The 121,491-nt window shown below is 34.0% G+C and overlaps 7 protein-coding genes across 14 annotated transcripts; 4 read left to right on the top strand and 3 right to left on the bottom strand.

Annotated features, from left to right (window-relative positions):
• Window positions 1-7,121: 7,121 nt before the first annotated feature.
• LOC113519689 (JNK1/MAPK8-associated membrane protein) lies at window positions 7,122-10,714 on the bottom strand. The gene is made up of 4 exons (XM_026904859.3): window positions 10,211-10,714; window positions 9,521-9,730; window positions 8,639-8,808; window positions 7,122-8,176 (listed from the first exon to the last, which is right to left on the bottom strand). The coding sequence occupies exons 1-4, from the start codon at window positions 10,441-10,443 to the stop codon at window positions 7,896-7,898; spliced, it is 894 nt and encodes a 297-aa protein (XP_026760660.2). The 5' UTR covers window positions 10,444-10,714; the 3' UTR covers window positions 7,122-7,895.
• Window positions 10,715-11,637: 923 nt separating this feature from the next.
• LOC113519682 (UDP-glycosyltransferase UGT5) lies at window positions 11,638-14,451 on the bottom strand. The gene is made up of 4 exons (XM_026904846.3): window positions 13,544-14,451; window positions 13,238-13,460; window positions 12,555-12,774; window positions 11,638-12,060 (listed from the first exon to the last, which is right to left on the bottom strand). Exons 1-4 carry the CDS (start codon window positions 14,369-14,371, stop codon window positions 11,760-11,762), a joined length of 1,572 nt encoding a protein of 523 aa, XP_026760647.2. The 5' UTR covers window positions 14,372-14,451; the 3' UTR covers window positions 11,638-11,759.
• Window positions 14,452-16,122: 1,671 nt separating this feature from the next.
• On the top strand, window positions 16,123-21,418 carry LOC113519843 (cyclin-dependent kinase 20). Its single transcript, XM_026905056.3, has 6 exons — window positions 16,123-16,462; window positions 17,086-17,274; window positions 18,122-18,243; window positions 18,643-18,757; window positions 20,310-20,537; window positions 21,255-21,418. The coding sequence occupies exons 1-6, from the start codon at window positions 16,265-16,267 to the stop codon at window positions 21,339-21,341; spliced, it is 939 nt and encodes a 312-aa protein (XP_026760857.2). The 5' UTR covers window positions 16,123-16,264; the 3' UTR covers window positions 21,342-21,418.
• Window positions 21,419-22,366: 948 nt separating this feature from the next.
• LOC113519702 (transcriptional adapter 2B) lies at window positions 22,367-42,460 on the bottom strand. Of its 4 annotated transcripts, none has more exons than XM_026904874.3 (10): window positions 42,238-42,459; window positions 42,101-42,160; window positions 41,875-42,016; window positions 39,884-40,101; window positions 39,022-39,094; window positions 38,579-38,732; window positions 37,165-37,396; window positions 34,265-34,338; window positions 32,181-32,322; window positions 22,367-29,493 (listed from the first exon to the last, which is right to left on the bottom strand). In XM_026904874.3, exons 1-10 carry the CDS (start codon window positions 42,346-42,348, stop codon window positions 29,353-29,355), a joined length of 1,347 nt encoding a protein of 448 aa, XP_026760675.2. In that variant the 5' UTR covers window positions 42,349-42,459; the 3' UTR covers window positions 22,367-29,352. The 4 variants fall into 4 exon arrangements, with proteins under 4 accessions (XP_026760675.2, XP_026760676.2, XP_026760677.1 ...); XM_026904875.3 differs by having other exon boundaries at window positions 37,183-37,396; window positions 42,238-42,458; XM_026904876.3 differs by having other exon boundaries at window positions 29,358-29,493; window positions 34,265-34,333.
• A 2,172-nt stretch (window positions 42,461-44,632) lies between these two features.
• LOC113519666 (WD repeat-containing protein 37) lies at window positions 44,633-59,464 on the top strand. The gene is made up of 9 exons (XM_026904824.3): window positions 44,633-45,053; window positions 45,840-45,956; window positions 46,406-46,597; window positions 47,935-48,107; window positions 48,993-49,224; window positions 49,618-49,756; window positions 51,260-51,329; window positions 52,269-52,445; window positions 52,954-59,464. Exons 1-9 carry the CDS (start codon window positions 44,876-44,878, stop codon window positions 53,077-53,079), a joined length of 1,404 nt encoding a protein of 467 aa, XP_026760625.1. The 5' UTR covers window positions 44,633-44,875; the 3' UTR covers window positions 53,080-59,464.
• A 1,326-nt stretch (window positions 59,465-60,790) lies between these two features.
• LOC113519619 (probable ATP-dependent RNA helicase spindle-E) lies at window positions 60,791-86,781 on the top strand. The gene is made up of 27 exons (XM_026904744.3): window positions 60,791-61,184; window positions 61,988-62,182; window positions 63,212-63,433; window positions 63,964-64,039; window positions 65,259-65,551; window positions 66,237-66,454; window positions 67,306-67,484; window positions 69,086-69,249; window positions 70,713-70,880; window positions 71,232-71,394; window positions 71,909-72,036; window positions 73,231-73,440; window positions 74,506-74,616; window positions 75,248-75,366; window positions 75,496-75,553; window positions 76,117-76,208; window positions 76,345-76,468; window positions 76,922-77,137; window positions 78,070-78,285; window positions 78,496-78,621; window positions 78,956-79,116; window positions 79,716-79,835; window positions 80,580-80,702; window positions 81,534-81,681; window positions 84,263-84,384; window positions 85,182-85,406; window positions 86,140-86,781. The coding sequence occupies exons 1-27, from the start codon at window positions 60,972-60,974 to the stop codon at window positions 86,276-86,278; spliced, it is 4,329 nt and encodes a 1,442-aa protein (XP_026760545.2). The 5' UTR covers window positions 60,791-60,971; the 3' UTR covers window positions 86,279-86,781.
• A 1,512-nt stretch (window positions 86,782-88,293) lies between these two features.
• Window positions 88,294-121,120, top strand: LOC113519600 (C-1-tetrahydrofolate synthase, cytoplasmic). 5 transcript variants are annotated; one of them, XM_052900767.1, is made up of 16 exons: window positions 88,294-88,427; window positions 88,693-88,767; window positions 101,932-102,130; window positions 104,834-104,970; window positions 107,046-107,280; window positions 108,288-108,399; window positions 110,527-110,752; window positions 111,344-111,517; window positions 112,206-112,371; window positions 113,782-114,085; window positions 114,776-114,993; window positions 115,696-115,906; window positions 116,722-116,870; window positions 117,872-117,975; window positions 119,353-119,638; window positions 120,768-121,120. In XM_052900767.1, the coding sequence occupies exons 2-16, from the start codon at window positions 88,730-88,732 to the stop codon at window positions 121,008-121,010; spliced, it is 2,802 nt and encodes a 933-aa protein (XP_052756727.1). In that variant the 5' UTR covers window positions 88,294-88,427; window positions 88,693-88,729; the 3' UTR covers window positions 121,011-121,120. The 5 variants fall into 5 exon arrangements, with proteins under 5 accessions (XP_052756727.1, XP_026760520.2, XP_052756726.1 ...); XM_052900766.1 differs by lacking the exon at window positions 88,294-88,427 and adding an exon at window positions 100,465-100,536 and having other exon boundaries at window positions 88,715-88,767; XM_026904718.3 differs by lacking the exons at window positions 88,294-88,427; window positions 88,693-88,767 and adding exons at window positions 98,831-98,957; window positions 100,465-100,536.
• Window positions 121,121-121,491: the final 371 nt, after the last annotated feature.

A 121,491-nucleotide genomic window follows, 5' to 3' on the forward strand; every position in this document is an offset into this window, starting at 1 on the left:
AAAATAAAATTTTCTAAGAAATAGGTGCACAATTTGTGTTTAAAAGTTAGCTTGCTATCGAATAATAAACTTGCTTGGATATCGAATAATGAACTGAAATATAACTAGGTATATTATAAACAAAATTCCAATTAAATTGTACATTATTGCAAACTGTTCCATATAATTACCCAACTAAATAATGGACTAACATTTCAAATAAGTTGCCTTTGAATTTATACCACATAATGTATTATTCTTTGTAGCCTATCATAATAAATTACACACAAGTATGTAAATATCAAATGTATGAATATCTATTGTCTTTCGAAATACTGATTTTTATCCGTGACTTCGTCTGTGGGATTATGATCTTTAATAGACTGAATTAAAAAGCCAATATCCTTCTCAGTTCCAAATACTTCGTGTATACTATATTTCATAACGATTAATAGAGTCGTTAAAACACCAAGAGATAACAAACGAACCCACTTTCGACATTTATAATAATAATAACTCTCAGACTTTCGCGCTGCATGTTTTATAATACAGTCTACTCGTGACCACGGCCGTTGTAATCTGGTCTTCATGATAATTTTGAAACTTCAGGATAATTCAGGTAAATAATTATAGTTTACCTAAATGATCGCGTTAATTCACGTTTCTCATAAACCATTTATAATAATAGTAAAAATATATAATTTTTTATATAAGTTCCACACAATCATACCAATCGTTTGATCTTCAAGTTAGTATACTCTGTGTTATGAGGAACCTGGCAACGTACATCTGAAAGCACAGCCCAGAACACCTACACTCAAACCAATTCAAAAAAATTCGTTTCTTAAATTTGTCCGATCGGAACTCGAATACGGAACCTCATATAGGCGAAGCAACTTACACACTACTGCATCGCCTATATATTTGATGTTCATCCCGTTTTCGTCTCAATACGTATTTATTAAATAAACACAAAGGTAGACACGTAAACAAGCTCATATATCAATGCAATATTGCAAAAATATGCAAAACTGATAAATAAAAGCATAACGCTGACAGAGCCCTGATGGAAAATTGGAATTCATTTAAAAACTCATATCACCCAGTCTCGTTAAAAATATACCTACCATGCCAGCAACTTTATCGTACCTATATCATCAGTAGCCCATTAGTTCGTTTGAAATATGGATAAATATTTATTGTAAAAAATTTCATCTGCAGTACTAACAGGTTTTAGAAGGTTTTTAAACTTAGAACATACATACATATGCCGTTGGTTTTGTGGGTGACCAAGGGCGGCGCTAGTCACTTACCATCAGGTGAGCCGCATGCACGTTTGCTCCCTGTGTTGTAAAAAAAAAATGTTACATACTTAGAGGTACAATAAAAATGTCGGCATGTTAAAGAATTAACAATAGTAGGTACAATCAATTTCGAGTCTGGAAATTCTCAAAGATCATAGAAGGTATATATACAGGTATCTACGCGTCTATATTTTCAACTAACAACGCGAACGATTGCAGAAAACTCTACGTTTACTTAGAACTTCAAGATGTACCGAAGAAACTTTGTCCTTTCCTTGTGTGACTTAGAACTCACGAAATTTGACTGAGAGAAATTTGACTAAAAGGATTTGCTTACATTTTAAGTCTGTCTAAATGTTTTTGTCATATTTAAGTATTTTCTTCTATACTACTAACAAAGTCTATGGTAGTACATAACCTATTGGGCTAAAATAAACAAAATTACGAAAATCCGAAACTTACTCGTAGTAGATAGACGCAGAGGCACTAAATTAAAAAAAAAAACATATAAGAAGTGCTTATTTTATGTAATAATGCCCACGCAACAGGAAACTAAAAAAAAATTACGTTAATTTCCTAAACAAAAATTTATTTATTTATTTATATCTACATTTATCATTATTTTTATAAGTTTTTTTTTATACAACTTAGAATGGCAAACAAGCTGACGGCCCACCTGATGGAAAATGGTAACCGTCGCCTATAGACATGAGCAGTACCATGGACATAACAGAGTATACTGTTTCGCCCATGATACCCCCCATGCGTTACCCTTCCTGAAGACTCAGGTGTTATTCCTCTGTACCCAGTAAATTCTAATATTCTAATAAAAAAATAATAAGTATTAAGTATAATCTAAAACAATAGTGTAACTATGATATATATATATATATATATATATATATATATATATATATATATATATATATATATATATATATATATATATATATATATATATAATATATATATATATATTACAACACGGGGCAAAAGAGCATGCGGCTCACCTGATGGTAAGTGACTACCGCCGCCAATGATAACCCACGACACAAACGGCATTGCAGGTGTGCTACCGGCCTTTTAAAATAACTGTGGACACACTTATTGTTAACAGCTTACACTACCTACTATATAAACTCCAAAACTAAATTCGATTGGTGAAAATCAAACCATATTGTTACTTGTACTTAACCTATATTGATTACAAATGTTGACCACATATCAAGGATGATTCGGAGATGTTGTTAAATACCGGCTAATACCCCAGTGAAAGGTACTTCGTGCCCCTGTAGAGCTGCAATGTAGAGGTTCGCTTAGGCAGACCGCATAAAATTCCTAAGTAATAGATGTTACCATAAGAACGCGAAAATAAACATACTGTATATATTCCAGCGTTTCTTGGAAAAAGGAGTGAAAACTGAGAATAATTACCCACAGGAAAAAAACCCTTTTGTGGACTACTTATATGGTACGGTCAAATACGAAGTGAAACCACGGCGATATTAGAAACGGGAACATTGTGGGATGTTAGGCTGTAGGAGTCTAGTGGAATCCATTCATCTCCATCAAAAAGGGTGCTAGCATGAAACCAAAACACGGAAAAAAGTAAAAAATTGTTATTTGGTCCCTTACTTATATATTAATGTTGCAGGAACTAAAATGTCACTAAAAAGACTACTAAAATCTTACTAAAAAAAGTAAAAGACTATCTAAAATGTTATTCCGTAATTAATATTTTTATTTGACCAAACAGTAGACATGACCCATTAAGGTGAACTAAACAATTAATTACCTAATAATTCAATATGATGTAAACTGGACGATTTTTTTCAATGATCAGTGATTCCATTCCTATTATAGCAGCCGTTAACTGCCCACCGCTAAATACGAGTATATGTCTCCCCCATAAAGGGGGTTTTGCCAATAGTTGCCACATTTGACAGGATGATTTGCAATCACAGTTAGATTTATGCTGATGTTTAAAGAAGGACGCAGCTACCCATCCCTCAATCGTTTAGTCCCCTTAGTCACCTCTTACAACACCCACGGGAAAGGAAGGGTAGCCCATTCTATACCGGGGCCGCATGGCAATACTTACCCTAAGTAGATGTATATTGGGGGGAAAGGGATTGTTAGTAATGGAAACTGAGAATCCCATTGCTAGCAATATACCCAACCAGGTCGACCTCCATGCGGTTCCCCCTGGAAACTATCATGATTAATTCCTGATAAATTCATCATGATGGGCTAACTGGCCTGTTTTCATCCTCATCGATCACCCTTCACTGGTGCCCCGCCAGCGTATCCCGTTAGCACCATTGCTGGTTACCATTCCATTTTCATCCAATTAAAAAAAAATGTATATTAATACTTCAAAAAATTACCGCGTGATTTCTCCGCGCGTAAGTATATAACTTCATATAATGTCTTTGTTGTCCCTAAAGAACTTGTTGTTAAAAGATATCTATTTAAACATTAAACAGATGCCTACACTTAACTATTTATAATGTAAATCTCTTCCTATGCATCCCTCTCGTTATTTCTCGTATTCAATGTTCCAGAAGATTCACATGTTTCCAGTCTGCGATTTCGCTTTCAATGCACTTTATATACGTCTCATTTTATGCAACGCTATTGCAACCTGTGCAATCATTTCAACCTTTGTATAACTATGTAGGTTGTTACTTCAATAAGATAGGTATTCTATTACTACACTATAATAATATAATAAATATGTTCCAATGGATATAAAGGATATACATTTTATTATTTGAATATCTAAGCAACTGAACTTGCTCGATTCTGTTAAATTATTCATGTCAACAGCATTAAACGTAGAATTGTTATTTCATACTTTTACTTTTCTTTCTTTGTGAAATGATTTTTTAATGGATTAAGATGGAATATTGCACCTGTCTATGCTTATGATAATGACGAAACATCAGTGGTGGACCAAACGACAGGATGAAATTAAATCAATCAAGAAATTCAAAACTTTTCAAGGGTCCGCGTGGAAATCGACCTGCTCCTGACCTGTGGAGTATATTTACTGACAACAGGAGCGATAATGCACATTACTAAAAATTCCCCCTACCCTTCCCCCTACGAACATGATTGTCCAGATAGCGATATTATATCATGTGTTAAAATCATAAAGTCATTACAAACATAATTGTCATCATCAATCGCAAACTCCCTAAAATATATGAACTAGAAGCCAAGCTAAACTCACTTACGCGATTTGAATTAAAGCAGTATCCTGCAAAAGCCTAGAGACATGCTCGTGCATGCATGCAATAGGTATCATATCTATTTTTTAGTCTAATTAGAACATATCGTAAGATCTCTAAATACAGCTTCTAATTATATCATTTTTAATTTAATTTTTTAGCCATCCATACTTATCTATTTCCATAAATCGTTTATGTTAACTAACAGAAGTTTAAAAAAATATAGATATAAATGTGCCTCTAACAAGTTACATTTTTACCGTACTTTTCGGAGCACTAATATTATCAAAATGTATGTAAAAATTACCTAAGCTTAATATACGAAATGTAATTACGTGCCTTCTCATACAGCTAAAGAAAATTTCAGCGGTTGCTGTGCTGTTCGCTTCACAGGATTTTTAATATCAGGCAGCACAAAGGCTGGATACCGTGTTTTGTTTGTAACTACTCTGAATGAAAGACATTCAGGGTGGTCACAAACAAAACACTTAATTTCCACTGTCGCAACCAAAAACAGCTTTAACTTGGAATAGCTATTGCAAGACTCTACTTAGTCTCTACGTTGGTCGTAATATTTTACTAGAAATTCACTATAATTTACGCTTATTGTAAGTAAGCACTTATGTTCCAGTCGCAGCATATATTAAATCTAGATCTATGGGTATACTATATTTAAAAAAAATACAATGACAAAACCGCTTGCGCTCTTGGTTTACCATCACGGAGTGCCGATGACGGACGATAAATGAGGATAAAAATAGTACTGTTGGGCCATCATAAATTTGCCAGAAATTAATTACGATGGTTAGGGGAGTTATGCGCTGCATGTTTTATGTTTTCAAGAGACAAAAATTTGAGAGAAAAGAGAGAGAGAGAGACAAAAAAGAGAGAAAAATTTGAGTATACTCATGACCATGGTTGGTATAACCTGTGGGGTTACTCTTGAAATAAATTCCAATAAATGGATATTAGAACTGAGACATTTCGCACTCGATTTGCAACACTAGCGACATAATCGTTCCAAATTGTTCTGATAGATGCCTATTACTGTAACTTGCCAATGCAAACTATTGTAAACCGATCCCAATTATAACCTAAATCCTAACTGTTGTGCATGAGTGCAGTATAAAATTGTCATTGGCAAAAAATTGGATTGATACTGATATTAGATTCAAGAGTAAACCGGCTGGTCGAAACGTCGAGATATTTCAGGTAATTTAACATTTTTTTTTATTATTATATCAGCCGGTAACTATCCACTGCTGGACATAGACCTCCCCCATAGAGACACCAGTTAGGCTTTGAATGTTTTAAGGACGTTGCTGCAAATTTCTCGCCATTTAGTTCTCTTAATCGCCTTCTCCTGCTTTGCTAGCAAAACCCCCCTGGAAACCATCGTGTTGAATTCCAGGTGTCATCACGATGGGCTAACTCACCTGCCTTTTCGTTTACACCTATCATCCCTCACTGATATACCGCCAATACCGTTAGCGCAGGGGGGTTTACCATTCCATTATCATGAATTAAAAAAGAATAAATTAAAATACAGCTCGTTACTCCCTGATAATATTTTTTTAAGTGAAAAAATTTTTCAATATTAGTTAAGTATTTTTGAGACCAATGTATCAAATCTTTCCTCTTTATAATAATCATTTAGTAAAATGGAAATACGGATAGTAGTGGAACGTTTGTTATTTCGGGCAGTTCAAAAATAAAATATTTAAATTGATACTACCTATAAACGCAGGCATTTCTTTTCATTTTCGCCCTTGAAATTTTTCCTTTATTTTTATACCCAATAAAGACTTCATTAGATATTAATTGACTTGCATCGCCGCATAAATTTATATTTAGATATTTAATGTAATATGTTATATAATCTGCTCTAAACTTTCCTATAACGCAATAAATAGTTATTATATTTTTATATTTAAGTGATTGTTTTTTTTTTTTTGAGTGTTTAAGGTGATTTGTTTAAGTATCCCACCCATGCTATTAGGCACAGGTGACGGGATGCCGTTCATGATGGGTGCACCGTGTTAATTGGGGCGCAATACACCGGGGACTGCTAGTAAGATGGATATGTGGTCATCTTCAGAGCAAACAAGCCTTGTTCTCTGCCAGTTATGAATATATGCCGCTCGAAGGACGACCAGTCGCCGGTCATGTTTCGTATAACGCGTTATTAATATAGTCACAAAAAACGAGTGTGAACCGTCGTGTTCAGATGTTATTAATGGCCTTTAAATTATTTAAGACGAACGAATCGACTACGAATTCTTTAATGATAATAAGTGATTTGTTAAAAACACAGTTGATATAGTAACTTTGTTGATACAGCTCTCCTGCGTGATTTCTTTTTTTTTACTATACAGGGGGCAAACGAGCATGCGGCTCACCTGATGGTAAGTGACTACCGCTGCCCATGGTCACCCACAACACCTACGGCATTGCAGGTGTGCTGCCGACCTTTTAAAAAGGAATATGCTCTTTTCTTTAAGGTTATGTTGTCGTATCAGTTCGGAAATACTGCTGCGTGATGCCACATTATTAAATCAAATATGATACGGGTAAAACATTAGATAAATTTGAATTAAAAAAATCATTCCTATAGTGATAGTGATTATTAATATTTAATTAAATATTATAACAGAAATATAATCCTTATAAATAGACTTCTTAAGTAACAAAATGAAACAGTCGTATTTAATTAGACACTAAGTAATAACATATCTTAGATTAATTTATACCTACACAAGTAAATACTAGCGATTACTAATTCTCATTTGCGTGATCCCACGGGAACGCAGTACTGCGATAAACATCTGTATTATGTGACAAATAAATTTATTTTATTATTTGAAACACAAACATCAACAAATACAAACAAGACACACTGCCAGACGTTACTATCGCCTTCTATTACATACATGTGGTAACGAAAATGTGTCTATCAATAAATTTGTCACTTGTCCTAGGAAAGCGGAGCCATTGCTCCAAAGAGCTATGTACAACTTTAATGATAATAGCGTCATAAGCGCATCATTACACAACACAGCACTTATATAGACAACTTAATAAACTGTTTTAATGTATTACATACTGTATATACTATTGAAAACAAACAGTCCGCCCATCTCATGGGAAGTGGTAATCACCATCTATTGATATAAACACAGTGATATCTCAGATTACACTGTAACACCTATAGCACCCCTTATAATTCTACCTCTGAAGATGCTGCACTTGGTTCAACACTAACTTTCATTGTGCTTTCAATAGCTCGCCGAAACCAAAGTCACATTTGGGTATCACAATATCGGCAATTCTTCACTTATTCTCAGTTCAATACGAGTTTCACAAAAGTTTTCTGTGCATGTCAATCGTTGTGGATCTTCATTGGATCAGTGAATTGTGCTGTCAGTATATAGAACAATGCTGGTGCAGGTACCAACGACAAATACCATAGTTCTTTGAATCCTGTTAGAGATATAATACCATAAGCATGCACAAGCCAGTGTCCCATTAAGATAGTTAAATTTCTAGTATCAGTCACTGAAGATATCAGCAATGCTGGTGCAGATTGGTCGATTTTCACAGAAAAATGAGATGCTGATGTGATCATTGATATTATAATTATTATGTACGGGAAAGAGCAGTCTGAAAGATAAAAAAAAATAATTTAATTAAATATTATGTATATATATTCAGCATAATGGTATTTTAGATAGTAAAATGTAATAATGTCAACAGTGAACAATAAATTATTCATAATTAGCTGTAGTGTGTTTAGTCATGGCTTTGGCTGCATAAATCCTTAGTAATATGATAGTGAGTTTATTTGTTTCTTATGTTATAATGCCTTAAGAGCATAACTAATCACTATGAAACTTGGTATACACATAATATACAGGACATATTCTTTCATGGAATGAAAACGGAATTGCAACCTCACCTACATGTTAATATATTGATATTGCAATCAGAGCACTAGTAAGTAATAATAGTTCAGAATGATTTCAGGTCAGTAGGCCCATCGTGATGAATCTTATAAAATTTTGAAAACTTTATAATTTTTTTATAAGTAGCTACTTTATAAAATTAAATCAAAAATTTACTTACAAATCAAGCCTGCAGCAACAGTATGGATCAGTATGAGTATGGGATAGAAGTAAAGTGCACAGTATATTGCTTTTTTACCAGAGTTGGAAGAGTGAAAGGTCAGGAGCCAAGGTCTCAAACTGATTGTCATTAGAAGGCTGAATGCATATATCAACAGCACTACTGTGTACCTGAAACATGAAAATACCTGTGTTGATGAAATTGTAAATAGACAATAAGTTTTTCTTTATGAAATAAATAATACAAGAAATAATAATGTTCTCATACTTCTTTTCAATTAATATTTTTAATATTATAAAATGACCAATGGTACTTGAAAAGATTGAGACAAACAAAGAAAGATGCATCATATTAAAGAGAAAAAAAGTAATCTACAGCTAAATATTATAAGAAAAATGGTGTTATAACATTACTCTATTTTCATACTACCAATAAATTATCATTAATAAACAAATGTCATAATAAATTATTCTTATTTATTATTGTTTATACAAAAATAAACTGCAGGAAAAGCAATAATTTAAGATATTGCCAATGTCAACAAGTAAGTTCTTTGCCTACCCTATAAAGAACCTATCATATTAAAAAGGAGAAAATTCAATCATCTATTTTTAATCTTGCAAACAATTGCAATTTACTATTTTTTTTTTTTTTGTATTTGTTGTAGGAATTAAATAAGATAATTTTACTGTCTATCTTTATAAAACTAACTTCCAAACTATCTTTCAAATATTAATTATGACAATCAAAAAAATTATGAAACTTACCATCTACACCAATGATAAATCTATGTATCATGCCATAATGATTTAATATTGGATATCCAGCTTATTGACCGTTACCAATTGTACAAAAAATTAAAACAAAAGACTATCAACTTACAATGGATACACAGCTTCTTGTGTACAATGTAGTGTTTCCTTATAATCAGGTTGTGGATTGTGCAGTAGTGTATACCAATCAGAGAGAGCTTTTGGTGTGCAAACATACAGAGCTACTGTGCCAGTTGGAGGCAGCACTAATAGAGCAGCCAATGTACCAGATACAATTTCCACAAAGGCACATATGTGTTGAATGAGAATTCCTTCTTTGCTGTAATTTCAAATTAACTTATATTTAATTTTTATAAAAACAATTGCAGTACTTAAATGACTGATTAATCCATATTATGAAATACTAGCTTTTGCCCAACAATTACATTTATGTAACCAGGATGTCTTTATTTACAGGGATAAAATATAGCCTATTGGATGTTGTTCTACATTTCACATAGTATCTATGTACCAAATTTCATAATGACTGATTAAGCTAATATCACAGATGGGACGGGACTATCATTTCAGTTACATCTACTTAATAATTGTATAAATGCTTCCAAGAAGTTATATTGACTGGTATATTGGGATAAATATTTTATAAAAATTATATTTTTACTTATAGTAATTAAGTAATAATAATAACAAAAAAAGTTGAAAAATTACTACAATGACAAAATTAACTGATAAATGTTATTTTCCTAAAGAACTACTTGTAATTATCAAATAGAAATTTAGAATAGCATAAAATAGATACCTTTTCCTAGTAGCCACAACATCTATAAAGAACCAATGTAGAACCATAGGAAGCAGCACCATAAAACCCAAGTACTGCCAGTCGTAGAGCGTCGGTTCATCAGCGCATGGCATGCAATAACTGGAAGCATTAGTACGATATCCTCGGGGGCATGCACCACAGTCACTCCAACTACCATCTTCCAGCTCAGTCCGCCCGCAGTATAGACCAGGGCATGTTCTCACTGCTGTCATTATTATGATTCTAAATTATCCGCAAATATTATTGTGAATTAGAATTTATCAAACTCCAGTTATCTTTAACAAATCAGTCAGTGTATCACAACAGTACAGTTAATTCTCACTTTAATTTTATATGAATGGTTATTTAGTAAGGCGATTTAAATCTAAAATATGCGAAAACTCGATAAAATCACAAATTATTACTTTATATAAAGCAAAATAGGTAAATAAATAAAAATATTTTGTTTAAAATCCTCAATCCATATCTAATAATAATATCGACTTTAGACAAATTGACAGAACACTTGTGACAGGTTGACACTTGACATTGATAGCTTATTTTTAATTGAAATCGATGAAAGCTACAGTAATATCATACAGGCATAACTATATCGTACCTACGTTAAATTGAACAGCAATCTATAAAGTCATCAGAATTGTTATATTAATATGAATATTATCGATTTATCAAAACAAAAAGGTTATATAACATAATAAATGCAGCAAAAATACAGTGTTCCCTAATTCTTATGCACAATACAAAAAAAATATAATAACAGTACTTAACATTTTCTTGTTTAGAATTCATCAACAATCAGATTAACTTTACTGACTACTCTTTATCTACGTTTATTTAAGGGAATTCATTATCTACCTATCTTAATGTAAATGTTCTATTTGTAAATATTCTATATAGCAAAAATATTTAAAATTAAAAATCGAGCATAGATATCTACTAAGATATAATATCTGCCATAATATACTCGTCATGCATAATTACTATTAATCGTAACAGCCCAATTTTTCTTAAGAAAAGATTATTATTAGTGGAATCACTAGTCAATAATTATTATTACTATATACTATATACTTATTTGAAAGATAGATTTCAGTACCTCAAAGACTCCCATACTCTTATGTGTATATTATATTTATATTGTGTATTGCCTTAATGTGTTACTATAATTGTCACATATTTTTCACCACATCTGCCCTTCATACGCTTTCTGTTTTTACCCAATGGTTAGCTGGTAGAGAATGCCATATGGCATTAAGCTCGCCATTTGTACAAAATTTTATTGTGCAATAAAGAATAAATCAAAACGATTTATATAACATATTGGAGTTCATAGGACTATGATGGTTCCTAGTTAGTTCCTCATCGCATAATATTTGTAAAAGGGATTGAAAATATGAAACTCATAGTAATATCAAAATCGTATATTTCTCAAAATTTCTCTTACTGAAAAAAATAAATCACTAACACTGCATCACATACATACTTATAATGATATGTAGGTATGCCATTACGTAAGTAGCTAAATAGTTTACAGAGCTTTATATTTAGTACCTAAATTGGGTTTGGTGGCAAAACGCAAACGTAACCGCCTGTAAATGTAACGTAGAATAAGGAAAGAGAGATAAAGAACAAACAGACATCCAGCCAGAAGATAACTAAGAAGATCCAACATGTAATATTTGAAGAAGGTGATGCCAACTGCTGGAGATCGGAAATGACGAGCACCCTTATGACGGAGAACGTACTCAGTCCACCACACCGCACTTTCTGGGCCAGATATAACAGGGTCGAAGATCATGTCTTTAAGTTTCACTATTGCTTTCTTGTACCTAAAATAAAAATTGTTAATTAAAATAAAAAAAAAAATACTAGGATTACCGGATTCAGCTGGATACGACATATTGTTGCAAACTTGTACTACATTATATGAAAACCGCGGAGACTGATAGCGTGACACGTGTGTTAAGTACCTTAACACTCAAAAATAAATTATATCACAATAACTATAGTACCATAATTATCATAATAATTTTATATCTATATTTATACAATTTTTATTATACTATACTTAAATCACACAATATACATTTCATGGCAAGTCGCTTACAAGATAGGTAATCAGAACCAAATGCTAAAGACTTTTTCCTTACCTACGTACGTACCTCTTGTACCATTCTCTTGCATTATATAAGTTATCGAATGCATATGCAAACATTAACAACATATTGAAAAGCCAATAAATTATTACAAGTATTCATATCCCCGACCGATTAGACTGATCACCAGTAAATACTATTAGGTACCTATCTCTGGTTAAACTTACTTTTCATTAGTAGCTACTGCTGAAATTGTTGATTTAAATGTCTCCTTATCCAAATAGTATGGATCCAAAACTTCTCCAGCCCCAAATTTAGTGACTTCCTTAATAAACAGTTTTCTTGATCGGACTACTGGTAAACCAATTATTGGTACTCCATAATAAATTGCCTCCTCTAAGGATCGAGTTCCTCCTTGGGTTATGAACACTTTGACATTGGGATGTGCTGAAATTCAATATTTGTTTTAAGTACTATAAAAAAATAAAATGTGTCTTTAAATTGGTATGTTATTATTGTTTAGGAAACCAGCCCATAGCGGTACTCCATCATGATACTATGTATTTTCCATTTCGTGGATAATAACCGAGTATTGGGCGATCCATATTTTTATGATAAAAAAAGTATTGTTTCTAATAGAAATGGTTAAATCATCGTCAACATCATCATATTAGGCTTTAACTGACCACTGCTGAACATAAGCCTCCCTCTTGGGAGAGTTGGCCTGTAGTTATCACGCTCGGCAGGTGGATTAGCAACCGCAGTTAGGCTTTAGAGATGTTTTAAGAGGGATTATGGTCTAATAATTCAAGGTAATATATTAATTATTGGGGTTGTTTTTGCGTTTATATCAATAATATTATTTTTATACCAATAAATTATTATTAATAAAAAAATTCAATTTATTTACCCAAAATCTCCTGTTGAGGGAACCACGCCTGGGCGATAATATTATCAGCCTTGTTTATCATTGTTGTATTGCCAATCTTCCATAAAACTGTGAAAGGAAGTTCACGGAAAGCTTCAGCAAGAGTATGAAGAATCGGAGTCGCCAGCTGTTCCGCTTCTTGAACTACTCCTAAACTGAAATACACTACACCCTTTGTAGACGAGTCCAAAAATGATTTTATATTCTGTAAAAGAAAATGCAATTTAAAATAGAGGTCAAAAATATTAATTTCACAATACAAAAATTATAAATCCTAATCAACCTTACCTGAGGTAAACTAACACCTGGTTTTATATGCATACGATCCACAAAAATAATTGCAGGCACAGTTGGTCTATTACCCACTAATATTGGATTGCTAGCTATAAAAAGCATATCAATATCATATTCCACTTCTTGCAAGTCGCGCTTAAGGCCAAGGATCTTCTTAGCAGCTATTTCACTTAAAGGTAGATAGTTGTTGTAATATTCATTCTTGGTTTGGATGTGTCGATAAAATTCTACTATTTTTTGCCAACGAGTCAAATTTTTGTAATTCAATGTGTTGACATCTGGATACAGTATAGGATGTATTGGATTACCTTTTGCTTCATATTGGTGTATTTTCCCGTTCGTAGCCGTAATAGAAATATGGGGGACTTTGTATTTTTCAGCCACTGCATACAAAAGTGGTACATCGGCCTCCGTGATAACTAAGTCAAATTTTATATTTGGATTTATAAACAATGCCGTCATTTGCTTGGACTTCAATTGAGCTATAGCTATTTTGAGGGAGAGTTCATTGAGTGCTCTCAGCCTTGGGAAGTAATCGTCCACGTTACTCATTAACCTCCTGTACTCATCCCAAAATGGAGCTGACTCCTGCCCAACGTCCAATTCGATTATTCTCTCTGTATCTGGATATTGGAAGTTACCCGGATATGGTGTCATTACAGCAACAGAATGGCCTTTTTGTGTCAGTAGAGAAATATATCCTCGATATACAAGATGATCAGAAAATGACAAAGATGAGAATAAGGCGAGTATCGATGCACCATGTACTGCATGGTTGCAGTATATTAGAAACAACACAACACATGGGGTTTTTAACCACATGATATCTATATAAAATAGTAACACGAGTCTAACACTTCAGTTGAAATGTTACCGATCACTGCGAGTCGCACAATCTAAAGAATGTAACTTACGACGTCTCGACGACCAACTGTGCAAATATAAAATTAACAGATATACAAGTTGAAACGTTCACAAGGACTTTAATAGAGACAAACATGTATTGAATGAGTAATAAAAGGTACAAATGTAGCAATAAATAAATAATAATTCACGAAAAGTTTCATCAAAGCAGAACTAGATAAATAAGGTACCATTCTTTACAAAAATAGATAAGCGTATGCCGTCAAAAATGTTTTAGTTTTGCAACTAATATCTAATGTAATATTTATTCATATCCATATATAAAATTTTATGGACAGATAAAATTTATAATAGGGGTGTTAGTAAAAAATCTCAGAACGTACTCAGAGGTTACTCATCTGCAACCGAGTCTGAGATTTCTTTCACTAATAAAAATCCACATTAATTTTGGGGATGCAATAATATTCTCAGAGATCCTGAATAATAGGTTCACAACATTTTTTTTTGTAGGAACTACAGACAACGACTTCGCATAGACGAAGCAGCAACGTTGCTATTCCTTTATTTACTAATATTTTATAGGTATGTGGAAGTTCGTAAAAATGTTTACATAAATTTCTAGCGGTAAACCATAGGAAATAAGTAGTATAAAATAATTTGCATACATTTGAATATTAAAAGAATAACTACTAATATTTGCAGCAAACTCTATTTAAATAAAAATTGTTTAAAGTAATTGAGTGGAGCGTTATATGTAAATTTATGATCTATCTACCTACCAATAGATAACTAACGCTTGTTGCCAGGCTTGTCTTAAACTGAAGATGTAGGAGATTCAGACTTTTTGAACGAATGATAGTAAAATAGTAACCCCGCCAGCGCTGTCGGTGTATGTTGGCGGGGCACTAGTAAGCACAGGTGAGGGTAAAAACAGGTTAACTACCAATCTACCAACTACAAATCAAAAAAGGTTTCCAGAGAGAACCGCATGGATGTCAATCTGAAAGGGTATATTGCTAGCAATGTGGCTACTAATCCCTGTAAGTAACTATCCTATCCTCCCCAAAAATTCGGACTTAGCGTCAAGCTACTGAATCATTTTGCCTAACGCAATTGTCTTGCGTTTTTAAACAAAATAAAGTAAATCATATATAACTTTAAAAGCAAAATAGACTCATACGAGAATTATACGCGATACATAGATGATAAGAAAAGTGGGTAAATTTCTCAAACGACTTAGGTACCTAACAGCGACGTGACTATTACTATATTTATGTCACTAAGAAAGTAAAGTAAAGGGGGTAAAGAGATTTCTTCAGGTAGGAGGCTTCTCTGGTATTGCAGGCGTTAGACTACGCTAACCGCTTGCCATCAGGTAGGCCGTATGCTTGTTTGCCACCTCAGTGGTATAAAAAAAAATATATAAACGGCAAATAAGTAATAATAAAACTATAGAATATTATACCTATGTCCTGATTAAATAATAGTTTTATGCTAGTTACATGAAAGAAGCTGCTGGCACGGTTAGCACCTGCCTAACACCTATTTGTAGCTCTTCATGTATTTGTTCTCTTCAACAAACCAATTTTCCTAATGACACTATTAAGTAAAGACTAAGAACCTAGCTAATGACAACCGGCACTACCGTCGTACTTATGAATCGTGATATTCGTAGGTAGTTTTTCCACAGATTAAGGATAGCACCTGCTTTTCCTATAACGTTACCATAGCAACGATTTAATAACAAACCAATATTCGCGCTAATTCGCGTACTCAATTTTGTACTATTTCGAAGGAAACATTGAATTGTATAATAATAAATAAATTTATAATAAATAAAAATTAATAAATATGGATAATGATGTAACAAATTATTCAGTGATAGGACGTATTGGTGAAGGTGCCCATGGTCTTGTGTTTAAAGCGAGGCATTTATCAACCGGTCGTGAAGTGGCGTTGAAAAAAATTCTCATTAAAAACCTTGAAGATGGGATACCAGTTAATGTTATGAGAGAAATTAAGGCATTACAACTTTTAAGATGTAAATATGTAAGTATTTAGGTCTAAAAGTCGATGTTAATTGTAAGTACACAGTTGTGGTATCTTCAAAAGTCTGTCCTCAGTCATCAGGTCAACTAAAATATAAAAGACGGCCGTCACATCGAATAAGATGTAAAATTTACAAGTATTGTATATTAAAACTGAAGTATGTATGGTTTATATATGGTTTCATTTTGGTTGAAATAATTTTCTTATAAAATTTCTATATAGGTATTATTGAAAAATTTACAAAACTCTTGATATCACCGAACTTATAAAAGACACGTTATAAACGAGTATACCTATTTAAGATCTCATTAAATACATACATATGTCAACACATATACTAGTATTTTTTTAATGAATGATAATGGAATGGTAACCCCGCATACGCTAACAGTGCACGCTGACGGGGCACCAGTGAGGGATTGAACATGTGAGAATGAAACGGCAGATCAGTTAGCCGATCATGATGAATACACCTGGAATTCGGCACGATGGTTTCCTAGGGGAAAACGTCAAGATCGACCTGACCGGTATATTCCTAGCAATGGAACTGATAGACCTAACAATTCCTTATATATACACGAGTATTTAACAAGATGATTTAAATTTGAACTATTTTTTTTCAGATAATAAAACTTTACGACATGTTCCCTCGTGGATTGAGCTTGGTATTAGTATTAGAATATATGTGTTCAGGTTTATGGGAAATGCTACATCACAACCAGCAAGAACTGACACTCCCAAGAATAAAAACGTATGTGCAGATGTTACTTAAAGGAACACGTTATATGCACGCCCATTACGTTATGCACAGGGTAGGTTAAAATAACCTTTTTATATTTACCATTGCACAAATACTAAGTGTCATTATTACCTAAAAATTTATTCCGACTCATAAAAGGTCTTCATTGCCACAATTGCAATGGATTATAAACTGAAAAACACAATTTTTAGGAAGATAATCTCATTACTCTGTACAAAACTCTCCTCTAAAAGATGGAATATAGCCTACTATTACCACGCACTAGTGTAGCGTTTTTTTGTTTAGTTTTATTATTCTTTTACAATTAAAATGTACTGTACTTTGTTCCCATAGTTGTCTCTTGCGATAGTCTGAGGAAGTAAAACTATGGTGATTATGGCACTGGTATGCTTACTTCATCAGTATATGGATGAATGGCAACACCAAGGAGAGGGTCTACCCTCATGTATTCACATTCGTGAGAATTTAGGAGTTAAGTCTAAGGGGCTAATATAGAGAGCTGTATTAGCTAACAATTGCCCTATTTTTATTATTTTCATGTTCCATACTTATGTATTTAAGGGTTCCACGCCACCGAAGAAAACATTGACTGGCAGGTGTACAATATTGTAAATGTCCTTACTAGCATTGTACATTTATAGCACAGACTTATTAGCTTTTACCCGCGACTTCGTCCACGTGACCGAGTTATGTTTATTAGCCGGGATAAAAAGTAGCCTATGTCTTTCTCCGTCCCATATAATACATGTAGGTATACCAAATTACATAGTGATTGGTTAAACCGTTAAAGCACTATAAGGTGCAAAATAAGGTGTAAAACAAACAAACTCACTTTTACGTTTATAATATTAGTAAAGGTTTAACAAACTTATTCTAAGTAAGAAGTTATTCTATTAAAGGACTTGAAACCCGCAAATCTTCTGATAAATCACGAAGGCATCCTGAAGATAGCAGATTTAGGTCTTGCACGTCTGTATTGGCCTGACGGTGGCAGACCATACTCACATCAAGTAGCCACAAGGTAGGTAAACAAACCTACCTAAAGTAAAACCTATAAGAATAAGTATAAACCTAAGTAAACAAATATTCATTTATTGTAATTTAATATATACAAAGTATATCTATTTTACGCTATTATGCCAAATTTCTTACAAAATATACGGAGAAATTAAAGTGCACTTTTATTTTAAAAATTCGTTTCTAATCAAAATCTATACCTAACACGATAGGTGAGGGAAGGGATTGTTAGTAATGCGAACCACCAGTCCCATTGCCTAATACACCCTGTCAGGTCGACCTCCACGTGGTCCCCTGGACATCATCGTGGTGAATTCCAGGTGTATTCATCAGAATAAGCTAACTGACCTACCTTTTCATCACCTTTCACTGGTGACCCGTCAGTTAATAATATTATTTTTAGATGGTACCGTGCTCCAGAGCTTCTCTACGGCGCCAGATTTTATACAGAGAAAGTGGACTTATGGGCAGTGGGATGCATTATTGCTGAATTGATTACTAAGCAGCCGTTGTTTGCAGTAAGTAAATTAGTGCTTAATTAATGAATAATTTATTTTAAAAAACAAAACAAATCTCTGAATTGTATATCACCTATCTGCATTCATACGCCAAATAGATAATAGTTTCATTATTTTTCTGATTAATGAAATGAAAATTATACTCTGAGCTAGGGATGGGTAATTTACAGCGATACTTATATATTGTAGTAACAGTATCTGTATATTGGTCCAATAAAAGTTATGTTGGTAGGTATATATCGGTAGTCTTTTTTTTAATGGATGAAAATGGAGTGGTAACTCCGCTTGCGCTATCGGCATACGCTGCCAGGGCACCAGTGAGAGGTGATAGATGAGGGTGAAAACAGGTCAGTTAGCCCATTGTGAAGAATTCCGTAAGAATTAACCACAATGGTTTCCAGGGGGAACCGCGTGGAGATCGACCTGATAGGGTACATTGCTAGCAACTGTCAGGTCCTATTACTAACAATCCCTTCCCCACAATATATATCAATAGTCCAATATATAATATTGAAATGAAACAGCCGATTGAAACGAATGGAGATATCCGACTGTTATAAGCGATATCTAAATGGGTAATGACATTTTTTCCACCATCAATTTCCAGAGGAATTTATATTATAGACATTGGAACGGTACGGATATCACACATGCCTACTCTGAACTGTCTGACTAGCCTGTGTATGTCCCAGCATAGAATATGTCATCCCTTCCTTTCCCGTGGATGTCGTAAGAGGCAACTAAGGGATCTCGTGGTTGAGGGATGGGCAGTAGCGGCCTTCTTAAAACATTACCAAAAGCCGAACTGCACTTATCAACTCACCTGCCAAGCGTGACAAATACTGTTAAAATTGCCCGAGGGAGGATATGTTCAGCATTGGACTGTTAATACTCGTAGCTGATACAATACCTCTGAACTATCTATTGATAGCTATTATACCATACATACCTCAAGTATCAACTCTCATATAGGTACCAACTTGAAGCGACCAAATTCGCTATAATATATTCGGGAAATATTATTTTATCTAGCTTTCATCATTATTATTTCACTAAACATAAGCCCCCCTAAAGACATCCGTTGATTGCCTGCAATACTTTTGAGGTCACTTCATCTAGGCGGATATCGCCCTATTCTTCATTTGTCTTTACGAGTCAGTCTCTTTTTACCAGCAGGAGACTTTGTACAACAATTGTTTGCTTGGGTACCTCTGTCCCATTCGTGTTTCTAGCGTGAAGCAGTTGTGTTTACATGGCTGTGTTTCGATTTGAAGGGTGGAATATGGCAGTGAATTTACTGGGTACAGAAGCATAATACCTTAATTCTCAGGAATGGCAATTTATGGGGGTATCATGAGTGAAACAGTACAGTCTATTCTCTATTATATCTGCTCATGTCTATACACGACGGTTACCACTTTCAATCAGCTTGTTTGCCATTATAAGTTGCATAAAAAAAAAAATATTGTCATCGTTCGTATTTTCTAATTATTAGAATCTAATATAACAATAAGTATTTACAGTTTTATAATCAGATTTTTTCATACTACAGGGCGAATCAGATATAGAACAATTAGCAATAGTTTTGCAACACTTAGGTACTCCCACTGAGGAGACGTGGCCGGGTCACTCAGAATTACCAGACTACCACAAGATTACATTTCCTGAATCCTCGCCCACACCTTGGCACGAATTGTTGCCCGGCGTAGAACCAGATGCTTTGCACCTTGTTAAATCTTTTATACTCTACGATGCTAATAAGAGAATATCAGCGAAAGAGGCAAGTATTGATTTCCTTTTAATTATACTCTGGACTACACACATCTTCATGACCGGAATTAAAGTAACCTGTCATTTTCCTTCTCAAATAATGGGGCCGATTTTGAAGCGCTATTTCTCTAAATTTATCTCTTAATTGAATATTTTCATTCAATAATGTAGCAAAATTACTACTTTATGGATCATCATGAACTAAAATTATAATAATTTTATTATTTATTAAAAAGTTAGTTCACGCGAACTGCTAGACGTGTAAACCCCGGCATAGAATAGGCCACCTCTTCGTTTCCCATAGGTGTCGTAAAAGGCGCTTAAGGGAGCTCACGGACGAGGAATGGGCAGCAGCACCCCCCTTAAAACATCACCAAAACTTAACTGCGTTTGCCAACTCGCCAGCCAAGCATGGCAACTACTGACAAAACCCCCCCTTATGGGGGAGGCAATGTTCAGCAGTGAACAGTTTCTGCTGATAGAATAATTCACACTGGTCCAATAGACTTCGTTATGTTATCAAATTTAAATTTTAAACATAGATTTAGAGAAATAGCACCCCAGAATCGGTCCTACTGTGTGCAGGTACATCAAATTTCATGACGATCTATTAAGACGCCAAGAAATAACAGACAAACACACTTTCACATTAGGATATTTATTGTTAAATAATTTCATTTCAATGCTCTTTGCAAACTATAAAACTCCAAATCTGTTTTGTCAACAGGCCATAAGGCATCCCTGGTTCCAAAACCGGCCTCTTCCAGCAACAATGGATGAAATGCCAAAACCCAGTGCTATTAAATCCAAATAATCATCTAATAAATTTAAGACTCGAAATATGTTCTTTGATTACTTCGGAATGTGAAATCTGGTGCTTGTTGATACAAGTAGCATATTAAATAGATAAATAGTATCCAATACAATTTAAATATGGATAAAATAACAGTGTTGAATTTCAGAGTACAATAGATATAGTAGGGGTGCTACATATCAGCAGCGTCGGCCTGGCCATATAGTCGAGGTGGCTTTTGCCAGCCAAGCCCCAGCCTGCATGAGCCCCCCATGAGCTTGGCTTGCGAGACTTGCGGTGTCGCTACCAACTGATGCAACTACCATTATCTAGTCTCGGGTCGCAGGCTTGTGGTCAGCCACTCGGGCCCTTCCGGCCTAGTCCGACACTGTATATGAGAACAGTGAAACAAACCCTTACTGTACCAATTCCACAACCGACCGAATCGACTTAACATTGAACGTTTTTCTCGTATTCAGCATATTAAGTTAACCTATACCAAAATAAGATAGCTACTGTATCGTGCCTGTCGTGCTACCCGAAACATGCTCGTGTTTAACATAGTTTCTTATTAGATTGTTAATAAAGCGGACTACCAGTTCCATTGCTAGCAATATACCGAGTAAGGTCGACCTCTATTTGGTCGTCGCTGGAAACCATCGTACTGAATTCCAGGTATATTTGTCACAATGGGCTAACTGACCCTTTCATTATCAACTATCACTGGTGTCCCGCCAGTAAACATTGTTAGCGCATGCGGGTTTACCATTCCATTATCATCCATTTCAAAACTATCTTATAGGTATAAATAATTAACTGAAAATTAGCACCTTCATTGGTAAAGTCTTCTGTATTGTTTTTCAACATAACATTAAATTGGCCAATGGCACTGTTTTTGTACTAGTACAAATGTAACCGATTCCTTATATATTTACCAGTTTTAAATCACCTCTAACACACAGTCAACTTTGGTCATTTTATGAACTCTCATTGTTTTGACGCCATTAATATATCATAGATACGCAAATAACTAAATAATACAAAAAATTAAAATAGATTTTTATTGAAGTTATTTAAATTAAACAATAATTACAATCACTAATTGTACTCTCATATTTTATTTATATACATTTGTGCTAAAATACTATAGCTATATAACATTAGGTACTACAATATTTCGTTTGGCGATTATAAGAAAGTTAAAGTTAGATTTGATGACAAAAATCTAAAAATTAAACTTTAAGAGCCCATTTCCTTATTCCCAATAATCAGTTTATATACAAATATATACGTACATACCTACAGTTAAACACAAAAAGTAAACACACCTAAGTGTTACTTTTACAATACCAGAAAATACATATTGAATTAAAAAATAAGAAACATAAAAAATAAGCCATAGAAAGAATTTAATACTATCAGTTTGCGTAATTCATATTAATACCCATTAAATTACCATGCCTTTATTTATTTTTTCTAATGCTACTAACTACATACCCTGGGATTAAAAAGCATAGAATTTCATAAGAGTTTACTCTAAGAAAGTACTAACATACTAAATATAACAATAAATAGTGTTGTCACAATCTAACTTTAACAAATTTTAAAATAATAATTTCACAAAACACAAAATTTCTGGAAATAACAAATATGTTCAGCATTACAATATATAAGTGATTAAATAATACAACAATTGCTTTAAACATATTTATCATTTCTATAATAAAATTTATCAGATGCTGGCTACATACACTTACAATAAAATGAAAAAAAAAATCAATAGACAAAAACTTAAAAAGCTAAAAGAAATAGTAAAAACTTTTATCACGTAACTCATTCATACAAATGTAATCATTTCCATCAAGAAAAATAACTTGAGACAACATATCTACATATTATTGTTAAAACACTACAAATGCAGACAATTTAAACTATAAGAGATCAAATTAAACGAAAACAAAAAGATATACACAACCGTGTATTTGTCTGTAATCAATACACATAAGGCCGGACCATATAGGCCGGTATCGGTTTGCTGTCGCTCCACTCTCGGTATGGTCAGTACAAACAGTTCGAGAATAAATGGAGCGGGACTGAATTGTAGAGTGAATTACACATTGTTTCTTCATTAATATGAGGGCAAACACCCTTTAAAGCGTTGTGCAAACGTGGAATCTGTGTACACGAAGGTGGATAAAAAAAAATACTCGGCCTGTTTTGAAATTTTGAAAGACCAAATTAACCCATTATTTAGTTCAGTTTAGTTAACTGTGCAAAGTTCAAAACGTGTGCTATAATTAGTTGTGACTTTATAAATATATTTGTCAAACATTTCAACGTAATTTTCGCAAATGAAACAAATTGAGCAGCGAGCTGTTTTTAAATATCTTCATAAGAAAGCAAAAAGAGGTTATCGCCAGAGACCATTCAAGATGAATATAGTCAATACATTAGGGAATTCCGATCTGTCATATTTATCCTTTAAAAAACTAAATTGGAGCGTGGTAGAGCGAGTGCGAAAAACGAACCCCGCTCTGGAAAGCCTTCGACGGCCACTTCTGATGTAAATATTGATATTGATTTAATCATGGAAGACCATAGAGGATTTTTATACCACGAAGATAACAAACAAGCATACAACCAGTCTGATGTTAAACGGTCACTATAGCCTATGGACGTTTACAACACCAGGAGTGAGTGAGAAATTAGATAGATAGCCAAGATTATAGTCATCTCTTATGAAGGAATCCAAAACAGGAATTCGAAATCAACGAGTCGACTTTCTATAAGGTATTAACGAGGTAGTACCTGCGGCTACTTTCAATAGAAAAAAAATGCGACTATATAACGCGTCTGTTTGGAGCTATTTAAAGATGAACCAGATAAATTCAAGAATCGTTTCATTACTATGGACGAAACATGGGTTCATCACAGTACACTGGTAATAAAAAAAAAATCAAAACAGTGGAAAAAAAAAGTTAACCATATCTTAAAAAGGTTAAATCGTTTTTCTTGGCAAATAAGGTGATGACTTCAGTATTCTAGGACTGTGTGAAGAATGTGATTATAGTTGATTATCTACATATATACAAATATACAAAAAGGTAAGACCATAAATTTCAATTACTATTGCGCCTTACTACGTCATTCAGGCGTGGAAACAAAAGAAAAATGTCTAGTAATACTCATACGAAAAGTCCTGCTTCGTCACAATAATGCCCATGTTAACACAACTGTGCAATCAATGACTCAAATTTATCACTGTGGCTTTAAAATGTTACCGCACCCGCTTGATTCATCTAATATAGCACTATCAGACTTTTCTGTTCTCTAACCTAAAAAAGCAATCGGGATATCAGAAATTTTTGACAAACAACGAGGTCCAAGTAGCAGTAGACGCGTATTTTGATTCTAAGTAACAATTTTTTTTTCAACGGTTGGAATACTTTGATGGAAAAGGGTGGCAAAAGTGCATAAAAATTGATGGTAATTACGGGGAAAAATAAAAATATGATTTTGTGTTTATTTTCTTGATTAGGCCGAATATTTTGACTTCGTATAATTTTGCCCGTCATAATATAATTTTACATGTACTAGGACGCGGTTTCGTAAAAAAAATACTGAATTACGTGTTATTTTACGGATTTCCCTATTATCTGCTTTATTATTATTATTACAAGGACGACATGTCACCACACCATCGTAAGCGAAAACAGACGGTATGGTGCATGAATGCGATCAACGGAAAAAAGAATGTTCTACTCTTAACGATTGGCCGCACTCACTAAGTATCGTAATTATTTTAATTCCACTAACATTTGGTGCGGAAAACTGAACCCCATTAAAAAGGGTGTATTTGAACTTCTTTTTCAGTGATCTATCAACAATCGATCTTTATCCTCCGCGGACGAAACGTCCCTCGTTTGCACAGGCATATATTGCGCATAGATTGCAATCAACGTCGACATATCAATATTGTTCTACACACATCAATGACCTTGAATCATCCTTTAATATTATAATTAAAGGATAATTGATGGTCTATATATCGATTAATCTATCGATCATAGATAATTTAGATATTTCTTTACGAGCTATGTTTAACGGAATTTCGTTATATGCCCATCAAGCTATCCAATTCGAATATAGTAATCCATTTTTCAAGCGTTGGCCGCTATATTTTAATTTACATACTCTACAACTTCTAAAACCGGTCTTGTATAAACTCGGAACATAGTCATAGAAAATTATAAAAAATATATAATGTTCTATCTTAATAAATTGGCTGAAAGATATTTATCAGAATCCAATTATAGAGCCTGAACGTAACCTCAAGATCAATCTTTCTCATATAGATATGGTTTTAAACATAATTTTAATAAAGTATTACTGTCTTGAATTATGAAATAGATTACAGTTTGATTTTCATTGTTCCGTTGACGTCGACATACTAAAATATTCCCCTCTATTCCCTTCGCTCCTTTAGAACTAACGTCCACCGTCAGCACGGCACGATAGGAGATAATATCAAGAACAACGTGACAATAAACTTAATTTTTTTTTATATTAATAACTATAAAGCCCATTGCTACTGATCAATGTTTGTTTAAAATCAACCTTATTAATATGACAGAAAGACTGGTAATTTATCACCTTAAGTCCCGTGCCGTCGCTTGACGCTATGCATGCATATTCATAAAAATTCATTAAATACATTCTATAATACAGAATCTTTAAAATGTAATATAGAATACTAACACAGCCTTTATTACAAGTACAATATAAATGATGCAACATTAAAGTCTGATATTTTACTATCGACTCAGTGACAACGCATCGAACAAAGCAGACCTAGAATATTTTACCCGAGTATAATATGCTACTATATAAAGATTGTGTCCCAAAAAGAAACCAACTTCAATTGTGACAAAATTAGTTAATTTGATCTAAAAACTAAAAAACTAAACAGATTTTTTAATCAAATTTCCATGGGACCAATCTGTAAGTATATCCTTTCAGAATAAGAAAATAATTTTCCAAATCGAAATGTTTTATTAATGAAACTTAACATTTTCCCCAAAAAGTCTCTGTAAGCAATTTTTATAAACTATTTTCATTATACCGATTAATAATAAATTGTAAATTATAATAATAAATATAAATTCAGGTAAATTAACTTATTTCTGTTAAATTGCTAGAAGATTTTACATTTACTTTTAAACAATTACTTATAAACATTTACATTATAAGTATGATCTGTCTCATTGATCGAGCCATAAATGGCCAGAGGACTCGATCCTTACAGACATCTTGCTTCAACTTTAACTTATTAATTCGTCATTCCTTCATTCTTATAATTCATCTCATACATAAAGTTCAGTTCAAAAGTCTTTCAGAACTTAGGTCAGTCTAGGTTTAACTCCTTTTAACTACTATTTTACATAAATCTTAGTTATTGTTACTTTTTGTGAAGTAGCGTTATTAAGCTCTGCGACCTGTAACGTGCTTCAGAGATCTGATGATGCATATACTTCGTATTCGATTTTTTTTTTTTATTTAGTTATCTAATGTACTGCTAGACCTTTAGAACGAAAAAGGTACAATATTTTAAAATGCATTTCCATATACTAAAAAATACAATTAGAACTAGTTTGATTGTTAGACCAAGACTTAGTTGAGGCAACATTATTATACAACATTTCATTTTGTTACAATTTAAAAAATATAACGCTGTTTTATATGACAAACTAAGCAACTATTACTGATTAATTAACTATTATTGCCCGATTACTCAATTATTCATTTGAATTATAAGGAAAGTATAAAACTATTTAATAAATAATACCCAATATCTAAAACCTTATTAAACTCCATTTATCTATGGTAGTTTAAAACATATTTTTTCTTTACACACGAACAAAAAAGTATAGACGAATCTCTGCGCACAATAACAGTGACGCCACAAAACCAAGCTCAATTAAATAAATACACTCGCTCATACACACATTTGCGCCAACAACCATGCTTATTATTTGCCAATCAAAACAATTATTTTTAATGCCATGGTGTTGCCAGCAATTAGTTTCAAAAACACCTTACATTAATAAAAAAAAAAAAAAAAAAACATTATTCTCAATATTATTTCCTGGTCTCATTTTGAAGGACATTGATATATTTTTTTTTTAAATAAAATATTTAAAAAAATACAATATTTCCTAACACAAATACTCAAAACAATGGCTTCAGTTTGTATTTTGAGAATGTTACATCTATACTTTAATGTTTAATTTAAGTCTTTTAATCATCATACCTATGTTTTGGAGTCACTTTTCGACTTGTTAAAACAAAAATTATCTCACTATTTCAGTATTTTGTAATGAAACGATAAACACTGCGTACAACCAATCACACTACATGCACATTACATGAATAAATAACTACAATACTATTCTGCCCCCGTAGTCAAGTATAGTCTTTCAATAGAACTAATAAAAACATAAATGAATAATTGACCATACCATAAGACAGTCTGCTATCAACCAAAAAGGTCTTCAAAAGGGGGGTAAAGAGGTTTCTTCAGGGTCGGCAACGCACGCGTAATACCTCTGGTATTGCAGGTGTTCATAGGCTACGGTAACCACTTACCATCAGGTGGGCCGTATGCTTGTTTGCCACCTCAGTGGTATAAAAAAAAACAATAATGCAAATTACAAATTGATTAACTGTTCCCATTTTCCGATTTTTTTTTTTTGCAATTTAGAATGGCGTAAAAGCTGACAGCTCACCTAATAGAAAGTGGTCACCGTCACCTATAGACATGAGCAGTACCAAGGACTTAACAAAGTATACTATTTCGCCCATGATACTCCCCATGTGTTGCCATCCCTGCAGACTGAGGTGTTATTCCTCTGTACCCTGTAAATTCACTGCCATATCCCACCGTTCAAACCGAAACACAGCCATGCAAACACAACTGCTTCACGATAAAAACTCAAAATGGGACAAAGGTGTCCAAGCAAACGACTTTCTTCGTACAAAGTCTCCCTTTGGTTAATTTATTACTAATTTCATTTATAGCGTATCTGTGATAATTTCAAAAAAAAAAAACGGAAAATTATTTTATTAAATTCTATTGAAAGACTACAGCAAACGATACGTTACCGCTGCCGCGTATATGATATATAACGAGAACGAGACAGCAATGCCTGGCATCTTACTCTTTCAAGTACGTACGATAACAAAAATATATCTACCGATAAATTCGTTCGCTACTTGTCTCGGGGGAGAGGGGGCTGTTACCTTTTTTGTTGTAATTCCTCGCTACAATATAATACAAAATTTATTCTAATATCTGTCACAACCTTAGCGTGGATTCGCATCGAAAGATTAATAAAACTAAATTTTATCAAATAATTGCCATTATCATTTACAGTAATGTATATCTCAGAATCGTAACAGGGTGGGTTAACAAAGTGATCTCGCTAGGGTATGCTACTTCGTTACTTGTTAACATTATGTTACATAATCATACTCGAGGCCATACTCACCCTAATCCTACAAACATTATAAATGTGAGTTTATAAAGATGTTAAATTGTATTTTACTCAATCCCGCTTAAACAGCTGAGGAGATTTGAATGAAACTTGGTATACGGGTAGGTTGTATCCTAACTTATATGCAGTAGAATCTCGATTATCCGAACAACGATTATCCGTATGTTCGATTATCCGTATGATCGATTATCCGGACTTATTCTTCACAGCTCTAATTACCGATTTAAAAATGGTATTATGTAATCCATTATCTTTATAGATCCTAGTTTTTTTTTTATATCGTATTATCAAAATGACGTATGTAAAACGCTTTACATAATAAAGGAAATATAAAAATTTTATTATTATTCGATTAGACTTTTAAATCGATTATCCAGAATATACAGAATACCCCTGGTTATATTTGCTTCGGATAATCGAGATTCTACTGTACTGATTTACGCAGACAAAACCGCGGAAAACAACTGGTGTACAATAAGCTAGTTACGTATCCAGCCGGCGGCGTGCAGGTAGTGGTGGATGGCGAGGTCGATTTCCGAGTCGGGAGCGGGCGGTCGCCTCAGTAGCACTCCCTTAATGGTCACGTATTGCGCTGGTGCTAGACTCAGCGAAGTACATAGCTGCACAAATAAACAATATAAGAGTTAACATAGACACAGATGAAAAGCGTATGCGTCTATAGACATATTGCTGAACGGGACACCATGACGTAATCATAGTTGAAATATTTGCAATTAAACTAAAATTGTGATAAAAACATAAATACAAAATAGAAAAGTTTTTAGTCATGAACACTTTGTAATCCAAACGGTCTTACCCGTCGTGGTAGGAGGACGTACCTACACGCTAGTGCAATAACAAGTTTACTCGTCTCAGGTTTTTTTTTATGGGTGAAAATGGTATGGTACCCCCGCCTGCGCTAGAGCACCAGTGAAGGGTGATAGATGAGAATGAAAACAGGACAGTTAGGCCATCACGATTCATCAGGAATTAACCATGATAGTTTCCAGAGAGAACCGCGAGGAGGTCGACCTGGTTGGGTATATTGCTAGCAATGGGATTCTCAGTCTCCATTACTAACAATCCCTTTCCCCCCAACTCGTCACCGGTCAGCAAATGTTAAAAAAACATAAATAGAGTTAGACGACGCTTTATAAAAACTAAGCATGCTATTACTTAAGTGGTTAACCTATTTGTAGGGGAAGAGTGGACTGTTAGGGATGAACCGACCGCGTTGTTATCAATATACCCAGTCGGTTCAACCACCACACGGTCCTACCTGGAAACCGTCACAATAGACTAACTGACCTGTCTTCATATTCACCTATCATCACTTACTGCTACCCCGGCAATGAATGCCAAAAACGCAGGCGGGGGTTACCATTTTCCACCTAGGGAACCTAGGGGGAAAAGGGATTGTTAGCAATAGGGCTGTCAAACTCCATTAGACTTTGAAATCGATTATCCAGAATATACAGAATACCCCTTGTTTTATTTGATTGTTAGCAATGGAGTTTGACAGCCCCATTGCTAGCAATATGCCCTATTAGGTCGACCTCCACGTGGTTCACCCTGGAAACCATCGTGAACAATTCTTGTTGAATTCGTCACAATGGGCTAACTGATCTACTTCATCCTCATTTATCATCCATCACTGGTACCTCGCTAGTGTATACCAATAGCACAGGCGGGGTAACCATTCCAATATCACCCATTAAAAAAAAACCTAGGGAACCTAGTTCAGACACAGATGTTTAAACTGATCCAAATGTACAAATTAATTCGTACCTATTTTTACTGTAATTTCCAGTGCTGAGTTTGTTACAATCATGGTTATGCAATAAAGTTATTATTATTATTATTTTCATTATTAAGAAAAGATCTTTATGTATTCTATCTCTTTTCATTTAAGAATTTCATCTTGTCGGTGAAACTAATTTATGCATTTTCGTCCAGCCAGTTCTATCCTATGCCATATCTTTGACCTCCCTACGACACGACACCTAGTGTTTCCTTTATCTGTTCCATGTAGTTATTCCTCGGTCTACCCCTTCCTCTCTTGCCCTCTATATCTATTATAAGTACTTATAAAACTATTGCATTACGCCTGTAGAATTTTATTCCACTAGCCCATCGGTAAATATCACTAATTACTCTATTGACGACGCACCAACGGTTTGTCGCCGATAAGTGCCAAGGTCGCGAATATTGTTCTGCTATCTTAATTAAAACTATTGTCTTAGTGCCTTTTAAATTTTAACAATATATTTTAATCTCACTTGTAATTTAGCATTTAATCTATCGACGTAGATACGTGAAAATATTTCGATAATTTTCAGTGATAGGAATAAATTTCCAACTTCTGTTCGAAAGGAGGTATATTCAAATATTAATAAAATTATTGGATGTAGGCATAATAGCTTGGTCCAAAAATAGCAAAGCATGATATCACGCATACGTGTAGTTCATGTATATAAAGAATATATATATTAATATTTTTATAATTACAATTTATTATAATTAAACTTATTTTCTACCGACTTCAAAAAGAAGGAGGTTCTCAAATCTATACTTATAATAAATCTGTAGAGAGGTCAATTCTGTACATGAAATATATTTCCAAAATAACTATCAGGGCGTGATTAATGATCGATACTGATGCCAAAAATGCAATCAGTAAAATTTTTGTCTGTCTGTCTGTATGTTCGTTATAGAAACAAAAACTACTCGACGGATTTTAACGAAACTTGGTACAATTATTCTTCATACTCCTGGGCAGGTTATAGTATAGTTTTCATCACGCTACGAGCAGTGAAGGGAAATGTTAAAAATGTCCGGGACAGGCCGCTGATCGATCATATTTTTTTTTTTTATATTTGTTACCTCATTACTCCATAGAAGCTAAACCAATTTATAAAATTCTTTTTTATCTTACAAATTGGACCCATAGAAATTTTATCAAAATCGTTTCAGTAATAATTTTTAGATCGAAATAACTGGCCACAAAGTCTTTTTTTTTTTTTGTGGGATACAATAATAGTTACAAATCATCAGCCTTTACATAATGAATGTAAAGGCTGATGATTTGTAACTATTAACACTACTACTCGAGTAATGGTGATATCCAATCCAAGTAACAATCATTTTTAAACGACCAAATGTTCATTTGAAAAACAGAGTTTTGGACTGGGATTCAATTGAAACTATCGGACTGCAGTCAAACGCGATGGATCAGCACTATCTGTGACTATCTGCTGTAAAAATAAAGCCATGAATGATTTTGATTACGACGCTAGTGAACAAATACCTGAATTTCGTTATTGGTCAGCAGATGCCTCGAGCATCCGCCGTTGCTGTTGTTGCATGAGCTCTTTTTGGAGCATCCACATGCGATACTTCCGTCCCGTGTGGACCTTGGGCTGGTGGAACTTGAGCCGCTTTCTCCTTCTCTGTTATAACAAACAATGTATCATTAGTGAAACTATACATACAATAATACAAAATTTTCAAAAAAGACAATATATAACACGCATGAGTAATATCGCTTATGATCGAATATCTAACAGGTACTCTTTATCGTTTCCTTCAAAAGATTACAATAGTAAACTTATTATAAATAGAAACAATTACATGAAACGATTACACTGGGAAAACAGCGTTATCGTTAAAACGATCTCTTTTTTTTCAACCTTTGGATGGAAAAAAAAATATAAACAGTTTGACCGAATATATATATATATATATATATATATATATATATATATATATATATATATATATATATATATATATATATATATATATATATACATATATTTATATATATATAAAATAATCATAAGGATATATATATTAATAATCTATAAATACTATGACAATATATAATTCGCATATCCCACCTATACTTATCCTGAGGACTCAGGTGTTATTCCTCTGTACCCTGTAAATTCACGCCATATCCCACCCTTCAAACCGAAACACAGCCATGCAAACACAACTGCTTTACGGTTGAAACGCGAATGGGACAGAGGTGCCCATGCAAACGACTTTTGTATTGCGTTAGACAGAAAACAAAGTCTCCCTAACGCAATCGAATACGGATCAAATCATCATGTAGATCACATCGATAGATGACAAATATATGATAAGGTAACGTTCGTTTCTCGCATAATTATTAGAGTATATTTAGCTCAGGTTGATATCTGAAACCGTCCAGTCCAATTAGATGCAATTTTGTAAATATGTATTGTTAATTTTAACTTGAGAAATAAGATAATTTCTATCCCGATAAAAAAACAGACACCCTGTAAAGGGTGGCTCAATTTTCCAGGACAGCTAGTCGTAAACGTTTTGCCCCTATATAAATAATGAAAAATGATAAAGTATGAAAAGTACATATAACTTTTGCCGTGTGGTCCCGCAATAGAATAAGCCATCACTTCCTTTCCTGTGGGTGTAGTAAAAAGCGACTAAGGTCACTTAATGGTCGAAGGATGGGCAGCAGCGTGCCTCTTAAAACATCTCCAAGGTCTAACTGCGGTTGCCAACCCGCCTGCCAAGCGTGGATGAATGTAAATGATACATAATTATAGCACACAAATTTCCTGATAAAGAATTTAAATGTACGCCGAATATACTAAGAATAGTATCATACATAATACCGACTGCTCATTTGCATAATTAACGATTTCCGGAACAGGCACTGTTATTTTCCTCGGAAACAATTACGTATTCGTGCACTCGACGCATAAAATACCTTTAACTTGACATTTGAAACCAGATTGTTAAAAGTTAACATTCCATAAACTTTAACTTATTTTTATCTGTCCCATATTATATCAATATCGCATGCATTATTTCTTTGTCCGCCGGACAAATATTCCGTATAATTTTTAAACCGTATAGCAAGCAATTTTGGTAGTTTTTATATTATCGAACTAAAATGTACATCGAAGATTGTCTCTTGTAGATTTAATAGTGTGGGAAGGCAATGCAAATATAAAACTTTGTTGTCGTACAATACGGCTTTCATGTTTAAATTCATGTCATTCAAAAAACGGATCAACTTTTTCATACAATTTTGCGTGATTAATATTTTTTTTTTTACAACTTAGAATGGCAAACAAGCTGACGGCCCACCTGATGGAAAGTGGTAACCGTCGCCTCGTAGTTATGAGTATTTCTTTTATAACTTCTATATTTATTTTGTTTTGTAATTTTTGCATCTTTTTAATGCGTAAAAACTCATTTTATTTATTAAATTAATATAGATACGTCAAGATACATTAATGCATAAGTATATAGAACGAGTCAGCTAATTTGACAAAAAGTTGACCCGTTTTTGAGACTCGATGCTCTATTTATATAATGTTAGATTAAAATATCTTTTACCTTTTTCTTTGCTGCTGCGTGCTGGTCTGCGTTTGCTCTTTTGTCTGATTGGTGTCCAGGCACCCACTGCTGCCCTGGCGAATACAATAGTTATACGGAATCAAACCCACAACCACACTATCATAGTTTCGATGCATTACAAAAGTCGGAATGGGGTTCGATTATGAGGCGTCATTTCTTTAATCCTATCTCTAAAACTAAAATTTCAATTTGATATCACAACGAAATCTTTATTGTAAAAACCAATGTCAAATAAACTTCTAATAGAATTAAATGATTATAAATTTAGTTTATCATGGTCTATAAAAAAGTAATTTAGCGAAACCATCAAATTAAAATATTAGGTTAAGAGATGCTTCAGAATTGACCCTACTATCATATCCGCTCATAGAATTTCAACATTGGGAACTATGTGTAAAATAACAAGCATCAGACTGGGCTTACTTATTACAATTATTTTCATGTTCATCCACTCGACTAATTGGATTTTTTGACTTGACATACTGTTTCTCAAATTATTTATTAAAAGTAGTTTGCGGCATATTTCATCCATAGTAATGGATAAACTCAAAAACTAAACAACCGATTATGTATATGTTATGATACCGATATTGTTCCTCTGGACTATTAGGATAGGATTTATGATGAACGAAACGTTAAGCTCCATTTATTGGGTCGATTTAGGTACGAAGAAAAACACGAAATTGAGCCCGCAAAATCCGGAATTTCATTTCATGGTAGGCCCCCTGGACCTATCAAATTTTCGAAAATTTGGAATAAGCCTCCTGTATATTTGATAATAAAACATGCTTTGTAGAGCCATCATTACTGGCAAAGTTCCATACAGTAAGTAGTACAGCATAATATGGCTGCCAGAATTATGTTACAAATAGTCCACGATACTACCCTAATAAATCACCTTCACCTATGCTACTTATTATATTAGATAAACCATATTAAGAACCTATGAAATGATATAATTTTTGACTACTGCATAGCATGCTTCATGTCCAAGTGCGGTCAATGGCACAGGACCTAAACTCTAATGTAATCCTACCCATTTAATAACTATTAACGAGACAGTTTACATTAGCAAATACACCGCAGTAAGCAAAAGCATGAATATGGGTTGAAAAAGAATTAAAAATGCAAGCCTGACTACGTCTATATTACCATTTGTCAAAATTCTAATTACATTCATTTTACATATTCTCAATGACAATTTAAAAGAGTTCTTTCGAATGAACTGAATTCTTTCCTGTGTCGTTTGTGAAGAAGGATCTTAATTTCAGGATGAACATCAAAGAAAAGAGCTGATAAAAGTATTTAAAAATATCAAAAGTTAACAAAATAATCGCAAACATTTTTAGATGCATTTAACTTGTTCTGTAATTAACAGTCCACGGCGATAGACAACCACTTTTTAAATAATAAATTAGATATATACATTTTTGACAGATAATAAAACCGTTGCCAGGCTTACGTATGAACAATAATGTTGACCTGCTCGAAAAATGGATATGAGGGACAAAAACAGAAATATAAAAAAGGGCAATAAAGTAATCTATACCTGAAATAATATTTAAAAATGATATAAATAAAATGGAATATGTGTATGTACCACGCCAACTGTTCTTATATTATCAAATATTAAATCATTTAAATTTTATTAATGTCAAATGTGTTTATTTGTGACAATGTTTTTTTTTTTTTATAACACAGGAGGTAAACGCGCATGCGGTAGTAAGAAACTACCGTCGTCAATGAGCACCCGTAACATCAAAGGCATTGTAGATGTGCTGCCAGTCGTTTAAAAAGGAATATGTTCCGTTACATATAAAATCCACTACTCACTATCTAGATTTTACTAGACTGAGCTGAGACTGTATAAAGAAAATATTTTATTAAGTAGATGTTATACATTCAAGACGAGAAATTAAACAATGAGTACTATTAATATTCTATTTTTTAAACCGTTTCAAAAATAGATTTTTTTTTATTCAACTTAGAATGGCAAGCTACGGCCTACCTGATGGAAAGTTGTAACTGTCACCTATAGACTCTTAATTTGATAGTATTGTTAATGTATGGTTATACATACCTTTGCAAATTGTGAAACAATTTGGATAATTGTCTTGCAACAAATAGTTTTAATAAAACTTAATATAAAAGTAACCAAATTATGTTGAAATTATTACGGAACTATTTTTATTTAGAGAGCTAAATGCGATTAATAAAATCGAAACATTAATCAATTAATCGATTTTATAATTATTCTATTATAGGACATAAGCAGATTTTTTATTTATATTTTAAATGAGCTCTATTGAAATAAACTATTATATCCACACAATCGGAACAACTGCTTGTATAGAATAAATTTGAGTAGAACAGTTGAGGTTTTTTTTAGCCTCCCGTAGGAGTGCAGCTTGTTCCCTGATAATTTTTCTAGGTTTTTTAAGTTTTTAGCTAATTTAAATTCCTTCTTAGTTTTCCTCACTCTTTACTACCATGTTCCCTTCATTCCTCACCTTCCATTCCACTTTTTCTCATTTGTCGTAGCGATCTTATTGGTTTATTTCAAATTTCAGTAAATTTTTGTCCTCAGTTTGAATCAGTTTTGGTTTGTCGAAGAACCGCAGTGCCTTGGCATAGTGTTATTTTTATTGTACGATACCGTCCACATCCTCGCATATGAATCAGTTTTGTGTTCTATTATTCTCAGGTACAATATCGTTCTGTTCTTCTATTTATTTTTGTGTATTGTGTTAATTGTCCAGTTCTTAGTTATATATGGAACAGTTGTGTCTGGCGGCGGTGTGAGCGTGTGTGAGCGTGTGTGTGGCGTGCGTGGCGTGTGTGGGCGTGCGTGGCGTGCGTGCGCGCGAAGCGTGCAGTACCAGCGGGCGGGGCCTCACGTGCAGCAGGTGCGCGTGCGGGTGCTTGCGCTGCGCGGCGTGCTGCTCGTAGTGCGCGCACTCCTCGAGGCGCGTGACGCCGGCCAGCCGGTAGCGGTGCAGCTCGGCCAGCCGCACGCGCAGCTCGCGCTCGCGCCACAGCCCCGCCACCACGCCCGCCTGCTCCGCGCGCCCGTAGAACTGCGCCGTCCAGCGCAGCCGCTCCGTGAATTCCCTGCGTACATTACACGGTACAGTACAGTACAGGTGATCGGAGGGAAAGGGATTGTTAGTAATGAGGTCAAATAGCCCTATTACTAGCAATATACCCTGTCAGGTCGACCTCCACGTGGTTCCCCCTGGAAACCATCGTGACTAATTCTAGTTTAATACGTCAGGATGGGCTAACTGACCTACTTTCATCTTCATCTGTCATCCCTCACTGGTACCTCGCCAGTGTATACCAATAGCGCAGACGGGGTAACCATACCATTATCACCCATTAAAAAAAAAGCACAGGCGATCGGGGGGAGATTGTAAATACACCCTACCAGATCGACCTCCACGCGGTTCCCCTTGAAAACCATCGTGGTTAATTGTAGTGGAATTCGTCACGATTGGTTAACTGACCTGTCTTTTCACCCTCATCTGTCATTTTTTTTTATACATCTCAGAATGGCAAACAAGCTGACGGCCCATCTGATGGAAAGTGGTAACCGTCGCCTATAGACACTGGTGCCCCGCCAGCGTATCCCAATAGCGCAGGCGGGGACATTAATGTCATTTTCACTCATTAAAAAAAAGTACAGGTGACCGGTTACAACATACACGTTGATACAAACTATTACCTCCCCACTCCCCTAGACAAGTGGCAAATAAATATAACGATAGATGTCGCTATCAATTGCACGAGATGCAATGGACAGGCAACGATCAGTGTCTTGTTTATTCTCAGATTGATCTCATGCTAATCACTCTGTAGATACAAATCTACAGAGTGATTTGTTTGGCACTCGTACTAAAGCGGATGACATCTAAACAGCAATAATTGTGTTCCACAAAAAAAAAAAAACTGAATTCAATTGTAGCAAAATTAGTAATATTACTTTGAAAACTAAACTTCGATTTTAAAATTTGTAAATATATCCTTTCAAAAAAAAAAGAATTTCCAAATCAGTTTATAACTGACCAAGTAATGAAGTAACAGAAAAAATACAACTGAGTTAAACGCCTCCTTATTTTGAAGTAGGTTGAAAATCATGTTTTTACATAGACACATTTACATGGGTTATACCTAGTTGTTTATGACTACTTTGTGATTTTTTACTTATCTCATTACACAATTATGAGAAATGTTTATTTTCATATAAGAAAACAAAACCATCAATTTTATTATTAATATTATAAATATACTCACTTTTTCTCTTTGGCAAGTTTCCCTAACGTTCTCTGTTTGTTTCTCTGATTGTTAAAAAACGAAGAAACTAGTTGATAATCACGAACTAGTCTTTTTCTTCTCGTCCTCTCTCTGAGACGCCTCGTATAAATGTCCACTTGTGAGAGTTTTAAAGCTGAAAAAATTATTTAAATTCATATACTTGTATTACACATATAAAATATTAGCTATTACTGATGAATCTGTCCATGTGACCATGATATGTTAATTGATCAAAATGATCCATCATGAGTGCCATCTGTTTATTTGTTATTTTAAGTTGTTTAAAATTACAAGTTAGTTTAGAGAAAGACATCTAAGAATTGACTCCAATGTGTTTTTACACAGTCACAGAACATGTCATAGTTCACCAGACAGTAAAATTGTGTATGATATAATTTAAGCTGACAAAAATAACAACTTACCAACATCTAGTTCATCATCCTCAGAGTTGAGAGACAAAGCAGATATCAGCTGTTCTGCTTCATGATCATGTTCCTAGAGCATAATAAGTAATTATAAATAACATAATAACAATTTCTGTTACTACAAAATTTCAAAAGGCTGATAACACCCATCCTTATTTCAAAGTTATCATGGAGACATTGTCCACTTCTTATTAAGTGGACCTCAACCTCAATTGCCGCCCTAGCAATAGAAAACTCTATAAATCTATCAATTGATTAGTTGGTAGATTCATGTGTGATGTTAGTAGTGCATCAGTTTCACACAGTGCCTTGCCTTTCAGTGACAAAATAAAAATGTATTATTCATGAGTTTCTCATAGTGATATGCCCAATATTCATATCTATATCTGTGGATATTAGAGACAAAAAAAAAACATATATATCCATATCTGTTATTTTCAAAACAGATCTTTTACCTTATTAAACATTCAATTACTATTTAAAAATATCTACAATAAGATATCTCCATAGTTACACATCTAAAAATCATGTTGATAATTTTATTACCTAAAGTAATCATATTTGGAATATACAAACATAATCTATATTAATCCATCTTAAATTATAAAGAAAACAAAAAACTCGCATATCATTTGCATTAAAGAACAACAATAGTGTATTTGTATTGATCTGGATATTTTCTATATATGCATTTATAAAAAAATCTATCTACTGGTGGCAACTGAATAATAAACATAATTTTATAGTTTTGTTTGTATTGTGGTATGTAATATATCTATTATCATATATTGTATGATTGAATGTCACTGTTACTGTGGCCTGTAACTAAAAAGCGTTTAAACTTTAATAGAGAACTTACTCTTTCAAAATCATCTCTGTTAGACATATAACCTAGTTGTGTAGCTTCATCAGCAGTAATCGCAAGGGGTGGAAGACGTGACACTGCACTTGGGCCAAGTGGTCCTTCATCTCTGTCAGCACAATGTAATGATGGCCGGGATGTACTCTCCACAGTGCCCCATGTAGCTCGTCCAATACAACCTTCCAAATATCTTGTGATATATTCATCTTTTGCCTCTGAAAATTTTAATACTATTTAATAAACACTTGTCATATTTGCAATTAGCCACCAGCCATTCTTAAAAAGAAGAGGTGTATTCTTTATTTACAGAACATGGAAAGTGTGTTGGAAATATTCAAAGAATAGTGAAAGTGAGAAAACTGTGCGCTGAGAAAATAGTGCACTGCTCTCGATTATGACAAGCAAAAATGTATCAAACAAAGCTTGTCTTGCCATAAAATGACATGAATGCCAGGAAATGACACCAATATTTATATATGGAAGCAAAATCCTAGATATGATGGAATAAGTATAAAGATCAATGATGTAGAAATAAGAGATCTGAGCAGTATATGTGTTATGTGAATGTGAAATAGGACTCCATTTTCCGCGCTTAGCCTCTAATTTGGTCTGTTGTGCGTATGAGTCGTGGCTAATACAGCCAACCTAACTCCGCCCAGAAGCGCAGAAGCTTCCTGGGATCTTCATAGGCCTCACGGAGCGACCTCGCCATTCCGAGAATTTCTAAACGTTGATGGGCCACAGCTTCAAATTCCAGGATTACGTGAGCAGCCGTTTCTTCGGCATTGAAACAGCCTCGACATAGACTGTCTGTGGCTCCTATTGTCTATAAATGTTTGTTTAATGGACAATGGCCCATTATTGTCCCTATCATTATTTTGAGGTTTTTCCTATCTAGATGTAATAAACGTTTTGATAGTCGTTGATTCAACGTAGGTAGGGCCAATTTTGATTGTCTGCAATCAATAGCCTGTATCCATCTTTGGTTTTGTATTTTAGCGGATCTTTGACGAATCCATATTCGAAGTTGCGAGAATGGAAGAGGAAGAAGTGGATACAGGCCTACCACCCTCGTTCCTGAACCTCTTCTAGCTAGTTCATCTACGGCATCATTACCATAAGATCTACTGTGCCCTCTTATCCACTGGAGAATAACTCGGTTATTGGAAGATATCTTATCCAGTGAATAGTGGCATTCAACTATTAATTTGTTGTTTGTCTTGTTGTTTCATAATGCTTTTAGTACTACTGCGCTGTCAGATAGGAATCTAATGCCAATACCATTTATTCCTAGCTTATGTACAGCTGCAGCAGCCTCGGTTATTGCAACACATTCACATTGGAATATTGAGTATGCCAAGCAGTATATGTATGTTTATATTAAGGTCAAAGGAAAAGACTCCGGCTCCTGATGCGTTCTCAGTTTTGGAGCCACCGGTGTATATGCATAATTCATGTACACCGGATTGGTCCTTTTCCTCTTCTTTTATTTGTATTTGGTATTTTTTGTTAAATATATAATGATTATAAGTGCTGTCATATGGAGCTGCAATCAAAGGTTCATATTCAATTGCCTGGTTCAAAATAGAAGTGTGGGGACTGTTGTGATTTTTACCCCATAGATCCAGATGCATTACGGCTGCTTCCTGCTGTATGTGCAGGTCTAGAGATGTTATGTTGAAGGCCAAGTATATGTGGTCTTACATTAAAAGATATAATGAGAAATAGTAAGATTGAAATGTTGCATTGACTTGGCGATTTCGAGAAGATACATGAAAAACAATTTACAGAAGAGATTTATAGAGCTCAAATTAATGGAGATGTCTGTAGTGGATGCCCTAGATGGATGTATGTACGTCAAGCGCATGAAAAGGTTTGGAAATGTAGAGGACGCAAAAGAGATCTGTTTGAAACGAAGCATTTAACGTTCCATTACTTCTTTCTGCCCCAATGGAAGATAGGCTTAACACATATATGTACGTACTTACCTTCAGGCGTTCGTGTTTCAATATGTTTAGCTATGTCTTCCCAGTTTCCAAAACCAAATTGTTCAATAGCATCTAAAAGTCTCACTTCTTCATTTGCGGACCAACTATTACGTCCCAAAAATATACCAAAGGCACCAGAGTCCTAAAATACAATACATAGTAAATTAGCAAAGGAAATTAATATTAATTAATGTAACATTAAAATTCATACATATGATTTACTTACCATAAACTGATATGAATGATCATTTTTGTGGGAACCTATTTCAGCACCGAGAGAAAAACACTGAAAAATTAAATAACACGATTTAAATTTTGCGCCAAAATAATAAACAAAAATGGCCACTATGCTATATACAATACCTGCAAGCAGATATCAAAATCTATACACTCAGCACATCTTATACGAATTCCATTTATTTCTTCTTGACAGTAATTGCAATTATATTTAGCATATAAATCCGAAAATGACATGATTACAATACTAAATCAATTAAAATAATCCACACGTTAGCACTAAACAAATATAGAGTTGAAGAGGTTTCGCCAAACCAACAAATCAGCCATTTTTTCAATGTTACCCTCTTAAGGTCACGTTTTAGAGCTGCGGCGAAATAAAAAAAAATAAACAAATTATTGTTGTGCATAATTCATTACTATAATAGTAACAAAATATATATAACACAATAGAATGTGTTTACTTAAGATCAAAATAAAAAAAATCGAGATTAAGTAGGTATTATTCAAAAATATACAAAGAGTAAAAGTAGCAATGACAGTTGATAGCATTCAATCTCAATGTACTTCTTCAAAAATCATAGCATACAAATAAAACAGCACCAATTTCTTTTCATTATTTTTCAAATTTTAAACATTTTAAATTCGATAAATAATGATAGCGTATATATATATATATATATATATATATATATATATATATATATATATATATATATATATATATATATATATATATATATATATATATAATAACGTGATCTTATTCAATTACGAAATTTACGGTACTAGTAACTGCCGTTGTAGTTTTGATAAGAATCAAAGAAATATTCTTTAAACTATATAACATTCTATAGCGATACATCTGTATTGTTTGTGTAAATTGAGAATAAAAAAAGGCTTCAAAACCCAAAAGAATTAAATTGGCAACACTTTTGAAAATAATACTATAGATAAAATATCGAGGTACCTACAACGTAGATTAAGGATAATAGGTACCTCAGGTTTCTCTTTTTCGTTTATGTTTGTACAATAAAATTTATTAATAACGTAGATTAAGACATAGATTGAGACATTGCTTTTTTATGATTAAGAAGTGTTAATTTGTAAAATCTGATAGGTTTAACATATTTTTTTTTTTATACAACTTAGAATGGCAAATAAGCTGATGCATGACGGCCCACCTGATAGAAAGTGGTAACCGTCGCCTATAGATATGAGCAGTACCATGGACTTAACAGAGTATACTGTTTCGCCCATGATACCCTTCATGCGTTGCCATTCCTGAGGACTCAGGTGTTACTCCTCTGTACCCAGTAAATTCACGCCATATCCCACCCTTCAAAACGAAACACAGCCATGCAAACACAATTGCTTCACGGTTGAAACACGGTTGAATGGGACAGAGGTACCCAATCAATCGACTTTTGTACAAAGTCTCCCTCTGGTGAGATACCCTCAGGTAATAACCATTAATATTAAAATTAATAATAAAAAATACTACCAGAGTAGTAATGTCGTTGGACAAATATTTATATAATCATGAGATTAAATTCAATTCGAATTAACTAAAAAGGAAATTACCACATCAACATTGACATACGCATATATTCATATACATGCGATAGAATAATCTCGCATATATTATTATGTGTTGACGATTTTAAATAATCAATTAAAATAAATTCAATCGTCAAATTTTTATATAATGTTCAGGACTTTATTATTTTATAACACAGGGGGCAATCGAGTATGCGGCTCACCTGATGGTAAGTGACTACCGCCGACCATGGTCACCCATAACACCAACGGCATTGCAGATATGCTTCTGTATCTATGCCGATCACAGATTTTTAGCGATATATAAAATATACAAATGAAAGTAGGAAGCAAAAGATGGGATAAGAAAAAGAAACTAAATATATAAAAATTCAAAAGGTCGGTTTTTTATTTTGTTTAGATTGCTTCGTAATTTATAAAAAATAGTCTTAAAAATCGGTACAAGTTTGAGATTTGATATTTGGGCTGTTAGGAGTATGAGTTGTAGATATACAACCTAATTATCTGTGCCTATCGATGACAATGTTCCTTGCTAAGCATCTTGTTGATTGTAACATTGTATACTGCTTATTATACGTATTTTAATATTTAATATCGCTTTCTGTTCTCCACTTTAATGTGGGCAAAAAATAAAAATTGCATCAGACGATGGACTTTGAGATGGATAAAGTAGAGACTCTGTTTCTGGTCTCTATCCATCTCACGATACGAACGAAATTTCGTAATATTTCAAAGTATATATACAGGCTTTTATAAGGATCCAGACTCCCCTAAATAATAATCTTAATTAGAACAATGGTCATAAAAATGTATTATAAATGGTTATAAAATACCTTCAATATTTGTTTATATTATAATTTTAATACTTCTAAATAATTGCATAGATTGTTTCCTATTTCATCGATAGAAGATTAGTGTTACCTCTTAAATAACGCAGTCATAAATTGTAAAACAGAGTTCTTACATTGCTCTGTGTACTCGAATTTGTTCTCTGAGCAAACCTTCTATACCTGTTTTTCTATTGAAATAATTTATTAAATTCAGTCTTATTTTCATTATATGATGTTCAATAAATAATATTGGTTCATAAAAATATACCCTTGTATTTATTGAATATTATACATTTAAAAGTTAATGATATAAACGCATTAAAGTTCATATTGTTCGTAATGCAATAGTTCCATATCTCTACTCATCCACTAAAATGAAATCTAGCAAACGACGACTTCAGGCACTTACGGAAGGCTCCGATGGCTTGCCCAATTATCTTAAAATGGAAGATTCTGAAACGTCCATACCGCCTGTTTTTAGATCTAGACTGCATGATTTATTTTCTCAGATAGAAAAAGAATTTGACCTTCTTTATACTGAGAATTTAAATTGTAAGTATATAAACATTAATATTTTGTAGCTGTGATGTTAATGTTCTATATTTTAAACAGTTACCATGTTGTTCACTTTCAATTTATTTAAATATATTAATGATAGATATGTAACAAATGAAAATATTAAATGCTATGAAGTTGAAGGAAGAAATTTTAAATGAGTACTCAAGTGATATTAATTTACTGTCGCACACATATATGTATAAAAGTATTGATAGGTCGCCAATACTTATTTATAAACAAGACTGTATTTAGTACTACACTTGTTAACAACTAGAATGTTACTATAAGTAGGCATACAGATCTGTTGGGAATTTGGGGTTTAAAAATTATAAATAGATGTAGTAAAATGGCTTCTATTTTTGTTTAAAGTAATAAAGGAAAATAGTAAAGGTTAATAGACAAAATGGTATGGCGTATGCTCACTGACTGTGTTGTTTTGTCCTTAGTGTTAAGTACCATTTTTGGACGCTAACTAGGGAGAAGATAATGTCCCTATTGATAGTAACATATACCATATCAGATTGACATCCTCATGATCCCCTTATGCTGATGTTTAATTCTCAATGAATTTCTTGCATTGGGTCAGTATACTTGACATTATTAGAACATCCCTCGTTGATACCCTGCTAGCATGTACCAATAGCACAGGTGAAATTATTGTCCCACTTTAATTACAAAAAATATAGCTACAATGCAAATTACTGGATACTTAATAAATAGATACCTACTAATCTTTCTCATTGAAAATAGCCATAATACTTTTTTACTTTCCATGTACAGTGCAAGAGAAGATAGATATTCTCAGTGAAAAATTGGAAAGAGAAAGTTATGTGGGAGATCGTCAAAATTTAGATTATATTGAGTTTGAAACTGCAGGAAAAAATTCCAAAGGAAAATGTGAGTTTCTATGCCTCAATTTTATTTTTTTTTAATTTTTAATTATATTATCTAAAATAATGTAATTATATGGAATTATATATTAACCTTAATATTATAAATGTAAAAGTTTGTAAAGATGTTTGGATATTTGTTATTTGATAATACTGAAACAGTTGACAGATTTGAATGAAATTACTACATGAGTGAGTTATACTTTAACACATAAGATGCTTAATACATTGATTTGCAAGCAAAGTTACAGGAAACAGTAATAATTTATTTATAATAATGAAAATGTCATTACATTTTTTATTGTTATGTGATTACATAATATTTATAGTTTGAAAGGAATTTATTAATGAAATAAAATGTCATGTCAATGTAAAGAAATTTATATGAAATTCTATATTTACTACTTAAACCTACATTCATTTAAAGACTAATCTTTTACTATTATTATTTTTTAGTGACCCAAAGCAATTCTCAGAAAGTGAAAGCAAGCCACAAATTGAGAGTGCAGACTAGTAAGATAGTATCTAGCTTCAAAGCACCCACATATAACTGCCAACTGGTTAGAGAATTCACTGGACACAAAGATGGTATTTGGGATGTGACATCTGCTCGACCAGGGCAAGCTCTTATTGGGACTGCTTCTGCTGGTAAATATAATCTCTGTTTTGGCACATGTTTCATATATGAAATATTTATTTTGCAATTGGTATATCATATGTCTTGAACTCAACAGGTTGGAAGTAAAAAAAAAGTAATTAGTATTACCATATTCATTAATAAGAGGCCACAGTAATTTATTTCATTTTCAAAATAGTCATTCACTTTTTTTAGAAATATTTTTTGTTTGTTTAAATTTTTTTATGCACAAAAAATAGAACAAAAGGAACAGTATTGAAAGTACAATGGTAGACCTATTTCTAGAAAAATAAAATTATGAAACTTATATTTGTATACATGTGTGGGTGTGTGTGTGTGTAATCATTATTATAAGGTTTTGTGGTTCATGTGACTGTGTGTAAGATGGGAGCAAAAACAGGAATGCCTGTTTTATACATTTACTATGATTGTTACACCTGTACTCATTACATGATAGATAGTCATGTGAGATAATTGTGCTTAGTCATTACAATCGTCTCTGTGTCACCATTTTCTTCATACACCTATATTCCAAAATATTTTTTTATTTGATATTGAAGTGAAATCTTTGTTAATTTTAATTAATACTAATATGAATTAATTTCAAATAATTTTGACTAAAATCTTTATTCAATATTAATTTTCAGAGATAGATTTAGAGATTGCTGATACCGAATTTACCCATTGTATACTAAACTCACTTGTCCTTACCACTTGTGCTATAATAATTTCATAATGTGTCTTTTTTTTATACAACTTAGAATGGCAAACAAGCTGATGGCGCACCTGATGGAAAGTGGTACCCGTCATCTATAGACATGAACAGTACCATGGACATAACAGAGTATACTGTTTCACCCATAATACCCCCCATGCATTGCCATTCCTGAGGACTCAGGTGTTATTCCTCTGTACCCTGTAAATTCACGCCATATCCCACCCTTCAAACTGAAACACAGCCATGCAAACACAACTGCTTCACGGTTGAAACACGAATGGGACAGAGGTACCCAAGCAATTGACTTTTGTACAAACTCTTTCTCTGGTATCTACCATACTGGTGTCTACCATATTGTTATAGAATGTGTATCCTATTAATGTGAATGATAGGATAGATGAATGTTTGTTACTCTTTCACACAAAAATTACAGATTTGAATTAAATTTGGTACACAGTTAGGAAGTTAGCATACCCTATATACTACCTATACACATACCTGCGATTTCACCTGCATTAGTATAAGGAAGTGTGAATTTAATTGGTATAAAAAGAATGGTTCTTTATATACCGATTCACATTGCTGAAATTGCAGGATAGAGCTAATATTAAAATAAATATTTTTGTTTAGATCACACAGCTTGCGTATGGAGTGTAGAATGGGGAAAATGCCTTCTACAGTACACAGGCCATCAGGGGTCAGTGAACTCGATCAGATTCCACCCTACGCGAGACATAGCACTTACGAGTAGTGGAGACAACACTGCTCATGTCTGGCAGGCTGCTGTAAACTGGGATCTGCCAGTAAGTTTCTATAACTTGAACAGAAAAAAACTAAGCCTTAATACAAACATAGCCAATGTGTCAAGCTGTCGAGTTAGTATGGAAGGGATTATTTTTTTGCCATATTTTAATCCATGTTTCATTGGAAAGAAACATTAAATTTCACTTATATAGACCTTTCGATTAAAAGTATACTGTTTGCTATGTTACTGGCAGTTTGGCCAGCCGGCCTTTTTTTTACAACACAGGGGGCAAACGAGCATGCGGCTCACCTCATGGTAAGTGACTACCGCCGCCTATGGTCACCCACAACTCCAACGGCATTGCAGGTGTGCTGCCGGTCTTTTAAAAAGGAATATGCTCTTATTTGTATTTATATATGTATTTTTTTTGTATTTATATTAATTCTTTTATTATTTTTTTCGATATATGTTTATTGGCACCGTTTTTTGTTAATTCAAATATACAATTAACATAATGTTTTATTTTTCCTTCAGTCGCAGGCTAATGATTTGATTTCAGCCTGTTTTATAATTATTTTATAAATTATTTAATTGTTTATATAATCATTAAAAAAATTCATGAGTATGTCTGTATTTATAAAAAAAATGTATTAGTCTAGGTATTTTCTATTTTAGGTATGTAATGTTTTGGGACTGAATATAGTGTAATATAGCTAAACAATTATATCATTAATAATTCTATATGTAAAAGTAAACAAAACAGACATTTATATTATTCTATTTGAGATACAAATAATTTATTATTTAATTATACTTATAAATAACACAAAAATCAGTAAAGTTTTTACAAGTAAATAGAACACACTAGGAATAAATTGCCTACTCAATTGTAAATAGCAAAGCAATATGGCAATGATAAGGAAATGTGTTATGTTGTTACTAGCGTGGTCAATCTTCTGAAGAGGAGCTCGAAGGCGGTGGTGAAGAGAGTCTTGGAGAAGGTGGCGACCGACCTGAAGTACTGCGGACTCCACTTAATGAGCTTGGTGGACATCTCGGCGTAGTGGTAGCTGCCGACTGGCTCACAGGTGGAGACCACGTCATCACCGCCTCATGGGACAGAACAGCCAACTTGTATGATGTTGAAACAGGAGACTGTTTGCAGGTTCTAACAGGTATACACATCTTCTTTATTGTTTTATTCAAAATAAATTTATAAAAACTTTTAAATAATCCACGTAGCAATAACAGCAATTAATTTTGTCATTTACTAATTTTAAAAGGATGTCATGGGAAATAAATTAACTTAAAATAGGAATAGTTCATGGCATGGTACTACAATTGGAGACATGTTTAACTTTGATTTTTTTCTGTCACAATAATATTTAAATATTATAACTAATGATTTAAATTATAATAATAACAATTTACCTGAGGAAGTAGTTTATAATATAAAAAAGTCAATGGTAGTGAGATATTACAATCCAACCGTTCATGCCTATTTATTTAAGTATCATAATATAGATGTACCAACTTTTATTTTTAACAAAGACTTTGATTACAATCAGGGCATGACCACGAGCTCACACACGCGTCGGCTCACCACAGCTCGCGACTCGTGGTGACGGCATCGCGGGACACCACTTTCCGTTTATGGGACTTCCGCGAGCCCATACATTCCGTCTCCGTATTCCAAGGGCACACAGAGTATGTACCTTAACAAAACTCAAAGATTTAATCAAATTTATAAAAGATTTAATTCCGACGTTTTGTCGGCAAAAATGGTAAATCGCGTAAATTTATTTTAAACGAAAATCGACTTTATGACTTATTATACAAAGTAAGCATTATAAAAATTGATTGTAAGTACTTTAAAGAAAATAAAGTGAAAGATCGATAAATATAGAATTTTGATCAACCTTTGATTGCTTATTTCAATGTTGTCGTGATAGAAAAGACTGAAATAAACCTTTTGTTTATTGCTGTGTATTTCCGGCATAGAACAGGCCACTTTTTCCCGTGGGTGTCGTAAAAGGCGACTATGGGAATCTAATAGTCGAGGGATAGGCAGCAGCGTCACTCTTAAAACATCTGCAATCTGCCAAGCATGTCAACTACTGGCAAAAGAGGGAGGCCTTTGTTCACCAGTGGACAATAAACGGCTGATATGATATGGTAATTAGAATGTATAGACATTGATTAGATATTGTCAAGAGCTTATAACTCATCAGGAATATATTATATACTAGCGATCCGCCCGGCGTCGCACGGGTGGACATTTTTACTTTTTAAAAAGTGTCCATTAAGGCTGCACACGCGATGGAAGCTTAAAAATGGAGTAACTTCTTCCGTTTTCCCAACATTTCCCTTCACTGTTCTGCTCCTATTAATCGTAGCGTGTTGAAAAGTAATAACCTGCCCAGGAGTATGAGGAATATTTGTATCAAATTTCGTTAAAATCTGTCGAGTAGTTTTTGTTTCTATAACGAACATACAGACAGACAGACAGACAGACAGACAAAAATTTTACTGATTGCATTTTTGGCATCAGTATCGATCACTAATAATCAGCCCCTGATAGTTATTTTGGAAATATATTTCATGTACAGAATTGACCTTTCTACAGATTTATTATAAGTATAGATAGGGACTGGCCGTAATATTTCGTGGCTCTTTTGTATTAATAGACAGTTCTTGTTTATACTTCATATTTGATCACTTCAATAGCACAGCGGTAGGCACATTGCTTTTCCAGAAAACAGCTTATTACGAAGTCAAAGCCACATGTAAACACGCAATTACGTGTTCTAAATATAAATATTTTCAAGGTTGTTATATTAAAAAGTAGACAATGTCTGTAAATCGTCACTTGCAACTGCAATGTCAGCGTTACCGGAACACTCGAGGTGTCTCACGAATGGTGCAAACGAATGCTACCCGTATCGATTCCACGTAAACACTTATTTCTTATATTTTACTTAATTATTCTGTATCTGACATCGATCAAGAGTAGATATTATTTTAATTATATTTTTTTTATATTTTATTACATTTAATTTTAAAATTAATTGGTTTGTAGGGATTTACTTTAATGTATGCATGTGTGTGTTTGCGTGCATATATTTTAACGATTGATATCACCCCTTTTTTGCAAAGCTTTCTTTATTTGCTCACGGACACTGTTTTAAATTGTTGGTCTATGTTTTACAGGAGTGTCACTTCGGCCGTATTTACGCGTGAAGATAAAGTCGTCTCCGGCTCTGATGATAGATCAGTGAAGGTATAAATTTAGCAACTTTGCAATCTTATTTCATCACACATATATTTTTCGTATTTCCAAATGTAAGGATTACTAGTGTCTATAATATTTTTTAAATGGTTGCTAAAGAGCAATTAATTTTTTTATGATATCATAAAGGAGCAGATTGTAAATCTGGTAGTAAGAATGTTTTTGTATCTTATGCAACATACTCATAAATATCATGAGCGATACAGTATACTTTGATATGTCTATGCTGCTCATGTCTATAGGCGACGGTTACCACTTTCCATCAGGTGAGCCGTCAGCTAGTGTGCCATTCTAAGTTGCATGCAAAACTTATTCTGACTAAAATTGATATATAAATGTATATTTGCTCGTTGTGAGGCAAATTTACTTTAAAAAAAATTTAAGATCCCATAATAATTTTGTTACAAGTCACTGTTTTTATTTTTTACTACTAGCTATTACCCGCGACTTCGTATACGTGACAGGGATATGTTTACTGACCAGGATAAAAAGTAACCTTGTTCTTTCTCTATCCCATATCGTACGTGTATACCAAATTTTATAGTGATTGGTTAAGCCGATAAGGCGCTATAAGGTAACAAACCAACAAACAAACTCACTTTCATATTCATAATAAAGGATTTTTTTGCTAACACTAATTAGTTAAAAACGGGGGGAAAGGGATTGTTAGTAATGGAGTTTGACAGCCCCATTGCTAGCAATATGCCTTATTAGGTCGATCTCCACGTGGTTCCCCCCTGGAAACCACCGTGAACAATTCTTGTTGAATTCGTCACGATGGGTTAACTGACCTACTTCATCCTTACCTATCATCCTTCACTGGTGCCCCGCCGGTGTATGCCGATAGCGCGGGTGCGGTTACCATTCCATTATCATCCATTAAAAAAAATTGTTAAAAACATTAAAGCGACCCGTGTAATTCTTTTGTAGGTCTGGGATGTGCGTAATATGCGTTCAGCACTAGCAACTATCAGGTCAGATTCTTCAGTGAACCGCGTGGGGGTAAGCAGCGGCGGCCTGATAGCGATCCCACACGATAATAGACAAGTCCGACTGTTCGACCTGCAGGGACAGAGGTTGGCGCGTCTGCCAAGATCCAGTAGACAGGTAACGAATAATTTATGTTTAAATTCAATTTCAAAACCTTTACCTAAAAGAGCTTGTCTAAAATAAATTTCACATTTTATATTGCTTAATTATGATTGTTTATATTAGACACAAAAGTCTCCTGCAGTGACTTCCATCTCTCTCAGACCAGTCTCATTCACAGTGTACATAATACAACAGATCACCTCGTTTGAGGTCTTAATTTTCTTCTTTTAATATATAGCTAGGAGCCCACTCTATACAGCTTCTGTTTTATTTTAATGGAGACTATATTATTGTTATTACGTAAACAATTACAGTAATACCTCGACTTACACTACTCCAACTTACTCGAATACGGAATTACGCGATTCTTATTCGTGAACAATAAAATCTCATCTATTTTATTGTTTGAATGCTACTTACTAGATTACTCACATTTTCTCTACAAGCCTTCTGTATACATATTACCTTGTAAAGTTTCTTCATAGGGATTTTCTCCTATAATTTTGTTGTGGCATTTATATAGGGCCATCGGCGCATGGTCACATCGGTGGCATGGGCAGAAGACACACTCTCAAGCATAAACTTCTTCAGCTGTGGCTTCGACCGACGTATTCTTGGCTGGTCCATCCAACCTTCTAAGGAAAACTGAACGTGTTCACCTGGGTACAAGATATATGTCGTCTTGCAGCCTCGACACTGGCAAGTTACAACTTGTGGTGAGTCTCCATCAGCATACTACACCGGTCTTACTGTATCAATGCATGTAAATGCGTCAACACACAGTCTTCTTATTAAAATTGTACAGAAATTTATTGTTCTATTTGTACAACTTATTGGAAGTCGAAACTTGCATGTATGACTCTTTGGTTTTATATTACGTCATCAATGTGAAAGTAATAGACTTTAATCAGAGACAAAATAAGATTAAGTTTATTGAAGAGCACACAAGGATATCTGGATTGGTTAAATCTGAATACAAACAAAATTTATATCAAATTTTTAGATGTTCAATTAACAATTTATCATCATTAGATACTATAATTGTTGTATAATTTTTACTCAAATATATAAAACTCTAATTGGATATAGTGTTTTAAAAATATTTACATTAACAAATTAGGATGTTTATATAAAATCTAATGTGATTTAGTCACAAAATGTCTTCAAACCTTGTGCGCTTTTTAGTGAGTTAAGAATTGAGTACTAACACTATGTGTGTAATGCTCAAATAATATATATCTCAGTAATGAAGAACAATCAAAATTTCAATGAAAATTTCTCAAGTTGGAAGCACAAGTAGAATTAGGAAATGGCGTGTAAGTCATGTAAATGATTATCGAAGGAAATGAAACTGCATTCAATTGAATTATGGATTTATCATTGTTAATAATAAATATTTGAATCTCCTTTTTGTTATGATTTCTTTGCTAAATATTTTCAGATATTGAAATGACTGTTTTAACGTGTTTGCTATAAATAAAACTTTTTAAAGTTTTAAACGTAACATGGTATATCATATTTTAAATATAGCCTTTATCTATTGTTTTTCAATGCCATGTGTAGCATATGTGAGCAAATTGAATCGAAAAATAATTAAGGTACATGTATTAATCGTTTCTTTCCTCTAAATAAGCATGCATTGTAATACAAACTCAGCTTATTTATTTTCATACCCTTCTATTGCTGTGGTGAATTGTTATTTTTAAGTTTATGCACAAAATATAAACTATTGTGGAAAAAAATAGTTTCTATTAATGTTGTATAATGTTGTTGGAATTTAGTAGTTTATTAGCAAGCATTATGTAATTTAAGTGAACACAGATTTACCCATTGTCATTGATGATAAAAAAATATTCATCTTTGATTATGACTTGCTCTTAGTCTATTTGAATAGAACTGAATAAAAAGGTAACTAAGTTTTTTTTTATTATTACTGAAATACTTTCTAAATTTAATTTTTTTTATACCACTGAGGTGGCAAACATGCATACGGCCCATCTGATGGTAAGCGGTTACCGTAGCATATGAACGCTTGTAAATACCAGAGGTATTACGCGCGCGTTACCAACCCTGAAGAAATCTCTTTACCCCCCTTATGAAGAACCTCATGCTGTAGTCTCTTGGGAAAACTTCGGCAAGGAGCTCATTCTATAATCTGAGTATTCGTGGGAGAAAACATCTCTGAAACCGCGTTGTACGCGACCATTTAGGCTGTGGGATATAAGTGTGAAGGTATTAGAAAGAATACGAAATATTCAACTACTCGATTTTTGATTTGTGTGTCACGACTACTACATCTACATCTGCAGACTATTTTATAGTCGGTTGAATTACTCGTTTGTTTACATTTTTATTAAGTTCTATTGAAACAAACTGTACGGAGCGAGAGATAAGGAACATTGAAGTTCCCAATAAGACTATATTTAGAACGCTATTCGCGATACATAAAGCACCACATCTGCACAAACATAGTCAGCATGAAGGTCTACAGTATAAACAAAAGTTTGCCGTTTCCATAAACAAGGTCTAATAAAATCAAAAGCTAATTTTCTAGAGCCACAGTTATGAGTTGTTATAATGTTATTATTATAATTATAGTGAAGTAAAGAACATTTTGTAAAATCCATCCATCACACAAAGAATTACAGTTTCTGAATTGAAATTTTAGGCATTTCCGACATTATTGTGAATTTCTGTTATTTCATATATACATACATATACGGGAGTTTGTTACGGTTTTATTAAATTAAGTATATAGATTAGTGTTTAAATTACTTTGTTCGTCCAGTTAAGAATTATTAACGATATATGTAATTCGTTGCTTGTTTGTCTACGATAGGTGTATTTCTGACCAAAGGGAATTGGATTGAATATTAACTATTATATAAGGGTTTTCTTAATTTTATCACAATATAGTGGAGTTGACTAAAGGAACAAATAAATAGCACAGCTAGAAAATACAACCGTTCAGGTGTAATATATTTTTTTTAAATATAGACATACTAAAAGTGTTTTAGAAATAAATAACAAAAAGTCGTTCTTTCGGTTCAACTCCATGTTTAGGGAAGTGTTTTTCTTTTTTTTTCTATTTTTCTCTACTACGTCTAATTTTGGAATATGTCATATATGAAATGTGTCGATAAGTCGACCTGAGTGTCCATTTATTAGGCGTCCAGAGATCAGTGGTTTATCTATGGGTTGGTATGAGTTTTTTCTTAACCGACTGTGAGAATAATGAAGAGTAAATTCTTTCGAGTATGTATTTAGATCAGCATTTTTGATGCAATTATAAATTACCTGAATTTGACTATGTTTTTTTTTTATATCTTATACTAATATTAATATACATGATATTTTTTAACATAATAATGATAACTGTATGTCCTACAAAGTGTATATCATCGTTTAAACTTATCAATATCTATTCGAAAATAAGCAGTTACTGTCTCCTTTGATAGTGCTAACGATTCTAGAAATATGTTTATATTGCATTGTTATATGTAATATCCGTTTTATTTTGTAGCATCAGAATCAGCATTACTTTGTCATTATTTGTAAATACAATGTCAAGCAAAAATAGCTTCATTTGTCAACTTATATACTCTATACTTTTGATAAGTTCTTTCGCTGCTTGTCTACTGAATATACTCTTATTCCTTTTATTCTTTTATATATATTCTTCATTGCACTAAAACATACAATAATAACAAGTAGTTATTAACAATGTTAGCAAAGGCGAACTTATCTCTAAAATAGATTTGTTCCAGTCAACCTAACACAGTTGCATAGGAAGTAGTGGGCAGTAGTAGTGCTAGAAACTGAAATATTTACATAAATTACATTTTTATGTACAATATAAAATTTATTTCATGAATCAACATATCTGTTTACAAGTATACGATTGTGCCTACCAATGTATCAACACATACTCGGCATATACAGTGCGGTGCACTAAAACTATAGAAAATATACTAAAACATAATTTATTGGATTTAACAAGAGGATCCAAAAGTGTCAATTCAATGTAAAATATCTCGAGCAAAAAACTTTACACTCGTATCTACTGCGCTACAATATGCAGAAAATAAAATCAATAAGCTTTAAGAGAAATCACTGCTATTTTCTGAAGGAATGTATGAATCAGTAATATTGAATCGTAATAATATTAATAGAAAAAAAAAAAAAAACAACTGTAATAATAAAAATGGACAACATTTAAGGAGGTAAAAAAAGATGGCAGTTGAAGATCGATAGCTAATATGGAAGGTTTTAGAACTTCTGGTAGTAATAGTGGTGGTCAATCTTCGAGTGTTGACAGTCACACACATGCTAATAATGGCGGAATTAAAAAAAAAAAATAATCAAATTACTAGTGATATGGACTTCCGCAAGATAACACCTAGTACTGTAAAGTACTTGAGGAGACACTAGACTTTTCATTGCGCTGAACTTAATACTCGACATGACCCCATTTCCTATGTCATAACACTTCTATTTTGTAGTGATTTCTCTAAAATTCGATTTTTTTTTAACTAGTCGAATTATTATTACTAACCAAAGATGATCAGGGACACTCTAATTATCATTTGTAACCTACGTAATTGTTTGATTTATTTATATCTGGATTTATACCGAGTAGGATCAGTGTTTCCATTGAAAATAAGAACTGTGTCGACTTCAAATATTGAGACGAAGGTTAGGCTATTGATGTAGTGACTTGAATATTTACAGATATAAATTAGTGTCACTAATGCCTGTAATATTGAATACATTAATACTAATGTTATATTTATTATTTTTAAAAACAATAATGAAAGTTAAAATATAATGAATAAGTGAGTATATTACAGTCTACAATTTCAATTCATTGCATTTTTTATTAAAACAGTGGCGAATAGCATGTTATATAATTTTAGGTCTAATGTATTTAATATTATATGTATATTTTAGTTGTAAATGTTTGTTTTTATTTATTATCCCATAGAATACAGCTCATATTATTGGTGGCAGATTGTATCTAAATTATGCTAATTTTTAAGGTTGTGCAATTAATAAGTTTTGAGAGTTTCTTTATGTATTTCGGTTTAAATATTTGTAAATCTAATAATACAGAAAACTAAAATTTTGTATGTAAGACAGTAACTAATCCACCTTACATTTTATTGTTTTAAATACTGGGATATTACACTTCTATCTTGTAATTATTATAACGTAATGTGTATTACTATATATTGTTATTATATAATATTGTATCATAAAACACATTGTCTAAAAATTAATCCACTGATGTATAGATGAAATTGAAATAAAACTGTGATGTCATTCATAATTGTAGATAGACCATAGGTATTATACTGTATCTATGGTCATAAATAAAAAATAAAATCATTACTTATTTTTTTATGGCTTGTAGACAAATTATGATTGTGCCAAAATTCTTAATTTTAATTATCTGGTAAATATTTGAACATATTACAATATTATTTGTAATTAAAAATTAATATAATTCTTATATAAACAGTGGTATTGCTTCAGAAATTGATTACGTAGCGAGAACAAAAATTAGAAAATCTATAAATATTTTGTTCACCGTCTTCTTTCTCACATCACAGGGTATCCTATTTTGTGGACTTAATTGCAATCAACGTATTTTTATTTTAATTAGTTATATATACTATGTCTATAATACAACTAAAGACAGAATTTTACATTTATTCTACAACTAAAGATGAAATTTATTATGTAAAACATTACTGAAGGCAATTAGATGTCATTTTACAATGCTAGTTTCACATTATCACAAGACATGTATAATCGCGATCCCCTTGAAAAAAAAACAAGTCGATAATTGGCGAGAATAACAAACAGTAATTTCATTATATTTCTGTTGTTCAGTTACACGTAAATTTAGGGTTTTTTTTTTCAGAAGTTTTATTAAAAATTAAGGTCGACCGTCAGTCGTTTCATCGTCACCATTTTGATTGCTATACTGTTGATTGAGACTCCTTTTTTCAAAGTTTCTGAACAGGAAGATTATCCAGTCCAAAAATACCTAGTATATTTCTATTTGTTTATCATATTTTCTATGCTTATATTATTAAGTATATAAAAATTATTTTTCCACCTCATATACCATAGATAAAACATCAAAATATTGTTTAATATAATTTCTGTTAATGGTACAGTGCTATAGGTATTATTTTGTCACATTTATTTTTCTAGTCAAACTTAATATTTTGTTTTCATTTAAAATAATTCCTTTACGAATAAGTACCTATTATAATCAGATTCATGGACATTCTATTGTATTGTGAACACATAATCATTATTCAATAATAATATATACTTATGTAAGTAGTCGGTAATCAGAATGCATAATATTGAAATGTAATAATGTGCATACGATGTGTAAATTATAAACTTTGACTAAAATAAAAGAGGTAAGGTGCATCGCTACTTTTCGTGCAAACAATAATTATAACCTGCCTATATATATATATATATATATATATATATATATATATATATATATATATATATATATATATATATATTATATATATATATATATATATATATATATATATATATATATATATATATATATCTCGTTTAATCTATGGTTTTGACCTTGTTTAAATGGGTGAATATATAAGTCGATGTTGCGTACATGTTTTTTTTTATAACAGGGGCAGGTTCAACTTATCGCGGTTGGGATTTTTTCAATTCCATTAATATTAGAAAATGTTTTTCATATTTTATTAATATTTCTATATAACAATTATTTTAATATGTAATTGCCAATTAACTGTTCAATTATATATAAATAAATGGTAAATGTATTTTGGAGACTTGTGTTTGCGTGTAATGTCGAGTCCTTACATTGTTTAAAAATGTATCTTCCTATTTTATTTTAATGAAAGTTTATAATAAGAACTATAAAGGTATCGGTTGTTGAGTATCATATGAGAGTGATCTGAATATTTTTGTTATGCCAATTATGGTACGAAATATATTATAGATGGTGAAATATTCTTTTATTGTTTTTATTCAGATACCCCATATTCCCTAATTTGTACTGAATACAATTTATCAATTATCAGCGAGTTACGATCATCAATACAGGATACATAAGTTTTCGTTAGTATACGCATGAAACAACAATTCGTTTAATATTTCTGTCTCGTTTTATCTGATACGCGTAGTAACAATTACGTAGCTATAAATGGAATGGTAACCCCACCCGCGGTATCGTTATTCGTTATACACCGACGAGGCACCAGTGTGTGGTACCATCACTACTCTCTCTAATATTGTACAGAATTAAAGCCCTAAACATGTGCATTACTAGTAGAGAGTTGTAAAGAATATTTTGTTTCCAATGCAAAAGGGGACGAAAGTTCTATTATTGTCGAATTTACTACAAATATAATAAAAAATTATATTATCAAAAATATAAAAATTTGCCTGCTATCAATTGAGAAAAATAGCAACTGATGGTGTATCTTTCATCCCCTTTCTATTAATCATATTTGCATAAGAAGAAAAAAGGCAACCATATGATTTAGTTTTTATTTTATCATTCCTTCTATGTAACTCTTTGTTCTAAGATTTTGACAACCGTATTAATAGGGTTAATAAAATATACACAATATTTCATCTTGTAACGGCGGCCATTTTGAAAATATTGATAATAATAAATATATGTACATGTAATAATGTTATCCTTTGTTTTATTTTTGCTAAAAAAATGTTTATTAAACGTGCAATTTGACATAAAATTTACATATTTCTTTCATCACATGATTTGCGTTTCAGTGAAGTATTTATATTTTATTAATATCGTAATACTATATAATCATAGTATACTTATAAACCTATTCGTTTCCATTTCAACATTGGGCTGGCCAACATAACAAGAAAAGGAGAATTTTTTATACATTGGTAAATTATTCCCTAAGAACAAGGCATTACTTAGAAGGAATGATAAAATACAAACTGTATATCATATGGTTTTTTTCTTTCTTCTTTTGCAAATGTAATTAGTAAAAAGGGGATGAAAGATATACCATCTTGCTATTTTTCTCAGTTCATAGCAGGCTAGTGTATAAAAAATGTTTGACATATGAATTATTTGTCATGACAAATTTTACATTTCTAGATTATACATTCGACACAGTTAATGCAGAAAGTATGCAAGTAGGTTGTATTTGAATTTGGTAGAATTATACGACCGTGTAACATTGTCTATATACTAGTCCGTGTTCTTAGGTTATTCCTTTCATTATAATCACAGAGTACTTTGTATTATAATATACATACTCTACTCTTTGGCAAAACGATGTCCAATCATTGCACGTCTTTAGACATAACCGCTGTAATCTGTGGTCACTTTGTTTACCACATACCTTTACCTTTGAAATCTATATCTGATTTTTTATTTTTTTCTAAGAAACTTTTAATTTCAAAGTAGAATGGGCATGTAGGAAACTGTTACTAAAAGTTTAATGCAAGAAATCCATTCATTAATGTACATTGAAAATGGATGAGTTGCGTGCTTTTTTTAACAATCCGTGTCCGTCTCGTTCTCAAGTGATCAAACTTCGTGGGCCTATGACTGGAGGCTTAAGAATTACCAAGGAGGACGATATAAATTTATTGAATAGAAAGGAAGAGCATCGTCGGACTGTCGTCATGAGTGGCACCGATTATGCTAGAGAGGTGAAAGAACGAGAAACTGAAATGTATCTCAAGGTAAGTGAGGTTGTTTAGTTAGGCTGATTGGAGAATTAGTTACAAAATAAAGGGGTTCCTTCGATCTGTAACCAAAACAAATTGTCATGTCATACGTAAGAAGTTTCTTTGAGGACATTGGAAAACTTTTACATCATGTAGTTACCTGAAGATGGAATATTAAACGACAAAATTTGTCAATTTAATCTACAATGTGAAGGGGGTAAAGTGATTGTTATTAATAGGGACTAGGGGCCCCATTAGAGTTATGACTAAATATTAGACACAAATTTTGCTACTGTGGAAATGTGCTATATCACAATACTGCACAGAAACTTGTTGCTAAACTTTTACTTGTGTTGTATATAATCCTCTGAGAAGATGAGAAGAAATATGATGTACAATTATGCATCAAACATTATTTATTTATTTTTATATAGATTATTACAAAGAAAATTATTTCGATTCCTCTGTCCCATTCGTGTTTCAACCATGAAGCAGTTGTGTTTTCATAGCTGTATTTCGGTTTAAAGGGTGGGATATGATGTGAATTTACAGGGTATAGAGGAATAACATCTAAGTCCTCAGGAATGGCAATGCATGGGGGGTATCATGGGTGAAACAATATACTCTGTTATGTCCATGGTACTGCTCATGTCTATAGGTGATGGTTACCACTTTGCATCAGGTGGGCTGTCAGCTTGTTTGCCGTTCTAAGTTGTATAAAAAAAACTACATTATTATTTAAATGAATATTATCTATGCTCATTTTAAATATTGCTGTATAGTTCAGTTGAATTAATTGTTTAATGTAATGTATTTAGAATGAAACACAACGAGAGAAATGGCAAAGTGTAGCAGAAGGGCTGGAGTCATTGGAGCATCTCTCCTCATGGGGAGCTTCGGTACAACATCTGAATGAACTCACAGAAGAAGCAATGACTCAAGTTTATAGCAAGTATTCCTTTCAAAAGAAGGAAGATAATAACAATCTAGTTATCAATGAATATAAACAACAGGTATCTAAATAATACTACTAATATATATAATAGTATAGATAGATAGATTCTCTTTATTGTTTCCTCCACAAGATTACATTAGTAAACTTATTATACATACAAAATTACAATACAATCACAAGGAAAGATTACACTGAGGAACCAAAGGGTGGGGTGCTATATAAATAAAATAAAGTTATTCAGATGTAAATAAAATTTTCTAATCTAGTAAACTCGTAATTGGACAGTGTCTGTACATAGGAAATATTTAAGAAAAATTATGCTAAGAGGTTTTAATATGAGCAATAGAAGCCACAATAATTTTTAGATTTTTTTTCTGTCTGTATGTTTGTTCTGGCATTAAGTAAAAACTACAGTACCAAATCAAATATGGTATTCATAATTGTGTTCCTAAAGCTCTAACATTGAAATTGATGTGTGTTTCATTTTATATATGCCATCTAAAAATGGTCTGTTTACTTGGTTTTCCTACTTTTGAAAACCACACATACAAAATAGCAGACAAAAAGCTGCAGTAATATTTTTATACACATATAATTTGTTACTTTCAAATGGATATTGTTTTAAATTATTTGAAGGTTTGGTTTTGTAGCAGTTGTTGTGAGCTTGAATAAAATTGGCAGTATATATATATATATATATATATATATATATATATATATATATATATATATATATATATATATATATATATATATATATATATATATATATTTAAAATTTTTCTGACATTGTATTTTAAAAAATTGTAAATATTTTGACTCTATTATTACCATGTTAGCATAGCATTATTAAGTAATTAACATTCAAACACAGGTTTTCTGACTGATAAATGTAACTGGGATTATTATTAAAAGGTTAATTAAACAAAAATGTTTATTTTTATGCAATTATTAGTAAGCTGATTTCTATTTTTTCTAGTATTTATGATAATTTAATATATGAGGTCCTGCTTATTTATAAACTCAATCTTACCATAGATGAACCTTGCTATGAAATACAACATGTTTCATGTGCTTTTTTTTTTAGATTTTAGACAGAATATCTGGCTATCCAGTAGTCATTATTGAAGGTCCAACAGGATGTGGTAAGACCACACAGGTGCCACAATGGATCTTGGATGACTGTTACCAAAAGCGCAAACCTTGCAAAATAATAGTCACCCAGCCGAGGAGGATTGCCGCTATATCAATTGCCAAAAGAGTTGCTCAGGAGCGAGGCTGGGATGTTGGGGGATTAGTGGGTTACCAGGTAGTTACTAGTTATTCTGTTGTTATTGTATGCTTTTTATTATTACCATCATAACTGTAAAAAAGATTTTGTTGCTGTAACTTTTTCATTTTATGATTTAATAGTAGTTTTTATTTTTACTGTCTCCGTAATTCCTATGCTTGCCAATTGGAACTGCAGTCAGGCTTTACACTGCTTATTTGATAAGAATTATTTTGTTTAATTCCACTACCATTGGTATGTGTGTGATTGTCAATATTCGAAGATTGATCACTATTCAAAGTCAAGCTCCAAAATTTATGTTTAGAATTCTTGTCTCCTCCAACTATAATGCAATTGCCAAGTGTTTTGAAGTGGTTGGAAAACGTTGCATTGCTAATCTTATGTTTAGGTGGAGAGGGTACACCTGACTACAGACTCACCCAGTCCTCAACTCTTGCTGTCTTATATAGTTGTTGTATATTGTTTTAATATTTATATTTAATAGGTTAAGGTTATGTCTAAGGCTTAATTTTGTGAAGTGTAATTAATATTTTTATTTGTTATTTTAGGTGGGACTTGAAAACAAAACGTCAACTGATACTCGTATACATTATGTTACCACAGGTATACTGCTACAAAAGTTAGGTAAGGAACTATAATTTTCATGGTACTTTTTATCCTTTATTTATGTAGTAATTTTATGACTAATTATTAGAAGATATATATAATATTCTTTATTGCACTTGCAAGTTACATATAATATAATGTATTTATAAATGTTGTGTGCAAGGGTGGACTTATCTCTGACAGAGATCTCTTCCAGTCAACCCAGTACAGTAAGAAAGCATTTCGTTAGCAGGCAGCTGAAGTGCTACGATATCAGAAATAGATAAAATCTTTGAAAAAAAATAGATAAAATTAATTATGTGTATGAACATCAGAATTGCTTTAAATAAGACTATGGGAAGTAATATATTGATGTGCCTTGGTGTGCAAAGATTCTCTGAATTGCAAATCGCATATGCCGCGGTAGCCATATCATAGATAATTCCACACAACCAACGTAGTGGGGGGAAAGGGATTGTTAACAATGGATTTTGACAGCCCTATTCCTAGCAATATGCCCTATTAGGTCAACCTCCACGTGGTTTCCCCTGGGAACCATTGTGAACAATTCTTGTTGAATTGGTCACGACGGGTTAACTGACCTGCTTCGCCGGTGTATACCGATAGCGTGGCTGGGGTTACCATTCTATTATCACCCATTAAAACAATACCAATATGGTTAAATCATAGTTATTTCATAGTAGTATAAAATATGAATTGTATATAGTAGTAACTATAGAGTTCTGTACAATAAAGCTAGTTTTTTTTTAATGGATGATAATGGAATGGTAACCTCGTCTGCGCTAGAGGTATAACAATGGCGTAGCACCAATGAGGGATGATAGGTGAGAATGAAAAGGCAGGTCAGTTAGCCCATCATTATGAATACACCTGGAATTTAGCCAATGGTTTCCATACATGATAATATATAGGCGACCTGACCGGGTATATTGCTAGCTATGGAACAGGTAGTCTGCATTACTAATAATCCCTTCCACCCCAAAGCCAATTAGTTATCTAGGTTTTTCTGAATTTTATCTCGTAATTTAGCTATTGTACGTGAAGATTATGTGCAACTAAACTAATAAACTTAATTTGTTAGCGTTAGAGAAGTTACTTAACGATAAGGCCGCCTTTTGTATCACTTCTCAATAATATTTACTGTAAAACACTTTATTGCACTAAGTAAGTAAATACTATATTTTTTTTACGTAGTGCAATGAAGTGTAGAATAAATAAATCTTGTATTCTATTTCAGTGGCTGCGAAAAACATGAATGAGTATACCCACATTATTCTCGACGAAGTCCACGAGCGTGGTCAAGAGATGGATTTCCTCCTACTCGTAGTCAAGAGGTTACTGTACACAGTGTCCCCAGGAGTTAAAGTGGTGCTTATGTCAGCTACATTCAACAGGAAAGCGTTTGCTGACTATTTTCTTATTCCCACGCCACGAGGTCTACAGATGTCTTCTGGTGTCAAAATCGTGAAGAAAGAACCAATGTTTACAGTGAAGACGTTTTATTTGAACCATTTAAATAAATTTGGTTCGGTGAGTCGTTTTATCATTACAATGCATATTTGTAATTTGAAGTTATTGGTAGTAAAGATAAGGTGTATATATTTAACTGTCAGATTATATTAACCGATAAAAAGCCGGTCAAGTGCGAATCGGACTCGCGCAACGAGGGTTCCGTACAAAATTATCAAGTAAATTTTTTTTTTGTGAAATAACTACGATTTTACGGATATTTTTCCTTTACTTGTGCTTATGCCATGGCATTGTTTCTTCCTAAAGTACCCTATAGGTTTTGATTCCCTTTGCAAACGTCTAAATATGCGATATGAATGAAACATAAATGGCTATATCTTTTGATTGCGTAGATTTAGAAGCTTAACTTTTTCACTGTTTAAAGAGATTGTAGACTTGAGTATATGCATTCCTAAGAAAAAAGTCTTGGTAGACGGACGGACGGACGGATAACGAAGTAATCCTAAAGTAATTATAAACGTTATATCATAAATAGCAATAAGTAAGGTTAAATCAATAGGGTTTATTTTCGTGTTGATTCTATACTTTTAAATAAAATATTCTACCGAGTTTACGAAATTTATTGTAATTCACAAGTGCATATTTTTTTATTGAAGTCGTCGTTTCTATTTTCGTAGAGTAAAATATACTTTTTAAATTGTTATTCTGAGTTTTATCTCTTATACTAAATCTAAATTTCCAATAGATACTTGAATTATCAAGACCGAAAAGAGAGGAGCCTGGTATAGCTCCTGCCATGTACCACTTGGTTATCAAGTTGGTGAATGCGTTTGAGCACATCGATAAACAAGAGGACACATACGAGGATCGTTCTGAAGCAGACCTGCCGTCGATTCTAATATTTTTGCCTGGAATAAATGAGATAGAAGATCTATATAAATGTTTGACAGACATTGAATTAAGGTAATAATAACAAACAATATTATTAGTATATAATTTTGTTGTGCTTGGTGTTACAGAGGATGAATTTTATTTGATTTTAACCTTAGGCCTTCAGGATCACAATTATGAAAACAGTATTCAATTTGGCGTAGTAGTTTTTACGTGATGCCGAAATAATAATATTTTTTTTTATACAACTTAGAATGGCAAACAAGCTGACGGCCCACCTGATGGAAAGTGGTAACCGTCGCCTATATACATGAGCAGTACCGTGGACATAACAGAGTATACTGTTTCACCCATGATACCCCCCATGCGTTGCCATTCCTGAGGACTCAGATGTTATTCCTCTGTACCCTGTAAATTCACGCCATATCCCACCCTTCAAACCGAAATACAGCCATGCAAACACAACTGCTTCACGGTTGAAACAGGAATGGGACAGAGGTACCCAAGCAATCGATTTTTGTACAAAGTCTCCCTCTGGTAAACACTCGTCTCTCACTCACAAAACAGACAGACAACATTTCAAAAAGATATTGTTTTGCTTCTATTGCTCTTAAGGTCCTTCATATAATTTTTTCTTTAATAACTCCCATGTATAGACATCGTCCAGTTACAATTTTATTTATTACTAAGATAGGTATACATTTATTTATTTACTCTTTATTGCGCCATTTAAGAATAATACAAATAATAAGTTTATTTTACATTTATAAAGTATCAAAGGTGATCTTATCGCTAAAGCAATCTTTATCAGAAATTCAGAAGAGAAAAAAAGATGGTAGTTATTGGCGCAAGAAGTGTATCTAATATAAAATATTAATTATATATCTATGTATGTAAAATTTGATCATTTGTGCTTGTTATAGAAAAAAAATAGTAGACACAGAATGCGCGTCGTACAAGTGGTGGGTGCTGCCACTGCACTCCACGATCACGGCAGATGAGCAGGTGAGGGTGTTCCAACGGGCGCCGCCCGGACACCGCAAGATTATACTGTCCACCAACATTGCCGAGAGCTCTATCACCGTGCCCGACATCAAATACGGTACGTACATATTTTTATTTTTTATTACCTGTATCCTTAGATTATATAGATAGAATGTTTCCATAGAAATGCTTCGAGAAAAACGGGTTAACTTTTTCATACAATTTTGCGTGATAAATAGTTGAGTGATTCCTTTACAACTTCTATATTTATTTTGTCTTATAATTTCTGCATCTTTTAACACAACAGTCATTTTATTTATTAAATAAAACGTTAAGATACATTTTATGCTTAAGTATATAGAACACTGATAAAAGAAACGAGTTAGCTAATTTGACAATTAGCTGACAAAAATTGATTCGTATTGTAGGTTTGATGCTTTATCTATATAATCTAAGCCTGTATCCTATGTCTTCGTCCGCCTAAAACAGTATATTAAATATTATATGTTCCATATAAATGTTATAAATGAGTTAGTATATGTTCAATTATAAGCTTTACCAAATTTTAGACTGTTCAGTAGCTTTTGCGTGATAGATAATAGAAATCCATTCGCGTTTATAATAGTAGTAAAATTATAAGAATTTGCTCATTCACCATTCATTTATTATACGAGGTCTGTCCGGAAAGTTCGTATAAAAGTGTTCTGGAATGCGAGAAAGAGGAGTGGGGAGGCCAGGTAAGCGCAGGACCCCTTCCTTATGTCCCTAACAATGCTTCAGTTCTGGTCTGACCGCCGTGCGGTGCGAACTGGCTTGTCACGCCATCTGTGAAGTTACCTCTTAACGAAACCCCGTCGGCATGGAGACCGCTTCCGTTGAAGAGCAGCGCGTCGTAATCAAGTTTCTCTCGAAACTCGGCAAGAATGGCCGTGAAATTTTTGCCGATCTCAGAACAGTTTATGGGGATGATGCTGTGAAGGAACCAACCGTCCACAAGTGGCTAAAAAGATTCAGAGAGGGCCGAGAAAGCGTTCAAGATGACCCACGTTCAGGACGTCCTTCCACTTCACATTCCGACGAAAACGTGGAAAGAATTCGAACCTCCAGGCCAGACAGTTGATGGAAAATTCTACGTCGATGTGCTCAGACGCCTCAAAGCTCGTGTGGCACGAGTTCGTCCAGAATTGGCGCGAGAGGGGCGTTGGATTCTTCACCACGACAATGCCCCTGCCCACACCTCTCTTGTTGTCCGTGAGTTTTTGAGTAAAAATTCCATTACGGTGACCGAACACCCCCCTATTCGCCGGATTTGGCCCCGTGTGACTTCTTCTTGTTCCCAAAAACCAAATTGGTACTTCGGGGGCGGCATTTGGGGGACATAAATGAGATAAAAAAAGCTACGACGGGGCAGCTGAGAAACCTACAACCAGAGGACTTTCAAGGAGCCTTCTCACAGTGGAAACGGCGTTGGCACAAGTGCATTATGTCACAGGGGGAGTACTTTGAAGGGGATAAAATTGATTTACCTGAATAATTGTAAAATAAAATTTTTAAAAAACTTTTATACGTACTTTCCGGACAAACCTCGTACATACATACATACATACATACATATCTGTCACTGTGACAGGTATGTATGTATGTATATATGTATATATGTTTGACAGACATTCCGTCCCTTCATTTATTATATAAACGCTTATTTGTTATTCTTAACAGTGATCGACTTTTGTCTGGTGAAGATGCTAGTGGCAGATGAGTTCACGAACTTTACGTCATTGGAGCTACAGTGGGCTTCAAAAACCAACTGCGAGCAGCGTGCTGGTCGCGCCGGTAGAGTTCGCGACGGTCGCGTCTACAGGCTTGTTACCGACAAGTTCTATGTAAGTGGCCAACTATTTAATAATAATTGAATATCACGTTTTTTTTAAATAATTTGGATAATATTATAAAATTTTATCATTAGATACCTGTACATAACCAAAACACGAGATTTTGAGTTTTTTGCATGAAATTTTATGCTCTTTTACAGTTATGTTCTAAGGAACGTAGTTTTTTTTTATCAGTCCTCTTAAGGTCCGCTTTAAAAACTATATAGTGATTTGTTTTATTTTGATATTGAGAAGTGGTTTATTACATTGGTTTTCCTAAAGTTTTCAAAATTCACGCGTACATACAGGCAAAAAATTAGTACGAGTATGTTATAAAATTTAAGACTGTTATATTCTATCAAATTCAGAAAGGGACTTCACAGATTAAAATATTTTTGTATGTTACGCGATATCTTCGCTTGTAGACATGAACAGCACCTATTACTGAGATGTCCATGGTACTTTTCATGCGTTGCCATTCCTGAGGACCAAGGTGTTATTTGTTTACATTTAAATAAATACACATTATATTAATACAGATTTAACAGAGTAACTATTGAGTTTCTTGCGGCTTCTTCTCAATATATAACAACTTTTCCGAACCATTTATTCATAAAAAAATTAAGATTTAAAAGTGCTCGTAATCAAGCCTATTTGAATACACGATCGGGACTTAACGTCGTGATCACGACAGGACAACGAGTTGACATCTAAAAAACTCGGTGTGTTTAATAGAGCGAAGCGTTACTTCACACCGGATCAGCGATTAATGCTTTACAAATCGCAAATCCGGCCCCATATGGAGTATTGCTGTCACTTATGGACGGGAGCACCTAGATACCAGCTTGTCTTTTATGAGAATCGTCGATAATCCCAGGCTTGCAAACGGTATCGAAACCTTAAGTCTTAGGAGAGATTTTGCCTCATTCTGCGTGTTCTACCGCTTGTACAACGGATTGTGCTCAGAGGAATTATTCAGTATGATGTTTACGGCCACTTTCTATCTTCGTACGGCTCGCCATCGACAGGGAATTCACCTTCATACCTTACAGCCTAAATGGTCGTGTACAACGCGGTTTCAGTGATGTTTTCTCCCACGAACACTCAGGTTATGGAATGAGCTCCCTGCCGATGTTTTCCCAAGAGACTACAGCATAGGGTTCTTCAAAAAGGGGGTAAAGAGGTTTCTTCAGGGTCGGCAACGCGCGCGTAATACCTCTGGTATTGCAGGCGTTCATAGGCTACGGTAACCGCTTACCATCAGGTGGGCCGTATGCTTGTTTGCCACCTCAGTGGTATAAAAAAAATAAAGAAGCAGGTATGTAGTTACTTTTTACCTGCAAACATTTTTCGTCGCGTTAAGTCCCGATTGTGTATTCGAGTTAAAATTTGTGTAAACAACGCGAAAGTTTAAAATTAACTAAGTCTATTTGAATAAAGATGATTTGAATTTAAATTCTGAATTTGTTTTACAGGAAGGCCTTCCACAAGATTGCCCGCCTGAAATAGTGCGGTGTCCATTGGAGCGGCTGGTACTTCTTGCCAAGATGTTGGACATGGGTCCGCCCAGCGACATCCTCGCGCTCGCTATGGATCCGCCAGATATCTCCAATATACACCGCACCATACTTGTGCTTAAAGAGGTGACTATAAAATTCAGATTATTGGCCCATTGTTAGCTATATGTCAGGTCAATCTCCATACAGATTCTCTTGGAGATCATTATGGTAATTTCTTGATAAATTTGTTATGATTGTCCATCTGACTAGATCATATTCTCGCTACTTGTATTGACGCTGCTGCTCATCTCTCGCCCTCCTTCTCGTCCTTCCACGGGAAAGGAAGGGGTGTTCGACTGTTGGCAGTCACACCCATTCTAATGGTAGCGGAATTAAGCAAAATAATTCTAATCAAATAACCAATAACTACTTTTTACCCAAGACATTTGAGCAAATTATTGTTTTTTTATAATGTATATATGAATTGTATTACAGATGGGAGCATTGAAGAAAACTTTTGATGACCAATGGAATTCCTCTGATGGAGAAATCACATACTTGGGACGCATTATGGCCAAGCTACCACTTGATGTTAGGGTGTCAAAGCTGATTGTACTCGGATATATCTTCGGGTGTTTGGAAGAAAGTGTTATTATGGGTAAATTATTATTATTATAGTAACACATCTATAAATTCTTTGATATTGCCTATGGGCACATACCATTAGGTGAGCTGCATGTTCGTTTTCTTTCAGTGTTATAAAAAAATGGATAAAGATTTTATAGATGTATTGTGAAAAGTTGTAACTAGATAGCATTTTTTTGTTGTAAATAGGTAGTGATCATCTCTTACTAAAAAAATATATATATATTTTATTTTTACCTCCTTACAATCAACTTAGATTTACACATGTGGTATTTCAAATAAAAATAAGATTAAATTAAGGAGCTGGTGTCTGAAATAGGTTAAAACCTGTAGTACAGATCACCAGTAATAAAATTAATTAAAAGATAAGTAAATGGAATAATAATTAAAATATGAAAATAACATTTCAGTAATTATTGCGATCGAAAACAACTCAAAGTAGGCGAGGTTCTAACCTGCACCTGTACATCATACCAATTTTATTACCAGTTGAATTACCGTAGATATGTATTTTTTTTTTATTACAGCGGCCGCAATGTCTGTGAAAAGTATTTTTAACAGTCCATTCCGTGAGCGACTAAATGCTTACAATTCCAAATTGACGTGGGCTGACGGTTCGACTAGTGATTGTATTGCGTTTTTGAATGTTTATAAGGTAAGAATTTTTCTGTACAGTTTGTTAGTAATATCTTAGGTCCGTTTTTTAATGTTTACCAGGTATAAGAGAAAGAACATAGCCCACTATTACTATACTGCCCAGCGATAATCATTATCACCAGTTAACTGTCCATTGCTGAACATAAGTCTTCCCGTTGGGAGGGTTTGCAGTAGTTGCCACGTTTGGCAAGCGAGTTGACAACCGCAGTTAGCCTTTGATGATGTTTTAAGAGGAATGCTGCTGCCCATATCACGACCATTAAGTATCCTTAGTGGCCTCTTACGACACTTACGGGAAAAGAAGGGGTGGCCCATTCTATACCGGGACCACATGGCTAATATAATATATAATATACCATAATTCCTTCAAATGATATACATCTACATAGTGAAAACCAATAATTTGCGTTCCTTTAAAGGAGTTTCCTAACGGGGAAATTAAAGAGTTTCCAAATAAATAAATAATAATACTTAGGGAGACTCTAAAGTGTTTGTCTTTATTTATCCTATGTTTCTATAAAAGAAAATATTTAGTATCACTAATGAGTTGCTTCCTTAAAATTATACCAATGAGTTAACGTCACCTGTACGTATATAAATTAGTCCTCTCCATCCAAACGCTGCCTGGAAGAGATCGTTTTTAGCGATATGGTCACCCATTGTTTTCTTATTGTGATTATTTCTTGTAATTGTTTATATTTATAATAAGTTTACTATTGTAATCTTTTGGAGGAAACAATAAAGAGTATCTATCTATGTAGTAAATGCATAGACGGAATAATGGATTATCCATTTAAACCAGAGGGAGACTGTACAAAAGTCGATTGCTTGGGTACCTCTGTCTCATTCGTGTTTCAACCGTAAATTAGTTGTGTTTGCATGGCTGTGTTTCGGTTTGCAGGGTGAGATATGGCGTGAATTTATTGGGTACAGAGGAATAACACCTGAGTCCTCAGGAATGGCAACGCATGGGAGGTATCATGGGTGAAACTATACTCTGTTATGTCCATGGTATTGCTCATGTCTATAGGCGACAGTTACCACTTTCCATCAGGTGGGCCGTCAGCTTGTTTGCCATTCTAAGTTGTATAAAAAAAATCAAAGTATATGGTTTGTCAGTGCCACATTATCAAAATCCTGTGTAGTGGGTCATTTGAAAAGTACTATTTATATATACATTTATTATCTGTAGGTTTGGAACCACCTTCGACAACAAAATTATTTTAAACAACAAGGTAACAACGAAGTGGAGTGGGCACGGCGGTTCTACGTACAAGTTCGCGCGCTCAGAGAACTCGACGACTTAGTACGGGAGCTGCGTGTCCGTCTGTCGCGTGAGGGCATTGAGCCCCTTAAAGGGAACTCGCCTTGGGACAAACATGAACTATCCCTTGTTCTAAAGGTATGTTTATAAGGTTTATTTTTGATATGTTATTTACTTACATTGTTATAAGTTGTCTGGAGGTGGTGGCCTGGTGGCTATAGCACAGGTTTTTCTAGTTCAACCATCATACATTCTTACATACACTCAGTATTGTTAAGTAAATAGTTTGTTTATACAGTATTGTGGAGAATGAATAGTTTGAATTTATGTTTAGAAGGAAATTATCTTTGATACTATCATTTTTAAAGCACTTTAAAAATGGACGACATGCTACCTAATAGAAAATGATTCACCACAAATTATAGAAAAAAAAAAAACAATATCATAGACCTTACAGTCTACACGTGTGATGCTCATGGCATCAATCAAGATTTTTCAAAGAATTTTTGTAATCGTAATTGATATTTTCTCAAAATCTTTTGTTGAATCTGAGTCTTAGTATGTTACATATTACTCAAAATATTTTTTTTTATGGTTTTGGTGACTAGTTTTAGTTCTTCATTTTTATTTGTACATTATATCATGGTGGGAGTGGAGATTTTGTACAAAAAATGCATGAGAATCTGTTTTAATTTCTACTTATATTTCTGTCACAATATAAATTGTGTTTGCATGGCTGTGTAGATCCACAGTGCTAGTAATTATTGGTGACAGTTACTTGCAATTGAAGTGGGCATATTTGCCGTTTATAATAGTAATGTAATGTAAATTGGGCTCTCTTTTCCGCGCTTAGCCTCTCATTTGGGCCGTTGTGCGTATGAGTCGTGGCTAGTACAGCCAACCCAGCTCCGCCCAGAAGCACAGAAGTTTCCTGGAATCTTCACAGGCCTCACGGACCTCCGAGGATTCCTAAACGTTGAGCCATAGCTTCACATTTCAGGATTACATGAGCAGCCGTTTCTTCGGCATCAAAACAGCCTCCACATAGAGCTGCCTGTGGCTCCTATCATTATTAATTGTACAAAAAAACAAGTTGTTCACGTATATGTGCAGAATGTCTAATGGAAATATTAATATAGATTATTAAATATACAAATGTGAACATCAAGATCCGGTATAATATGTAGTAACGTGTTTTGACAGGTGCTGCTGGCGGGCGCATTCTACCCGCAGTACTTCGTGCAGGTGTCGCAGGACGAAGTGCGAGAGCGTGACGCCATACGCACGCTCGGTGGACTCGATCCCAGGAACACGGTGAGATTTTTTTATTACACGATGGGTTCGTGCTTAGGATAAATCCTAACCCTCATTTTATCGAAAGTTGACGAAATTTAAGAACTTTCTTATTGTAAGGCACATTGGAGCCAATTTTAATGTCGATGATTGCTGATTTTGATATAATTCAAATTTCTATTTAATATCACAATGAAATCTTTATTCTAAGGACCAATATGAACTAAATTTGTAATAGATTTAAAATAATAATTATTATAAATTTAATATAATAATAATTATAATAAATCAAAATTATTATAAATTTGTTTTTATTGTTGTTATTATAAATTTGATAGTCTATAAAACAATAAATTTGTGAAATTATCAAATTACATTAATAGGGTAAGAGATACTTGTCAAATAAAAAAAAATCTATTCTTTAATATTTTTTTTGTTTTTGCTAAGTTTACTACTATAGATTTTTTGATAAATCATATCTATTTTTAATATGCTCGAAAAATTATTTAAAAAGCTACATTCTGTTTGCTATTTTACTCGAATATTTGATATTAATATGTGAAATATTAAAAGTTACTTAGTCGATATATTAAAAACAAGAAAAAATATCTAATATCTAAAAATTAAAATAAAAATTTAATAAATTCCGTAGGTGTACCTGAAGAACTTTCCAGAAAATCAGCCGGGCGATGTGTACGCCAGCGCTATCAAGAAGATAGTACGACAGCAAATTGGAGACGAGCCTCGAGTCACTTTTGATAAAAATAGCAGGTCAGATAAAACCCATTGAAATTGTTGTGCTTCACGAAGGATCAATGTGGTATGATTATAAAGCTAGTAGTACCAACAATGATTGGGGAAGAACGATTCTCAATGGATAACTTTTTTTTTTTGTTTCAGGAAAGTTTATCTGACTTTCACTGATAAAAAAAATTCAAGGACAGCCAGCAATAGCGGTGTAAGTTTGGATCTTATATAATTATATTGACTTACTTTTTTTTATTATATTTTAAGAAAATTAAAAATGCTTTTTATCATAAATAAAAAATGTGGTTTAGCTATGGGGTAATACTATAGGGATCATATAAGCACAAATAAAGTCAACAATAGACTAACGCCTCTTAACAAAATTATGATCACGAGATGAATTTAGGGTGGATAATCGAGCTACCACTCGCGCTTTTATTTTTGAATTAGATGCCATCCATAAAAACGTCACAGGTTATGAGTCAATGAATTTTAATATTTTTCGTGACGTCACATTTTATTTTATTTAAGTATTGAAATTTAAAAATATTTCCAACTCTTTATATGGACATAAGGTTTAAATTCGCTTTACAAGTATCACCCGCCGACTAAGAGCCCTTTGATAAATTCACACGCACAAAATATATGACGTCACAATAGGGAAGTAGAAGTCTCATAAATGTGACCAACTGTGAAAAGGACGGGGATGGAGTCAAGAGTCATGAAATTCGTGTTACGTAATTTATGGATGGATATAAGTATTTTATTTTTTAGGATCCAACAATACCTGGACAAGTGTTGCTATCGGTATATAAAGCAATCAAAGCCCGGCAATTGAAGATGGATATTAGGGTGCCATTATTACCGTAAGTACCTCCTTTTCTTTTCTATGAAAACCCTCTTTAACCATGTTTTCTATTTAAACTATTGTAATTAAAATATCACAAATACTAGAAAAATCGAGAAATAATTGTCTTAAAATGTTAATTTTAATTAACAAAGGTTGGAGAAAGCGAATGCACTAAATAACATGCTGCAAGTGAGTGCAATGGACCTGAATATAGACAGGATGGTGCCTCGTTTGCCTGAAGTTGACGATACACATTTCCCACTCAAGATATCCCATGTAAGTTTTTTTCCCGTTTATCAAATTGCTTTCTAAAGTAGTTTCAATTACGAAATTAAATACAAAATTAATAACAAAGGAATTTGCTCTCGCAAACGTTCATGCTGTGAATTGAGCTTCCTGCCGAGGTTTCCCCTAGATACTACAGTATGGAGTCCTTCAAAAAGGGTATATTAAGATTTCATTAGGTTCGGCAAAATGCATGTGACACCCCTAGTGTAACTCGATGTACTAAATTAAGACATAAATGGTAAAAGGTTATTAGTATTCACGTAACATCTCCAACTATATATAGGATAGAAAAACCGAAAATGCAACATATAGCCGACGGTTACCACTTTCCATCATGTGGGCCGATAGCTCGTTTGCCATTATAAGTTGTATAAATAAAAAAAAAATATTAATTTAATTTATTCATCTTTTTAATTGTATTATAAAACATTGTATTTGCAGATCAATTGCGTAAGCAAGTTCTGGGCACAATACGACGACGAGTCGACCGCGATTGATCTGCAACAGATTCAGCAGGCGTTAAACCATGCGCCGCTGATAGCGAACACGAGCGACGTAGTCGTCGGCCGGATGTACGCCGCGCCCTATACCGAGCCCGATGGCACCGCACTGTACCGCGCGCGGGTGCTCTCACTGCTGCCCAGGGATATGGTTGAGGTGATTTTTTTTATTTATAAAAACGAGCGTAGAAACTGTCTATGCAGCCATATACAGGGTTTTTAATGGATGAAAATGGAATGGTAACCCCGCTTTCGCTATCGGTTTACTCTGGCGAGGTACCAGTGAGAGATGATAGGTGAGGATGAAGCATGTCAATTGGCCCATTGTGATGAATTCTTCAAAAATTAATCACGATGATTTCCAAGGGGAAACACCTGGAGGCCAAACTGTTAAAGTATATTGCTAGTAATGGGCCTGTTAGATCACATTAGTAATAATTCCATTCCCTCATAAAAAGTATACCTTACTGTCCGTAACAATCTATTAACGTCTCTCTACTACTCTTTTTTGGAGGAGGTTAATAGCCATCTATAACCACACTGGCCAAACAGTTTGGTATAGTGTTCAAGGTTTTTGTTTAGCATTATATGGTACTTCATTCCCTTAGTTATAAATGTGGTGACACATTGTACTTTTACTCTAACATCACATCAGAAACTTAAAGACCTGATAATTAACTTAAAGCTGAAACATAATTTAAGTTCCGAAAGCTATGCATTCTTTTTTCGAATATTTAACACAAAATTCTGATTGAGATCAGGTCCAGAATGGAGCAGTGAAATACTACTACAAATTAAACACTTCCCAAAATGTTGATGAAGAGTATGTCTACATATATAAACCATACAATTAACAAGTTTTTATTGCAATTTTTTTTATACAACTTAGAATGGTAAACAAGCTGACGGCCCACCTGATGAAAAGTGGTAACCGTCGCCTATAGACATGAGCAGTACCATGGACATAACAGAGTATACTGTTTCGCCCATGATACCCCCCATGCGTTGCTATTCCTGAGGACTCAGGTGTTATTCCTCTGTACGAGCTTTAAAAATATGAAACGATTAAGAAAACTATGATGTTTTCAGCTGTTGTACATAGACTACGGCAGCTACGGGTGCGTAAATAAGTGCAACCTGTACAAGTTGCCTAGCGGGGTGTGCCAGGCGTCACCGCCATTGGCCATGCAGTGCTCGCTCGCAGAGGTGGCGCCTTCGCCGCTGCTGGAACCCCATGGGCAATGGACTCGTACCGCTTGGGACTTTTTCTGCCAGTTCATCAAGAAAGGCCGTCTCATTGGCAAGGTCAGGTTCTTACTGAATGCATATTACAGTTCTTAGCTTCGATTTTGCCAATTAGGTTTTAAGTTGATTGATTTAGCTTGTTCAAAAAATTTATATTTACAATTGCAGTAAAAAAATATAATATAATACTATTAATTTACAAAAATAATATGAAAAATGAAATACTTTATCTGTGATTATGGTGTAGTACATACACATTTTTTTTTATAGGTTTATTCTGTAACACATGGTGTGGTATCTATCGAGTTGCTGGCCGACGGTGGCAAGATTAACATTAATCAAGAATTGTTGAAACATGGCTACGCCATATCTTGTGAAGAGAGCTATGATTCCAAAGTATGATTTATTTTTATTTTTAAATGTAGTTGTGAAGCCTGATAATAAACAATTTTAACAAGGAGGGAGAGGAGAGACAATTCCTAGTACTAAGGCTTGAGCAGCCCTATTATATCTTGTCAGTTCGACCTTCATGTGATCCGACCTCAAAACTATTGTCGTTATTACGATCTGTATCTGATGGGTCAACTCACTTAGTTCACACCTATTGTCCTAGTAAGGTACCAGTAAGGTACCCTGCGATTGTGTACTAATAAAGCCGGCGGATTGTCTTTATTTTTAATTATCATATTTTAAAAATATACGTATAATTGCACCTTTTATTTTCATACAGTTAAATCACGACCTAAGGCAGACAGCATCAGAACTACATATGACGCAGAAGCGAGCATACAACAAGGAACAGGCTGAACTAGCGTTGTACCAAATGCGCGAGTTGGACCCACCCAGTGCCAAAGACTGTATCACTGATGTGTGCCTCAAAGGTCCTTACAGGTGAGATTAGTGTAATTAACATATCTTAACTACATAACACAATTTGGGGGAGAAGGGATTGTTAGGAATAGGGATTAGCACCCCATTGCTAGCAATATACCCTAACAAATCGATTCCCACGCGGTTCTCCCTGGAAACCATCGTTATTGATTTATGATTTGTCACAATCAGCCAACTCACCGGCTGTATCCTCATCTATCATCCCTGACTGGTGCCCTGCCAACGTATACTGATAGTGCAGGTCGGGTTACCATTCTATTATCAACCATAAAAAAAAATCTCAATTTAGAGTGTTTGTAACACAATGTGCTATAAGTTATTAAAATTATTACTTAGCGTCAGTATACTGTAGTCTGTTGTGTTTTCTTTAAACATATAACAAACAATTACCGCTGCAATTGTAAGATGAATTATTATGATTATGTCGATTTCCGTGGTGCAGTGGTAGTAAAAGTAAATAAGGCCCTTAATTTGATTCCTAATTAAATTGTTATTCTGGGTTGTGCCCCCATGTTCGTTGCCTGGTTGAATGTTGGTAGATTGAGGAACCAAGACGTTTGTGTGGCACTTAAATTGAAAAGTTTTTTCATTTGCGACAGTCCTCTGGAGACGACAGTACACAATCTGATGTACGGCAGCCGTGAGAGGCAAGTGAACATCGAGTGGAACTCCGTCAACTCGGTTCTGCTCGACACTAATCCGCAAGAGGTTTACGAAAGGTATTTACTACTTCATATTAGACAATTACTTTTTTTCTAGAATTTTTCTAATTTAGAATTATACTAGACTATATAAGTAACGATAATTTTTAATGATACTTAATCCTCTCAGATTTGTACGTGATATTTTGCATTTTATTCTCAAATAAATACATCTGTTAAAGGAAAACGTTAAATTATTTTCTACAAAGGAAAGATAGACAGAATAACATGTTCAAATTTAAATTATTACTGACTTAATTCTATCCTCACTTATCACCTTTCGCTACTACCCCGCCCACCTTAACCGACAACGCAGGCGGAGTATAATTTCATTTTCATCCTTAATTTTTTTTTAACCGCCTCGCTTCTCCATAAAACCAATTAAGAAACTATCAGAATTTCATTAGTTTGTACTTTATTTGTTTCTTCCAAAATATATTGTTCCTTTTGTATGAAACAGAAGAAATTCACTCTGAATCGGACTTGTTATATCGTATCCAAAAACATGATCGAGGTCTTTGAACACTTCTAAAACTCAAGACTGATTTATTTTAACGAAATGCATTATACATAATGAGCATGTAGGTTACGGCCTAGTGTTGGTAGATTGGGTATTTTTTTCGCATTTTTGGGTAAAAATATTCTGTTTGCGAAATTTTGGATAAATGAAAATTTTATTATCCAAAAATTCGCTGTATGGTTTGAGTGTTGCCAGTTGCAGAACATGTTTGTAAAATATTTTCCTTATACTTATGAAATTAGATTGGTGGTGGCCGCGGCAGTGGGACAGAGCCCGTCGAGCAGTTCACTCACTCTTCGCCATACTACACTGATGCCCAACATACCGGGTCTGCCCGCTATTATCGCGTTGCTGTTCTGCCCAGTGTAAGTATTGATTAACTAACCGCGACTTCAGTTTGACTTTTTTTGAGTTTAAAAACATCTACATTTAATAAAACATTTCTGAATACTCACTTGGAATATACAATGAAAGTTATGCGTCTTAATTACTACAGCATGGAGTTCTTCAAAAGGGGGGTAAAGAGGTTTCTTCAGGGTCGGCAACGCACGCGTAATACCTCTGATATTGCAGGTGTTCATAGGCTACGGTAACCACTTACCATCAGGGGGGCCGTATGCTTGTTTGCCACCTCAGTGGCAACCTAAAAGTGGCAACATAAAAAAAAAATTGCTTCTTGTACTATACTATACAGCTCAGCACACTATAGGATTAAATGAGTCCCATACTATACCAAGCTTGTTAGCATAAAAAGTTGACAAAGGTCTACAGATTTTTAAAACCCATAAATATTGTTGTATACATAAGTAGCTTAACAATGTTAGGTTCAGAATAGATGATTGCTTTATGAGGTTAAAATTAGTCGAATATATCCATAGCCACATATATATGTATGTATGTTAAGAGTAATTTAAAAATCTTAATTAATTTATAAAGTTGGCCGTTCTATGACAATCAATTAAAGTTTCTTTTACATTACAATTGACAATCTCCACGACGTAACGGTAGACATGTTGCTTTCTGTAATGAGGTCTCGGGTTCGATTTCAAGTTAGAAACAAAATTTTCTATATTAGCTCGGCTCTGGGTGTACTGAGTGGGTTCCCAGATGTTCGTTCCCTGATTCCTCATAACTATCCTATCCTAGTTTAAGGACGAGGCTATTGGGGTAATTGTGTGGTATTTTTATGACGGCAGTGCGGAGTTACGTCGCGATGTGGGTGGAAGCCGCTACGTGAGTGCTCTGTGCGGGCTGGGCAGCTCAGCCGACGCCACGCCCTACTTCCCCGAGCATGACCTGCTCGTCTCCATCGACGCGGACCTGGCCGTAGAGGATATAGGCTTGGTAACGTATCGTTTAATTTATAACTGCATGTTCCTTTTTGTAACGGTGACTAGGTGGCCGCTTGATTATCCTCCTTGGAAACAATCGTGGTTAATTCCTGGTAAATTGGTCATGATGAGCGTACTGACCTGACTTCATCCTCACCTGTACTCACTGATACTTCACCAGCATATGCTAATAACACAAGCTGGATTGTTGATCCATTTTATTCTTTTTAAAATACTGCTTGTGCTTTGAGGGTAAAGAGAAGTATTGTTGGTGACGGGGACACTCAATATTTTTTTTTTATACAACTTAAAATGGCAAACGAGCTGACGGCCCACCTGATGGAAAGTGGTAACCGTCGCCCTTAGACATGAGCAGTACCATGGACATAACAGAGTATACTGTTTCGCCCATGATACCCTCCATGCGTTGCCATTCCTGAGGACTCAGGTGTTATTCCTCTGTACCCAATAAATTCACGCCAATGTGTGCCATGTATACCTTTATGTTTACTTACTTTTGTGGCATAAAAAATATATATACACAGTGCTACATCTATAGATTGCAGAAATATCTATCAAAATCGGTTTTGTATTGGCAACATCTAATATTATTGGACATCCTCATACCTTAACCGGTTTTGCCTGATTTTACTCTTATTATGAGTGGCACTGCTTTGTAGAATTTACTGTCTTGTACTGTTTCCATTGACCTTGTCAGTCATTTTAGGGGAAATACTACTCTATTAATATTAATGAAAAAATAGACCCAGTCCCAGTATTGCTATCAATATACCCTATCAGATCGACCTCCACGCAGTTCCCCTGGAAACCTTTGTGACTAATTTATCGTTGAATTCGTCATGATGGGCTAACTGACCTGTATACCGAGGGCGTAGACGGGGCCACCATTTCATTTTCACCCATTAAAAAAAATAACAAATAATTTTTAGCTGTTTATATTACTGTAGCTGTTGAAAGTTTTGTATGGTACGAACACTACTTATTGCGCAGATGGTCGATACGCATAATGTATTTAGATCATGCTACTTTATCAAATATGAAGTGATGTGTTTTACACTGTAAATAAAACGGTCCGTAATAAACTCTATTGCATTGCATCATGGCTGTGTTTACATCGGTAATATGAAATAATTGAAATCAATTGAGATGTATCTGTGTATTAACATTGTAAATTTATCGCGAGCAGTGATTTAATTTTTCATGAAACTTTGCATCACTTTATTGTTTCTTTGTTTACAATTATGATTGATAGAAACACTTAGAACTCTAATAGTGCAATCATAAAAGACGTTTTATGTTTGTTAACTCTTTTAGAAAGAAGTAGAAGAATAATATTAAATATTATACTGAACTTGGTGTTATTTTGCAGAATTCTGTATCACTAGTTATTTGATTAGAATTAATTTGTTTAATTTCACCGCCATTAGTACGTGCGTGACTGCTAATACTCGAAGATTGACTACTTTTATTATTACATAATATTAAAGCTGTTCCCGTGTGGTCCCGGCATAGAATAGGTCACCCCTTCCTTTCTCGTGAGTGTCGTAACAGTTGACTAAGGGAGAGCGAGGGATGGGTACCAGCGTCCTTCTTAAAACATCTCCAAAGCCTAACTGCGGTTGCTAATCTGTGCCAATCCTGCCAAGCGTGGCAGCTACTGGCAAAACCCTCTAGGAAGAGATGGACAGATAAAAGCTGATATGATGATGATGATTAATACTTTCATTTTTCTATTAATATAATAAATATGTTAAATTTACAATTTAAACCTTAATATCCGCAATTGCTGGGAGCTTTTTGTTTATTAGAGCCGGTTTATCTTAGAGTACACTAACCCTAACACGAACTTCAAAATGCCAATAAGTTTACCACGTTTGTGGTATAAAAAAGTCTGTCTTTTAACATAATAAGTAGGGTATGAATACTGCTTCGCAGATATCATTGTCTTGCCTAATTCAGCAGTGAAACAAGAGTTTTGTATAATATATTTTTGGTTCCAATAGTAAAATAGTAAAAGTAAATGATTATATTATTTACTAGAATCTATTATGCAATACGGAAGTCTCAGAAATTAAGGTAAAAAGTGAACGACAGTGACGGATTAGCTATAACAAGAGCAGCTACAGGCTCCGCGCATTTGGGAGCTCCGTACACAAACTCTTTCTGAACGTAAAAAATATCTGAAGTAATAGGTAAAAGAAAATTTATTTATCTCTCATGATCACCAACTGCAGTGATGAACGTTCTTTTCCAACATCAAAACGTGTTTAAAATGAATTAAGGAACACGATGAGTCAAGAATGTCCTAATCACCTCACTTTGATGAATATTGAATACGATTTGTTTAGAGAAGTCAACATGAATAGTATTATTTCTAAATTTGCTCAAATTCAATCCAGAAACTTTTGCTTGTAACAGTTTTTTTTTATTTAATACAGTTAACTTTATAACCTAAAGCAAACCAAGGACCCCTTGATAGAATCTTCTAACCTTCCGCGCTGGATTAATCCGGCACTGTGTTTGGGTATGTAAGGTTTCTAAAGATTGTTTAAATTATGATGTGATGATAACAGATCAACCACGTGCGTCACCTCATGGATTACATGATGTACTGCCCCGAGGGTCAAGATACACCAACTGCAGACGACGAGTTTCGACCACAAGTGCCCGGAGTCATTCGGAAGGATATAATGAAGTGGGTATAGTGTGTATAGTATTATATAATATATTTTTAATATTATTATAACTGCTATAACTATTCGTTTACTTTCAATAACTTTTTTTATAAAGTCGAGTCTTAAGAAATGAGGACCAGAAACAATAAGAATCCTTATTGATTTTTATTAATTTTTAATCTTTTTCCCTCTTCATTCATCTTCTTTTTTTTTTCTTCATTCATTCATCTTTTAAAATGTAAGTTAAATGTGGGAAAAAGCTTTCAATTTTCTAAATACTTACTATGAGTTAGTTCCAGAGAAAGGTGATATTTTTAAAGATATTACTGTTTCATACTGAATCCTAATAAATTACCTAAAATAACGCAGTCTGCTATTAAAAAGTTGCAAGCGTCGTGAACCATAGACGATGGTGAACGCATGGGAAAAGAAATTTTGAATATACCTAAATAAAAAAAAAATCCGATAGTGAAGTCTTCAGAATATACATACATACATATCTGTCACGCCTGTCTCCCATTAGGGTAGGCAGAAACAATGGAACGCCAAATGCTTCGATTCAAACAAATCTCTTTCGCTTCTTCCACATTCATCAATCTTGTCATACACGCTCGTCGGTTACGGGTACTTTTAATTTGGCCCTTCTTCAGCACGTCGCCTATTTGGTCGACATACGTCCGTCTAGGGCGGCCCCTACCAACATCTCCATTCATTCTTCAGAATATATCCTTATATATTCTAAAGGCTTTGCTGTTCTAAAGACTTCACTATTTTATCCTAGCACTTTATATATAAACCATCCATAACATTGTTGCAGTCTCCTACTAAAACGTCGCAAGCACCGCGAACCGCAGACAGTGGCAAACGCGTGGGAGTGGAGGTCTGTCCCCGAAGATGAACTCCTCGAGATCACCGTCCCGGACATGGTGGAGCGCGCCGAAGTGTTTCCGTTGCACACGCCGCAGGAACTGCACCCACTGTCAATGGATCAGCTCCTTGTCCTCAAGCGGGACAATGATCAGCTCAAACTCATCGTCGGCAGGTAATTTTTTTTTACCGGACTGTTTAAGAAAGAAGAGTAATTAATGGCTTTCCCGTATGTGTATTGTTTTTTAAATAAAACCTACCAGAAGGAGACTTTGTACAAAAATCGATTGCTTGGGTACCTCTGTCCCATTCGTGTTTCTATCGTGAAGCAGTTGTGTTTGCATGGCTGTGTTTCGGTTTGAAGGATGGGATATGGTACAGCCTGGGTACAGCCCAGTAAATTCACGCCATATCCCAGGAATGACATCTGAGTCCTCAGGAATGGCAACGCATGGGGGGTATTATGGGCGAAACAGTATACTTTGTTATGTCTATGGTACTGCTCATGTCTATAGGCGACGGTTACCACTTTCCATTAGGTGGGCCGTCAGCTTGTTTGCCATTTTAAGTTGAATAAAAAAAAAAAAAACTTAAAATGTAATATACTATAAAATGGTCTGTCTGCTGACAATAAACAATTGAATGTTTCAAATTGTTATTAACGTACAAGATAAAGAACTTGATATTTTTATTTATGGGTTGATATTAGATTCTTTTTTATCGTGTGCTAATTGACAATGATGTTTGTGCAAAAATTTGCAATAAATTCTTTGGGTGTGTCACGTCACGTTCCCTTATACAACGTGTTATTATTTATAGTAATATTAATTAATTATCTATAAATTTGTATATGATATGGAAATTTACTGTGTGTTTTGATACATTTTAAAATAATATTTCTTTAACAGAACATCAATTTCATCGAGTACAGAGCTGTCGTGCAAGTTATGCGGAACTGCGCCAATGCCCACGCACGCGATGCGCATACATCTCTACTCGAATGCGCATAAGGAGAAAGAGGAGGATTTGCGTATTTTCCAATCTTAAATCCAAATAGGTGTATTATTTTAAATTTTATTACTTCCATTTGATTTCTCTTTAAAATTACATTTGTGCCATTTCACAATGTAAATTAGTAATAAGACAAAATATATATGTTACGGGTCAAATTTGTCTTGTAATTAAATACTTATTACTTTAGTCACTATTCAGTTATCTGTAGACGATGGTATCCTGATAACATCTACTTGTGACAAGGTAAATATATCTTATTATAAAGTAAGAATCTCAAATCGCGCTGATTTGTCTACTTATAAGTTTTCAAATAATTGTGATATTATCTTGTCGTTTTTTATAGTTGTTTGTGCACAGTGCAATTTTGTTCTATTCTCACTATTGAAAAATCCAGAATATCTGCATAATGTGCACACCCCTATTAATAAGATTTGAACTTTGTTATGAAAAAAGAAAAAAACTTTTGTTGATTTTGTGTTTACGCAACTTTTTTTGTTGTCAGATTTATGGAATAAAGACTGATTAATTATATATATGTGTAGTTTTATTTATAACTAAATGTGAATAGCCATCTTGGTATTCCTTAGAAAAAATGTGATACCTAGTTGAAATGTAAGTAAAAGATCCTAAGAAAAGTAATGTTATGTATTATGCAAATTTGATATATTTTTTGCATACTTTGACAAAAAAGTATGATAGCATTTATTCCATCTGCGCAGGACTTGCGTTATATTAGTGGATGTAAAGTTGATACCATAAAGGTGAGTAAAATTAGAAATTGTGATCGAACGTCCCGTGAGCGTCGTAAGAAACGACTAAGGGAGGGCGAGAGATGGGCAGCAGCGCCCCTCTTTAAACATTTCTAAAAGCCTAACCGCAGTCGTCAACACGCGTGCCAAGGATGGCAACTACCAGAAACGCCTTATGGGAAAGGCTTATGTCCAGCAGTGGACAGTTAATGGTTGAAATAATAATAATAAATCCAAATACCACAGAAATATCTAAATTTTTTCTGCGGCTAATTTATCTACTATATTTTATATAAGATTGTGTTTCATAAAAGCTTATAGGTGCATATAATTTAAACTACTGAATCGATTTTGATAAAATTTCTGTGGAACCAATCTGTACATCCTATCAGAAAAAAAAATCTAAATCAGTTTATGATTGACGGAGGTATGAGGCGATAAAGTGACATGATGTATAATGAAGTCACATAATTTTTTTAAATATTACCTACATATAATTGAAATGACAAAATTATACGATAATTTTAGCTGTATTTTAATAAAATATATTTGCGTGCTACACACAACGGCCCAAATAAGAGGCTAAGCGCGAAAAAGAGAGTCCAATTTACATTACGTTTACAATATTTGCATGCCTACATCGTTTAAAGCATTTGAACAAATGCCAAACATAGTACTACGTAGCCTATGTTAGAAATTTTGAGACTTTAATGCAAATAAACTCATTAAAAAAAAACAAAATATTAATTGTGAACCTCCTTTTTAAAGTCGGTTGAAAATAAAAATATAGCTTTAATTATCAATAAAACGAATGAAAAATTATCTTATTAATTACATATATACCCTCTTATCAGAAGTCGCGAAATGTAATTATAGATCAATTGAAAGTGGCATAAACCACAAACATGTTTTACGATCCACGAAGGTAGTAAAACTCACCGTCATCTCTCATAAATCTTTCTTCCATTTAAATGTTTTAGTGGTGGTCGTGTAAATATATACCTAGATATAACCATCTATATACATGTTCTAAAATTTAAAATGCGCGAAACAACTATCTTAATAATATTTGTTATCGACAATTTATTATTGCAGCAACAACGTGTTCCTTCACAGTCTGTGTGCAAATGTAATTAGAGCTCTATTGAAACCTGCTGAACAAGTTTTCGAGCTATGGTTGTCTCTCATTGGAAAATTATATAAGCACTTTATAGCAAAAGTTTGTATTTACGGAGTAGGTAGAGTTATTCCGTGATTGCGGAGTAGGTAGGCGTATTAACAGCTCTTAGAATTAGGGTGTATACAATTTGAACGGCCTTTGCGAAGTAAACGAATCTCTGTAGTAACCGTCGCCAGGTACTTACCTGATGAATAGATGGTAAGAACATCTGTTTAAAAAAAAACGCAAATACCACGTGTTTGCAATTGTCAAGGTATGATCATTTATGCATTATTGTGTTCTCGTTTTTATTACCGTTAGTCAGGTATAAATGTTTAGACTGAACGGATTTGTGTTGTATTTGTGACGTTAAAAATTCCAGTGATTTATTCAGTTTTTATTATAAATATCGTTCAATATAGATCTACTTACATAATTAATATCTATATCTTTTGATACGATTACTTTTATAGCTATTTCTTTTTGGTAGCGGTCCGATTTGCCGCTGAAATTTGAAAAAACTTAAACAATTTGTACAGGTGTGACTGCGGCATTGAATAAATACATTTGACAGCAATGTGGAAAACGCGTGAGGATTTGAATCAATTAATGCAGTGAGTATCCGTTACTTTTTTGTGTATATCTATAAAATTGCGATATGTTGATGATGGAATTTTATCTTAATAATGTAATAAAATTGTAAATAGATTATTTATTTATTTATTTAGTCATAATTATATACAATAATTGCGTTAATTTCTGTCACTTATAAATTTTAAACCATGCAACACGAAAGTCTATTTTTGTTTCTGAAAATGTGTTCTGTAGAAATTGCATTCTGGTACTGAAAAAATATCTCCGACTCTGATCTCTCTTTAGCGATTGACAGCTCTTTTGAACAATTCGACTGCAGTCCGGAAATTCTGAGGTCCAATTCCAGCCTAAACTAATATAAGATAATTAAAAATAATCGTCATTTGTTTTATGTGCCTCGTAAGAAGCTTTTATGTATATTTTTTACTCTGGTTTAACAAATGAGGTGTTACTACGTAGGAAAGTACTAAAACTTTAAGCAAAAATTATAAAGTACCTCTGAAAATAGAGCGTATTCATCTAACTATTTGTTGAACACAGTAAGACGATTCTGAACTGTTTTATTAAACACCCCCTGATTACGAAGATAAGTTTAGGGATTGAATTCAATTTTTGTAAGTATACAGTCCTAGGTAAATGGTAAATTAATAAATATATCGGTAGATACGATTTCGTTACAGCATACATTGGATTAGGACGGGGGGATAGCACGTTGACTTGACTACTCTCGCTCGAAACTTAAAACAAAAAAATGAAAAGCGATCCTTATACAATGTGATAAAATTTGAAGTTTGTGAATATGTGTTCAAGTGTGTTGGTTATTTTTAAACGGCTGAATGGATTCAAATAAAATTTGGTGATCGATTTTTCAGTCACTTGAAAACCTATTCGGGGAGTCCCATAAGGGATAATGGGTGCTTATGGAAAACCATAATGTTCTAAAATGCTGTGCAAATGATAGGTATTTAATAATTATAGATACAGTTATTGTAAGTATGGTAACTAATATATCATTTGCGGTTGTAAGCTTGGTTGTAGTTAAATAATATACTATTCTGTTTCACTGAGCCAATACATAATATATATGTGTTGTTTATGTAGGTATATACAATTATTATTGTAATACTAGTGTGAAATTTGATTAAATTTAACTAATAATAATAATAATAATATAATTTATTTGCTCAAATGTGGGTATTACAGATGTTACATTAATAGGTTATTACGCCTCCATATTTTACCATAAATGGCGTGCAAATCTTCTCTTAATATAAATATTACTCAATTTCATATGTCACAATGTCTTCATTATAATAGATTACAGAAAAAAAAAGAAAATCACTACATCAAAATTTGTCTTGTCTCTTGTCTCATGAGAATACAACGCAGTCATTTATCGTTTGTTTAATTTTTAAAACTATCTGTCATATATTCATTTAGAGTGTAGTATGCTTTGTCAATTAGTATCTTCTTTAGTTCCTTCTTAAATAGATGCAAATGATTAATGTCTTTTATATATTGGGGCAATTTATTGTATACTTTCAGACCCATGCAGAATATACTATTATTGTATACTGTTGTGTTACACTTTGTGACTCGAATAATATGACAATGTCTTTTGCTTTTTAGAGTTTCATAATCAGTAATATTAGATTTTATTAAAACTGCAGCTTCATAGAGATAAAGTGAGGGAAATGTCAAAATTTTCAATTTCTTAAAACATGGCTTGCACGACTCTGTTTCCTGTATTCCACATATGGAACGAACACATTTTTTTTGCCTTTTAAAAGCTTTTTCTCTTCCTGAGGAATTTCCCCAATAAAGAATTCCATACTTGAGCGTTGAGCCTGCAAACGCATGATAAGCGCTCAGAAGTGCACATTGATTAGCTACTTTTCGTAACAAGTAAAGTGCATAGGAGTACTGATTTACTTTTGTACAAACGTGATCAATCTGTGTTTTCCAAGTCATATCAGAGTCAATATGAATACCTAAAAAGTTAATACAATTAGCTTCCTTAATTTTATTCCCCATATAATTAATATTTATATTATTCAAAATTTTATTTTTGTTTTTAAATGTCATAAAGTTAGTTTTGTCTATGTTCATCTTTAGGTTATTAGCTTCTAGCCAGGAGACCATGTCTTTTAATGAGTTATTTATATCCTCTTCGTAAAGTTTGGGATCGTCATTAGTAAAAATTGCTGTGCTGTCGTCAGCATATAGGATCATTGGATGAGTAATAGCTTTAGGCAGATCGTTAATATAAATTAGAAACAATAATGGCCCTAATATGCTTCCTTGAGGTACCCCGTATTTTACAGTTCTTTGTTCAGATTGATATTTCGTTTCAGTGTTATTATTTGTTTTTATTCTAGTTATTTCTGTAATTTGTTTTCTGCCTTGTAAATATGATTTTACAAGGTTAAGTACATTTCCTCTGATCCCATATATCTCCAATTTTCCAACGAGGATATCACAATCTACATGGTCGAAAGCTCTAGTCATATCCATAAATAAAGCAGTTGTATTCTTTTTATTATCTAGATTACTCATAATTTTGTCTAAGAATTTATGGACAGCTAAATTTATTGACTTTCCCTTTCTAAATCCGAATTGTTCATCTGTAAGAATTTTATTTTTCTCAAAGAAATCATACATAGACCTGTAAATAACTGTTTCAAAAATTTTTGATATTATTTGTATTAGTGCGATAGGTCTATAGAATTGGATTTTTTCTCTATCATTCTTTTTAAATATCGGTTTAATTACAGAGACTTTTAGTTTGCTGGGAAATACGCCATTTTCTATGCTTCTATTAATTATGTGGCTAATCACTGGTGATATGATACTAGACACATATTTAATTACTTTTGTGCAGATACCATCATACCCTGTACTTTGGGTATTTTTTAGATTTTTTATTATGTTTTCAATCTCATGAGAGTTAGTAGGAGCCATGAAACAAGAGTTGCTGATTCTCCCTGTTATCCTTCTTAAGTATTTTACGTCAGTACTGTGAGATTTCTGTATGTCATCAATAAAAAAATTGTTGAAAGCTTGCGCAATATCTTCAGGCTTTGAGATATATTCTCCATTAACTATTATTTTTTGAATTTCCTCCGGAGGGATATTTTCATTTTTACTGTTAATAATATTCCATACCGCTTTTGATTTGTTAGTGGCCGTCTCAATTTTATAGTTGTTTTGTGATTTTTGTGTCAATTTTATAATCTTCTTTAATCTTTTAGAGTATTCAATAAAATTACTTTTCTCAATTTCTTTACGTCTATATCTGTATAAGAGTTGTCGTTTCCTTTTTGTACATATTTTTAAGCCTTTGGTGAGCCATTTTGCTCGATGACAGATTCTTAATTTTATTTTTTTCCATGGAAAACAAAGATCATATAGTAATTTGAAATCATCTATAAAAGCATTATACGCTTTTTCTGGATCGTCATATTTATATACCATACTAAATGACAGTTGTTTAATATAGTTTTTAAATTTAGTCATATTTTCTTTGCTATATTCTCTTATCCATTTATACCAATAGCTCACGAGAAAGCTCTTTTTCACTGGACATTGCATTAATTGTGCAGTATGGTCTGATAATCCTAGATCTAGTATAATTGTCTTAGAGTTTCTTATATTATGGGCAAAATTGTCTATACATGTTCCACTACATAATCTGGTAGGTTCATTTAGGGTCAATTTGAGATTGTATGAAATTAGTATTATTATTAAGTTTCTTTATACTATACTTATACTTATACTTTATACTATTCTTTATACGATACTAGGTATTATTATTAAGTTTCTTTAGCTGTTCGAACCATCTTCGATTCGATAGAAAACTATTTCAGTTTCTCAAAGGTTGACTGTGAGAAATCCATCTACGGGATAAATCCGACGTTGGATATGAAATCTTTTTAACATGTCCAATGTAAAGTATGTACAATAAAGATTTTACAATACAATACAATGATTAAGCGGTTCTGTTCTACCATATATATTAATTTATAACTTCCAAGTAGAGTTTAAAAATTTTGTGTTTCCAATAGATTAGTAAGTAGGCTAATGTTTGTTTAAACTAATATTTTAATAATTGGATTTATACAGAAGATCATTCTTTAAAATTATCTAAAAAAAAAATTATAGTTTATCGAATTACGTAAGTGTAACATTTTTATATTACGGGATGTCAACAGCTTACTGGTCCTTACAAAAAATATATTTGTAATAATAAAATTGAAATTTTAGTTTTAGAAATACAAAATAGCGCTTTGAAATAGACATGATACATACATAAATTTTATGTAATATTTTTATGGCTTTAAACAACAATACTATACCTATTGAAATGTATACTTAATTACATTCATTAATTATGGTATTGTAGTAATCACGCACTGAAAAAATGCTATGTAGATTGTTACAGTTTACGTAAATGGTTAAATTTGTCTAAACATTGTTAAAAATTGACCGTGTTAGTGACCTTTCTGCCATTCTGATAACACCATACTTGTATCTCATGTATATATTCCTCTTAATTTTATGGTACATGAACACATAGAATACTAAATGATAAGAGATAGATACTATATGAGCCGATAACCGCAGTTGGACGTATTTGCCTCCAACTCGCTGGAGTTTCGTCGGATGATGTGTTTTTTTTATACAACTTAGAATGGCAAACAAGCTGACGACCCACCTGATGGAAAGTGGTAACCGTCGCCTAAAGACATGAGCAGTACCATGGACATAACAGAGTATACTGTCTCGCCCATGATACCCCCCATGCGTTGCCATTCCTGAGGACTCGGGTGTTATTCCTCTGTACCCTGTAAATTGACGCCATATCCCACCCTTTTTTTTTTTTTTTTTTTACAACACAGGGGGCAAACGAGCATGCGGCTCACCTGATGGTAAGTGACTACCGCCGCCCATGGTCACCCACAACACCTACGGCATTGCAGGTGTGCTGCCGGCCTTTTAAAAAGGAATATGCTCTTTTCTTGAAGGTTATGTTGTCGTATCGGTTCGGAAATACTGCTGCTGGAAGTTGATTCCAAAGAGTGGTTGTGCGAGGGAGAAAGTGCCTTGAAAAACGCACGGTGGAGGACCGCCACTCGTCCAGATGGTTGGGATGAAATTTTAGTTTATGGCGGGTTGTACGATGGTGAAAATCTGCAGCAGGTATCAATCCGAACAATTCTTCAGAGCACTCCCCATGATAAATTCGGTAGAAGATGCACAGAGATGCAACATCTCTACGCAGTTTCAGTGGGTCGAGCCGGACAGTAAGACGCCGATCGTCAACAATTCGAGCTGCCCGACTTTGAATGCGGTCTAACGGAAAGAGTTGGTACTGTGGCGCTCCTGCCCACAGGTGAGAACAGTATTCCATGTGTGGCCTCACTTGAGCTTTATACAGTTTCAGGCGGTTTTCTGGCGTGAAATACCGTCTCACCCTATTGAGCACCCCCAACTTTTTGGAAGCTATCTTAGCTTTTTCCTCCAGATGACCGCAAAACTGGACGTCGCTAGATATATCGACGCCAAGAATCCCCAGACTCGACTTATTATCAAGGGAAGTGCCCTGAAAGTGAGGTGATACGACAAACGGTGTCTTTTTTGCGGTGAACGCGCAGACTTGTGTCTTCTTAGGGTTAAAGTGAACAAGATTGCGTTCACCCCAGATCGAAACTTTATCGAGTGAAGTTTCGATTTCAGACACAAGTCTGTTCCGGAGCTCATCGGTATGTGCCCGCGAGATCTTTGCATGACCGGTGTATAATGCATCTCCTGTACTGTCGTCCGCATAACAATGAATATCACTGATCTGTAACATATCATTGATATGCAGAAGAAACAGTGTTGGAGATAGTACACAGCCTTGCGGGACACCAGCATTCACAGGTTTTAAGTCAGAGCATGCTCCGTCGACTACGACCTTAATGCTACGTTCCTTAAGAAAGCTGGCGACCCAACTGCACAATCTCGCAGGCAACCCAAACGAAGGTAGTTTTGAGATTAGTGCCCTATGCCACACCCGATCAAAGGCTTTCGCAATATCCAGACTAACAGCTAAGGCCTCTCCCTTATTCTCGATTGCCACTGCCCATCGGTGTGTTAAATAAACTAAAAGATCACCAGCCGAGCGTCCCCGTCGAAAGCCGTACTGGCGGTCTGAGATCAGCTGGCGATCCTCTAGGTACCGGAGCAGTTGATGGTTAATAACTGATTCCATGACTTTCGAGAATAAGGAAGTGATAGCTATGGGCCTATAGTTAGCTGGATCTGAGCGGTCTCCTTTTTTAGGGATCGGATGCACCAAAGCAGTCTTCCAAAACTTTGGGACTATACCTGATGAGTAACAGAGCCGAAAAAGACGCGTAAGAACCGGAGCCAACTCTGGTGCGCACGTCCTTAGCACAATTGGAGGAATGCCATCGGGCCCGCTCGACTTATGGATTTCAAGGGAGAGAAGTGCTCTACGCACTGATCTTTGCGTGAATTTAACATCCGGCATAGAGCTCCTACAACGCGGGATGGTCGGCGGTAGTTTCTCCCCGTCATCCAATGTCGAGTTTGATGCAAAGAGAGATCCAAGGAGATCGGCCTTCTCTTTGGCGTTCAGAGCCAACGAGTTATCCTCCCTGCGCAACGGTGGAAAAGATGACTGACAGAAATTCCCTTGTGCAGCTTTGGCAAGAGACCAGAAAGCTCGAGATCCCGAAGGTAAATTAGCCAATCTCTTGCCAATTCTACCAATATGCTCTGACTTCGCTGTGGCCAAAACTCTTTTGAAGGACCTAGAGGCAAAGTTATACTTCTTTTTAAGGGCACTGATGTTAGGATCTCGCGATGCCACACCTTTGGCCCAGGCTAGGAAGCACTCCTGTTTCAGGCGAGATGCTATTCTACAAGAGGCTCCATACCAGGGCTGGGATTTCCCACCGACAGGTACCACAGAGTTAGGAATAAATAATTCCATTCCCTGAAGCACCACATCGGCGATGGAATTGGCGATGGCGTTGGGATCCCCCAGTGCGAAGCAAACCTGCCTCCATGGGTAAGATGCGAAAAAAATCCGCATCTCATCCCAGTCTGCCGACCTGTAGTGCCAAACACGACGTCTACCCGTAGAACGTGGTGGAATCGGACTTATGAGAGGCACCTCACTCCGCACCAGACAGTGATCCGACGATCCAAGCGGAGCTTCGACGGAAATCACATAGTTGTCTGGGTGGGTGGTCAGCAGAAGGTCCAGCAGTGAAGGTGAATGGTCCAACACATCAGGTATTCGCGTGGGCGAGGAAACAAGCTGCGTCAGACCATAAGCCAAAGCAAAGTCATGAACAGATCTTCCCGCATAGTCGGTTGTACGTGAACCAAGCCATTCGGTATGGTGGGCATTAAAATCGCCAAGAATCACGACTTCAGCGGAAGGAATCTGTTCGAGCAGGGAATCTGTAGCCATTTGGACGTGCTCAATGAGTTGGTCGGTTTCGATGTTACCGCTGTGGGACCTGTATAGGCATGCATAGACGCGAGGATGGTCATTGCAGTCTACACGCAGCCATAAAATAGACAGGTCCGTTCCTTCAAGAGTTCCAAGGCGGCGACAACAGATATCCTCTCTGACATACGCGCATACACCGGCACGCGAAACAAAACAATGTTCAAGTTTATAGCCCGGGTACGTCAGGTATGAAGTTTCGTTTGGAGAGGATATCTGTGTCTCCGTTAGAAAGAGCAATGCCGGCCGCGCCGTTTCTAGGTGATGGTGGACAGCGTTTAAGTTAGAATGTAATCCCCTGATGTTGCAGAAGCTCACATTGAGCGAAGGGGATGCCGTAGAAATCTTGCTCCGTTTGCCCTTGGTTCCAAAGAGCGGAATTTTGCCCCCCCCCCAGAATACGCAGGGCAGCCCGAGCGTGATTGCTCGAGGGAGGATTCTCTAGCAACATGGTTACTGGTACCTCCCTGGGGTATGTTATTTTTTTTTAATTCCACTGCCATGGTTGCGTGTTGTAAGATAGGGGGACGGGGTTGGGGAAAGGATTTTAGGAATAGGAAAGGGATGGGTATGGGATGGGTATGGGATGGGCCTCCGGACTCCCTCACTCACCATACGGAATGTGATCGCACTAAAAGTGCAACCACTTAGCGTCGGTATTCTGTGAGGGTGTGGTACTTCCCCGGTCGAGCCGGCCCATTCATGCTGCAATACCATATAGGATTACAGCGTGGCTCTACCACAGTAAAAACCCTTCAAACCGAAACACAGCCATGCAAACACAACTGCTTCACAGCAGAAACACGAATGGGACAGAGGTACCCAAGCAATCGACTTTTGTACAAAGTCTCCCTCTGGTGTATAAAGTCTCCCTCTGGTCAGAGATTTAAACTGTAATGTTATTTCTAGTTAAATCTTTTTTATATTATTCCTTTTATTTATGCGTATTATACCTTTTTTATATATGTTATTGTACTGATGCTTTCCTGGGTGAGCGTATTGGGAGACTGTATAGCTTATCCAGTTAATGTTATAAATAATTAAGTTCAAAACAGTTGTGTTAATGCTAAGTCAAGTTCTAATGTGTATTACAAAAATGAATGTTTCTTCATTTTTGTTAAATGAATGTTTCTTCATTTCTTATAATACAATTATATATATGGGGATGAAATAAGAATCATTAGGGTCGATTTTGAGTTACCATTCTCTACACTTATTTTCAAAATAAAAATTTTATTTGTTTAGTAAAACTATTATTTATAATATGGACTATCGATAATTAAATGTAGGTATCTAATGCCGTTTTGATGCAATTCTACTAAAAATTTTGTTGGTGCCACTTTTTAGAAGAATCACTTTTATTGTTAACTATTACACGTAAGTTAAACCGGAAGTTATTATATTAAAATAATTATTTTGCTGTAATGTTAATTTGAAACAAAATTTTTAATTTTAGAATTTAATGTGTTATTATTACTCCTTATTATTCCTAGGATGTCTTAACAGGCTACTAAGAGAACGAAGCACAATAAACAATGCAATAGGAGGAAAACTGGAAATGAAGCAAACTATGACGTTAATGGGTGGTAAAAATGCATGATACAATTTCAATGAATGAAAAAGTCCATTAGTTGGTGAAGTACCATTGAGAGATTAAATGTATAAACGAGGATGATGTCTAGTCATTTAGTCCATTAGGAATTAACCACAATGTTTTTTAAAGCGATCGCATAAATATCAAGAGAGAGGGTATTATAGTTAAGTCAGAATAACCATTTCTTTTTTCAAATTAGACAATTGGTTCAAATCAGCAGATCATAATACGAATAAAATTGATAGATGATTATATTGGTATCATAATATTAATGCTTATCTAACTAAATAGTTTTATAATTATAGTTGATTATCTACTTATAAATTCTTCTTAAAATTATGTAATATACAAAGGCATCAGGCCCTTCGTTTAGAAGTTACGACGAGTACAAAAATGTTAATAGTAACAAAGATGCTGCAATGTGACTGTACAGCCTTACTCTTAATATTGCTCTTCTATTGGTCCAAGTACCAAATTAAAATATTAATTTATCTTTCTATTCGTAAACGCGAAGTCGGAGCGGGTCCCGGCATAGAATAGTAGAATAGATGTCGTAAGAAGTAACTAATGAGTAAGAGATTGCTTAGCGATAAGACCGCCTTTTGTATCATTTCTTATTACAGTTAAATGTGTTTACTATTCTATAAATGGTGCAATAAAGTGTACATAAATAAATACATAAATAAATAATGTAACTTAATTGTCGAGGGATGGACAGCAGCGTCCCTCTTAAAACATCAACGCCTAACTGCGGCTGCCAACTCGCTTGCCAAGCGTGGCAACTGCTGGTAACCCCCTTCCCCCTCTCTCCAATATAGGGAGGCTTATCTTCAGTTCAGTGGACAATTAACGGCTGATATGGTATGGTACGCCCAAGCCGCGAAAAATAACTTGTTATCCAATAAATTAACATAATAGTTATCCGCTTTTATTTATTGACGATTTAATCAGCAGTTGCTTCTTAATGTATTATTATAAGATATTTTATCTTATAAGTACGACGCGTCACTTTATTCATAGTTTATCGTCATGTTAGTAAGTAGACAGTGGATAGTAATGCCAGTGAGATATTTTGGGAAAAAATGTTTAAGGTGAGTTTTAAATTGTTCTAATAATATTCGTAATTAAATAAATAAATATATATAACAATGGAGTTTAAAATGTATATATATATATATATATATATATATATATACATATATATATATATATACATTTTAAACTCCATTGTTATATATATTTATTTATTTAATAAAATATATATATGTAAATGTTATATATATATATATATATATATATATATATATATATATATATATATATATATATATATATATATATATATATATATATATATACATTTACATATATATATTTTAAACTCCATTGTTATACAGGTCAATCCGTTATCTTTAATTTGATTATGGTGGACCACCTACTATTCTACTTACTACTATACTACCTACCTACCTACTATACTACTATTCTACTACTTATCTGTTTTACTACCGAAATATGAACAATATCTAGTTTAAGTTACATTATCTACAGTGATTACTAGCGATGCTAGTTGAGAATGAAGTTGTTGGCCTTTTGTTACGAATCAAGAATTAACCACAATCGTTGCCAGTGGAACAGCGTGGAGTTGGATCTAATGTCCCAACTCTTAATTAATGATCCTTTTTCTCTAGATATGTCGTAGGTAAGATACGAGTATATACAACACATATTTGTGTTTTAGTTAAGTCCAACTTAATAAAAAGTATAATTCAACCTTACAGTAATGAACTTCATTTGTCTAATAATTTAAATTTCTCTTTTTTTAAATATAACATCAACTATTGTTTAAAAAAAGCAGCAGTTGACTTTCTTGTCTGTTTTTCTCAGCTGAAATTACATTCCGAATAGGCGGTACAATCATAAAAAAGTGTATAAAAAATAATTATTAAGTTTACTTGGATAAAAAATATTCCAGTACCTATTTATCAACCTACAAATTAGGGCGAAAAGGTTTCCTTGCGGTTCTCCCTGGAAACTATCGTGTACAATAAAGAACGTCGTGATTTATTCATTGGTGAATTTATCATGATTGGCTAACTGATCTGCTTCATCTTTACTTATCATTTTGTCTTGTAAGGCGCTGCTCTATACTGCGTTTGAGTGTGCCAATTATTTATCGTTTTATTTACCGACATATATATTTTTATGTCGTGTCCCTTCTGTGGTAAGCAAACACAATTAAACGAAAACACAATAATAAAAAGTAACAATATGACCAAAAGTGATTTTTTTATATAGCCGAATATAAAAACAAAAAAAATATCTAATTATCTATTTTTCTAATCGTCATCGTAACCATATCAATAATATAAACAAGAAATTAATTACTCTTATGCAATCTTATTTATTATGATGTAGGTTATTGCAAATATTTATGTTTTTGATTAATTTGACGATTAATAATATTAATAGATCTCACTGTAACAACGACCATTTTAATGGTTGTTTTGTTCATACAATCCTCGGGTTATCACGGTGTCACACGTATGATGTCTCAAGTTGAATAACAACTGATAGTCTTTAATGGTCATTTGACAGGATCACTTCTCAATTTGGTACTGATTACTGCACCATGGTGGCACAACCAATAGAGGGGACACAGATAGCAAGGTACATTGATATTTTTTTTTATTTCATGACATCTGATTATATGTGGTGTAGGCTGTTTACGATTTAGCTATTTTGCCACTCCGACCAAAAATAATTATTTGCCGCCATTTATGAAAAACTAACTCTTTCTCGCGGCTTCGCCCGCGACATATCTTTACTGATATTATAACTGTTTTAAGTTGACTAGCTCTAGAGGGTTTGTTTTGTAAAACCTGTAATTTTTTCTGTTCCTATACGTTTTATCTATCTGTCAAACTTAACTCAAAAAATTTCATCGTAATTGAAATAATAAATAATGCCATCTGATGTTAAGGCCGCTATTTATATTTTTTAGGTGTATTAAAGTTTAATAAATAAATAAATACCCAAACTTTGTTACGAACCTCTACACAGAAGTAAAACTTCTATGAGTCAAAATTACGATAGTTTATGTACGTATTTTTATGAGGGGAAATCCCGCATGGGACCTAACTTATCTTGGGGTAGACGAATATTACTGTCGGATTTCTAGCGGCTAAAGGCCCACGATGCAATGTTCCGCCGTTTAGTGTTGGGATTATCTTTCTGTTTTCGCATTTTACCATATTCACCTTACCGACTAAATGGTAAGGGGACAAGGGACTCTATTTATCGTCCAGTTTTAAGGAAGCTCTTACGTATTTTATGAAACACGAAGCAAACTACGATTAATTGAAAGATGTATAAAGGTTTTCGACTTGGATGTTTAGAGTTCTTACAATCTGTAGTTTCTGAACTGATGGAATATAGTAACAATCATTTAAAGATATGATCAGCATATTAAAAAATCATTGTTATTAAAAAACACACCATGATCATATTTTTACATGACTTCCATTCTTGATTCGATACGATTTTGTATTTCTACCTCATTACTTTCCTTATTTTGTGATTAGACATTTCATTATGAATTAATCTTTAATACAATATGTATAGCTAACATTACCAGCATTTATGGTTGCCAACACATGAAAGATAATGTGGGTGGCGTAGTATATCAGTTCACCAGAGGGAGACTTTGTACAAAAGTCGTTTGTTTGGGCACCATTTCTGTTTCTACCGTGAACCAGTTGTGTTTGCATGGATGTGTTTCGGTTTGAAAGGTAGGATACGGCAGTGAATTTACAGGGTACAGAGGAATAATACCTAAGTCCTCAGGAATGGCAACGCATGGGAGGTATCACGGGCGAAACAGTATACTCTGTTATGTCCATGGTAATGCTCATATTTATTGGCGATGGTTACCACTTTCTTCTAGGTTCACTTTTAAAAAAAAGTTATACAGCATAATATGCTGTTATGATAGGAATTTATACCAATCCAAATATTTATTCAATTTAATATGTAACTCTGAAAGTTCTCTTCTTTTTAATACAGCTCTATACAAGATGATCTTCGGCGGCAAGTCACAGAATTGCGTTCCCGCAATCCAAGTTTTGTGCCCAAGTTGGCTATCGTACAAGTGGGCGACAGAGAAGACTCCAACGTATACATCAGGATGAAACTAAAGGCTGCTGAAGGTATAGGCATGAGAGCGGAGCATGTGCGCTTGTCCAGAGACATTACGGAATTAGAGGTTAGTATTCTTTATTCTGCCTGTGGGTGTCGTAAGAGGCGATTAAGGGAGGGTAGAGATGGGCAGCAGCGTCCCTCTTAAAACATTTTCAAAGCCTAACTGCAGTTGCCAATCAGCTTGCCAAGCGTGTTAATTACTGTAAAAACTCCCTTCTGGACAAGGCTTATCTTCAGCGGTGGAAAGTTAACGGTTCTTTATAAAACGTAATTGAATAGCATCCGTAAGTAAATATATAAATGCTAAGAAAATCGTAACTGTTCTGAATTACGCTTCTAGAGTATCTAGTGTGAATTGCGTAAAGTTTTACGTTACTATCGCGTGCGCATTTACGTAGATAATTAGTACAGTAAACGCAATTGCGCCCCACTAGTAGATAGTTTTAGAAATTCAAATTATAAAGCCTTACTTAATTCCTAGCCTTTCTTTTCAAATGTAGGGTACCTATTTGAATTAAGATGACTGCTAAATAATGTATTCATTTGATGTACGTACTTGATAAATTTGATAAATGTACATATCTCGATATTTTTCTTTGTTTTTAATTTCGTGGTTAAATTAAAATAAAATTTTTAGTAACCTTTGGCAAATAGTTTTGATTAGGATCTTTATAGATTTGCCTTTAATTTCACATTGAAAAAATATTACTATTCATTATTTATATTCATTCAACATATTAATATTTAAATTAATGAGATTTGCCAACTTCAATTGTTATAAAATTAATCATAATCATCGTCATCTCAGCCTTTAACTGTCCATTGTTGAACACAAGTTTCCCTTTGAGGGGTTTTGCTAGTAGTTGCCACGCTTGCCAGGTGGATTAGCAGTTAAGCTTTGGAGATGTTTTAAGAAAAACTCTGTTGCCCATTCCTCGCTCTCCTTCAGTCGCCTTTTACGACACACACGGGAAACGAAGAGTGGTTCATTCTATGCCGGGACTACACGGATAAAATTAAATATGTGACCAATACTGGAGTAAACCTCGTTGACTGCAATAAGAATTGTGAAAATCGATTCACGAGGATATAATTAACAGTAATAGGTCTGTAATAGGCCAATTGAATAAGTCAATATCAAACATTCATTTGGCGTGTAAACATTTAATTATTTTTGTAAACTTTTATGCAACGACATAAACAATCAAAAATCTTTTTATAATTTTATCTAACTGTAAGAATCAGTTTTATTATATAACATCGGTAGTTTCTTTTTCTGTTCTTATCATTTGTTGTTTTTCTCCCCGTATGTATTCGTATTAAAATCAGCTAGCTAATAATTAAAATTTATTGTTTCTTAGTGAGTTATGTACTTATAACTTACAATAATGTGTTATCATTTAAATAAATGAATATAATAATAAGAAGGAAAACAAATAAATATTTTGTTTCTTTCTTACGTTGTTGTTACAGACCTCCAACCCCCATCTTTCGTGATAAAACAGACATGAGTCTATTGATAGAATTATTATCGCTAGCGAGTCCATGATATAGAATGGGATGGTGGCTTGCGCTGTCTTGTTCTATCTTATGTGCTTCGATATCAATAAAATGCAATTGATAACAATGCTTTAGATTTTACAATAATTAAATATATAGATAGTAAACATTACGGCCTGTATGAACTCTAAGCTGAGCTCTTTTTAATGGCGTCTTTTGGAGCAAAGTTCTTGCCTTAGGCATTGAAAATATATATAATTATAAATACGTGGTGCCTAGCATGAGTGTTTACGTTTGATATAGGTACTATCCTATTTTTTATAGCGTATCACTTGCGGAGAATATAATTTATGAGACAGTTCGGGTGTTATCAGGCTAGCACTGTCATAAACTTCCTTTTTTTTTTTAACAAGAAATGGGTATTTATCACTGAGTTGAACCAGGTTTGTGATATCTATTTGGATATTAAAAACAAAGTTAAAAAAGAGATTACAAATCCTCTATATTTCTTTGCGTTATGCGATCGTCTTTTTTTTTAAATAGATTAAATAAAATTGGTACAGAATTTAAACTAATAAATAATAATAGTTATTAATAATAGTAATTAATAATAAATATGAGTCATTATGAATGAATGACAGCCCACGGTATCTTGTGTTTGTAACTTTGTGTTTATGTTGAATTCTATTCTTAATCATAATTATTATATATGTATATATCTTGTATTTTCATTTACGTAGGCTGACTCATGTTTTAAATTCGGAGACATCTGACTACTTTAGATTATATAGATAGGGCATCCAGTCTTAAAAACAGGTCAACTTTTTGTCACCTAATTATTAAATTAGCTGACTCCTTTCTTTATTCAATGTTCTATATACTTACACACATAATGTATTTCTGTATATCTATATTTAATTATTTTATAAATAAAATAAGTCATTACGCATTAAAAAAATGCAAAGAATATAAATTAAAATAAATATAGAAGTTATAACGGAAACATAACTATTTATCACGCAAAATTGTATAAAAAAGTTGACACGCTTTTTTCAAAGCATTTGTAGAGAGACACTTATCTATGTAATCTAAGCTGACTACATAGTTTCGAACTAATTAGGAGTCCTAATTTATGAGCGCGGTTTATGACTGTGTCGCGAGTAGGTACTACTCTTAGTGAGTAAAGCTAACATAAATAATTACAATAGTAATTAAATCCTATTTTATTGCTTTTTTTTTTGAGACTAATATTTTAAAATATTTTCAGTTGCTGTCTGAGATTACAAAACTAAATGAGTCGCCGGCGGTGCATGGAATCATTGTGCAGATGCCTTTGGACTCCGAGCATTCGATCGATTCCCACAAAATTACAGACGCTGTATCCGCTGACAAGGATGTTGATGGGTGGGTATTTATATGGGGATAATTATCTGGGTCTTTTTTTTTTATGGGTGAAAGCGGTATGGTAACCCCGCCTGCGCTAACAAGATACGCTGGCGGAGCACCAGTGAAGAGTGATAGATGAGAATGAAAACAGGCCAGTTAGTCTATCATGATGAATTCATCAGGAATTAACCATGATAGTTTCTAGGGAAAACCGAGAGGAGGTCGACCTGGTTGGGTATATTGCTAGCAATGGGATTCTCAGTCTCTATTACTAACAATCCCTTTCCCTCAATTATCTGGGTCTGTGCAAACTAGTGTGCAGATGAGGGATAGTAGGTAGGTATTTAACTCAACTAGATAGGGTATATTGCTAGCAAAGGGGCGGTTAGACCACCAGTACTAATGATTTTATTCCCGCCAATTTTAGACCGTTGCACGTTATGTGATATGTACAACTGTAATTGTTCTAATTTTGGCAGACAAAAAAGTGGACGTTGAAGACTGAATTTCGTCTACTCAAGTTTTTACATATTTTGAAATATTAAGTAATATACAGTTTGTATATAATCTGTATTTTAGTTATGGCATAAGGAAACTGAGAGGTTTTTTAAAATATAGTAGAGAGTTCAAAATATAATTAACGATTGATAACGACCTCAGTGATTTATTTAAGGATTTATTTAATTACGTATCAGTACGTTAAATATATATTTAAATATACACATTATTGTATGTCAGTATATGTGTTTAAAAAAAGAACAGAGTTTCGTGTCTTCAGTGAAACTGTTTATAATTACTCTTCTCCATCCAAAGGTTGCCTGGAAAAGGTCGCCCATTGTTTTCTCAGTGGAACCTTTTCTTGTAATTGTTCGTATATATAATAAATTTACCATTGTAATATTTTGGAGGAAACAATAAAGAGTATTTATTTTTCCATCTATTTAATACTCAGTTTGGAATTTATAGGAAATATTTGTAAGACAATTTACACAAATAATTTTAGTTATTAACTTTGTCTGAATCAGCTATTAGGTACAATGTCTAAAGTCAATTGTATAAAGTATTAATAAATTCGTCATCAAAAATACATCATACGTACGTTCTGTAAAATGTGTCTACATATAATAATTATATGACAAATAATTGTATTTGTCATATAAATGTTGTTATGTAATGATATTTATAATTAATAGCGTCGTTTAGATTTTGTGCTCCAAGGCGATTTTTAACTGATAAATAGGGAATAGTTAGCCTGACTGCGCTTCGGTATATACTATATGCAGTGCCAGTAAGCATGAAATGAGGTCACTTTGTCCATCGTGGTTAACACACCAGGAATTATCTACGATGGTTTCCAGAGGAGACCGCGAGGAGTCTCCGTTACTAAATTTTCCTTCCTCTAAATATGATTTGTACGTCACTCGTACGCTGATGGTGATACACTGGATACATATTATGTATAAAATTTCATATCAATCGACCGAACGATGCACACCGATCATGTGAAACACTATTATACAAACTGATTTTTATATGTATATAAAATTATGTGGCGAATTGTAAATTATTCTTGCGTGGTTAGTCATTATGTACTATAAATTAATTACGAAGGACTGTCGGTTGTAATATAGGCCGAAGACTATAGGCATCGTAGTTTTTTTTTTAAATTGATGATAATAGAATGGTAACCTTGTTGCGTTATCGGTATAAACTGGCGTAGCTCCAGTGAGGGATGATAGGTGAGGTTCATCCTCAACTCATGTCAGTTAGCCCATTGTGACGAATTCAACAATAAATAAATCACAATGGCTTCCAGAGGAAACAGCGTGGAGGTCGACCTGATAGGATATATTGCTGGCAATGAGTTGGCTAATCCCCATTACTAACAATTTCGTCTGGTAGGTAATCAACCTGGTAGGGGACTAGGTTTCGTAGTAGGCTTGTTCTAATTCTATTCCAGTATAGGTCAAATGTAGCTAATAGTTGACAATACTTACTACAGCTTTAGGTACAATCGTTTTCACATTATATTTGCCAGCTGATTTTATTTATTGAATTTATTAGAAATGGTTTTATTTTGGTTTTGGTAACAGCTTGAACACCATAAACGAGGGTCGTACAGCAGTTGGCGATTTGTCTGGATTCATTCCATGCACACCAGCTGGCTGCGTGGAGCTGATAAAGACGACCGGCGTGCCCATTGTTGGGAAGACTGCGGTGGTTGTTGGTCGCAGCCGCATAGTTGGCACACCTGTATCGGAGCTCCTTAAATGGGAGAATGCTACAGTTACAACCTGCCATTCGAAAACAAAAAATTTGAGTGATATTGTAAGTATTAGTGGTATTAAGTTTTTTTTTTAATGGATGATAATGAAATGGTAACCCCACCCGCGCTTTTGGTTACATTGAAGGAGGGGGTAGGGTAACCAGTAAGGGATGATCGGTGTAGATGAAGACTCTAAGTCCAGTTAGTCCATCGTGACGAATTTGACAATAATTAATCAAAATGATTTCCAGGCAATCCGCGTGAAGGTTGACCCTGACTGTATTGGTAACAATTTGAATTAACGGCCCCATTATTAATAATCCTTCTCACCGCAATATTAATTTAGGTAACCTATGAACTATGTATGAGGTCCTTATTAAATTGCCAATTTTAAATACCGGCTATTATAAAAATCAATATTTCTTATATCTAGATACTTAGAATTCGAAATTGAAATTATTATTATATAATAAATTTTGCTCATTTCGTTTTCCCGCCATTTGATGTTTTTTTTTCATATTATTGTTTCAGTTTGTTTTTGGTATAAACGAATAATTTAAATGAAGTAAAATTTTTTTATTTCGGTTATGGCTCCGACGTAGACTTTACTCATATAAAACTGTAACTTCATAGGTAACAGTAATAAAAGTAAAAGCTTGTGAAATTTTAAATTCTACGTAAGTTTATATTATTCATTGATAAACCATTTGTCGAGTGTTAGTATTGAATTTAAATATATTAGTTAGTATATTATAGTTTTAATATTTACTGTTAGACTAGGTAAATCACAATTTGAGTTTAAATCCAAAATATTATTTGACATAGTTGTTAAGAACATAAATAAGTAGTTTAACATAAAGTAAGTGTAAGTTAATATCTTATATAATATAATTAAAATAAAGTAGAATAGTGTATATTGTAATTTTCTCACAAGTGCAATATGAAATACCTATTATGGATCACTCGGGAGAAACTGCGATTTTTATTTCATGTGATTTGCAGTTTTTGCTTATAGTAGATAAAGAATGTTTTTATTGTAAATGTCTTAGTGATTTTATTTTATTTTTAGACGAAAACAGCGGATATCTTGGTGGTTGCTATAGGGCGGCCGGAGTTGGTGCGAGGATCATGGATCAAACCCGGTGCCGTTGTCATCGACTGTGGAATCAATCCTATATCAGGTTTGTATAAAATAATAAGAACAGCTTCAGTCGCAACGTTATACTCGTATAAATACTTATCTGGACATTGGAATATACCATAATATAAAAGCAGCTTACCTAATATCAAATTTATTGCTATTATAAAGTTTCTAAAACATCGGGTAATGGGAGAGGGGTTTATGGTTTTTTTTACTCACATTTTCGACTATAAGTAAAATAAAAACTATGCAGCATAAATATTTATAAATAGAAAATTGTTTTAAAATGTACAAATTAAGCCCTTTCATATGATACTACCATTTGGACTAGTAGGTGAATTTAGAAATTTTGAATATCTGTTTTGGACCTAGCAATAAAGTGAAAATATTTTTTGATTTTATTTTATTGGAAATTGATTATTAGTAGTTGTTAAAATATACCGCTGTGACAGACAGACAACGTCCCAGTATAAGGGTTCCTTTGTACCTTTTTGGTACGATACCCTAAAAAGGGTCAGAGAGTAAAAAGTTATATGCTTTTAATTGCTGAATATATTTCAATGAGAATCGTGGCGTGCCTAGTACCTAGTCCCGGTGTCTGAAAAAACACGGGCACAGGGTGTTTGTAGGGAGTTTGTTGTGGTGTGGCAGTCGGCGGTCTCTAAACCCTATCTCCGTATGCGTTGCACCATAGGTAAAGCTGGCACTAGGCAAAAGCCTAGTGCCAGCTTTACCTATAATATTAATATTAACATAACTATTCTGTAAAAACAGAATAGTTATGTTAATATTAAGTCCCAGCAAACATTATTTAGAGAGGACAAAGAGATTGTTAGTAATGAGGTTTAACAACCTCATTGCTAGCAATACATCCTATCAGGTCGACCTCCACGCGGTTCCCCATGGAATTCATAGTGGTTAATTTGTGTTCAATTGGTCTCTATTAACCAACTGATCTGCCTTCGTCCTCACCTATCATCCTTCACTGGTATCCCGTTAGCGTATACCGATAGCGTGGGCAGGGTTACCATTCTATCTTTAGTCATTAAAAAAAAATCCTATTTTAAATTCCTGTTTTGACTAATTTCATAAACAGGTTTCTTGTTTATATATAGCCTTTTCTTCAGATTATAAGTAGTTCTTTATATTGTGCTATAATACCACATACAATACTTTTATTTATTTTATTTTTACATTCTTCCACATGCTTGTAATATTTCCTTTTTATTGATATATATTTAACAATATATATATATATATATATATATATATATATATATATATATATATATATATATATATATATATATATATATATATCCCTAAATTAAATGCCCGTAACAAATGAAAAGTCCTTTAAATTCCCCAAAAACAATTAATCAAGACGTACCTATAATGAGTTCCTGAACCTTAATATATTTCACGACCATCCCAAGTTATTTAAAAATAAAATTCTAAAAAATCTCCCATAATAATCATCATGAATCCTATAACTAATAATTACCCGATTCTTGTTCCCTGTTTTAATAATTCTAATGAAGTATTCTTATGTTATTATTTGTATGTCATATTTTTTTTATTGTTTTGTTAGTATCAATTTTATTAATGTGAAATCGATGTTTTTAGAATATATTTTGTGCATCTCTTATTTGTTGTAAATGCAAAATGCAGGATTTATATATTAATTAAAATTAATGCCTGTATTTACACTGTTGATGTACCTTTTAAAATAAATAAAAATAATATTTTCATGATTTTTATGTACAATAAACCATAATAAATTCTCTCGCAGAAATCTTACAGAAAATTTCTTTACACTAATAACTTCTGTATTGAGTATGATTGCGAGCTAACAATTTAACTGTTTGCCCCGGTGTACAAACATCATCAATGAGCGGAACTGACTGATATAACAATACTGTAAACATGAACGGACTTCTTTCACTTTACAACAGTTGAGTTCATTCTTTCTGGATGATATCACATATATTGAAATTCTAGTTAATATTTTAAACCTTTCCACGCCGTAATATATGGTTTCTACTAAATCGTGAATTTGTGCGTTCTAGAAATTTCTTAATGATATTATACCCAATTGGAGTAAGTGGTGTCTTATCTTATGTACACCTTGTAAAAAAGGAAAATAAATTATAGATTGATTGGACAGATCCGACAAAAAAAAGTGGTCAAAGGCTGGTCGGTGACGTGGCGTATGCTGAAGCAGTGGAGGTGGCATCCCACGTGACCCCCGTGCCTGGTGGTGTCGGCCCTATGACTGTGGCAATGCTGATGAAGAACACTGTGCTGGCTGCGAGGAGACAGCTCGAGCGATTGTCAGCACAGACCTGGCCTCTTCGACCACTTAGATTATCACCAGTGTCACCGCCGCCCAGGTTTTTATACTCCTTTATTAGTATAGTATAAAATAGACCACGTTAAACACATTATAGTACTGAATTGTTAAAAAAATAACTACTAAAAGTAGTTCTTTATACTGTGCTAATACATTGTATTAAGGTGGTGCTATTGAAGTGAATAGGCCACCCTCATACCAAACGACGGTTTTATATGCCTTCCGTAGCACAAAGCAAGTCATAGTCATTTAAAAATGATCTAAATAGGAATTTGAAAAAATCTAAACTTTATCTGGCATTCGATCTGGAGATTCTGGGTCGCAATCAAGCAGTCTTAGACTGAGCTACGTTACGATCATTGTTCTTATTGTATCATCTGTCCTTTTCCTTATCAGAATGTTGTAAGAAATAAAGAAACACAGCATAATGCATTAATGCAAGAGAAGGAAATATCAAAATAATATCAAACCAATTCTCCAACATAGTAAAAGTAGGCTGGAATTATTCCTTTATGAGAGAGACCCGTTCCCCGTAATTGAACGATATTGATTGTCCCAGTTATTTATGACGACGACTTATTAAGTTCAGATCGCGTCATTATCTGGCTAAATATTTCTGCTTTCTTTATAGTGATATCGTCATAGCACGATCGCAGAGTCCAAAAGATATCAGTGAGTTAGCTCAAGAGATTGGCTTGTACCCGAAGGAGGTATCACAGTATGGGCGTACAAAAGCAAAAATTTCGCTCTCGGTTCTAGATCGATTGAAAGACCAGCGCAGCGGTAAATATATCGTGGTTGCAGGGTGAGTAAATTAAGTTATGGTAAGTTTAAAAAGGTACTTCATGTCCAGTGCAACAATGCATTTAAGGTACCGTCGGCATTGCCGTGATTTCGTATTGCAGTGGGGCGTTTGCAAAAGACATAGATTGTTTTTATGCCGATGATAATAGAATGGTAATCCCGCTTGTGCTAACAGTATACGCTGGCGGTGTACCAGGGAAGGATGATAGGTGAGAATGAAAGGATAGGTCAGTTAGCCCATCGTGATAGTACATCTGGAATTCAGCACAATGGATTCCAGGGGGGCTACGTAGAGTCGACATGACAGGGTATATTGCTAGTAATGAGACTGGTAGTCCACATTACTAACAATGCCTCCGCCCCTCCCCTCCCGCAGGCGACGGGCTTTTTTAATGGGTGATAATGGAATGGTAACCCAGCTTGCGCTATCGGTATACGCTGGCGGAGCACCAGTGAAACGCGATGAGTTAGTACCAATGGCATCCTAATCATCATTGCGAGTAAGCTGAACTGCTTTTATATTGGTTACTTGTGCACGGATCTCAAACGGAATACAGTATTGACTTCAAATTAGTGTTTATATTTGATTGTGACTATGGTATTAAGAAATTGAATTATTATATTTAAAATGAAATATATTATTATTATCAGTTTGTACAGATTATAAAAAAATACTTTTTTCTGTCCAGTATCACACCCACACCGCTCGGGGAAGGCAAAAGTACAACTTTATTAGGGCTGGTGCAGGCTCTATGCGCGCATCGCGGTCGTAATGCGTTTGCTTGTATGCGGCAACCCAGCCAAGGTCCAACTTTCGGTGTGAAGGGCGGTGCCGCCGGTGGTGGTTACTCTCAGGTAAAGTTTGTTATTATCTCCATTCATTTATATACATTATATAGGGGCCAATCTAGGGGGGTTATTTAAGCAAATCGATTATTCTATCATGATGAATAGAATTAACCACGATGGTTTGTTTCCAGTACAAACCGCGTGGAAGTTGCTTTGATAAGTTATATTGCTTTAGGATCCTATGCCCCTTCCCCTCCTCCTGACCTAGGGCTACTCATTCAGGCAGATACTTAGTGGTAAAATGAGTATACTTTATTTGCATAATAGAATATAGGGAATAAGCAAGATACAATAATAACATGGCCATTCATTATAAAAGGCGACTAATGAATTTATTATATTTAATTTTGCGTAGAGGTGCAATAAAGCATAAAATTCAGGCATTGACAAATATAAATATACCTAAATGATTAATAAATGTGAAAATCAAGATTCACGGTTTTTCTAGAAATTCTTACTAAATGTAACTTGGTGTATTCGAAACCAACTCCAAGTTTGGTCAGTAAAAAACAAATGTACATTTGGTACGACACAACAATGGAATAAAGGAACTTGAAACCTTGAATTGTTATGTGTATGTGTCCTTACCGTATTCGGTCACAGTCATTTTTAAGACTAGGGTCACGTTCGGCTTATCTTCCAATCGCACTGGCTGGCATCGACCAAGCATAGCAGCCACATTCAAATTACGTTATGTTTTTCTTCCATTGCTAACTTTCACAATATTAGTAGTACCTATTTAGAATGGGTCTTATTATTAAGTAGCTAATTGATATTTATGAAGATAGAACTTAAAATGAAAATAGAACAAAGCATAGATATTACATATTTCCCTTAAATACACTTAATCTATATTTACCAATAAGATTAGATAATGTGGACCGTCTATTGGTTTTCAATAAGGTTCTTAAAACATACAATGCGACGTTACCGATTTTCCGTCAACGGAAAAAAGCTAGTGGAAAAAAGTCGTAATTGGGCGTGATCCGCTTTTCAGTTTTAATTTGGCTTTTATAAACGCCTTTTTACGTCTCTAGGTATAGTACCTGTATATTAATGTAATTTTTTTTTCTAATAAATTGAGTGTACGTGCCTAGTTTCTTTGCTAAACAAAGAAACTAGGTATAGATTTGGCAAACAAGTTTAAAGTCTGGTTTATCTGATTTGGTATCCAGCGTCAATAGATGATGTAATTGCTCATTATATTTTGAAAAAAAATAAGAATGCAGATATCTACAAATTTCACTTATAATTCATATATAAATTAGATAATATTTGGTATACTTGACGAAAAGTGGGCGTGTTGATTGTTACATTTACCTACCACAACGGCGACAGTCGCCTAATGTCTCTGACCACACTATTAGAGATTATAGTCATGAGAATTTATTTGGACATTATGTTTATTATTGATAGGTTATCCCAATGGAGGAATTCAATCTTCACTTAACCGGTGACATACATGCTGTTACTGCGGCTAACAACCTGCTTGCCGCTCAGATGGACGCCCGTATATTCCACGAACTAACCCAAAAGGACGGTCCTCTATATGATCGATTGGTACCAAAGATCAAAGGTACGAGAAAGTTTTCTCCGATACAGTTGAGAAGGCTCAAGAAGTTAGGCATTGACAAAACTGATCCTGATTCGCTTACGGCAGAAGAAAGAAGCAGATTTGCTCGGTTAGATATCGACCCGAATAGAGTTATGTGGAATAGAGGTAAGTACCAAATACTATAGAATATCATAAAAAATCATGTAAAAAGCGTCTGTATTGAATATAGACAAATTTTATAACAATTAAAATGGAGATAAGGCTAATGAAATAAAGTAAACTGCTATTCATCTTTTTAAGCGATTTGAAGAGAAAATGCACCATTTTGTTATTATTATTTACCAACTTATAGACATGAAAGTGTTTTTAACCGTATGCAAAATTAATATGAATTAACATAAGAGTAAAAAATTTTGTGTGGTCCCGGCGTAGAAATGGCCACCCCTTCCTTTCTCGTGGGTGTCAAGAGAGGCAATTAAAAGAATCTATTAGTTGACAATTAGTAGTAACAGCCCTCTTGTAACATCACTTAAGGTTTAATCGCGGTTACCAACTCATTTGCCAAGCGTGGTAACTACTGGTAACACCCTCTTAAAGGGTAACAGAGGACAGTTAACGGTTGATATGATGATGATAATGTGAGTAAAAAAATTGACAAATAAAAAACAAATGCAAAAAATTATGTATAAAACGATTCATAATTTGTATTGGGGGTATGTATACACAAGAAAAAACAGAATCGAATCGGGAATCATCTCATATTGTGGTTTAAAAAACAATAAATTAGTAAAAAGAAAATCTCGTAAGCAACAGAAATTAAGAAAATGAATAATAATGAAACTTTTGTTGTTTCAGTTGTGGATTTGAATGACAGATACCTTCGTAAGATTACTATAGGCCAATCACCAACAGAAAAGGGTTTCACTCGTGAGACCAGCTTCGACATATCTGTTGCTTCAGAGATCATGGCAATTTTGGCACTTGGTAATGATGTGGAAGATATCAAAATAAGACTTGCAAGTATGGTGGTGGCGTACGATAAGAAAGGCAATCCTGTCACTGCTGATGATCTAGTAAGTATTTTGCTATGTATGAGCAATGTTATGAAACATAGAGTCCCATATACACCGAGCAATTATCATAACGATAATATGCCGTTTGATTGTAATTTTTTAATTTTTCTTGGAATGATAGATGAGGATGAAATTAGATCACTAAGCTAATTGAAACGAATTTACCAGGAATTAATCACGACTGTTTTAAAAACGGACTATTGGAGGTGGGAGTAATAGTAAGGACTAGTTCCTATTACTTACGATTCCTATCTCTTTGGAAGAAAGCTAGTTAGATCTACATATCTTGTGCTTTATGCGGTTATTCGTTGTACCTCGAAAAGGTGGCCAGATCGAATTGGTATAATAAAGAGATTAGATTAAAAGAATCAATCAACATAACTTCTAGAGAAGGAAAAGAAAAATTACGAAAGAGATTTATCAAGCAAGAATGAATGGAGATGTCGTTATGTGCTACCCTAGACGGACGTATACCGACCAAATAAGCGACGCGATGTGCTGAAGAAGGGCCAAATTAAAAATATCCGTAACCGGCGAGCGTGTATGAAAAGAATGATGAATGTGAAAGAAGCGAAAGGAGTTTGTTTGAATCGAAGCATTTGGCATCCCATTGTTTCTGCCTACCCTAATGGGAGACAGGCGTGACAGATATGTATGTATGAAAAGAAAATTATCTAATGGTAATAATACTTGTAATTCTAGGGCGTCACGGGAGCACTTTTGGTTCTACTTAAGGATGCATTTGAACCTACGCTGATGCAGTCATTAGAGGGCACTCCCGTGCTGGTGCACACGGGTCCTTTTGCGAATATCGCTCATGGGTGCTCTTCGATTTTAGCCGACAAGATTGCCATGAAGCTGGCCAGAGAGAATGGTTATGTAGCTACAGAAGCGGGTTTCGGATCTGATATAGGTCAGTATATTCAATGTATCAGTTTATGTTATTTTGGCTGTGTGGTCCCGGCATAGAATGGGCCACTCCTTCTTTTCCCGTAGGTGTCATAAAAGGCGACTTAGGGCGAGGATAAGCAGCAGCTTCTCTCTTAAGATATCTCCAAAGCTTAATTGCGGTTGCCAATCCGCCTGCCTAGCATGGCAACTATTGGCAAACCACCCCCAAGGCGGAGACTTATGTCCAGCAGTACACAATTAAGGGCTGATATGATGATATATAATTTATTATGGTTTCGCCTGCACGAACTCTATATTTCTCATTTCCGTTTTGATTTATAGAAATCCTCATCAGAGGGAGGCTTTTATCTCTGTCCTACTTGTGTTTCTGCTATGAAGCAACTGTGCAACTGTTTAAGATATAACAGTGACTAGAGATTGAGGACTCAATTCCTTAACCCTCAAGGGTTAGGGGAAAGGGATTGTTAGTAATGGAGACTGAGAATCCCATTGCTAGCTATATACCCAACCGGTTTGACCTCCTCGCGGTTCCCCCTGGAAACTATCATGGTTAATTCCTGATGAATTCATCATGATGGGCTAACTGGCCTGTTTTCATTCTCACCTATCACCCTTCACTGGTGCTCCGCCAGTGTATTCCGTCAGCGCAGGCGGGGTTACCATACCATTTTCACCCATTAAAAAAAAAACCCTCAAGGGTTAGGATAAAAAACGTTATAAATTTATAGCGTCATGTACTTATTTTCTTAAATATGTTTAGATCTTAATTTAATTTGTTACAAAAACATTAATTAGAGGATCTTAATATTTCTGCAGGCATGGAGAAGTTCTTCGACATCAAATGCCGCGCTAGCGGGGACAAGCCACACTGCGCTGTAATTGTAGCGACCGTCCGAGCGCTGAAGATGCACGGCGGTGGGCCCGCTGTCACCGCAGGCGCACCCCTCCACGATGTCTATGTACAGGTGTGTATGGCAACTATACGTCAACGTCACGGTTCATTCTCGGTCTGGTAAATTATTATCACGTAAGAAACAATGGATGTATTCATACTATTCGTAATTGGTTGTAATTCCTAACTTATACGCATACAGAGGATCTGATAAAACCTATCGTTTGAAATATATATCGAAATGCTATAGTATGTTTATACTATAGTTACACAGGCTCGACTCATATGCGGACCATAGTTTAGCAATTCTGTATCTTACTGTTTTGAATAAAGATTACTGTAAGATTATTATTACTATCTGAGGGAACAGTCCACTGTTGTTCTAGTCACGATCGATCTCGAACACTTTTTGTAGATTTCCTATCTACATTATACCTTTAATACTATATTATTATTCTATATGTGTACTGTTTTATTTTAACAAACTAGCATATTATATTGCTTCACGGTATCTAAGCAATTACTATAGCTTGTGGACATTTGCATCATGTAGGAGTATCTGATACGTCATGTTTAGGTTTTATGTCGATCCTGAAAACCGGTGACCATTGGGCGATTACAATTGAAAGTTCTCTAAGCAATACAATAAGAGTAACTAGGCGAACGCCAGCTAGGCAAATGGCCAAAGTGCTTATATTTATTGTACAAGGGTGGCAAATATTTATTTCTGGCCGGAGCGGCAAAACAGCTAGACAGTGTATTGCTTCGTAGATGCCATTAATTAATTAACTTTTACTACGACATGGGAAAGGAATTGTTAGTAATGGAGACTAAGAATCCCATTGCTAGCAATATACCTAATCAGGTCGACCTCTACGCGGTTCTCCCTGGAAACTATCATGGTTATTTCTTGATGAATTCATCATGATGGGCTAATTGACCTGTTTTCATTTTCATCGATCACCCTTCACTGGTGACCTGCCAGCGTATACCGTTAGCACAGGCTGGGTTACCATTCCATTTTCACCTAACAAAAAAAAAAATAACCAAAATGTTTGTGCTTATATTTTTCAGGAAAATTTGGAACTGCTAAGTAAAGGCTTATGCAATCTAGGCAAACATATTAGCAACGGAAATAAGTTTAGGGTTCCGGTCGTTATTGCTATAAATAAGCACGGGTGAGTGTTTTTTAGTACATGCTTTTATTTCCGTTAGCTGTCCACTATTGAACACAGGTCTCTTCTATAGACTGTCATAAGGAACGGTACTGAGTTGGCATGGGTAATATTGCTATTGCTCCAATATTAGTTTCTTTTGGACATTGATGATAGAAAAAAAATACCCACCCATTTCGATATCGCCCGTACCGGTCGGATATGTATACTAATTTCGATCGGGTCCTTCATTTCGACATTAAATATTGGTTAACAGACATTTAACATATTATTGGGCCAATATATATATATTGTAGCTAAAATATATAGATATTGGAATATATTATCCACCCCTAGTCCCGAGCAACCGGCTTTCACTGCCTCTCTGCAATGCATTTAAGGTCGTCACTCCATCTAGTGGTAGCATTTGCTATGCTACTATTTAAATTACTACAGATATGTACATGTATGTGTATAGGTAGTATATGAATGTACATAGTCACATACTACCTATGTGTATAATATAATAGATGTAATCTATGTGGCTTGCCAATTTGCTTTGTTTTTATAATTTTTTTTATTTATAGATAGTGACTCTCTACTGCGCCAATTCCATACAACGTCACATTTTGTATCTGCTTTTAACACCTTTTTTATGTAGGAAATCTAGTTCGAAAAAAATTATACATCAATAAGACATTCAAGTTTACTTTGAGCCAAAAAATGGACACGCAGTATAATTAACCTTGGGGCATCTATATATGTAAAATACATAATAATAATAATATTATATATATATATATATATATATATATATATATATATATATATATATATATATACGATGATATTATTTGTTGGCTGGCGTAATTCTAAAAGCAATTCTTTGTTTCCAAAATAAAGGTATGACGTCATATAATCATAGGATATCCTTGTTGTATGTTATGAGAAATCATGAACATTAAATATTTTCATTTGCTATTTCAGTACGCATACAATAACACTGTTCTTTATAATAGGTACTAAATGTTAATATTTCTTTTTTTATTTTAATTAACCAATGTTACAAAGGTTACATTATGTAAAACTATTATCTATAGATAATAGTTTTACTTTTTTATGCAACATAATATGTATATATGTAACATAATATATAGCCATAGCTCGGCATAGAATAAGCCACCCCTTTTTTCCCATGGGTGTCGTAAGAGGTGATTAAGGAAATTTAATTGCCTTTTAGAAAATTATCAAAGTCTATCCGCGGTTGCCAACCCGCCCGTCAAGTGTAGCGTCTACTGCCAAACCCCTTTATGGGGAATACCTGTGTTTAGCAGTAGACAGTTAAATGACTTATATAATAATAAAAAATAAAAACAATGACGAAAGATTATTTTTCTACAGAAATGATACAGAAGCTGAGCATAATCTTATAAAGTCGTTTGCCCTTCAAAATGGTGCATTCAGAGCTGTCATATGTGATCACTGGGCAAAAGGCGGCGCCGGCGCAATTGATTTGGCAGATGCAGTGATCGACGCTTGCGACGCTAAATCTAACTTCCAATTTTTATATCCATTGAATCTACCAATACGCGACAAAATTAAACGCATTGCAACGGAAATGTATGGCGCTGGAGAGATTGAATACACAGACGAGGTGCAAAAGAAGATTGATGTCTTTACTGAATTGGTTTGTAGTATTTTTATTCTTTGGTAATATCGCAAGTTTCAATTATATTAACAAATAATATTGTACATTAAATAATTGAGAATAGAAGATACTTGAGGGCATTTTTTTATTGGAAAGGGAGTAGAAATTGTTAGTAACGAGGATTAGTGGCTCATTGTTAGCAATTTTTATTTATTTCGTCAACTGGGTGAGTTCTACTGTTTCTCTATACGTTCACCCAGAAAGCATCAGTACAATCACACATACTTTATAATTAAATGGAATAATTTTAATATGATTTAACAATACAGATAACATTAGATTTTAAATTTCTGAACACAAACACTCTGTGGTCGTCCGACGAAACTGCAACAAGCTGGAGGCAAACACGTCTAATTGTGGATACCGGTTCAAAACATCATTGAGTAGTTTCAATGCAAGAGATAGAGGAGTTTGCTTAGTCAACTTTGTTCTTGTTAACGGAACATCAAATAAGTACCGTCTACGTACTCGCACAAAAATAGCTACTGGTTGCTCCTATTGACCTATATTAACCTCTATATATATACCTGACAGGTTATAATATATCCTGTCAGGTAAACCTCAACGCGCCCTTTCTTGGAAACCATCGTGGTTGATTTCTGGCGAATTGGTCACGATGGGCTAATTGACCTACTTTCATCTTCACCTATCATCAATTACAGGCAGGATTACTTTATTTATGCACTTAGTTTATATCAGTGAATGCATTAGCTGATTCAACGTACTCGTGTGTGTGTTAGTAATACAGACCATGTGGCTTAATATTTCATGTTTTATTATTAATGCTATGAATGCGAACGTTTATTGTTTTGATCTTTAGATATTTATGACGTTTAAACATCGAACAGCATCTACCAATTTAGATTAGGTTTTTTTCCTAAATTCGACTGATTGACAACTTAACCAGCAAATAATACCTATATAAAAAAGTAATAGATTGCTTAAGATCTATCAGAGTATTTTATTAATAATTAATCAAAAATACTGAAAATTGTTCAATTGTTTTTGAAAATTGACAAATAATTTCGACCTTATTAATACTTAAATAAGCTTTGCTATAAATAATCCAGATGGCATCAGATACTTTTAAGATTTTAAATGTTTACAGGGCTACGATAAACTGCCAATTTGCATGGCCAAAACATCGAACTCGTTGACCGGTGATCCGGCTATAAAGGGCGCTCCTGTGGGCTTCACGTTGAAGATTAACAATATCTTCGTATCGGTGGGTGCTGGGTTCGTGGTTCCAATGGTCGGGGAGATCTCCAAAATGCCCGGGCTTCCCACGCGACCCAGTATCTACGACATAGACTTGAATACGCAGACGGGCGAGATCGATGGATTATTCTAGCAATTTATACACTCTTTTATGTAAAATTTTTACTAAAGATCGCATATAATTTAATATTAATATTACTTGTTAAGGAAATTAATAAAAAAATATCCCTTTATTTTTATTAATTTGTTGTTGTTTATTAACTAATTCGAATATAAAATACCAAGAGTTACTTTACAGTTTCCATTAAAAACAAATAAGACTGAATAGATTTGACTGGATCATTTTAATAGGATTTCGATATTCCGAGCTCCGCGTGAAACAATACATAAAGTATTCTTATGTGCTAAGTTAGGATATAAGTTACTTGTGTACCAAATTTCTTTTAAATTTGTTCAGTATTTTTTATTTATTTGTATTTTTGCACACATTAAAATATGTCTACAGGGCGGACATAATGTCTGATGGCATTCTTTATCAGTCGACCGTTACCTTTAACAGAGTAAATGGCGGTGCATTGCTCTATCAAAATCAATTTGTAAATAAAATAAATATT

The sequence above is a fragment of the Galleria mellonella genome, unplaced genomic scaffold, assembly GCF_026898425.1.
Source record: "Galleria mellonella isolate WM207_F2 unplaced genomic scaffold, CSIRO_AGI_GalMel_v1 utg65, whole genome shotgun sequence".
Taxonomy (NCBI): Eukaryota; Metazoa; Arthropoda; class Insecta; order Lepidoptera; family Pyralidae; genus Galleria; species Galleria mellonella.

Coding starts and splice junctions, on each gene's coding strand:
- LOC113519689 (XM_026904859.3), bottom strand. CDS start 10,443: ATGACAGCAGTGAGAACATGCCCTGGTCTATACTGCGGGCGGACTGAG. Junction 8,809..9,520: donor CAAGAAGCTGTGTATCCATT/GTAAGTTGATAG, acceptor TTCATGTTTCAG/GTACACAGTAGTGCTGTTGA. Junction 8,177..8,638: donor TGTTGCTGCAGGCTTGATTT/GTAAGTAAATTT, acceptor TTTATCTTTCAG/ACTGCTCTTTCCCGTACATA.
- LOC113519682 (XM_026904846.3), bottom strand. CDS start 14,371: ATGTGGTTAAAAACCCCATGTGTTGTGTTGTTTCTAATATACTGCAAC. Junction 12,775..13,237: donor CCCTCAACAGGAGATTTTGG/GTAAATAAATTG, acceptor ATTGAATTTCAG/CACATCCCAATGTCAAAGTG. Junction 12,061..12,554: donor GCAGTAGCTACTAATGAAAA/GTAAGTTTAACC, acceptor TTTTTATTTTAG/GTACAAGAAAGCAATAGTGA.
- LOC113519843 (XM_026905056.3), top strand. CDS start 16,265: ATGGATAATGATGTAACAAATTATTCAGTGATAGGACGTATTGGTGAA. Junction 16,463..17,085: donor AACTTTTAAGATGTAAATAT/GTAAGTATTTAG, acceptor ATTTTTTTTCAG/ATAATAAAACTTTACGACAT. Junction 18,758..20,309: donor CTAAGCAGCCGTTGTTTGCA/GTAAGTAAATTA, acceptor TTCATACTACAG/GGCGAATCAGATATAGAACA.
- LOC113519702 (XM_026904874.3), bottom strand. CDS start 42,348: ATGTCATTTTCGGATTTATATGCTAAATATAATTGCAATTACTGTCAA. Junction 38,733..39,021: donor GGATGATGAACTAGATGTTG/GTAAGTTGTTAT, acceptor TAATTTTTTCAG/CTTTAAAACTCTCACAAGTG. Junction 29,494..32,180: donor TGACCAATAACGAAATTCAG/GTATTTGTTCAC, acceptor TTATTTGTGCAG/CTATGTACTTCGCTGAGTCT.
- LOC113519666 (XM_026904824.3), top strand. CDS start 44,876: ATGAAATCTAGCAAACGACGACTTCAGGCACTTACGGAAGGCTCCGAT. Junction 46,598..47,934: donor TATTGGGACTGCTTCTGCTG/GTAAATATAATC, acceptor ATTTTTGTTTAG/ATCACACAGCTTGCGTATGG. Junction 49,757..51,259: donor GTATTCCAAGGGCACACAGA/GTATGTACCTTA, acceptor TATGTTTTACAG/GAGTGTCACTTCGGCCGTAT.
- LOC113519619 (XM_026904744.3), top strand. CDS start 60,972: ATGGATGAGTTGCGTGCTTTTTTTAACAATCCGTGTCCGTCTCGTTCT. Junction 66,455..67,305: donor TTGACAGACATTGAATTAAG/GTAATAATAACA, acceptor TGCTTGTTATAG/AAAAAAAATAGTAGACACAG. Junction 77,138..78,069: donor TGCCCAGGGATATGGTTGAG/GTGATTTTTTTT, acceptor TGATGTTTTCAG/CTGTTGTACATAGACTACGG.
- LOC113519600 (XM_026904718.3), top strand. CDS start 98,896: ATGTTAGTAAGTAGACAGTGGATAGTAATGCCAGTGAGATATTTTGGG. Junction 100,537..101,931: donor GAGGGGACACAGATAGCAAG/GTACATTGATAT, acceptor TTTTTAATACAG/CTCTATACAAGATGATCTTC. Junction 119,639..120,767: donor TTGATGTCTTTACTGAATTG/GTTTGTAGTATT, acceptor AAATGTTTACAG/GGCTACGATAAACTGCCAAT.